Below are 142,940 nucleotides of genomic sequence, written 5' to 3'. Positions count from 1 at the left end.
AGTCAGTTGTTGAATTCTGGTGGTCAGTTTTTGAGTATTACTGAACTATGTCTGACATTTAAGTGCCATATTTCTGTTAAACAATATGGTATTGTCATGAAGTCTATTTCTGCCAAAATATTATCTCTATTCAGAAATCAGGGCTCTAGGGGTAACACTGCAAGTAAAGTCTCCAAAATTAATGATAAATGCAGTAACCAATTGATTAGATCTCTTTCTATCAGTATCTCTTCTCCTCCGTCTAAGTTTGTTTGGGTTCATGTTTCCCTCATTTTTGGGGAGTTCTTAGTCGGTATTGTGTATCAAATAAAACCAAAGAAGTCTTTTTAAATTGCTCACAGAATATATCCTGTGAAAGACACGTGACATTAGAGCGTTTTCATCTGGATATTGATTACAATGGCTGTTTTTGTAATTGTGAAAGAGACTCTATTGTCCACTTATTTGAATGTCCCTGTTCTTCAATCTTTTGGTATGAGATGTCTCCATTTCTAGGTGTTAAAATGAACTGCAACCTTGTCTTAAATTTGTCATCTGTCTTACTTCATACAAATGAGTTGGACTTTTCTATAAGAAAAATGTATGTTATTGATTTGTTTCTATTATTAGGAAAATTTCATATTCATCAAACTAAATGGAGTAACTCAAAACCCAACTTTGCTAATTTTAAAGCAGCCTTTAAAATGTATTTTGAGTCTGTAAAGTTTTTAAAAAATCGAAAAGCCCAAAGATCTGTATCTCTGCTACAGGAATTTAATATATGTTTGTGATGCCCTTTATCTTTTTTTTTTTTTTTTTTTTTTTTTATTATTGTTGTTTCAAGTTATACTTATCAAATGTGAAAATGTGTAAAAGAAATGTCAAGAACTTGATATCAAACTCTGTAATTTTGAAAATTCAATAAAAATTTTTTTTTTTTTAAAAAGCACAGCGCGAGCTTAGACTGAGTCACGTGCTCCCTGTTACTTTACTCAGCGCTGCTCAGGATGGACCAATCACGTTTGTGTTATTAATCACGTGTGTGATTACTGGATCCGCTCGCTCTCGACACTCTTCAACGCTTATTTCATTTATCATCCGTTTACTTTATTTAATCATGGTATAGAGTTTGATAAGACAGATATAATACAGGTTTTGTGAACGATATGTAAACGCTTACGTTGCAGAGATTTGAACGCAGTTAAGGAAGGCGTTATAGCGCCGCCTGGAGGGAGAGCTCCAAACACACACGAGCTATACTGGGACTGGTGGCGGGTCCCAGTATAGCTCATAAACCCAGAGTCTCGATTGCCCCCAGTGGCCGGTCCCAGTATAGCTCATAAACCCAGAGTCTCGATCGCCCCCAGTGGCCGGTCCCAGTATAGCTCATAAACCCAGAGTCTCGATTGCCCCCAGTGGCCGGTCCCAGTATAGCTCATAAACCCAGAGTCTCGATCGCCCCCCGGTGCCTGGTCCCAGTATAGCTCATAAACCCAGAGTCTCGATCGCCCCCCGGTGGCTGGTCCCAGTATAGCTCATAAACCCAGAGTCTCGATCGCTCCCCCGGCGGCTGGTCCCGGTATAGCTCATATATCCTGAGTCTCGATCGCCCCCCGGTGGCTGGTCCCAGTATAGCTCATAAATCCAGAGTCTCGATCGCCCCCCGGCGGCTGGTCCCAGTATAGCTCATAAATCCAGAGTCTCGATCGCCCCCCGGCGGCTGGTCCCAGTATAGCTCATAAACCCAGAGTCTCGATCGCCCCCCGGTGGCTGGTCCCAGTGTAGCTCATAAACCCAGAGTCTCGATCGCCCCCCGGTGGCTGGTCCCAGTATAGCTCATAAACCCAGAGTCTCGACCCCCCCCCCCGTGGCTGGTCCCAGTATAGCTCATAAAACCCAGAGTCTCGATCGCCCCCCGGCGGCTGGTCCCAGTATAGCTCATATACCCCGAGTCTCGATCGCCCCCCGGTGGCTGGTCCCAGTATAGCTCATAAACCCAGAGTCTCGATCGCCCCCCGGCGGCTGGTCCCAGTATAGCTCATAAACCCAGAGTCTCGATCGCCCCCCGGCTGCTGGTCCCAGTATAGCTCATAAACCCAGAGTCTCGATCGCCCCCCGGCGGCTGGTCCCAGTATAGCTCATAAACCCTGAGTCTCGATCGCCCCCCGGCGGCTGGTCCCAGTATAGCTCATAAACCCAGAGTCTCGATCGCCCCCGGCGGCTGGTCCCAGTATAGCTCATAAACCCTGAGTCTCGATCGCCCCCCGGCGGCTGGTCCCAGTATAGCTCATATATCCTGAGTCTCGATCGCCCCCCGGCGGCCCCAGTATAGCTAATAAACCCTGAGTCTCGATCGCCCCCCGGCGGCTGGTCCCAGTGTTAGGGGGGTAACAGTTTCAGACCCAGGACCAGAGATGATGAAAGAAGACCAGGAGTCGTGATGTTCAATCAAAGAGTAAAATTTACTGAAGAATAGTTTGCAGTTTAATTGGCAGAGTCAGCGTCAAAGTCTCACGAGGAGGTCGCAAGCTAACTCTACCTTACATGAAAATCGTACACCAGTTATACTGTTTTCAAGGGCATACATTACATAAACATTCACTTCTGATTGGCTCAGAAGACATAAAGCCTAAACAATTACACATAGATAGAAGGGTACGTTGACATCAATCAAGATAGCTGTCATCCAAGTCACGAAGATCCAGTAATGACCTCGGAGGGCCCATCGAAAAGCGTCATGAGACCAGCCACCCCATGTCATGAGACCTGCAACATACTGATAAAACCTTCCATCCACAGAGAGAAGAAATAACAATTACTTTACTTCTTGAGAGATATATGTATGAAAGAAGTAAAACAAATCATAGAATCATACAGAAATTGACCCCTGCCCATTAATAGGGTCAGCAGAGAAACATGATCATATGATGAGGGTTTTCTTTAAGTTTAACACACTCATTAGTATACATACGGACAAAAAGCCTGTATTTAATGTTCTTGCTCAGGGCCACAGAAGATTAGTCCCAGACATCATAAGACATTCATGAAAGATAGGCATTCAACCAACATTCAGGAAAGAGGTGCATTCAACAGAAGTATGAATAAAAACTATATGTGAATCATTTATTGCGTATAGGAATGATTATATAACTTGATTAGTGCTTATTATAGTAATAATGTAATCATAAAAAAGGATATACATATAGTTAAATTGAAGAGGCAAGGGATTCTGACCCCAACCCTTCAATGTGTACGGGTGTGACGTCATGACGCAAAGACATGCTCGAATCTCCCGCGGAAACCCACCAGTACCACTGGAATTAAAATCATTATTGCAAGCTAACCGTTTTGAATCTAGCTATGGCAAGCAGATAGTTTTGACCACTGGCAGAATACGTTTTTTTTAATATAATTATTTTGGATTATTTTTAACTTAAAAAAGTTACGGACTGGAGCTTTAAGTAGCTTTTTTGCGTATCTGTACTTTACTCAAGTATTTATATTTTGGGAGACTTTTACTTTAACTCCACTACATTTCAAAGTCAAATATCTTACTTTTTACTCTACTACATTTTCGAAATCAATCGTTCCTTTTTATTTATGAGTGGATAAAAACGTAACTGGTCAAACGAGCCACCAATCACAGTCCAGCGCGCGCTTTGTTTTGAACTGGCCTTGGCGGGATCTACTAACCGTGAATACTAGAGTTGCGAACATAGCTGGTTGTGACAGTGACTTCGCCGCCGCGCGGACACGTTATCCGTGTAGCTCTCAATAGTTCCAAACACATCACGTTGACAATGATTTTAATGCGGGACAGAGAGCACTGGCTGTTATTACAGCAATCATCGGTAAGTATTGACGCATAATGTACATTGCTTACGTTAATGCCACTAAAATGACTTGCATATAATAGCTTTTTGTTCTGGGGAGTAGCCTAGCAGAAACACTGCATTAATACGTTTTTGTGTTTCATTTTGAAAATTGGCTGCTCCCATAACATAGAATATAGAATATATATATATATATATATATATATATATATACACAGTATATATGTATGTGTGTGTGTGAATATATGTGTGTGTGTGTGTACATGTATGTATATATATATATATATATATATATTTAATGGCGTTGTGCAGGTTTATGTGAATGTATCATAACATTAAGATGTTAATAATTATGACCATAGGCGCTGGAGAAAAATATATACAGTAAATACTGTAAATGTTTTATACCTTATGGGAACAGTCCCCTTCCCTGCAAAAGTAAACACACAAAAAATTAATTCAATTCAAATATATATATATATATATCAGACTAATTAATTGTAGATCATTGTGATAAATGATCTGTACAGAAGTACAATATAATTTGTGTATTATTAACATGTTACTTTAAATGTGCTGGGCTCTTTAAGAACGTCTGTTTCTCCACGTGGGCAGTTGTATACACGGGATCGTGTTGTCAAGTAGAGCTGTTAATAAAAAGCATTGCATTCACAAATGGCAGTTGCTGTGTAATTCATCAGACATGCAACATGGTGTCAGAAGACGACACGGACCTTTCGCCCGTGAGTGAACCAACGGTGTAAGAAGACATAGGCTGAACTGCTCGTTTTCTCACGACCGCGCACGCAGTGAGTGATAATGGCGGACTGTTTTAGAAGACCAGACCCGCTCACTTTTGATGTAAATATCGCCGACAATTGGCGAATTTTTGAGCAAGAGTATGACATTTTCATCGCCGCAGCACACTATGACAAGCCTGCCAGGACAAGGGCATATATCCTCCTCAATCTTGCAGGATCGGAAGCCATTGAACGGGAGCGTTCATTTGTCTATGCAGCGGAGGTGCGTGCACCAGGCGAGGGCGGCGGCGGCGCGATCGTAACTCCCGCGGAATCCAGAGAGGATCCGGAGTGCCTGAAAAGGAAATTTCGTGAAATATGCAACCCACAACAAAATAAAACAATGGAGAGGCACAAGTTTCACTCAAGGAATCAGAAACAAGGTGAGGCTATCGAGGCTTTCATCAGTGATCTCAGGATTAAAGCTAAAAGTTGTCATTTTGGAGAATTGACAGATGAGCTGATCTGTGATCGGATTGTGTGTGGCATCAACAATGAAAGCTTAAGGAAAGTACTGCTAAGAGACAGCGAATTAACTCTGATCAAAGCAATCTCAATTTGTCGCATACATGAAATGACAGAAGAAAATAATAAGACGTTGGCTAGCCTACCTCAGACTGCAACTAACGTTGATGCAATACAGCCATTTTCCAGCAGGTGGCGCCAAAACACAAAACTTAAACAAAGAACAGAGCAACATGATTCAACTATAACTAATTGCAGAAATTGCGGAGGTAATCATGCAGCAAAGAAAGAAAAATGCCCTGCTTTCGGACAACAATGTCATAACTGCAAGAAAATGAATCACTACAAGAAATGTTGCAAAGCACGCAGTCAATTTGGTCAGAAGAAATTTAATCACAGGAAAGCGGTACATGAACTTGAGGTAGACAAACCATGATGACACCTTTTATGTTGATGGCATTGAATTTGACAAGTGTGTCAACGTTGTTAACACTTACATGCCAGTGCTGGATGAGGGATTTGTCACTGTACACATAAACAAAACTCCAATCGAGATGAAAGTTGACACTGGGGCAAGATGTAACGTAATTTCACAAAAGACTTTCGAACAAATTGCCAACAACGAACGGCCAGCAAAACATTCAGAGACACCTAACCTTGTAGCTTATGGTGGAGCTAAAATTGAAACAAAAGGCTTGGTCTCATTGCAATGTAGCCTAAATGGGCAAAATTATCCACTGTCATTCTTTTTGGTGGATAAAGATGTTCAACCGCTGTTGGGATTCCGTGCATGCCTTGACATGGCGATCGTTACAATCAGCCCAGATGTGCATCATGTCAGTATGGAGGGCAGCACCGGAGATATTCTTACAGAGTACAAGGACTTATTTACTGACCAGCTCGGATAACTTCCAATTACGTATTCCATGACAGTAGACCCCAGCGTGCAGCCAGTAGTTCGCCCTGCTCATCGCATTCCTCTGGCAATGCAAAGCCGTGTCAAAGCAGAACTGGACCGCATGCAGAGCCTTGGCGTCATAACGGCAGTCTCAGAGCCGACGGATTGGGTTTCGTCCATGGTGGTTACACACAAAAAGGACAGGCAAGAAATCAGGTTGTGTATTAACCCAAAAGATCTTAACATGGCTTTAAAAAGACCCCATCACCCTATGCGCAGCGTAGAGGAAGTAGCATCTCAGATGTCAGGAGCAACCGTATTTTCCGTGCTAGACGCAAAGAGCTCTTTCTGGCAGGTACGCCTCGACCACAAGTCCTCCATGATGACAACATTTAGCACTCCATTTGGGCGCTATAGATTTCTCCGTATGCCCTTTGGCATTAACTCCGCAAGCGAGGTGTTCCAGCGCTCAATGGAGCAGCTCTTTTCAGGGTACCCCTGTGCGATTATTGTTGATGACATCATCATCGGAGGTCGCAACCCTGCTGAACATGACATCAACCTGAAAAGGGTTTTGAACAGAGCACGTGAGATCAAACTCAAGCTAAACCCTGTCAAATGCAAATTTCGGCTGGACCAAGTCAGCTATGTGGGCCATATCTTTACAAAAGAAGGCCTAAAAGCGGATCCTTCCAAAACAAAAGCAATTTCTGAGATGCCGGCCCCGAAGGATGTCCTTGCATTACAGCGCTTCCTCGGAATGGTAAATTATCTGGGGAAATTTATCCCAAACTTCAGCGACATTGCTGCGCCCCTCAGAAAGCTGACACACAAAGAGACAGTATGGTGCTGGTACCAGCAACACCAACAAGCATTTGACACCCTCAAGTCATGTTTGTCCACTCCACCTGTATTATCATACTACGACGTGAAGAAGCCAGTTACGTTAACCTGTGATGCTTCCAGCTTCGGGCTGGGTGCTGCATGCATGCAGGAGGGAAAACCAGTTGCGTATGCGTCTCGCACACTCACAGACACAGAGACACGGTATGCGCAGATAGAGAAGGAGCTGCTAGCCGTCATATTTGCCTGTACAAAGTTCAGGGACTATGTATATGGGAAACCTACACTCGTTGAGACGGACCACCAGCCCCTGGTAACTATTCTGAAAAAACCAATCCACACAGCTCCTGCACGATTACAGAGGATGATGATCAGGTTACAGTGCTATGACATCACCCTGGTGTACAAGAAGGGTAAGCTCATGTACCTTGCAGACACCCTATCTAGAGCTCCAGACACTCAAGTCCAACCAGACACTGAAAATGACACATTCGAGGTCATGTCTATCAACTACATTTCCACTGCTAGACTGGAGGAACTCAGAAAGCATACGGCGGAGGATGATGTGTTACAGGATCTAAGCACTGTGATTCAACGAGGTTGGCCAATTAAAGAACATGGCGTGTGGCCCACTGTGCGTCCGTACTTTCCCTACAGAGATGAGCTAGCTGTGGAAAACGGAATAGTGATGAAAGGCCACAAAACAGTCATTCCTCGCTCATTGCAGAGAGAATATATCGAAATAGTCCACAGAGGCCACCCAGGGCTGGACGCTACCAAACACAGAGCAAGAGGTATCATTTTCTGGCCAACGATGACGGCTGACATCACGGCAGAACTCCTCTCATGCTCAGTCTGCAACAGCACAAAGCCGCACCAACAAAAAGAACCATTAAGACCCTACCCAGTTCCAGACTTGCCTTGGTCCACGGTGGCAACAGATATGTTCGAGTGGCATGGACAAAATTATCTGGTGCTTGTGGACTCATACTCGGGTTGGTATGAGATTGACTTTCTCCGCAACATAACGTCATCAGCTGTAATCATGAAACTAAAGAGGCATTTCTCAGTGCACGGCACACCCCATACACTCATTTCTGATAATGCTAGTCAGTACACGTGTCAGCAATTCAGAAACTTTGCCAAACAGTGGGACTTCATTCATGTCACCAGTAGTCCAGAGTACCCACAGTCGAATGGCCTGGCAGAAAGAGCGGTTCGCAGCGCAAAACAGCTGATGGAGAAATCCCACAGAGATGGCACGGACGTGTTTCTTAACCTCCTGAATCTGAGAAACATTCCTCGTGACCCAACATTGGGTTCCCCTGCACAACGCCTGTTGTCACGACAGACACAGTCAGCCATTCCTGTTAACTCTAGACTGTTGGAGCCAGCCCCAAAATGTACCAAGCAAGTCACTGCACATCTTCTTGCAAAGAGGATGACCCAAAAGCGATACTTCGATACATCAAGTCATCCTCTGCAGCCATTGGCAGAGGGACAAGTTGTTAGAATGCAAACGCCAAAAGGATATGAGCGCCTTGGCACGGTAAAAGAGGTGAACAAGGAGCCTCGCTCATACACCATCCAATGCAATGGGAGAACATACAGGAGGAACCGACACCACATCCTTCCTGTAGCAGAGCCCCCTCCATCACAGCTCACCCCAGAGAACATTGACTTTCAAAGCACCACTACCCATACAGAGGACTTTTTTCCCCATATACCGGACTCACCACAAATACACCTCCCACAACCAGAATCCACACCTACTAAGTTGACAAAGAACACAGTCTCCCACCAAGGTCAATAATGCACCTTACATAACGCGTTCAGGTCGCATTTGCAAGCCGAATCCAAGGTACCAACAAAGGGAGAATCAGTGACACTCGCTCTGGTTCTTATTCAGAGTGCCGGATAAATGTGTTGAGTATGGCCATTTCCATATTGTCAGCATCATTCTTTATTATGTGTTTTTCTCTGTGCACATAGAGATCATATTTTGATCTGCATCTGTTGATTTGCATTTGTACAGTTGTTCACTGCAAAGGATACATTGTTACAAGGGTCATTCATGTTCTTGGATGTTTGATTAAGTTAATTTCATACTACAGTATTGATCGTTGTTAAGTATGTTTATTCTCTTTCTACGATTGGTAGTTTCAGCTAAAGGAAAGGGATGTAGATCATTGTGATAAATGATCTGTACAGAAGTACAATATAATTTGTGTATTATTAACATGTTACTTTAAATGTGCTGGGCTCTTTAAGAACGTCTGTTTCCCCACGTGGGCAGTTGTATACACGGGATCGTGTTGTCAAGTAGAGCTGTTAATAAAAAGCATTGCATTCACAAATGGCAGTTGCTGTGTAATTCATCAGACATGCAACATTAATGTCATTTCATTAATAGATTGGTGTGCCAAGAGTGACATTAGTCTTCACTTAGACTGAGTTAAGCAAGAGTCTTGTGACAAATTATAATAGGACATTATAGCCATAAAAAAATCATAGTACTTGGATACTTAAGTACATTTGAAGGCAAATACTTTTGTACTTTTACTCAAGTGAATGTTTAAAGGCAGCACTTCTACTTTTACTTCAGTAATATTTTACCTTGAGTGTCTTTACTTTTACTCAAGTACATGGTATGTGTACTTCGTCCACCACTGCATGTCATATATTAATATCTAATGTGTTTAATAAAGAAAATATATGATTACAATAGTAAATGAATGCATGTTTGTTAAACTAATGACTGGCTTGTTATTTAGTGCCTGTGAAGATTTCATGAAACAATGGCAGAACTAAACGCCAGCATCAGCGGATCAAGTGGAGGAGATTATGAAGATGAATGGATCCGTCAGATGTGGGAATTTCTCTGGAAACTTCAGGATGGACACCCAATAATTATCAGGACCATTTCAGCCGTTGAGATTCCAGTCATGATCTTAACTCTGTTTGCGTTGTGTGCTCTTATCAAATCTCAGCGCTCCACTCCAGTGTTTGTTGTTCATTTGATTCTGTCAGATCTCATTCAGATCATTAGTAAATTAGCATGGACAATCACATGGTCATGGGAGGTGTATGAGGCATATGATTATAGTTTGATTGCGGGTCTGTATTTTATGGCATGTGTTGCTCTTGAACGATATCTTCTGGTTTCTCATCCTATCTGGTACAGAACTCATCATTCACTGAAAGTCTGCTGTGTTATTTCTGTCATCGTCTGGTTTGTTCCTCTGATCTTTGCAGACTTTAACTCTGCTTGGCTGTTCAACCCTCAGTCCCGATCGATCGGCTGTTTAATCCCCTACCCGATAATCATTCTGTGTTTTATTGGCACTTGTCGCGGTCTTTCACGCGCAATATCTCTTACTTCTGTAAAGCGCAAAAAGATTTTGGGCAGTTTGTTCCTGGTGCTTCTGACTTACACTTTTCTCATCCTCCCCGACATAATCCTGAACTTTATTATAGATTATAGAGGTTATAGAGGTTACAGTTCCTACACCAGTGTATCGCTCAATATATTTTGGTATTTGTCTGACTATCTCCTGTTCCTGAACCCGCTGGCTGACTGTGTCCTGTACATGTTCATCAGGCCTGATGTCGGAGGGTTAATGAAGTCTGTTCACTGCTGTTGTAGAACTGACACACATCAGGATTCGACACACAGCCGGGACGAACACTCTCGAGACAGTAGTGCAGCGTTTGCCTGCTGTGTTTCAGTGCTAAAGCCTGCGTCTCATTCACGGACCCCCTGCACTTCAGTGTAAACATCTGCACTCCATACATGAAGTCAATGCCATTCTGTTCACTCACACACCCTTCCTTTCTGTGGCGTTTAGCTTTATTAGAGACAACTCTTGCTTCATCAAACTCTAAACTCAGTTGCTCTGTTTGCGGCCCATAAACACATGCGGTGAACAGAGTTTTATTAAAGATGTGTTGATGTAGTGTTGATGCTTCTGCTGGCGTTCTGGATCAGCAGGACTTTATCATACGATGGAGAGGAGGGGTGTATAAAGCACGGTTTATTCTCACTTCATTCCCCCGATAGACTGACAGATCAACAACATCAAGTAGTTTCAGCTCGTAGTCTTGCTTGTGTTCCTAATGCATGGACATTATACTCTTTTTACCTAATAACTACTATTCACGCTGTTACAAAGATAGTCCACTCAATGCTATTATATTCATAGCTTTTCTTCAGCTTTATCGCCATTGGCTTTTGGCTTGCTTAGTTGGGGATATTTAATTTTATATTTAACACTATTATTACAACATTATTTTCCTGTTATCTCTGTAAAGCTGCTTGTCAACAATCTGTATTGTAAAACCACTATATAAATAAAGGGGACTTAGTGACTATTATTCACAGCACTGGAATAGTGTTAGTTTAACTTCTATGTTTCTCCTCGTTTGTAAATCTCTTTGGATTAAAGCGTCTGCTAAATGATCAAATGTAAATGTATTGCATGCATTGAAAATGAAATGTGAAGATGTACATATGCTCTCATGTCGATCAAAAGCTGAATAACGAATCGGTTACCTAACGTAACCTCGGTTCTCTCTAGATGAGGGAACGAGTATTGCGTAAGCTAGCTTACGCTGCGGGAAAGATTCATCTTTTCTGAGAAATTAAAGCCAAAAATTATCCTATAATTTTGTATCCATTGTCAACGCAGTTCAGCTGCAGCAGAGCATGAGCAGGCTAGCTAGCAGCTCATTGGCTCGCTCACAGGGAACTGCTTAAGCCTATGAGGAGACACGAATGAACTCTCGGCCAATGAGAGTCTGACCTGCTCTCATTACATCAGAGCCCGCCGAAACGGGCGTGGCCAGAGAGTATAAATTCGCCTCTCAGGCTGCAAACTCTGGTTTTCATAGAATGAAGCGAGAACCCTAGTAGCACAAGCACGGCCAGGAACGCAATACTCGTTCCCTCATCTAGAGAGAACCGAGGTTACGTTAGGTAACCGATTCGTTCTCTTCCGAGAGGTTCTCTCGTATTGCGTAAGCTAGCTTACGCTACGGGAACACCTGGTCAACGCCGTGCGTGCTAAGCATCCACTATGAGACCCAGGGGGGACCCCAGGGAACCCTTATGAGTGGGAATATTATATGTACATGTGTCAAAGGCCAGCAGAGCGGGCCGGGGATTGTGAAGTACATAAGCACATGATAAGGAGGGACAGAACGAGACCGGTCTGAGTGAATAACTCCCTATAGTGCAGCTCAACCAGAAGAGCTGTAACATACTAGACTGCTAGTAGTTTAGCCTGCAAGGCGGGAACTTCCAGATTGTAAAATCTGACAAAGGTGGAGGGGGAAGCCCATCCCGCTGCCACACAAATATCATGAATGGAAATTCCGCTGGACCATGCCCACGATGAGGCCATGCCTCTAGTGGAATGGGCCCTGATGCCCAGAGGGCATGGCAGTTCTTTTGACGCGTATGCGGCTGCAATGGCATCATCTATCCATCTGGACAGAGTCTGTTTCGAGGCGGCCAACCCTTTGGTGCACCCACCGAACGAAACAAAAAGCTGCTCAGCTCGTCTGACCGGAGCAGTGTGAGTAAAGTATAATCTCAGGGCCCTGACTGGACACAGGAGATTAGAGTCAGATTCGCTATCGGATGCAGGCAGAGCCGATAGGGAAATAACTTGTGCCCTGAACGGGGTACCAATCGCTTTTGGGACATAACCATGTCTAGGTTTGAGAACGACTAAGGAGTCATTGGGCCCAAACTCCAGACAGGAAGCGCTACTGGACAGCGCGTGAAGGTCTCCCACACGCTTCACTGACGCGAGCGCGAGCAGAAAAATGGTTTTGAGCGAAAGGTATTTGAGGTCCACGGTGTTTAACGGTTCGAATGGGGGAGCTTTCATAGCTTCGAGAACTATGGAAAGGTCCCAAATCGGCACCGAAGGGGGGCGTGAGGGGTTCATCCTTCTAGCTCCCCTGAGGAAGCGGATGACCAAGCCATCTATGCCCAGTGTCTGGCCGCGCCGGGGTTCAGCGAACGCCGCGACGGCTGCCACATACACCTTGAGAGTGGACGGGGACCTGCCCTTGTCCAGCATCTCTTGGAGAAAACCTAGCAAGGAAGGAACCTCGGAAAACGTTTCGGGTTATGACTATAACCCTTGTTCCCTGAGAAGGGAACGAGACACTGTGTCGTAAGATCGACCCTTTGGGGACACTCCCTAAGCGTGCGCCTCTGAAGTATGAATGAAACCATTCCAATCCTGATTGGTGTTGCGTCATGACGTAACATGTGACGGCATAACCGGATGCATAAAAGCTACGCCGGAACAAACACATACTAGCCTAGCGATGAAGCAAGCCGCTCTCAGGCCGCTCCCAGTGTCTCGTTCCCTTCTCAGGGAACAAGGGTTATAGTCATAACCCGAGACGTTCCCTTTCGAGGGAACTTGAACTGCGTCGTAAGATCGACACTTTGGGGAACGAATGCCCACTAGGCCACGCACCGAAGACAGGCCTGCCCCGGAGTGAAACTGATTCAGGCCAGGCACTCAGCTAGGACGAGAGCACATGTGTGCCAGGCGTACTAGGGAGGTGCAGACTATAAAACCTGATAAAAGTGTGTGGGGTAGCCCAACCGGCTGCCTCACAGATCTCCTGGATGGGAACTCCCGAAAGGAGGGCCCTAGAGGACGCCATGCCTCTAGTAGAATGAGCCCTAACGGCTAAAGGTGATGGCAAATTGCGCACCTTGTAAGCCGAGGTAATAGCCTGAACAATCCAATTACTAATAGTTTGCTTGGATGCCGGGAGTCCCTTTTTAGGTGACCCAAAACACACAAATAGTTGGTCCGACCTCCTCCAAGAAGAGGACCTCTCGAGGTACACGCTCAAAGCTCTGACGGGGCAGAGCAAATGAAGCTTCTTTTCTTCTGCCGACACATGAGGTGGAGGATGGAATGCCTGAAGGACCGTGGACCGAGCCGTATTCGTAGGAACCTTGGGCACGTAGCCCGGACTCGGGTGCAAAAAGGCTTTAACTCTGCCAGGGGCAAACTCCAAGCAAGCTGGTGTCACTGCCAGGGCTTGGAGATCTCCCACCCTCTTAAGAGAGGTAATAGCTAAGAGAAATACCATTTTTAGCGTAAGATCCTTAGGCGAAGCCGACTGCAGAGGTTCGAAGGGGGCCAGGGATAACCCTTCGAGAACCACCGCCAGGTCCCAGGCAGGAACCCTGGACCTGGTCGTCGGTCTCATTCTCCATGTACCACGGAGAAAACGAATGACCAGCTGGTGCCTCCCCAGAGGCCCCTCACTCAATGGCGCATGGAAAGCCGCAATGGCAGCCACGTACACCTTAAGTGTGGAAGGGGAGAGACCCGCAGAGAAACGATCTTGAAGAAACTCGGCCACCGGGCAGTTAACTGGATCTAACTCCTGTTCTCTACACCAAGTGGAAAAGACATTCCACTTGAGGCCATATAATCTCCTAGTAGATGGAGCCCTAGAGCTAAGTATGGTTTCAACCACTCCGGCTGATAGACCAGCATTTAGGTACTGAACCCCCTCAGGGGCCAGACCCACAGTTTCCACAGCTTTGGGCGAGGGTGGAATATTGTGCCCTTCGCCTGAGATAACAGATCCCTCCTCAGAGGAATCTGCCACGGCGGAGCTATCAGGAGTGAAATTATGTCTGAAAACCATACTCGGGCCGGCCACAACGGGGCTATCAGAAGAAGACTGATGCCCTCCTGACGGACCCTATCCAGGACTCCCGGGAGCAGAGCGATCGGGGGAAAAGCGTACAGGCGTAGCCTCGGCCAGGCCTGTACCATGGCATCCAACCCCAGTGGGGCTGGATGTGTGAGGGAGAACCAAAGTGGACAGTGGGACGTCTCTCGAGACGCAAAGAGATCCACCTCCATTGGTCCTAACCTCTCCCATATCAACTTCACCACATCTTGGTGAAGTCTCCATTCCCCGGGCCTCAGCCCCTGCCTCGACAGGATGTCTGCTCCCTGATTCTGAACCCCCGGAATATACATTGCTCTGATAGACAATATTTTCCCTTTGGACCAAAGGATTATCTGATGCGCCAATCTGTATAGAGGGCGCGATCTGAGTCCCCCTTGTCGGTTCAGATAAGCTACCACTGATGTATTGTCCGATCGTATCAGGACATGGTAACCTTTGATGTCTGGGAGTAAGCTCCTCAGAGCCCTGAACACAGCCAACATCTCCAGGCAATTTATATGCCAAGAATGATGATGGTCCTGCCACAGACCCCTGGCAAAGTGGCCTTCCATGACCGCGCCCCAACCCGTGAGGGAGGCATCTGTCGAAACGGACTTCCGGCGACATGATGCTCCTAACACTGGCCCTTGGGACAGGAACCAATGTTTCTTCCATATTACTAGAGAACGAAGGCATCTGCGCGTTACTCTGATCATACGGAACGGATTCGCCTTGGGGGAAAACCCCTTGGCTTTTAGCCACCACTGAAGGGGCCTCATGTGTAGAAGGCCCAAAGGAATAATGTTGGATGCCGCTGCCATGAGGCCCAGCATCCTTTGAAATCGCTTTACAGTGATGGCCTGGCCTAGCTTTATCCCGGACACCATCGCCAGAATGGACACGATACGTGCAGGAGACATTTGTGCCCGCATCGTAACTGAATCCCACACCACGCCCAGAAACGTTGTGCTCTGAGCCGGTTCCAACACACTCTTCTTTGTGTTGAGTCTCAACCCCAAGTTCTGAATGTGGCCAAGGATGACATTTCGATGCCGAACTGCCATCTCTCGAGACTGGGCCAGAATGAGCCAGTCGTCGATATAATTCAGTATGCGAATGCCCTGAAGTCTCAATGGAGCCAGTGCTGCATCCATACACTTGGTGAACGTGTGGGGAGAGAGTGCTAGACCGAACGGAAGGACCCGATATTGTAAAGCTTCGCCCCCGAAAGCGAACCTCAGGAACCTCCTGTGACACGGAAGGATGGAGACATGAAAATAAGCGTCTTTTAGATCTATCGTGACAAACCAGTCCTCGGATCTGATTTGATTCACGATGATGGGTATAGTGAGTATTTTGAACCGAAACCTCCTCAGAGAACGATTCAAATGTCTTAGATCTAAAATTGGCCTCAGCCCTCCATCCTTCTTTGGAACTATAAAGTACCGGCTGTAAAACCCGGACTCCCTGTCTGAAGGAGGAACAAGTTCTATGGCCTCCTTTAACAGCAGAGATTGTACATCTTGTTCCATCACCTGAGCCTGCTCTGGAACCACTGCAGTCTGCACCACCCCAGCGAATCTGGGGGGGCGGTGACCGAACTGCAGTCTGTATCCTATTTTTATAATACGCAGGACCCATGCAGATATGTTGGGAAGATGACACCATGCCTCTACAAAATCTGCTAAGGGAACCAGCCTCTCGAGGCTGGCCTAGGGTGTTTTCCGAGCACTGTTCCCGACTTCCTGAAGCGAACGACCGGCAGGATTTAGTCGATATGGTTTTTGTGACCATAATTGATGCTCTTTTATTTTTCGACGCGAACAACACGGTGTGTGTTCGCTGGAAATTTATGCGGCCCGAAGCGTCAGAGCCGGCGGGAACCCGACATCGATTTCCTGAGGGCTCCGCTGCGAGAACAACCTCGGTTGCTCTGCAGCGGGGGGTGCAGCCCTCGGAGGTCCTACAACTCCAGTTAGGACCTCTTTCCCGAAACCCTCCTAGCCTGAAGGACGTCCCTCAAGTCGCCCTTCTGGCCGGAAGACTTCGCCTGAGAGCGTTTCCTCTGTTGCCAAGCTCCCAAGGGAGGGGCTCTAGAGGAAACACTCTCTCTTTGCTGCTGGCGATATGAGGAGCTCGATGACGGCTGGGGCTGATCTCTTTGCCCCACCCTACTCGATTTGGGTTTAGATCGCCGGGGGAGGAACTGCTGGAACGCCGCAGATTGTTTCTTCGTCTCCTGGAATCTGTCGACGACAGATGTAACTGCGTCACCGAACAGGCCAGAAGACGAGAGCGGCGCATCCAGGAAAAACGATTTATCCTTCTCTTTAATACCAGACAGATTTAACCACAGATGTCTCTCCGTAGCTACCATAGCTGCCATAGAGCGGCCAATAGCACGGGCCGTCTCTTTAGTAGCACGGAGAGACAAATCTGTGGCTTTTCGAAGTTCGGCAATATCTTCTGGTGTCGGCCCCTCCCCCACTCATCCAAATCTTTCAAGAGGTCGGCCTGGTATGCCTGCAAAACAGCCATTGAATGCAGACACGACCCGGCCCGACCTGCCGCCATATAAGCCCTACCCACTAATGCAGAGGTATCTCTGCATAGTTTACTGGGCAGCGCCGGGGCTTTAAGAGAAGATGCCGCTTCGGGAGAGAGGTATCCAGCTAGTGCCTCTTCTACCTTCGGCATCTTCCCATATCCCAAATCCCTTGCCCCTATAACATTGCTGTAGTCAACACTCACTGGACTAAAGACACGGGATGAAAAGGGTTTTTCCCACGATTTTGAGATCTCATTATGAAGATCGGGAAAAAATGGCAAGCCCCGGCGCTGAGGCTGTGACCTGTGCTGCAGGAAACGCTCATCTAATTTACTTTTTTTATTAGCGTTCCCTGCTCATCTTGTGGCCAGCTGATGTTAAGTCTGGCCACAGCACGAGTCACAACCTCGATGAGCTCCTCATACGCACGACCGTGAACCGGCGAGTCTAGTTCACGATCGTCCGCCTCGATGCTGAGCACATCCACTTCCTCGGAAGCAGAGAGCTCAAGCATCGGACCCTGATCATGGGCAGAAGAAGCCGCGGCGCGGGCTTCTGCACCATGAACAGGAGCCTCATATTCACCGCAAGCAGCTCCCTCGAGAGCTGCCCGGGCGTGCTGCACTCCCAAACAGTTCACACACAAACTATGCGTGTCCCCACCCGTGATATATCTAGGACAGGGGTGCACACATTGTTTAAACTGTTCACTCGCCATTTCAAAATCACTTTCACAGACAGACAACACCAAATAAGACTGACAACAACAGAGAGCGCTTGCTGAAGAGCGAAAGCTAGTATGTGTTTGTTCCGGCGTAGCTTTTATGCATCCGGTTATGCCGTCACGTTACGTCATGACGCAACACCAATCAGGATTGGAATAGTTTCATTCATACTTCAGAGGCGCACGCTTAGGGAGCGTCCCCAAAGGGTCGATCTTACGACGCAGTTCGAGTTCCCTCGAAAGGGAACACGTGGTCAGGAAGCTAATTTTTATATTCTCCTAATCATTGATAAAATTGTAATGTGAAAATTACTTTTATATTATTTCTATGAATTATTATCAATTTCTATAAACACTTCTGGGGTTTATTAAAAGGTATTTTCTCTCTCATATTAAAAGAAGCGACAGATAATATGCCATTCCCCCTTACAATGAAACAAGGTGTAATAACTTTAATCCATAAACCTGATAAGGACTCCAAAATTTTAGATAATTTTAGGCCCATTACTCTATTAAACACAGATTACACAATTGAAACCATTGTCTATGCTAGCAGATCGAAAAAATTCCTACATAAAATGATAAGCGACTCTCAATCAGGGTTTATGAAAGAAAGATCTATCCATAACAATATTCGTTTAGTTCTGGATATTTTAGATTATGGACATCTTATTGATGATGATGGTTTTATTTTATTTCTTGATTTTGAAGGCATTTGATTTAATTAAACACCCTTTTATTTTTAATTGTTTAAGATTATTTGGTTTTTGAAATATAATTGAATCTCTTTATGAAATTTCATTATCAGGAGGAACATCCCCCCGATTCGCTATCAAACATGGAGTTAAACAGGGTTGCCCCTTGTCCCCATTCCTCTTTATAATAACCACTGCTTTCTATCTTTATTAAAAACTCAAATATAGCTGCGTTAGAGGTGTTCGGGCGTCCAGTTCTCATCAGCCGGTCGCTGACGACACGACCATCTTTATGAAGCCGCTTTCGAATGGAGCTAGAAATGTGTCTTTATTATATGCGAGAAAATAAATGATCTGAGAGAAGAAAAAAAAGTTTGAGAGAAAAAGTTATCACACTGATAGCAAAAAAGCATTTCACGAGAGAAAAAAGAATATTTGAGAGAAAAAGTTTTCATATCAATAGCAAAAAATAATTAAATTTTATAAAGCAGTCTGGTGTGAAATGATTCGCGCAAACATGAGAGCATTGACGTTGCTCGTGGGGAATATTCCCTTCGAAAACAAACTCAGCCACTGCGTCTTCAGCGGTTCGGATTTAGGAACATTAAAATGACTGTGTTCGTTATTACACCCAAGAGCAGAACACCACAATCGCTTAGACGCCATTTTGGTCATAGACAGTGCTCCAGCATATCAACACTGACCGCGCCGGTCCGCGCAGACTATGATTGACAGCTCACTCATGTGCGAGGGCGGGTCTGTGTTGAAACGCTCCTGTCAATCAACAATCGTGGGAGGGGCGTCCGTTTTATTGACGTCACAAAAACGAACGGCTCGATTTGAGGCAGGGGAAAACATATAAGGAGATTAAAACAAAACCACTGGATGGATTTTTATCATTATATGATGGTTGTGTACAGGCACTGCCAACACACATTTCAGTACAATCAACTTGAAAAAGTGCATGTACCATTATATGACCCCTTTAAATATATATTTTTGCTATCAGTGTGAAAACATTTTTTTCTAAAAAAAAAAGTGTTTCTCTCAAACCGCTTTTCTTTGCTCTCAATGCAATTTCTTGCTCTCTGTCAGGATTTTGCTTTCACTGTGAAAATTGTGTCATGGGCGGGGCCACGTTCTTTTTTTCCTATTGGAACGTTCCTATTGGCCAGTCGGGTGAGCATCTCTTGTCTTGGGAGTCGAACTGAATCATTACACCATTGTTCGGTTCACCGTCCTGGATAGATGCCGCCTCTGCCTTAGTTGAGCACGGACACTCCAATGTTTGGGTAAGATGAAGATGAAGACACACACGACTCGATGGGTATCTGGCTGAACAAGTTCAGCATCACTGAAGATTAAACATAAAAAAATAGCACTCATGCAAGTGTACCTAGCATGATGGCTAATTAATAATTAGCTTTACTAGCGATTAGCAAGCTAATAATTGAATGCACATTCATTCATGAATATGAGTGCCTTTTTTAATGTTTAATCTTCAGTGATGCTGAACTTGCTCTGCCAGCTAACATCCAGTTGTGTGTGTCATCATCTTACCCAAACATTGGAGTGTCCGTGCTCAACTTAGAGCTTAGATCGGGCCCAAAAAATCAAGCCCGACCCTAAGTTACTCGAGCCCGGCCCGACACATTAACTATAATTATGAGCCCGAGCCCGATTTAAACCCGACCATTTTAATACGTGGGTCGTTATAACTGACGTTCTCAACTACTTTCCATGTTACTTTCTCCTCCTCATCCTCTGTTCTGCACCTCCCAATACTTTCAAGTTAGCCTACGTGTCGCCACCATACACATCAGCATAAATGCTCCTGATCAATTGTGTGTTATTAAAGCATTAACACACAAACCACTGTTATAACATAAAAGCAAGCAGCTCCTGCGTGCATGGTTTGGCATGCCTGATGCACGCTCCCATAATAATTCCTAAAGCTGACATCAGTTCATCGCGATCTCACACATCTGTTATTATCAATGAAGCTTTCATAATATATACACTTTGTTTGTATAATTCGAGGATTTGCCAGCATACAGAATTCAGCTCTGAACAAAGAGTCAGTTTTGAGCGGTGAGGAGAGTCCATCGTAAATGCTTCTGATTGGCCATTATTGCGTTCAAGAAATCAACACATATGTCTGTGATTGGCTACATCGCTCAACGCTGCAAACATTGTTATGTAGATGAAGGATGAACCCAATAGCAGACAGCAAATGATTCTCACAGGGTTTATTAATGGACAAAAACAGAAAACAAAAACCCACGATGGGGCAAAACAAGGCAGGACAAGACTAATACTCAGACAGTAAACTCACAGCTACGACAGGAACAGACACTTCTTGAAGACAGGACTCTCAACAGGTTACTCACAGCTTGATGTTGTTCTTGTTGCTTTTCTGCAACAGATGAATAAAAATGTATTCGTTTTTATATGATTTATTCATAGATATTTCTAGTTTGCTGAAGTCCCACGAATCGTCAGACAGTAAACTCACAGCTACGACAGTCATTATATGACTGACAGACAAGAACGGTTTGACCTAAAAATATCAAAATTGAAACTACTGCGGAAACAAAGACACCTACATCTTGGATGCCCTTGAGGTAAGCTAAAACACACCAACAATTAATTTCAAAGTGAACTATCCCTTTAATAGGTGTTAAGAGTACCTCACCAGGGAAAGATGAAGTGTGTTACAAAATGATAGAGCAGCTATCAGATGTGGCTAAGAGTGTTGTTTTAATATTGTATAATAAGATATGGGAAAGTGCCGAGAATGTGGAAACCTAATCCCTATAGGTAAGCCCGGCAAGGATAAAGCAGAGGTTAAAAACTATAGACCAATAGCTCTTACATCCAACTTATGCAAAATTATGGAGAAAATGATTACTATAAGACTAGGATATGTAATTGAAAAAAGAGGAATGCTCTCCCCTCACCAAAGTGGATTTCGTAATGGGCGCACAACAATGGACCCAATTATTTGTTTAGAAAATGAAATCAGGAAAGCTCAAGTAAGTAAAGAAGCGGCTTTGGTTATATTATTTGACATTGAAAAAGCATATGACATGCTGTGGAAGGAGGGGCTTTTAACTAAGTGAAATAAGATGGCTATAGGTGGTAGGATGTATAACTGGATTAAAGAGTTTTTGAATAACAGAACTATAGAGGTAAGAGTAGGGGGGGACTTTTCAAGTATATGTCCAATAGACAGTGTTGGGAAGGATACTTTCAAAATGTATTTCGTTACAGAATACACAATACAGAATACATGCCCAAAAATGTAATTTGTAACGTATTCCGTTACATTACTCAATCTAAGTATTGTATTCTGAATACTTGGATTACTTCCACAAGTAATACATAATTTCCATTCAACTTTTTGCCTGCAACAATAGAATAATGACAAACAAATAATAATAATTAAAAAGAGTTTAGCTTTCAACACCTTTTACATGACACAGTTTCTTTTCTTGGCCATTGGTTAAAAGAATTAGTTTTTTTTTGTTTGTTTTTTTACAGAAAAACACGATTTCAGTAAAAAAAAAGATTTTAGTGCTTCTGATGTTCTCTTGTATAAGCCTACTTTCCTTATGTAGGCTTCTAGGTCGCTATCAAAACAGCAATCACTTGTTTAGCATTCATGTAAACACTACATTCAGTTTCATCAATCTGAATGAATTCAGTCCGATTGAAACAAAAGGTGTGCAGAAACATAATGAATGGCGACTGTAGAAAGCAAAAGCCGAATCCCCGACATTTTGGGTGATCTAGAAATGGGCGGCCGGACGCATTTATTTAGGTCCAAAAAGAAGACATGTCTGGGAAAAAGAGGACGTATGGTCACCCTAACGTTAATGTCAAATGGGGCCAGTCTTTCAACGGCTCGGGGGCTAGTAAATCAGCACATAGGAGAATGTGAAGTCGCACGTCAACTAAGCAGGTAGCTACCGGATATATAACTATTAATAGCAAGGTGACCAGTAAAACTACAGCAGACGACTAACGTTAATAAAAAAAATATAAAAAAAATTACTTTAAGATGCTTCTTCAGGTTGGAGATGGAGTCTTTGGACGCTGAAAGGACGTTAGTTGCTGGCAAGCAGAGGTTGCACTGCACAGTTATATTTCGTCCCCCGATCCCTTCTCTTTCTTTAACGTAAAATACTGTTTAAATTTCCAAGATATAAATGCATTCTTGCTCTGCTGTTGTTCCGGCTCCATCTCTAGCTCCCGCTGCACCTCTTCCAACTCCTTGACTGAACAAACACGCAAACCGCACATTTTTTTCGTTTTCATATCGGGGCTTCTGGGAAATTTTGAGTTGCCTTAATTTATTTAGATACTGAATAAACTCGTGAAACAGAAGTATCGTCATGTAATCCATTGATTTCAACAATGTAACTGTATTCTAAATACCAACTATTTAAATTGTAACTGAATACAGTTACTCATAATTTGTATTCTGAATATGTAACGCCGGTACATGTATTCCGTTACCCCCCAACACTGCCAATAGAGAATGGTACTCCACAAGGAAGCGTAGGTTGCCCAATGCTTTTTAATATAATGATTAATGACATTTTTGATGGAATAGATCAGAGGGGGTAGGTAGAGCATTATATGCTGATGATGGGGCATTATGGGTGAGAGGAAGGAATATTGACAACCTGAAGGTTAAAATGCAGTCAGCAATTATTAAAGTCCCCGTGAACCGGAAGTTGCAAACGACTTTTCTCCAGTGTTGTGACGTATTTCCGAGAGAAACGGAATACTAAATGAGGCAAAATAGTGGGCGTGGCTTTTCCCCCAACTAGCACCTGATTGGATCTAGAAAAGTAGGTGTTGTCATTCAGCCTTAGGGATGGGAATTAGTAGTGGGAAGTTCGGATCATTTTACTGACTCGGATCTTTGAGTCTAGTTCAGCAAAATGAACGAATCTTTTTTCGAGTCATTTCGTTCATTTCAGCATAATATAATTAAAATGGCATGTTAAATATCCCAACACATCTAGAACTTACGAAAATGTTGATTACATTTGTAAAAAGAATAAAAATAAATTATAGGGTAATGCAGCCAAAGCCAAATTATAAGAAACCGAAATTTTTATGATTAGTTGTTGGGTTTTAAGTTCAGGCTATTGCAGTCTGATTCTGTTAGTTCACCTCACCTCCTCATCCGAGACGTTCTTTCCTTTGCAACTTCATATTTATCAGGTTTGTTCTCCTCCTCTCGTGTCTCGAGACGTTAGTTGTCGACTCGTCAGTGTCTGACTCTGATCTGTCAGCTGGGCCGTGCCGTGTGTGATAAAGCTGGGTCGGAAAGAGTAATGAGTAGTTCATCTTTCGAGTCTCGAGTTCGGGTTCGGCCGGGTCCGAGTCTTTCGTTCTTCCTGTCAGTCCCATAGAGGCTATGCTGTCAGTACCGGAAAGAGTAATGATTAGTTCATCTCTCTCGAGTTCGGGTTCGGCCGGGTCCGAGTCTTTCGTTCTTCCTGTCAGTCCCATAGAGGCTATGCTGTCAGTACCGGAAAGAGTAATGATTAGTTCATTTTCTTCGAGTCTTCGGGTTTGAGTCCTTCGTTCTTTTGTCACGTGACCGCTGGTATCTCGCATCAAATACAATATTAGATTCGTATTATTGACTGCGTCTGAATGTATATATATTTTATATTTAGGAATTAAAATACAAAATATGTGAAATAAACATTATCTGAAATATAAAAGTTCCATCTTATTATTGTCCCTGTCCGTTTCTTTAAATGTTTCTTGTGCATCTGTGGTGTGTTTTATTATATATTATACATTAATTAACTACTATTATATTATACATTAACTACGTGCTTGTTTGTAAAAAGGTTGTGAATTAGTAGGCTATTCAATACGGTGACAAGTCACGTGACAAAAGAACGAAGGACTCAAACCCGAAGACTCAGAAGATGAACTAATCATTACTCTTTCCGGTACTGACAGCATAGACTCTATGGGACTGACAGGAAGAACGAAAGACTCGGACCCGGCCGAACCCGAACTCGAGACTCGAAATGAACTAATCATTACTCTTTCCGGTACTGACAGCATAGCCTCTATGGGACTGACAGGAAGAACGAAAGACTCGGACCCGTCCCGAACCCGAACTCGAGAGAGATGAACTAATCATTTCCAGTACAGATTCAGAAACCATATGTTGCGCAATGCGCATGCGCGATCAACACAAAATGAACGAATCACTCTCTGAGACAACTCGGTAGTCCCGAGTCATATTAAAGATTCGTTCAAAATGAACGAATCGTTCATGAACGACACATCACTAATGGGAATCGAAAACCGGTTCCACTCGAGAACCGGTTCTAAATTGTACGATCCATCGATATTGTATGCCCTCGACGTTAACGAGTCCTCTTATCGATGCTCCTGCTCTGTCCCTTTTGTCCTTTATCAAGCACCATAGCACCGCGTCCAAAGCTAATCTTTGTCCTGCAAAGTCTTATTTGATCAGTGAGTAAAATTGTCTCTCTCTGGTAATGTAGATGAACCGCTGCGCTTGTGACAGGGCGCATGTTAAACTGATCGAGCAGAGAGAGAGAGAGAGAGAGAGCCCCGGTCGCGCGCACGCACTCTCTTTCTTCGGAGCAAGGCGAAAGTAGGCTTCACCGTCTCAAAACTAAGCGCTGTCTTCCTCTCTCCCTCGCACATATTAATCAAAATAAACGACACGATGGTAAGGTAGGGAGACTAAAGTTTTTTGTGGAGCATTCGGAGATTTGTTTTTCCTGAATTGCCGCTGGGTGTGAATTGTGCTAAAATACGTTGCCTTATCTTCTCTGAAAAGTGTTCCGCACATTCAGCTGACATAATCACACTTCAAATAAACGAAAAAAACGATCCAGTGATGAAATGTTTTCTGTGATGACACACATCTTGTGGGATGTCCCAACTGCCGGGATAATCACACAACGAGCACACGTCCGATAATGACACGTCCAATTCGCGAACTAATGACTCATTTGAACCGATTCGTTTTAATGAATGGTTAAAACAAATGATCTTTCCAACACTGAACTCACGGGGCGTTTAATCGGTGTATAACTAATCGGTAACACTTTACAATAAGGTTCCATTTATTACATAAAAAGTACAGTTTGCTTAGTCAAGTGTAAGCTTTAAAACAAATAAAACAACTTGTTTTTTCCCCCGAAAAAGACTACTTTTTCCTTCACAGTGCTATCAGGAATCGATAAGAGAATCGTTAAAGAATTGGATCGATAAGCAGAATCGTTAGTGGCATTGATATTGATAAAATATCAAAATACTCTTCAGCCTTTGATGAGGACTTTACAGAACTGTTATCAACCATTTCCTCAGAGTTTGACTGTTTTGCGATTGCTGGAGATTTTAACATCCACATAGATAATACAGAAACCAATATGGCAAAAGAAATCAAAACTGTTTTAAAAACTTTTGATCTGATTCAGCATGTACACGGACCCACACACAGTCGTGGACACACTCTAGATTTACTTATCAGTAAGGGTCTAAACATCTCATCGATTGTTATTAAGGATGTAGCACTGTCTGATCATTTCTGTATTTTCTTTGATATATTGATCTCTCCTGCCATTGAAGCTAGATCTGTGTCTGTCAAGAAGAGATGCATAAATGAGAACATTAGTGTGCTATTTATGAAGGCTATATCTTCAACACCAAGCATATCTGCTGACTCTGTTGATTTTCTCCTTGATTGTTTTAACTCAAAGGTTAAAGGTGTAATTGATGATATTGCTCCTGTGAAAGTCAGGAAGAGTGGTAGACAAAAAGCACCTTGGAGAAACTCAACAGCTGTGCAATATATGAAAAGAACATGCAGAAGAGCAGAGCGCATGTGGCGGAAGACAAAACTTGTAGTCCATTATAACATCTACAAAGACACCATCCATGCTTTCAATATGGAACTAGGCAAAGCTAGACAGACTTTCTTCTCAAATATTATAAACAGCAACTTAAACAACACACGCACTCTTTTTGCTACTGTAGAGAGACTGACAAACCCCCCAAGCCAGATTCCCAGTGAAATGCTCTCAGACAGCAAGTGCAGGGAGTTTGCTTCGTTCTTCTCTGAGAAAATCAATAATATCAGAAAGGTGATCAGTGCATCATTGAGCCGCACTGGGGTCAGACAGATCAGACCACAACCGGAGAAAGCAGCTACTATGTCTGATTTTGATGAAATTGATGGCAAAATTTTAAAAGAAACCGTACAGCACCTTAAAACATCAACCTGCGCCCTTGACGCACTTCCCACATCTTTCTTCAAAAGTGTGTTAAACTGTTTAGAAGCTGATCTCCTAGAAGTGGTTAATGCCTCACTTCTCTCTGGGAATTTTCCAAACTCCCTGAAAACTGCAGTTGTCAAGCCCCTCCTGAAAAAGAGCAATCTGGATAAGACCATATTAAGCAACTATAGACCGATCTCAAATCTTCCTTTCATAGGCAAGATCATTGAAAAAGTTGTCTTCAATCAGCTGAACAAATTCTTAATCTCGAATGGATACTTTGACAATTTTCAATCTGGTTTCCGATCGCATCACAGCACAGAGACAGCGCTCATAAAGATAATAAACGATATTCGCTTAAACACTGATAACAGCAAATTATCAGTGCTGGTACTACTCGACCTCAGTGCTGCATTTGACACTGTCGATCACGACATACTTCTTGACAGGCTGGAAAACTGGGTGGGGCTTTCTGGGATAGTCCTAAAATGGTTCAGGTCATACTTAGAAGGGAGAGGTTATTATGTGAGTATAGGAGACCATAAGTCTGAGTGGACATCCATGACATGCGGAGTCCCTCAAGGCTCAATTCTTGCACCACTCCTGTTCAACCTATATATGCTCCCAATGAGCCAAATACTGAGAAAGAACCGAATCTCTTACCACAGCTATGCAGACGACACACAGCTCTACTTAGCCCTATCGCCTAACGACTACAGCCCCATTGACTCCCAGTGCCAATGCATTGAGGAAGTAAACAATTGGATGTGCCAAAACTTTCTTCAGTTAAACAAAGACAAAACTGAAGTCATTGCGTTTGGCAACAAAGATGAAGTTCTCAAGGTGAATGCATACCTTGAGGCTAGGGGTCTAACAACTAAAAATCAAGTCAGGAATCTGGGTGTGTCTCTAGAGTCAGACCTTAGTTTCAGTAGTCATATCAAATCAATAACTAAATCAGCATACTATCATCTGAAAAATATTGCAAGAATTAGATGCTTTGTTTCCAGTCAAGACTTAGAGAAACTTGTGCATGCTTTCATCACTAGCAGGGTGGATTATTGTAATGGACTCCTCACTGGCCTTCCTAAAAAGACCATAAGACAGTTGCAGCTCATACAGAACGCTGCTGCCAGGATCCTGAGCAGGACCAGAAAATATGAACACATCACACCAGTCCTCAGGTCTTTACACTGGCTCCCAGTTACATTTAGGATTGATTTTAGTATTATTACTGGTATATAAATCATTCAATGGGTTAGGACCTCAATATATTGCAGATATGCTCACTGAATATAAACCCAACAGATCACTCAGATCATTAGGATCACATCAGCTAGAAATACCAAGGGTTCGCTCTAAGCATGGAGAGTCTGCTTTTAGCTATTATGCGAGCCGCAGCTGGAACCAGCTTCCAGAGGAGATCAGATGTGCTCCTACAGTAGTCACTTTCAAATCCAGACTCAAAACACATCTGTTTAGCTATGCATTTACTGAATGAGCACTGTGCCACTGTGTCCGACTGTTTGTACTGTATTTTATTTAATTTTTATTCTAAACTGCTTTAATTATTCTTATTTCTTTTGATTATTTTAATCTCTTTATTCTTAACTGTTTTAATTATTCCTATTTCTTTTGATTTTTTTTATGTAAAGCACTTTGAATTGCCATTGTGTATGAAATGTGCTATATAAATAAACTTGCCTTGCCTTGCCTTGCCTAAAATCTTATCAATTCCCATCCCTATTCAGCCTGCTGCTGTCAGTTGGAGGGGCGTGGTTACGGATGTTAAGAAGACGCCCAAACCGTCAAGCCTATGTCATCAGGGAAGGTCCTCCAATGGAGAGGGAAGGGGGAAATTTCAGATTTTGATTAAAGGCACACTGTGGAACTTTTCAACCTTTATAATATATTACCAAAACCCATTGAGATGGTACATCGACTTACAATAGGTTGAATGACACGTCTGCCGTAGCCTGAAGGTGTCTGTATCGCTTTTCCTAGCACTATGTAACTTCGGGGTTCGGGTAGGAACCCGAGCACAAAAAGAACTACAAAATTCGACCGCTTTACGGCATACGTCACTTCCCCCACCACCCCAACTTCCTCTAGCGTGAGTGCTCAACTCGCGTTTGATTGCCGTCTGTATGTTTTCGTCATGGCAGTAGTCAACAGCTACAAGGAAGAAGGCAAAGGTTTTGTCAGAGGACACTAAAAAAAAGAAAAAGCATAGTGACAAATGTAAAGCCAGGACGAGGATCACCATTGGTCCAGCGTTCGCTCGCTGGCGTGAGCTACAGGAGGAGGAGGGGTGCCCGACCGATGCTGACGCTTGCCTGCACACAAATGCCGTTTCCAAGGTGACACAGATAAATCATATAAGCAGTGTAGTATTTTCTGGTATTCCGGCCACAGCCGATGGTGTTATGAGTGTAATAAAATGCCCACAGCCCATTGTTCATTTCTACACACAAACACAGCCCGCCACAGTGCAAGGCTCGAACAAATAAAGTCGACTCATATCAAATGTACATTAAATGTAGTGAACGTTCCCACGACTCAGTGCCCACAAACACTACACACAACATGTCCCACGGTTTCTGTAAAACGAAACCAACACACATAAGTTACAGTCAGCTCAGGCCGACGGTGTTTTTAGTGCAGTAAATGTGCCCGCCGTCCCGCGCCCACATTCACTCACAGACATGTTAGCACTAAGCCCCACGGGGCTCGCCCCGCTCGCTCTCTCTCAGCAGACTGCTATAAGGGAATCGAGCGCGGCCAGGCTGCCCGCCTCAAACACTGCACACAATCTAAAGACACGGGAAGCTGACCCACTGTCTATGGGCGGACCGGTTGACTGTTTGTTGACTTTTGCGACAGTGCTGCGGCGCTTGTGGCCTCTAGGGACGCTAGACGTGAAAGTTACAGGTCGAGCGCCACTAGTGGCCAAAAGTTCGGCGGTGTGCCTTTAAAGATTATTTAGCCCAAAAAATTTTTTGTGTGGATTGACTTGCATGGATGAATTGTTCACCACAAAACGATCAATTTAGGCAAACAAAGTAAGTGTGGTCAATTTTGAATTCATGGGGACTTTAAGGTTGAAAAGGGGTCATATGAGTGGGGCTTTCATCTATCTATTGAAAAGACACAATTTATATGTTTTGACATACAAGTTTAAATAGTGGATTGCATATTATAGGGAAACATCAGACTGGATTATGCACAAATTGTGGAGTAATAGAAAATGTAAAACACATACTTCTAGATTGTATACAATACACCAGAGAAAGGGAAAATATGAAGAGAGCGGTAAAGAAAGACTTAACAATGACAAATGTATTGAGTATAACCAGCACGCAGCCCACAGTTCAGGCGGTTATACCTTTTCTTAAAGAAACCCAACTAGCAAGTAGAATTTTTTTTTTTTTTTTTTTTTTTTGCTGGAGGTTGAGGAGCTCAGGGTGGAGGATGAGGAGCTGAACAGCTTGCTGAAAGCTGAAAACTTGGGCTTTGATCCTATAGGATGGTAAAGGTATTTTTATGACGTCCCAATGTGATCACACCTCAGTCCAGTAGATGGCGGTAATGCACAATGATTGCAAGCTGCCAAATAAAATCTACCGAAGAAGAAGAAGAAGAAGAAGCCACCGGGGGGCGATCGAGACAAGTACAGCTCGCTGCATCCTGCGGTGGATATCCAACCCGGCCCACATCCATGTGTGACGTCAGAAGCCACGCCCATCCAAGTGTGACGTCGGAAGCCTCGCCCATGTCCAAATACGGCACGTGACTCGATTTGTTGTACGCATGCGCAAATGGCGCTGCTTCCTGTCGGAAAGGTCGGAAATATGTTTACAGCTGTTATCATAGTTATTGGTTTATAATAAAGATGAGGTTATTTGTATAGAGGTGTGACGCTACAGATTATTGATGCAGTTAAATTGTGACGCTTTGGCAGGCTTGGAATGGTCTAAATCACAATCACTCCCTTAACAGTGAGCATTGCTCACTGGTTTTGTAAGTTAATGACATGGTAGTACAAGTAAACAATGTACCTTAAAACGATATTTTTGTATTTCTCTTGTATTTCTGTTACACAAATGGTAATCAATAATCATGGTTTTGCTATTATAGACGTATAAGGGAGCATCTATACTTAAACTAAAACGAGTTTTTGTCACTTTCTTAATTATATGGGATCCAAACTGCACTTATAGTTACCCCTTCTAAATAAAAATAAATAAATGTAAACTTTTTTTTTTACATTTCTTTCTATGTGGTTATAGAAATATTGCATTTTTACAACCAAATTAAGAATTCACTTATTAGTTAATGCCTGTTATAGCAAATGACTTTGAAATCAAATAATAAAACAGCAGAATGGAATTTATGTAAAGCTTAAAGAACCAATATGGTGAAACTCGAAAAATTAGAATATCGTGCAAAAGTTCATTTATTTCAGTAATTCAACTAAAAGCTGATACTAATATATAATATAGACTCATTACATGCTCATTTCAAGCCTTTATGTGTTATAAATTTGATGATTATGGTTTACAGCTATGTTGAATTACTGAAATAAATGAACTTTTGGACAATATTCTAATACATAAAAAACAGTGAATCTCTCGCTTCACCTACTGTACAGGTTTTATGAGTTTAACATATCAAAATATCATCATAGTTTAAAATATCTTGGTCACAAATTAATTTTTTATTTAATATTTTGTGTTAATACATCAAGTTTACACACATGGGTCTAAAATGACCCATCTATGCAAGTGTGATAACTTTTTGTTAAAATAACCAATGTCACAGTTGTTCAGAGCAACACATTCACTATACTACTTAAAATCAATAGTATATTCCTGCACAATCGAAAGGCTGCAGCTTTAGGACCCCGGTTACAGGACCCTAGTTTTTTAGTTTGTACATACATAGTTCGAAAGACATTTAATCTCAGGAGTATTTTTATAAAATGTGTTTTTTTATTCAAAATGTATCAGAGGCATTTTGAAAATTTTAAATTTACACAAAACAAATTAAAAATGTATATCAACACAACTGAAAAAGTGGAGTGAGTCTTAGTTTCTTGAATTATACTGTATATTGATTAACCTCCTTAAGTTTAACTAATTTGCTCATTATCAGGTAAAATAACAATGGAATCAGCATATGCAGTCACTAAATGATATGGCCAGATATCAGAAGGCAAAACTCGAGAATGATTCAAGCATGCATTTATTTATATATACACATGTATTTATTTATATTATATGAAAGAACAAAATTATTTGTGCTAGAACAAAAGCACCAAAAAGATCCCCTTTTCCACCAGTTGCTGCAAGAATGGCTTCAACTCTGAAAGAGAGAGAGAGAGAGAGAGAGAGAGAGAGAGAGAGAGAGAGAGAGAGAGAGAGAGAGAGAGAGAGAGAGAGAGAGAGAGAGAGAGAGAGATATTTCAGTTGAACATGTTAAACAAATGTCTATTTCTGATTTAACACTTATGAAATGTTGGAGTTGTAGAGAGAGAAAGTCAAATAGAATATTCATGTTACTGACGTCTAATTCCAAACTCCAAATGTGTAAATGTAAGAGCAACACCCATCAATTGAATGGTCTCCCTTCTTTCCTCAATTGTTTGTCAATTTGTCGGTTAAAATCTTCCACTTCACTGAAATAGTTTTCAGAGAACAGTCACTGTTGCGTTAACAGAAATATCAGTAACAAAAGGGTGCACTGGGCATTGTGCAAAAATAATTAATAATTTACTCTGAGCTGCAATGGATGAATAGAAAATGAGAATTTCTCTTTAGTCATAAAACTGCAGCAGGGACATTCGAACCACCCATCCAGGCAGAATTGATCTGCATCAGGCTTGAACTGAAAATGTGTAGGATGCTGTAAAACATGACAATGACAATAATTATGTGATCTTTCCATTAATCTAGAATAGATAGATAATTTGGCACATACACAGAGTTATCAAGTAAGATGTAGTGAAATGATTCGGTTGCTCAACCAAGTTACTTTGAAGTGATAAGTTAGGTTTGTAAGTGATAAGTGATCAGACCAAAACGTTTTAACCTAGCTATCGTTAAGTTGTTAATTCCAATTCAGACAAACCTTTGGCCCGACAGTTAACAGTACGCTAACTTGATTAGGATACAAACCAAAGTTTATTTGTACTTACCGACATGGCAAACAATCACTTGCTTTCAAAATTGTAGTACTCCTGAAAAGAAGTATAATATAGTTAGGAAAGACTACTGATGTGATGGCTGGCTTGCTGTCACTGTATTTACTATGAATCAATAATAAAACTTATTCATATTACAACAGTTTATCACCACATTACATTATCTAAACATGTATAACTTCTTTGCATAGCAATGACTGAACAACTTCAAACTTTTTCAATATGGAGTATTTACAACTGACAGAGTGACAATCAAATCTCATATTCTTTACAAGCAGAATAAGATTTACAGGATGTAACGTCACACATAAGCACTGAAATAATATATTTTTTCATATTTACCCTTAATCCAAATAACAACATGAAATTGGTGATATAATAATGCAGTTAGTATAGTATAATAGTAATAGTATACAAAACAAAATTCTCAGTTGAGAATCTGACGTAGTTACTGATACGAAATTCACTCAGCCAAATGTAACACACAACTCAGTTGAGACATTACAGGGGAGTTAAATGACCAAATATGTAAGTTGAAGATAATTCATAGCTCTAAAACAACATCATCAAACCTTATTGATTCGAATTACATCGATATTTTGACAATGCTAGTCAAGTGATCAACCGCACTGACCTCATTACAAACTATTAATAAGAGCTGCTTTCAATAGGTAACAAATCATTCTTATACAACTCATTCGTATTATGTTGAACAGTGTTTATACTAAAACCGCAAGTGTGTTTTGTGCATTTTGTTTCGCAGTTACCTTCGTCTTCTAGTCTTCTCTTCTCGATGCTTCTTCCTGTTTTTAAATGTTAATGAGAATGTGTCCAATTTGGGCATGGGCGTGGCTTCTGACGTCACACTTGGACGTGGGCCGGGTTGGATGTCCACCGCAGGCTGCAGCGAGAGGCTACTCGATCGAGAGGCTTTTCAGCAGCACGCTTGGTTTCCTCCACCATCAGCACACACACACACACACACTGGAGAAGAGCGAGTCCAGGAGCAACAGCTGAGATAATGGAGTTTATTAAAGAGGAGTGTGAAGACATGAGTGAAGGAGTGAGAGAAGAAGATACTGACGAACAGAGAGGTTAGTGATCTTTCTTCAGTAGCGATAGTGACTGGAACTGCGAGCATGACTGTGTGTGTTGTGTGTGTGTGTGTGTGTGTGTGTGTGTGTGTGAGAGAGAGAGAGAGAGAGAGAGAGAGAGAGAGAGAGAGAGAGAGAGAGAGAGAGAGAGAGAGAGAGAGAGAGAGAGAGAGAGAGAGAGAGAGAGAGAGAGAGAGAGAGAGAGAGAGAGAGAGAGAGAGAGAGAGAGAGAGTCGATCTGTGAATTCAGCTGACGATCCTCCGGTGGAAATCTGTGTTTCTACACGTTTAACTATTATTTACAACAAGCACGAATCCCGCATTAATATTATACAAACACGTGTTAAGATTGAGCATGATTTATGAACACTTTCACAATTGATCAGTTTCATTGTTTCTCACTGCTCTGCCCTCTTTCTCTTGTGTAATAATGAAATACAGGCTGTGCAAATGAATAAAGATCCAAGCCATTATATAGATCAGCTTATAAGTTTAGAAAATATTCATCTAGTCTAGTACATACTTGGCTCAAATAGACTATAGAACTTCACTATTGTGATTTGAGAAATCATTCACATTAGTTTTGATCTGTTAACCCTATAACCAACACGTGCTTCTCTGAGTAATTATTAACTCTAAATCTGTTTTAGGGAGGGTCATAGGCATCAACATATGTTTAAACCAATGAGGGAAAAACAGCAAAGCACCTTTTTTGACTTCATATAAACACAAAAAAACAAACTCAAACAAAGATCCAACATTTAAATGGTATTGCAAAACAAACAGCTCAGATATGGTTCTGTATATGGGCTGTAGTTTACGAAATGTACGATTCAGTCTTTATAACGTTCACTGCTGTAGAAAGTTAATGTGATTGTGAAAGTCAGATGTTAGCTGAAGGAGTCAGATGATGATGTTTGATGGTAATGATACTGAAGTAGATGACCGTGACCAAACATATAGATTCACAATCAAAGGGTGTCCGTAGCAGTAATGAAACTGTCCAATGTGGAAACATCAAACCGTGAACCCCGTAGCAGGAATCAGTGGAAACACCCAGACAAGGACCACAAATATGCCTTCAGCATAGAGAAGTCCTTAGTTGAGCACGAAACCGAATGTTTGTTTGACCAAGGAGGTCAGCCATGCTTTCATAATCAAGCTAATCTGTTGGACTGCTCGCCTGCTTCATCTAAGCACAGCGGTCCTCTACTGCCCCTAGTGGAGAGGAGTGCAATTGTAGTTTAAAACTAAGTAACGGACTGGTGTCTGTCACAACCCTTTCCTGAGTCCTTAACTTCACTATTCTGATTTGAGAAGTCATCCACAGGAAAGGGTTAACAGATTAAAACTACTGTAAATTATTTTTTTGTTTCATTGTACGGTATACTGTCCTTTAGGGCTGTCAATCTTCCTCTATAATACTATTCGAATTCCATTCCTTGTTTAATTTAATATTCGAATAATATTCCGCGTCTGGTGTGAACGACGCCATAGGTTAGCATGGGCGCCGAAAGGAAGCGGCCTCGTTCCGCGCCGCTTCAGCGTCCGGTGTGAACCCGGCGTAAGGGGTTAAAAGCTCAGAGAGATAATGAGGTGCCAGTCCATGCAAAGCCTTGTAAGTAGGGATGGGACGGTATGAAAATTTCATATCACGATTATAGTGTCCAAAGGCTTTGTTAAAACGAGATGAGTGTTCAAAAAGAACTGATGCTCACACTAAAAACATTTCAACAAGTTTTAAATATGAAAATCAACAAACAAAAGATAAAACAAGCAGCTCTATGCAGTTAAGCAAGATTCTATTCAGTGCCATTTCCCTCTTTATAATGACCGTCATCAATAGCAACACATTATTACACGCCCCACATCCATGCTTCACAGCGGACAAGCGGCGCGCTCTTGTTTCATTCAAATACAACTTGCAGTCTTGCGTCTCCCGTTTTTGATTTTAAACAATAAATCAACTCTGATTTCATTTTCAATACAGAGTTTGATAATATTGTTGTGATCATCTTGTCTGGATGATTGTCTATAATGGATTTATAAACAGGCAAGATTTAACACATTAATCTCAATTCAATGTCCCCGTAATTATGTGGTAAAAAAAAAATCGGTGTAAGTGTACAATGAATCTATACATTACTATCCCTTAAAATCTCATGTTCATCTTGAGTACCTATAGAGTAGTATTGCATCCTTCATATCTCCAAAAAGTCTTTAGTTTTATTATATTTATAAAAGAAAGATAGGCTGGACCGAGTCTTTCCGGAAAAACCCGAGCGGGTGGAGGCGTGCCGTGTGGGCGGAGCTAAATAATCACGACACGAGCGCGCGAAGCTTTTGCGTTGAGAGCGTCTGGAAGCTGTGAGTGACATCCGAAAATAAACCATGGCTAACAATCAGATAGTAATCCCATGCAGAACAAGGATCTAAACAATACTAAGGGCTCGTTCATACAGAACGCGTTTTTGCTCACAAAAACGTGAGATGGGCAGTGAAATGAGTGAAAAACATAAGGTCTCGAGCGTTTTTTTTTAAAATAGAAATGATTTGAACTTGAGCGCAGTGTTTTTAGAACACCATGTCATACGCGAGTTTTACAACATTTGTGTGTTGTAAACAGACAGACTCGTGGTTTATGACGACATGATTTATTTTTACAAATAAACAAACTGACACCTACAGTGGCCAGCTAAACAAATGTATTTAAACACACACACACACCATACATCGCATGCTCCATAGATACATTAACTGTATGTGATCATGTTGTTTACTTGCTGTGCTTACACGCCGATAGTTAACAACTCACAGACATTTGAAGCAGTTTTACTCACCGCCTGCGGTTCCAACGCACGACCGTGAACCTTTATCGTTGGGACTGCTCCATCTTTAAGTATTAGGCGATCTGCAAATCCGGCGTTGAACTGGGCCTTGTTTATAAAACTATTACCGTCGAAATGAAGGGAACAAACAAAAACACTTGCACAACTCCGTTGCTGCTCTGGAAAAACAAAATCCATCCACAGGTCCCTTAACGCTGGGTTCTTTGGAAATTTGTGCAGTGTTGTCTTGCCCTGGCAACCAAAAACACTTTTTTGGAGCCATTTTTTTAATTGCAGCGCAGCCGACCGAGCCCAGCGCTCTGATGGGCATAGGCGTACTCTCGCACGCACTAGGCTACAGATGCGCGCGCGCCCTTCCGGGAGAAGTGCCCTTAAGACCCGTATAAGGAAATTCCGGCCACTCTGACGTCACACACGCCCGTATTCGAAAAAAACTTTCCGAAACTTGTGACAACCCGGAAGGAGTATTTTTGGAACAGAATTACTCCATCAAACTTACAACTTCATTTTTGAAACTTTGTCCATGTTTAGCATGGGAATCCAACTCTTTAACAGTGTAAAAAACTCACTATGCATGAAACAGCATTTCACCCCCCCCTTTAAAGTGTAAATTTCAGGTCAATTTTTTCACGAAGATAATGCAATGTGCTTACTAAACATAAAGATAAGAACCGTCCACCATTGTTTGTTTTTATACCAAAATGCTGAATATAATATGGAAAGTTGGTACGTTTTGCAGTGGTTTTAAGCACGCCCCCTCCCTCCACTAGGCTGGGCGTGACGTCATAAAAGGGACTCCAAGCTTTTACTGTCTATGCTCCAGGCCTAGAGTTACGTTATATTGGAGACCTAGCTAGCAAAAATGGTTAACTATTGTGTTTGTGCGGGATGTACGAATGCATCAAAACCGGGGGAGAGGCTCCACAAGTTCCCCGAGGACAAACGGCTGATTCGTGCCTGTAAGCGTTAGCATAACTTAATACATAACATAATACCCGAGCCCGGTCCGGCCCTGCCCGACACATTAACTGGAATTATGAGCCCGAGCCCGGTTTAAACCCGACTATTTTTTAATAGGTGGGTCGTTATAACTGACGTTCTCAACTACTTTCTATATTACTTTCTCCCGCCCGCGACATTTATGTTTTGGCCCGCTCCCGCCCGCAAAAAGACTTTTTTTCTGTACCTCCAAATACTTTCAAGTTAGCCTACGTGTCGCCACCATACACACCAGCATACATGCTCCTGATCAATTATTCGTTATAAAGCATTAACACACAAACCACTGTTGTAACATAAAAGCAAGCGGGCTACTGCGTGCATGGTTTGGCATGCCTGATGCACGCTCCCATAATAATTCCTAAAGCTGACATCAGTTCATCGCGATCTCACACATCTGTTATTATCAATGAAGCTTTCATAATATATACACTTTGTTTGTATAATTAGAGGATTTGCCAGCATACAGAATTCAGCTCTGAACAAAAAGTCCGTTTTGAGTGGTGAGGGGAGTCCATTATAAATGCTTCTGATTGGCCATTATTGCGTTAAAGAAATCAACACATGTCTGTGATTGGCTACATCGCTCAACGCTGCAGACATGTTAGAAATAGAAACTCTGCCTGTAAACCGTTTCTATTTTGTTTTAGTTGTTCTTATTGCTTTTCTGAAACAGATTAATACAAATGTATTAGTTTTAATGTTTTATTCATAGATATTTCTAGTTTGCGGGAGTCCCGCGAATCGCTTTATTCTCCCTCACCCGCGCACACAGAGTGAGTGCATTACCGCCCGCGCTCCCTCTTATGACGTCATCACCCAGTTACTGTAGAAAACATGCTGCCTTTGAAGAAACCCCATAAATGTTATTTTAACGCATTTTAAGACAGAAATTTTTAAATGTATACATATTAAGTACTTTAATTTACACATTAATTGGTTGTGGTAGTTAACCTGCAATTATCACTTTAATAATAGTATGGTTTGAAGTTGTTCGTTCGTCTTTGGCTCAAAGCCTCTTGCTGCGAACCTTTCTTCGCGGAAGCTTCCCGTCTATTTCGAGTGAGATAAAACATTTTAACTCAAAACAATATTTTGTGCCCCATTATTTCCCAGACGTAGTTTTGGTATTGAGGTCAAAGTTAACTTGCCTTGTGTTCATATGCAACACTGGGTGATGGCCGCACAAGACGGCTCGGCAGATTTGAAGTGTTTCTATTGCAGCGACGTTTTGTTCCGCAGACAGGGTGACCATCCTCGATCAAGCTTCCCTCGGGACTTCTGTGTAAGCCAAAATATGACCACACCTCAGATTTGGTCCTCTTAAAAGGCTGGAAAATCTCCCGAGCACGGTCACTGCCTTCCACCATTCCTTCTCGAATAATAAAAAAAAAAAAAACATTGCGCGCTGCGCCTGCGTCAGACTGTTTCTGGCTAGACAGGATTTACAGTGAGTTATTAAAATCGCGATAATCAAACGCGGTTTTATTGATAATTAAATTTCAAACGATAATACTAACCGTCAGTACATTTTTATCGTGGTTTATCGTGAAACCGGTAATTGTCCCATCCCTACTTATAAGTAAGTTTTAAAATCAACACAGAATCTGACAGTGTAAAGATTCCAATACCAATCATGCATTCGCGTCCTCATATAGGCAAAAACCCCAGCTCGAGCGTCACACGTGCTTCAGCATGTGTGTGTGTGTGTGTGTGTGTGTGTGTGAGAGAGGTAAATGAAACTGCGCATCGTCTGCACCATTCATTCTCACAGAATATGTAGTGTTCGTTTTGAAGAGGCGGGCCGCCCCCCAAAAACAATGTTAGGGGAAACACTTGGCCACCCTGCAGGTCACTCCTTCGCAGGAGTTCTTGATCAGGCTCGTTAGCTTGATTGGTATCCCGTAGTGCTGAAGTAGCTGCCAGAGACTTTCTCAGTGGACACTGTCAAACGCCTTCCCAGAATAATCAAAATGGATGTACTGGGACGAATTCCATTCCGTAGACTGTTCTAAAATGATACGCAATGTTGCGATCTGGTCTGTGCATGATTTTTCTTTTGGAAGAAAAGGTGGTTCACTGCATCTTTCATTCGGTCTAAGATTATCCTGTTGAAGATTTTGCCTGGGACTGGTGATAGTGTGATTCCCCTGTAGTTTGCACAGTTGCTCAAGTCCCCCTTCTTTGGTATCTTAATGAGGTAGCCCTCTTTCCAATCTGCTGGTATGTCCTCCTCCTCCCTGGTCTTTTCAAAGAGAGGGAACAGCATGTCAACGGTGGTTTCAGTGTCTGCCTTCAGTGCTCCTGCCGGGATGTCATTCGGGCCCGCGGCTTTACCCCCGGTGGGTTTGCTGCAGTCCATCGGTAGGTCATCATCAGCTGCCTGGACATCGGGAGGTAGGGGTGGGAATCTTTTACCATCTCACGATTCAATTCGATTCCGATTCTTGAGGCCACGATTCGATTCAAAATCGATTTTCGATTCAAAAAGATTTTCGATTTAAAACGATTCGATTTTATCCATAATGATTTCTAATCGGGTTTCTGATCATGATCTACTCTCATCTGCTTTGCTATACAGAATGACAAACGGAGACCAGTGTTTCCTCTAGGATTTTTTCCAGCTGTGGTGGCAGGCCCATTTCGCCAGGGGGAGGGGGCGTGGCCCATGAGTGATATTCCCATTGGCCACGCCCCCTTACCCCAGGTGTTTAAACCTCCCCTAAGTATTATAACATTATAACATGAAAGGCTCGAATAAGAGCGGCAAAGCGATTATGCGCATCCCGTGCGCAGAATGATGCACTTGAAGCAACGCGAAGTCACAGCGCGCAGCGCTCCGGATTGAAAAGTTCAAAGCACAAAGCGAAGAGATTATATCTGTCTATCTATGCTTAATGTAATATATATATGCAACAGTTTATTGAGCATTTTCTTTTAACAGTTTTAAATTTCAGTTACAGTGCGCATGAAGAACAATTCATAGCGCTCTCCAGTGCTGTAATCTAACAGACACCCGGGAGAAAGGATTATGATTTATAAAACGCTATAACGCGCTGTGTGAATGCTGAATGGAGAATGACTGAGGAGAGATGAGTTTCTATTAACTTTAACTAACGACTTAAATATTCATTTTTACCTCACATTATGCTATTGAATGACTTTAGAAGTCTTGGAATATAGTGCGAACACTTTATGGTGCTTTACAATGTTTTTTATGCCTTAGCTTAACAATAACACTAGTATGCACATTAATATCGGACCTCACTGAGAAGCTGCAGCCGTGGCGGGTTTATTTTAGGTGTGGCGGCCCGCCACGGCAGAATGAATGTAGAAGCATCATATTTAGAAGCATCAGAAGCTCCATAAAAGCATCCATATTTGCTTCCTCTGATTTGCCGCTCACGTTCAAAAACCGGCTGCGTGCATGACCTCCGGACGTCCCGTATAGGCTGTAGTTACAAAAATGGAGGCGAACAGCCAGCTGTTTTATTTATTTATTAAATCTTTCTTGGAAAGATAAAGATTCTTGGACATTTCAGATCGATTCTGAATCGTTGCAAATGAGAATCTAGATTCTTCTGTGAATCGATTTTTTGGCACACCCCTATCAGGAGGGCTTCCCGGTGCTGGTCTGTTCAGCAGCTCTTCAAAATGTTCTGTCCACCTCTTCAGGTGCGGCTCTATCCCCATGATGACCTGTCCCTCCTTATCCTTGACTGGTCTTTCTGGTCTACTGTATTTACCTGTTAGTGTCTTGGCAGTGTCGTATAGTTGTCATGTGGCCTGTTGCTGCAGCTTGCTCTGCCTCCTCTGCTGGGTTGTCAATATAGCTCCGCTTGTCGGTCCTCAAACTTCGCTTTACCTCTTGGTGGGCTTCTGTGTATTCAGCTTGTGCTGCTGCCTTTGCTGCTCTTGTGTGGCTAATGTTTAGTGTAGGGATGGGTAACGAAACCCGGTATTAAACGCTGTATCGATAAGCTCGGACGTTATCGGTTCTGCTGTCGATACTGGAAAAATTAAGAAAATACACTTATTGCTATAAAGATGTTATCTTGAACATGTTTATCTCCCCAGCCATTTCTATAATATTATTAAACCATTTGCCTGTGATGCAATTTTACTATTCGCAGTCCAGAAGAGAGAGCGAGCAATCTCTCATGCGGAGTGTAAGAAAAAGTGAAGTGGACAATAGGGCTGCAACAAACGATTATTTTGATAATCGATTAATCTAACGATTATTAGAACGATTAATCGACTAATCGTCGATTAGTTCGCAGACTAATCAGTAAGTTTGGAACGATTATTCAGCTTTTCCAATTAGTTAAAACATTGAGTTATACATATTCTAACTATAATATAAAAAAAGAAAATCACTTCAGCTTTTGAAATAGTTGTTTTAATGAACTTTGAGCCAACTAAACAGGTCATTCTCTTTAAGTTTTCAGATTTCGGTCCAACTCAAATCACACACAAATGCTCTCTAAGCATTGTTTAATAGGCCCACTGCTTTTCTTAGAACTGAAACAGAAAAAGGGACATTTACTTCAGGACACAAAGAATGGTAAAATATTAATCTGCAAACAATTATTATAATTATAAAATTACAATCTTTTTTTACATGACAATTGAGCTGACAGAGACGTTCTCATTCACCTTTTAATTTATAGTATGATAAAGTAACTGCCATGATATTCTTCCTATATCATAGGAAGGATATAACATCTCGTTTTGTAAGTCTTCATGATTATTGAACAAAATACAGGCAAGTGATAAGACTATAATACTACCTAATATACTAATAGTGTTACAATAATAAAAACAGCCCTGACTCCTAAGCTGGATCAAGCTTTATTCTATACAAAATAAGTCATCACATTACTGTAATTATATTACTATTGATAATATTATTACTATTATTAGTAGTATTGCATTCTCTAATAAAGAGAGATTTGCCGCTGGTGGTTAGTTAGCTCCAGCTGGAGAACACTCACTTCTCACCGGCTCCTCTTTTGCCGGGATGTTTCCTCTTGCACCCCAACATTGCACACGACAGCATTCTTGATTTGAAGTTTTGTGAAACTTTCCCAAACCTAAACCTTGCTAGTTCGGATTCGTTTGCACTGTCATAATTCGCGCTGTTTTCTCTTCTACCGCAATAGCATTTGTAAGGGCTGCACTACACTCTAGCGCTACAGCGCCGTAGCGGTCAAATCGCGGGATTGCAGGCCCTTACATTAGGTCACGTGAGATCAAACGACTACTCGACAACAAAGATATTTGTCGACAAATTTTTATTGTCGACGTTGTCGACAACGTCGACTAATCGTTGCAGCCCTAGTGGACAATAGGGCTGTGCGATATGACGATATATATCGGATGGACGATATAAAAAGCCTATCGTTTCATATTATGCCATATCGTTTATATCGTGGTGTCGCAAAAAAACATTGTTTACGGCAAAAATTTGGATGACTGCGATCTTTCACGCCACCATGGGGATGCAGGCAGAAACGTGAATAACAGCATGAATGAAGGGGTGACAGAACCGGGTGTTTCCGAGCAGGAGAAGAACCAGCCAGAACAAACCGAGGAGCTCGTTCCTAAACGAGGGGCTAGATGGTTTGGTTAACTTTCTATTTGTTGTATTGACCATTTTAGGGTGGTTTGGATAAATAAACGCCAGTCTCAAATAGAGGCCTGGTCTGTTTTTTAGTTTCGGTTTGTATTTAATCTTCTAAAACCCGTCAGATCGTCTGTTTAAACCAGTTCTGTGGTGCAGATTGCGCGCATCTGGGCGGAGTTGTTAGCGCAAGCAGAGTTAGCGGAGGCCGGAGAGAGAAGGAGATCGTTTTACAGGGTATAGCCTTCATTCTTTCTTGTTGATGTGTTTCGGGCAACAAGTTCATAGGCTCGATGGATATTACCAGTAATGTATTGTTCAGCCCATGGCTGTCACTTCGTTTCGTTTTTTTTAATTCTGCCAATAATCTAAAAGCTATGGTTATAGTAAATGTACAATTATCGTTATATACTGACTTCACCCTGTGCTGCAACATACATTTAGTTGTACATTCATTTACAGAAATCAGCTGGTTGAATTCAAATTGATGCTGTTATCGGATTTTCAGGTGATATTCCCAATTCATTCAGTTAACGGACGCTCTGAGGTAAAGTGTTCAGACTGCAGACTAAGCAACGATTGTATTTAATTGTACAGTACTATCATAACATAGTACAGACATGATCTTAATTCCATAATGTCCTTAAACATAATAATACTGCTGGCCATAAACTGACAGCGCGCGTCCGGTGTGCGATACCTCGAGTTGCTATAGACACGGCGCGCGCGCTTCTCGTCCGGTGAGCGACCCCCTTTAGACATAATAAAGTAGCCTAGGCTAATTCTTAGATTAACGGATTTGTTAAACACATTTATAAATAAAACGTAATCTTCGTTATCTCTAGGCCTACACTAAATGAAAGGCCTGTCTCATAGACGCCTGCCTCAAATACAAGCCGGTGCAGTTCGGCGATTTGGGAAAATAAAAGCCCGGGCTATTATTTGAAGTTTTACAGTATATCGTGATATATATCGTTATCCGGATATGAGATGACTTCTATCGTGATATGAGATTTTGGTCATATCGCCCAGCCCCAGTGGACAATGAAGATGGTAGCACCTCTACATATGTATACTTAATTTATGTCAATGTGTTATGTAAGAGGGGAAATTGTGTTAAGGTTATCAAGTGGTATATCTTGATTTCTAATACTATGAAGTTCTTTAGACTCCATTTTCTATAATGCTGTACTGGACTCTTGTATTGTGTCCTGTTTTTGTTTCTTCCTCTCTGGTGTTTTCTTTCATGAATGACGATTTCAGATGTATATAAAAGGTAGGAACCAATGTGTGGTGGTGGTTGTTTCCCGGGAACTTTTCCAATTGACGACTCTCTTAGTTACCAGGTGGATATCCTTGTTTGCAGCAAATGCCTCGCTGGCAGGATTTACTTGTGTCTTTTTGGAGTGCTTCGTGACTGATTGGACTTTTTGATGTAATGCCACACAAAGGACTGGGGTAAATGGGGCTGGGACTAACTAAATGAGCGGTAAGAGATATGTGGTTCATCTGTTTGTGCAAAGACTATGGGAACTGCTCTAAGTTATGAAAAGATGGACTTTGCTCATGTGAAGAAAGATATATATTTATTCTGGGTGTTTGTATAATACACATCTTTGTGCATCAGGAAATGACTGAATTCTCTGTATCTTTATTGATGTATCCTCACTAATATCGAGAGTGTTACAAGATGTCAAAAATGAAGTTTATTACAGCATAACAGTGGCAAGGCACACAAAGCACCTTGGGTTCACCGGCGTCAGAATGAGCCCAAACATCCAAATCTTAAACCTTTTATCCTGTTACTGTTTACCACTCTTAATGTAAATGAAGTTGCTCTTGTTGTAACGGCTGTGTTCTGTATGATAATGAAGTTGAGACACCCTAATGTCTGAGAAGGTTCTCGGTCTCCCACACCCATTCCCATTCCCATTCTACAATTGACTACCATTTGCTCAGGATGTGATCACCCCAAATGGTGAAGAAACAATATAACTTCACTTCCTTCATCTCTATGATAATTAAGCCATTGTGGGGAGGAGCTTATTCTAAAATATATTTTGGAGAGGATTCTGGGTCGAGGCAGACTACAATTTCTTATGGGAGCCACAGCGCGCACAACTCGACAGCCGGCCCAATGACGTGACGTGCAATTTTGATGTCCAAATCGCTTTATGAAGTCAAAATAAGGAAATGTTTAATAAAAAGCACATTTATTGAATCTATTAATCTCTGTTTATCAAATGATATGAACATATAGTGAGGGTATTACAAAGTGTAAGAATTATTAGACATTATACCGGATAACTGTCCGGACCTTAGAGTGACATACAAAAAAGCCAAACAAACTGTAAAAAATCTAATAAACCCTAACATCTCTGCCACAGGCATTATTGTATGAGTCTTGACAACAATATATTTAAATATTACAAAGAATATGACATCCAGTTGATTGTTATGCTTTGGAGCATTCTGTCCCAAAACTGGCTGTCAGCCAATGTCATACGGGATAACAAGCAAATTGGAGCAATTTTATTGTACATTTTATTTTGACACGATGTGAGACAGCATGTTACACAATCAGGAAGACCCTGAAGGACCCCCAAACAATGGTGAAAGTCTTTTATGTCTTTCATAAAATGTGTTTAACTTACCCTTTTTCCTCACTAGCACACTATGTAGTAAAATCCTGTGTCATATGGGATAACGCTAAAATAACATATATAATGTGGATTTTATGTCAATTGTTTATTTAGCATGAATTTACATATTTGGAAGTTGAAGGTAAAGGTTGCAGATTTCTATAGATAGCCAAAAATACTGCCTGATTAAGATTTAATCTGAGTTTTGTCATACCGGATAACAATTTTGTCATATAGGATAACAGTTGTTAGCCCATAATGTCATCCGTTATCTTGGATGACGTGTTTGACAATATATTCTTTAACAGTTTTCAGCTTTAATTTGCATAATTTCCATTCAAATTTTGATATTGACATATCATTAACATTGTTTAGTTGAATATTAGCAAATTATAAAATTCATAAGAATATTCAATTACAGTTACTATAGACATTGTCTAAAATAACATTTAGTGTTCATTTAATGAAATTTAGTGATTCAGTGTTCAACCCATTAATAAGATTTTTCTTTATAAATATGTTGTTCAATTACATCTTTTGTAAATTTGTTCAGTGAAATCAGTGAAGGTCGCCTACTTTAACCCTTTACATTATTTATGAATATTGATATAGAGTGACTATGATCAGTAAAATGGTTCAAGGTACTTTTCAGTAATAAATTAAACCTAATGTTGAAAAGTTGTGCTGTTTTGATATTCATAAACAACAAAAAAAATGGTTTAAATGTATTTACTTGCCAAATCTGGGAAGAAACCACACTGTGTTTGTGTGTAACAGTTTACACACTGAAAACCACATCTCTATTCCTCTAAAGTGGAGCCTAATTAATTTCCTTGGAAAAACATTGCATAACATTAATTATTTATGAACATTATTATGTGTAAGTGTTCAATTCATGTGTTAACTCATATGGTGTCATACCGGGTAACAATTTAAGTCAGGCGGGATAACGCTGTTTTTCCCATTGAAATGGATAATTTCACTTAATGGAGTTGAGGAAACAATAATAACATGATGTCAAGTCCTGTAAAACTTTAAGACATTTTGCATTTTAAATCACATTGCAGTGTTAAAATGTGTGTAAAGAACTTGAACAAGTAGGGTCACGTTTAAAGAAATCACAATATAATGAGAAAAAAATAGTTGTGCAGATTTTTTTTTCTGAGCTTTAAATATTGTTTACTGCATCACTTTACATATTCATTAAGTATTTTTGATTTGAAAAGTTTTAATATCATAATATTTAGAAAATGCTTTAACGTTATCCCGTATGACATTTTGACTGGTGTCGTCACATATTTCTCAGTTAAACCGCTTAAAATACATTGTTTAAAATTGAGATTTTAGTAATAAGTAAAAAACATCCCCATAAAGATAATAACTACTTTGATGTGCAGTTTTAACCTATTTGAATTTTTTATCAGTTGAAAACCTTATTTGTCACTGGCCCAGCCCCTGCTTAATGAGTGACAATGAGGACAGAACTGAAGATTCAAACGTGGTTACACTTAGATCTGGGATATTATTCTAATTTTGGCTTCCAAAGATTATAAAAAGAATATATTTGAGATAAACCATTACAAACTAGACGCATTCTGTCTAGCGCAACTTCCCTTCCCACTACCATTTCTTCCTAAAACCCAAACAAACCGCCAGAATCAGCACGATCAGTGATTGTTGTAAAATGGAGTCTCTACTGTTGCGGCGCGCGCTCCGAAACGGACTGCAACGAGACAAGAAAAGTATACTTATAGGCTTTGTGTGCACGTCTAAACTATCAAATATACACAAAAATATCAAAATGACCAGCTCTGAGATTCACTTAAATAGTTTCTTAAATGGATGAAGCTAAATAGTTGGGAGAAAATGATGGTGCATCAGTTACCTATTAGATCTTAGTTTCATTGTATTGTTTTTTTGACCATGTGTTTGTACTTGTTTTTGCTTATCGTGTCCTATCTTATGTATATAAAACAAAAAAGCCTGCACACTGCTACATAACATTGCTTTTTCTTTTGCTATAGATATTCTACATTTCAAAATATAAAGTAATGTTAATTATGTTCTTAATTCTTAAAAAAAAACACACACCAAAAGGAACCGATAAGAATACCGTTACAGTACCGGATCGATGAGTAGTATCGGTAAGAGTAGTAACACGTTAACCTTAACGATACCCATCCCTACTTGAGGGATTCCTTCTTCTGTTTTCTCACTTGTATCTTCGTGAGCTTAGAATTATAAGGTTCTATCTCCACTTTTGGTCGAAATTGAGTTTTTGACATAATCTTATCCATTAGGTGTTCATTAATGCCTGTGTGGTGTTATTTTTGTAAAAAAAAAATATTTTGTTAGTAGTTATTAATAAAATAAAAAGGTTCCATCTCACAAAACAGCAGGGATGTAAAAACTTTGATGCTCAATATCTCAGAACTACCCTAAACGGAGATAGAACCTTATAATTCTAAGCTCACGTCTTGTTAAAGGTGTCTGCTGTCATCCAGTCTTTCTGTTGGGGCTTCTTTGGTCCTCCTACTTCCTGGCAGGTTAAGGTTAGGGCATTTTTTACTCTTTTCCACACGGTGTGGAGGTCCGTTTCCTCATCATACAGCTCTTGCCTGAAAATCTTTTTTAGCTTCATTTTCAGTTTTGCAACTAGTGGATGGTAATCAGTTGTTGCATCTGCACCCCTCTTCACTCGGTCATCTTGGAGTGATCTTCTGAACTTTTTGGAGATACACAGGTGGTCTTTCTGGTTTTCTGTGGCATGGTCCGGAGACACCCACGTGGCCTTGTGGATCCTTTTGTGTGCAAAGATGCTGCCCCCGATGAGCAAGTTGTTCAGTGCACAGATGTCCGCAAACTTCTCTCCATTTTTGTTCCTGTGTTGTCTGCTCCTATTTTTATCCCCATCAGGATGTTCACATCTTTGCCCTTCCTTTTGTCCAATACAGCTTGAAGTCTACCATAGAAGTGGTCTTTCGTGCCCTCGCTGCTGTCATTTGTTGGTGCGTAGCACTGGATGATGTTAAGCTTGATGTTTTTCTTTTTGGTTTTAAATGAGGCAGTCATCTTCCTTGGTCCATGTCGAGCTTCCCAGCCGATCAGCGCCTACTGTGCCTCTCTGGACAGCATAAGTGCCACGCCGTCTGTATGTGCAGCACTGTCGTCTTCATGTCCTGAACACAGCAGCAGTTCCCCTGTTGACAGTCTCAGTTGTCCTGACTGCAGCCATCTGGTCTCGCTGAGCGCTAGAACTCCTCAATTGTAACTCTGCATCTCGGCTGCTACTTGCAGTTGCAGTTTTCCCTGCTTCGTTCATTGTCCTGATGTTCCATGATCCGATGGTAAAGGTTTTCCTGGTTGATAAAAAGGTGGTCTGCATTGTGGCTTCCTTTCGGCTTCCACCACAACACGTCATACGTTCTTGAGACGAGCCCTTTCTCTTCCAGGAGCGGAGTATAATGAATTGTTGTCGACGTGTCTGTAACAGTTTGTTTTTCTTCTTTTTTTACGGATTTTTTTACAATTGTTAGCCCTAAGCCATCCTCTTTAGCCTGGAGGAGAGATGTGGTCCAGGTTGACCTGTCCAGCATGGGTGACCCTACCAGGAGCATAAGCTCTCCGGGTAACTGAGATACGCAAGCCCTCCCACCACGACAAGGTATATGGACCATGAGGGGGAACTCGGCACTACTTAGGAGTTAATCAAATTGGCTACATTCATTGTAAAGTTCAGATTCTAAGCTTTCAAATGTTGTGTTGATCAAGGTACTAGTTTTGATAAATATGATTATGAATGTTTTCGTGGCGCCCGTGGGCGGTACACTCCGCTTTAGAGGGAATACTCAGCACTCCGCTTTAGAGGGAATACTCAGCACTCCGCTTTAGAGGGAGTACTCGGTTAAGGGTTGATCATAATGGTTGCATTAAAAAGCTGAATTTCTAACTTCACTCTTTTGATTTGTGAAAGGTTTCATTGTACAATTGCAATCTGTTGACACTTCCCTTGAGTCATTTACTTCAACATTCTGATTTGTGAGAACTTTTACAGTAAAGTTTTGGCCTGTTAACCATTTCCAGAGTCCATAACTTCATATTCTGATTTGTAAAATCCTTAACCGTACTTATCTGGTCTGTTAACCCTTGTTTGTGACTAACTTCACAAATGTAATTTGTGAAATATTTCACAGTACAGTTTTGGCCTGTTAACCCTTTCTTGAGTCTATAACTTGGTCGGTTAACCCTTTCCTGGGTGCCTAACTTCCCTATTAGAAAAAAAAAAGATAATTATGAAAAATGGTTACCTTACACATTATTGATTAGCAGACTTAGCAAGAGTTTGACCTACAATGCTTTGCTGTGAAAACAAATTCACAAATCAAGCTGGTCAAGATTAAACCAGTTTCAGTCTTTGTTTTGAGCTATAGGGATTATAAAATTAAGAGTCTCTATGAAAAGTTGAAAACACTGATTTCGGACCGAAGGACAGTGTCACTTATACTATTTCACAAATTTTGAAGAATCACATGCGATATTAGATAAATCAAGAATTTCTGCCCTGAATTTAATACTGGGTAACTGGGGTCACTCATCTTCATCTTTGTCAATTGAATTCAAATTCTGAAAATGGGGATTTAATTTAATTTGTTCCTTTCAGATCTGATGAAAGTGGAAGAGGAAAGTGAAGAACGGAGTGAAGTGAAAAGTGAAGAAGAAAGTGAAGAACTGAGTGAAGTGGAAAGTGAAGAAGAAAGTGAAGAACTTAGTGAAGTGGAAAGTGAAGAAGAAAGTGAAGAACTGAGTGAAGTGGAAAGTGAAGAGGAAGAACATCAGAAATCTCTGAATATCACAGGAAGAAAAAAATCTTCTAGTTGTTTAAAGACTAAAAAGAATGTTTCACAGAAAAGACCTCAAAGATCAAAAGCTAAAAGGCCATCATGCACCTGCCTTCAGTGTGGAAAGAGTTTCACATGTAAAGGAAGCCTTAAGGATCACACAAGGATTCACACTGGAGAAAGACCTTTCACATGCAGTTACTGTGGAGTAGGGTTTAAACAAAGCGGAAGCCTTACAGAACACATAAGAATCCACACTGGAGAGAAGCCTTACTCATGCAGTCAATGTGGGAAGAGTTACACGCAGAAAGGAGCCCTTGGGACACACATGAAAACTCACACTGAAGAGAAGCCTTTTACATGCCCGCAGTGTGGGAAAGGTTTTATACTGAAATCAAACTTTAACCTTCACTTAAAATCTCACTCCAGTGAGAAGCCTTTCATCTGTTCTCAGTGTGGAAAAGCTTTTATTCAGTCGTCACACCTGAAAGTCCACGAGGTCGTTCACAGTGAAGTGAAGCCGTTTCACTGCGCTTCATGTAACAAGAGTTTCAGCCAAATGTCTAGCCTTCGAATTCATTTAAAATCATTCATGCATAATAAATACAGGTCCCTAGAAAAGTTCATGATCCCAGCTGTAGCCTCAGGTCATGGTTTTCCCTCAGGAGCAAATGTGTCCCAACAGAGCAATATAGCAGGGTCGTCTACTAAAACACATTACCTGCAGTGAGAAAGGCAGTTCAGGAGACATGAATGTATTAGTTCAGAATATAAACGAATAATTGAAACATGCCTGGTGTTGTGAAGGGATTTAATGTTTAGCAGTAAAAACACTTTTAAATGAATAAAATTACATGTATGGTACCATTCAAAAACAAGGTCTGTTAATTATTTCTACAGCTTAATAGTTTAATGTCTTAAATTAAACATGTTTGCACTGAGAAATGAGAATATTTGCTTGTAATGATATTAGGAGTCTAAAAGAGGATGCCATGGTGTTGGAAAACCAGTCAAAACCAAAAATGAATTCATTTATATGCCTTTCTTATAGATAACACACAATTTATGAAGCAATGCACTTTTCTCACTGCCATATTTACTCCACTTGAACTCAAGCGTCAGTCATCAGTATAAGAGCGCCCTGCATGTGTGGGAAACTGGAGGACATGAGTGAGGAGAGGGCAGGTGGAGTGATGGAGGGCGTCATTAGGGCCGGTGGAGTGATGGAGGGCGTCATTAGGGCCGGTGGAGTGATGGAGGGCGTCATTAGGGCAGGTGGAGTGAAGGAGGGCGTCATTAGGGCCGATGGAGTGATGGAGGGCGTCATTAGGGCCGATGGAGTGATGGAGGGCGTCATTAGGGCCGGAGGAGGGCGTCATTGGGCCGGAGGAGGGCGTCATTAGGCCAGGTGGAGTGATGGAGGGCATCATTAGGCCAGGTGGAGTGATGGAGGGCGTCATTAGGGCAGGTGGAGTGATGGAGGGTGTCATTAGGGCCGGTGGAGTGATGGAGGGCGTCATTAGGGCAGGTGGAGTGATGGAGGGCGTCATTAGGGCAGGTGGAGTGATGGAGGGCGTCATTAGGGCCGATGGAGTGATGGAGGGCGTCATTAGGCCAGGTGGAGTGATAGAGGGCGTCATTAGGGCCGGTGGAGTGATGGAGGGCGTCATTAGGGCAGGTGGAGTGATGGAGGGTGTCATTAGGGCAGGTGGAGTGATGGAGGCACTCAATAGGTCCGGTGGAGTGATGGAGGGCGTCATTAGGGCCGGTGGAGTGATGGAGGGCGTCATTAGGCCAGGTGGAGGGATGGAGGGAGTCGTTAGGGCCGGTGGAGTGATGGAGGGCGTCATTAGGGCAGGTGGAGTGATGGAGGGCGTCATTAGGTCCGGTGGAGTGATGGAGGGCGTCATTAGGGCCGGTGGAGTGATGGAGGGCGTCATTAGGCCAGGTGGAGTGATGGAGGGCGTCATTAGGCCAGGTGGAGGGATGGAGGGCGTCATTAGGCCAGGTGGAGTCATTAGGGCCGGTGGAGTGATGGAGGGCGTCATTAGGGCCGTTGGATGATGGAGGGCGTCATTAGGGCCGGTGGAGTGATGGAGGGCGTCATTAGGGCAGGTGGAGTGATGGAGGGCGTCATTAGGCCAGGTGGAGGGATGGAGGGGGTCATTAGGCCAGGTGGAGTGGATGGAGGGCGTCATTAGGCCAGGTGGAGGGATGGAGGGAGTCATTAGGGCCGGTGGAGTGATGGAGGGCGTCATTAGGCCAGGTGGAGGGATGGAGGGCGTCCTTAGGCCAGTTGGAGTCAGGGCCGGTGGAGTGATGGAGGGCGTCATTAGGGCAGGTGAAGTGATGGAGGGACTCATTAGGGCCGGTGGAGTGATGGAGGGCGTCATTAGGCCAGGTGGAGTGATGGAGGGCGTCATTAGGGCCGGTGAAGTGATGGAGGGCGTCATTAGGGCAGGTGAAGTGATGGAGGGACTCATTAGGGCCGGTGGAGTGATGGAGGGCGTCATTAGGGCCGGTGGAGTGATGGAGGGCGTCATTAGGGCAGGTGAAGTGATGGAGGGACTCATTAGGGCCGGTGGAGTGATGGAGGGCGTCATTAGGCCAGGTGGAGGGATGGAGGGGGTCATTAGGCCAGGTGGAGTGGATGGAGGGCGTCATTAGGCCAGGTGGAGGGATGGAGGGAGTCATTAGGGCCGGTGGAGTGATGGAGGGCGTCATTAGGGCAGGTGAAGTGATGGAGGGACTCATTAGGGCCGGTGGAGTGATGGAGGGCGTCATTAGGCCAGGTGGAGGGATGGAGGGGGTCATTAGGCCAGGTGGAGTGGATGGAGGGCGTCATTAGGCCAGGTGGAGGGATGGAGGGAGTCATTAGGGCCGGTGGAGTGATGGAGGGCGTCATTAGGCCAGGTGGAGGGATGGAGGGCGTCCTTAGGCCAGGTGGAGTCATTGGAGTCAGGGCCGGTGGAGTGATGGAGGGCGTCATTAGGGCCGGTGGAGTGATGGAGGGCGTCATTAGGGCAGGTGGAGTGATGGAGGGCGTCATTAGGGCCGATGGAGTGATGGAGGGCGTCATTAGGGCAGGTGGAGTGATGGAGGGCGTCATTAGGGCCGATGGAGTGATGGAGGGCGTCATTAGGGCCGGAGGAGTGATGGAGGGCGTCATTAGGGCCGGTGGAGTGATGGAGGGCGTCATTAGGGCAGGTGGAGTGATGGAGGGTGTCATTAGGGCCGGTGGAGTGATGGAGGGCGTCATTAGGGCCGGAGGAGTGATGGAGGGCGTCATTAGGGCCGGTGGAGTGATGGAGGGCGTCATTAGGGCCGGTGGAGTGATGGAGGGCGTCATTAGGGCCGGAGGAGTGATGGAGGGCGTCATTAGGGCCGGTGGAGTGATGGAGGGCGTCATTAGGGCCGGAGGAGTGATGGAGGGCGTCATTAGGGCCGGTGGAGTGGTGGAGGGCGTCATTAGGGCCGGTGGAGTTTGCAAAAGGAGTTTGCAAGAGTTTGTGCTGTTGCTCAAGTACAGGCCTCATACTCCTGTGGCTGCAATACGAAACTACATGGAGCAAGAACAACACCCATAGACAGTAGCGAACACTCGACCAGCGCCGACGACATGCTAGGTAGAAGGAAGAAGCTCGATATTTAGTCGCATTTTGCGAATTTCTCTTTATAAATTCTCCTTTTGACATCTAATTCGTGACTGGTGTTTTGTTTTGCTCTCCTCTGAGCTTCTGCGTTCGTCATTACGTCAGGAGTCGAGTGTTACTCTTTCGCCGTAAATCGATGCGTACGGCCATCTGTCGGAAGCTAGTTATTTTAGTTTTAAATATGGATATTTTTTCTCACAGAAATGCATCACTTTCTAAAGGTCATTTTAGATGAGTTTTCATTTTTGGGTGATACTTTTAATATAGAGACTTTTGGCCTGTAGAAGAGAACGATCCCGTCTGAATGAATAAAATCAACAAAGGTGATCCACACGAGCCCAGTTGATGAAGCAATGGTCAGATAAATATTTTAAACCTTATCACTTCCTCTATTTGGGTTCATCAGAACAATTACCCTGGTAGCCTTTTACGATTCGGCCTGATAATGGGCAAGATCTGGCAGGCCGGAAGAAATAACTCGGCCCGGTTGCAGTTGCCAGACACGGGATGAATGACTCCCCAGAATCGGCCTAAATACACTGGCCCGAGCAATGAAGAACTCTGAAGAACTGCAAACCTGCCGGCATTGGGCCACAACCACACCGGCAAGAATGGTATACTTGGCGGTCGAAGTCTTGTTTTCCAAATTTAAAAATATGCTTGCACTTAATTAGAATGAAAAGAATTTAAAAAAATTTGTGTGTTCAGTACAACTTCTGAAATATGTGTATTAAAGACTCCTGCCAGTTTTTATGGAAGGCATTTTTGTCATCCAAAATGACATTGTAAAAAAAAACATTTAAACTACATTTTAATTGGAAGTAGATGCCATCTTAATGATTTGAAGGTAACTGTCTTTGTTAAGCCTACATGTACATATACATGTCAATTAAATACGTCACTTTTACAAATATGAAGGGTTTGACCCTTGACCCTTTTCCATGGCACCATAGCTGGTGTCCTGCAGTGTTGCTCCAGAACACCTTGACGCTTTTAGTGATCCTGGAGACTTGGATTAACTGATTCAGCTGTGTTATATCACTTAGATATTATGTGTGTAGAACGGCTCATTAAAATTATATTATATGTTATTATATATACACTCACCTTAAGGATTATTAGGAACACCATACTAATACTGTGTTTGATCCCCTTTCGCCTTCAGAACTGCCTTAATTTTACGTGGCATTGATTCAACAAGGTGCCGAAAGCATTCTTTAGAAATGTTGGCCCATATTGATAGGATAGCATCTTGCAGTTGATGGAGATTTGTGGGATGCACATCCAGGGAAACAATGCCCAGGTAGGCCGTGGCATTTAAACGATGCCCAAATGGCACTAAGGGGCCTAAAGTGTGCCAAGAAAACATCCCCCACACCATTACACCACCACCACCAGCCTGCACAGTGGTAACAAGGCATTATGGATCCATGTTCTCATTCTGTTTACGCCAAATTCTGACTCTACCATCTGAATGTCTCAACAGAAATCGAGACTCATCAGACCAGGCAACATTTTTCCAGTCTTCAACTGTCCAATTTTGGTGAGCTCTTGCAAATTGTAGCCTCTTTTTCCTATTTGTAGTGGAGATGAGTGCTACCCGGTGGGGTCTTCTGCTGTTGTAGCCCATCCGCCTCAAGGTTGTGCGTGTTGTGGCTTCACAAATGCTTTGCTGCATACCTCGGTTGTAACGAGTGGTTATTTCAGTCAAAGTTGCTCTTCTATCAGCTTGAATCAGTCGGCCCATTCTCCTCTGACCTCTAGCATCAACAAGGCATTTTCGCCCACAGGACTGCCGCATACTGGATGTTTTTCCCTTTTCAGACCATTCTTTGTAAACTCTAGAAATGGTTGTGCGTGAAAATCCCAGTAACTGAGCAGATTGTGAAATACTCAGACCGGCCCGTCTGGCACCAACAACCATGCCACGCTCAAAACTGCTTAAATCACCTTTCTTTCCCATTCTGACATTCAGTTTGGAGTTCAGGAGATTGTCTTGACCAGGACCACACCCCTAAATGCATTAAAGCAACTGCCATGTGATTGGTTGATTAGATAATTGCATTAATGAGAAATTGAACAGGTGTTCCTAATAATCCTTTAGGTGAGTGTATATTATATGTTAGATTATCTAAGATTTACTCAACACGCTAGCAAGAAGTTCTTCTGGCGACTAGCAGCACAAAAGCCCGCCAGGTGTCGTCTTGAAACTCGTATAGCAGAAATAATGTTAAAGTTCCCCTAACCACTTTAAACTTGGAGTATCACTTTAAATGACAATTGTTATGGAAATTTTAATAGTCATTGATCCCTAACAGATATCATAAGAGAGAACCTATTCAATGTGTAAAATATATGTGTGTACGTGCTTGTGCGTGAGGTTTCAGGAACATATGGGACAGGAAAACTGACCTTAGGGACGGCCAGTTTATTTCAGTACCAGTTTGTGTCTTTAAGTAGAGACTGAACAGCAGTAAGGACCTTATCTGGGTGTGTGAAAGGTACAGTGGGTGAAGAGGAACCTTGAAAAGAGTATAAAGGCTGTCTCATATCTTCCTGTTGGGTGTCACTCTCTTGCACAGCGTAACTTCTGTGTACTAGACTGGGCCTATTCTTGCAAGAATAAATACTTCTCTTTTTATTAATTTGGCTCTGAGTGTCTCTTACGCAGTGAAGATGTTTAACAGGATTTTTGCCACAACACAATCCTGTGATTAGAGTAACAGCACAGATGTGCAGCTTTACTGTTAAAATGTGAATAATGTCTGCAACCTGAAAATGAATCAAAACATAACCGTTTCTGTCTGTACTCTTCTTTTTCAGGTTGAAGGACACAGATGAGGTGTGTGAACAGACATTCAGTACTGAAAACTGGAAAATAAAACACATCTTCCATTTTTTTCTGTTCAGTATTCAGAGATTGAGTGTGTGTCGTTGTGAAAATCACCAGTGACTTCAACAAGATCCAAGTATAAATAATCAGAGCCCTTGAAAGTAGTTTGTGTCTCACTGTAGACTGTAGTATGTAAATGTAGTCGGTACATTAATGCATAAAAGGCTGTACATGTGACAGCCTCTCACTGGCTCAGTTCTGTGTTATCTGAATGCGTGAGAATCCATTAAACCAGAAAAATAGAAGTTATAAAACCAAGCCCAATTCTCAAACTGAATATAGATATTCCTGTACATCACATGACCGAAGCTACATGACAGTGAAAATCCAGCCGCCTCTCCTTCACAAATACTATCACTTTATATTAAAACAGCATATAAGAAGAAAAGATAAGATACACAAATGTCTTAGAGCTGTAAGTTCACAACCACAAATACTCATTGACCTGCACTAGTGAGAAATCAGATGAAATGGAGAAGCAGAAGATGTGAGGACTGAGTCTGTCAAAACATTACGAAAGACATTTTACAATATTTCATATGCATAACATTTGTTTTAGATATGAATAAGTATAAACAATTCTGATTTTTTTTCTCTAGAAAAACTTGGCATATGGAGATTTGCAAGTAAAAAAGGTGATAAAATACTAAATATATAGCCATCTAAAACGCAATGACATTATAAAGACGTTTTTGGTTAATGTCATCAGTAGTATAATACATTAAATCACAGAAAACTAAAAAATAATTTTAAAAAGTTCATACACATATATTGAGATTTATTTTCAATAAGAATAATTCCTTTGAGTCTGTCCCCACGATACATACACTTTCAATACAAAAATATACAAAACAATGTACATGTTTCATTTCAGAAGGTTTGTCATGTGATCAGTCCCAGAGTCCCACGTCTTTCAGCTCATTGGAGGAAATCTGTTGATCAGCATTCCTCGACAGGCCACGCCCTCTTCATGACATCACACCTTCTGTGAGCCAATCATGACTCTGGAGACGAAGTTGACGATGGCGCTGGCGGGCTGCTCGGGGTCGTGCTCCGCGAACAGGTGACACACGTTCTCCATGCCACTGCCCGCTTTACGAGCCACGAACCCAAAGACCCTGCCGGGGAGGGAAGAGCTGTTACTCCTGTTAACATGATGAATGAGAACTGCCCCGTTCTGGGTTACACCCGAAACACAGTCGTACTCACTTCGCTGAGCTGCAGCCGTCTCGTCTCCACCTGTGAACGAACACGGAGAAACAGTGAAAACGCCCATAGAAACTCAAGATCGCTGTAAATGATGTGATGGAGCAGAATGGACTCACTTCCGGTCCTGAGGGTCCAGAGCACAGAATATGACTGTGCCGACAGCATAGTGTCTTCTGAAGAACAGTCTAGAAAGACAGCAGGTTTCATCAGCTCCATGAATATTATTCCGACACTTTGAGCTGATCATGTTTTGCTGAAGTGTGTTTTCTGTAATTGCTAATGCTCTTTTTACACACAGACTCAACAACATGAAGCATTGCTTGGTCACTGGTTGAGCTAAACTGGTATTATCTAGTTGTGTAGTTAAATTTAACAGCTGACAGATATTCAACATAATTCATGTGTGAGAGTCTAACAGAAGGACGGACAAAACCAGTCAAATATCCACTGATCTGAGAACTCTTGAGTTCTGCTCATATTTTATTACCATTTTCTAAACTATAGCGAATAAACTGTGATAATGTGAGAAATGTTGAAGGTGTCTGAATCAATTTTGGTTTGACTGTAGCTTGAATGCAAGTCGCTTTGAATAAAATGCATGAATGCAAGGTAATGTTTGAAGTAAGGTAAGGTAAGAGTGAGTTACTTTCTCCGGTTGTCGGTGAGTGTGATTCCCTGCGAGGACACTTTAAAGTGCACTACGGTGGAGGACGGGAGCGAGTGCGTGTTCAGGATCTCACTGGTGGCCTTCTGCACCGCCTGATAACCCGTCAGAGACTCCATCTCCACCGAGCCCAGAAACCACACGTTACAGGCTGGAGAACACACAGCACACAAGCAATCTGACGTCAGAGAGACCTTAGCAGTCATCCGTCCGACTGAGGAGTCGGTCACTGATCCATGTGGGTATCGCTCAGCTATTGTCCTGAATATTGTTTGCGGATGTGTTTTGGACTCACCTGCTCCTTGTTTCAAGAGTTCAGCTGCAGAATTGGAAATGGACTGTGAAGATGCACTAACAGCCTCCTCTAGAGGATCTGAAGAGAAACAACGCTCATGTGATCAAACATCCATTCATCTAGAGCAGCGATGGGTGCTTTGTGAAGCTTCGAAACCTTTCCGAATCATTTGAAACCAGTAATTCAGAGCGTATATCAAACTAAGGGGCGATCTCTGTGAACCAATGAACCAGTGTCAATATGCGATTTCTACCTGATCTTGGATCATATTTCCCCCCTTTGTAGACATTTAATTACACATTTGTATAATATGTATAATAAGTAATATAATATAACTAAAGAGTTTTAGTTATTAGTCTCTTATTAGGCTGATTAATCAAGCTCTCCATAAAACAATCCATACAATTGAATAAAAAGAACATTATACAGACACTTTATATTTTATGGAATAAGATGATTTTGTTAATTGCATTTAATAGATTACACTGTCAACTAAATATTTTCCATTGGTTTGTAAGAGGTGATAAATGTGCTTTTGAGTTTTAGCTGCATTTACACAGTTCTGACCAGCAGGGGTCACCAGCCTGTGGAGTTTCAATGCTTCAAAACTGTGAATTGCTTTGTGAAACAATTGGTTCAATTGATTCAATGTTTTGAAAGCTTTGTTTCCCGCTTGCTTCGACTCTTTGGAGCCCCAAACACCTCTGACGTATTCAGAATATCCATGCCTGGCCACTCCCCGGACATACGGGTGTAAAAGGAGGCCAGCTTGCACCACACATTAAGCTTTTTCTGTGGAACCAAAGCATTGTGTCCCTTCTGCAAAAGAGAAGTGACTTTCCATTCATACCTCAGGTATGAGGCCTTGCCAGTGATATGGGCGCTACACTGGGAGAATTTCCGCTGGGTGAATCCTCCTGTTCCTCAGCAAGCTTGAGTCGCCAGGTTGAGTTTCTGGATGAGTTAGGCGCCTTGCCCAAGGCTGAGCTTAATTTCTCATTCGGGGCTCGTGAGGAAGATGTCAAGCACAGCATCGGAGGGTGGGCTTATGCCTTCCGCTAGCCTGGGCTTCTGGAAGAATAGTTCGAGGCTCCATTCCAAGGTGTAAGTTTACCTCATCGCTCACCGATGGCCGTCCTGCAAGTATATCAGGCCGAAGCATTGTAAGACCTGCACAAGGGTAGTCCTGATCCATATGTAGTGCAGGAACTGCGCTCAGCGACAGACTACTGGCTAGGAAGGTCATGGCGCAGGCATTGGACCCGGGTGATGTCCACACTTCTGGTCCTGGAGAACCACCTATAGCTGAACCTTGTGGAACACTTTTGAACCTTGTGCGCACTTTCTCTATGCCCCCATGGCCTAAGGTGGCTTATTCGGCGACTGTCGGGGACTACCTCAGCAGTTCTCAACAGTAAAAAAAGCAGACGGAGGCTATTAAGCACATCTTGGCTCTGCACAGGTCTATTTCTAGACCCCTGAGAGCCCGAGCTCAAGCAGTGGCTGCTCATTGCTGTGGGCGGCCCCTGTGAAGGCTAAAGCAGCCTGGACCATCAGCCAGACCTCAACGGTCCATTCACTCACTAATCAGGCCACCAGAAACCCTCGCAAGGCTTCAAAGCGGTCCTGAGACTGGTGACCCAGTGAAGGAAAAGAGGCCGCTGACCTGCCCGCCCTAGGACTGGAGGAGTTTTGTTTTCTTTTCCTTTTTGTTTCGCCAGATGCCGGATAGCCGAATACACTTTCATTGTCAGCAAAACAGCAGTTTCCTCTTTCTGTGGGTCACACTCAAACACGCCCACATCGTGTTTGGCGAACGGATCCCCTGATATGGGGAAACCTGAGGTAGTTAACCGAGGGCGCTGGAGTCTTGCCTGCATCTGCTCCGCCAAGTCTCGTGACACAGTTCAGAAGTTGTGGCATTTAGTATAGGGACCCCTAGTGTCTGACTCATTCGACACAACATCGAAGTGATAGGGAGAATCTCGATTACTGTTGTATCCTCCATTCCCTGATGGAGGGAAGGAGACATTGTGTCCCTCCTGCCACAACTCTGAACTACCGCTGAAGTGGTCGAGACACCGTTTAGTTTCCATTTAGTTCAAATGTAATAACATATAAATAAAGTTGTCCTGCTGTACCTCTGTCAGGTATGATGAGTTGGCATGGAAGAGCCAGAGGAGTGATGGAGTGCTGACAGACCAGAGCCGTCAGACTGCCTGAAGAGTAGCACACACACACACACACACACACACACAGCTGACGTGAGCAGCACTCGTATATATATATATATGAATATGACCATCTGTGGCAGGTTTGGTAGACTCACCGAAGTAGGGTTCATTGGGGCATCCCTTGAGCCGAACGCCCCTCGGGGTGCACTCGATGAGGAAGTGCCGCACCAGCTCGCTGGACGGGTCGACTCCTGAAACATCACACATATCATTATGGCCCAAAGTGATGTCGGGCTAAGGAATATTGACCATCACCATTTATTCAAATATATATATTTTGGGATTTTGTAAGCACATTGCATAGTTGTGCTTGGAGTCGATTGTTTATTTTGTGATATTGTAATGAAACTTGTCAAATTGTGGGACACATTTTTTGGCCAGAAATTATGAACGTGCAAAACAAGAGCGAACCACCAAAACAGTAATAACTGATTATGTTGTAGTCAATGTTTTTCTCATGCCATTTTTTTTTCTATGATTTTTTTGCATAGGAAAATTTAAACTGTAGCTGTAGTTTGTGATTTTTGCTTAATAATTTTGTCAGATAAATACCTTAACCAAGTTTAGTGTTATGTTGTTCCCTCATATTTAAACTATTTAAAACATATAAAGTATTTTCCTCATATTTTGATGGTTTAATTGAAGTTGTAGGGTCATTAAAAACAAACATCCCCTCCGGACATCCCTTTGGGCCTCTACTGTATATTACACTTTAACTGTTGTATAATATGCAAACAGCACACATCAGTCACGACTAGCAGATCGATATGTTCAGCATGAGCAGGTAACGATGCGCAAGGAAACGCTGGGTTTCTCTGGAGGTGTGTGTGTGTGTGTGTTTCTCTGCTCACCTCTCTTGCCCTGCTGCAGTGCCGATGGAGGCGCTGTGGACACTTTCATGGCCAGCCCGTACGCGCCGCGGAACGAGTGACTGTCCCGAACGATGAAGGAGCCGGGCTCTGTGTCCTTCAGCAACGCTATAGCTGTCAATCACAAGCCAGAGGTCAGATGAGATTCAGAAACACAAGCCAGAGGTCACGGGGTTCGCTCGTACCTTGGTCTCGTGCGATGTCTGGCTTGTACCAGTATTTGGAGGTGTCCTGGACGAAGTTCACGGTCATCTGCTTGCTGGAGAGCACCTCTGCAGCATCAGCTCGGGGGTCAGGAGCACTCGGGCACGAGCCGGTCTGCAGCTCCGGCAGCACGCTGGGAAACGGGATACTGAGCGAGCTCGCGCTGTGAGGACTGGAGAAGCCGCTGGGAGATGTAGACGCTGACCCCTGCGAGGTCTCTCCGTCGAACCCCACGAGGTTCTGAGGCGGCGGCTGGCAGTCGAGTCCCTCCAGCGCCGGGCCCAGGCTGAACATCTGCTGGAGGGCTTTGGCTCTCGGCCCGCTGAGAGGAGAGCTGTGGGCGTTCGGCGCAGGGAGGGAGTGTTGAGACGGGACAGAAGACACTGGGGCGAAGCTCACGGAGTCCGAGGGATGAGCAGAGATGGACTGTGGAGACCTGCATCAACCACAACACACACTATTGTTAACTATAAAACAAGCACTGCTGGGGCTATTCTGTTAACTCGTCTACGTTTTTAATATTAAAGGGGACATATCGTGAAAATCTGACTTTTTCCAAGTTTAAGTGCTATAATCGGGAACCCGGTGCATCTACAAACCCAGAAAACGTAAAAAAAGTGAAACCCCGTAACTTTGTTTTGGTGAGCCTTGGTGAGTCAACAAATAAGCCGATCAGATTTCACTCCCCTTCTGACGTATGAAGAGGATCTTATTATAATATTACACACGGCGCCGACATTTGGTTTCACAAGCGCCAACAGAGACCAGTTCTAACGCACTGGAGAAGATCCAGCAAAGCCTGAAACTGTTCTGTGGCTGAGTTCAACATGATGAGGAGATGATCAGTGTAACTTTGGCTAAAATCCGGCATTTTTTCATGCTTGTACTCCATGTTATGTTCATTAAAATGCACTGTCCCAATCAAATAAATAAAAATTTAAAAAACTCCACAACAACTACAGAAATGTCTCCGCTAACATTCAGAAACGTGTAAAAGTGAAGCTCTCCCTGAGTCTCTCCGTAAGGCTGCACTCGCTGCTGTTACTCCTGACTCTGGATCAGTGAGATCGGCCTGTGTTGTTATTGCCGGAGTCTCTGAAGCTCCGCCCTCTTCTGAACGGAGGCGGAGCTGCAGCTCATTTGCATTTAAAGGGGCAAATTTAACAAGCAATAATAAATCTGGAGGTCTTGTGAAAAGGGGCATAATATGTCACCTTTAATAAATCATCCAGAGCTGCAATCTGCTCTTCAGGCTGTAAAAGCCTGATTAAAGAAATAATTATGATGGCTCAATTAAAACCAAAAAAACACACTATGAAAAATATTAAAGTGCCCCTATTATGCTATTTTAAAGTTTCCTAATGTTGTTTTGGAGTCTCCTACAACAGGTGTACATGCAGCAAAGGTCAAAAAACATTTTCTTTCGTTTCATTTCCTCATAATATACATTTACACACCCCCACAATTTTAGTGATTCTCAAACGACTCGTCAGATAAATCAATCTCTCTAAATCCCTCCTTTCCGCGAGCTACTCTGCTCTGATTGGCCAGGCAGCTCAGTCTGTTGTGATTGGTCTACCGCGTACAGTGCGCCGAAAAAACAAAAACGCCCATTGTCAAAACAACGTCAGCTGTCCTGAGGCTTCCGACCCCGTAAACATGAAGACACACACTGCTTCAGTTTGCTCAACATCTTATCAAGCTTTTTCTTTGGACAAACACACAATAAAGAAGACAATGATGATGATGACTGTACCTGTAGCTGTCGGAGAAGCACATGATGTCCCCGATGGCAGGCTGGACGTGCGCTCTGTGCTGTAAAGCTTCATCTGACGCTGTGTGTCCCATAAACCCTGCAGTCTCTCTCGTGTCTAAAAGAAGAACATGCACTGCTTACATTCATATAAAACGATGAAATGTGAAGTGTTCGATAGTGGAATCAAAGCTGTACACACAGCATCAGTGTGAGACCGCATCTGTCACTCCATGCACACATTCATCAGTTTGAGTGTCACCATTAACCCGACCAATCTGTGCCATCAGTGAGTGTGTGTGGTGAACAGTGAGTGTGTGTGGTGAACAGTGAGTGTGAGATTTACCGTGTTCAGCTCTATAGGATCCGAATGAAGGAGACAGAGTCTGTCTGAACGGAGGATAGTTCATCATCACGCTCTTCCCTGGATCAACACACAACAGCAGATCAGTCACACATTAGTGCAGCAGTGTGTGTGTGAGAGTGTGTGTGTGTGTGTTTACCGTAAGGAGTGGATGGTGAGATGGGGAACGCTGGTGTTAAGGGCATCACGTCACTGCCAGTGTCCAGCGCAGTGTGAGATGAGAACTGAACACCGTCTGTACTGAACACTGCTCCACACTGACACACACACACACACACACACACACACACAATCTCTGGAGTTAACAAGCAATTCACGGTCGTGTGGAGTCGGTGTGAAGTGTTCATTACATCAACAAAAACTTTGAGGAACACAAGACGATGATGAGACGACATACACATCGTTGAACACTACCTGTGACCAAATCAACATGCAATATTGTTGACGAAAAAAGACAAGATAAAAATCAATTATATTTTCTTCAACAAAAAGAGCAGAATAAATATTATAGAGTGTTTTTATCGAGCCTCTAGAAGCTGTCGCGCTTCTGGTTGCCAGATCTCAAAGGTTTAATCTCCCAATCAGAGCTTTTCTCTGAACTGGACACATGTTCTGCCCGGTGATGTCCTTCATCACGCAGGAGAAGCACTGAGGATCTGAACACCACACACCCACACACACCCACACACACACCCACACACACACACACTGGAGTTTGATGATCTACACTGAGATATACGTGTGTTCCTTCACTGTGGTCATCAAACCTTCTCAGTGATGAACGGGGATAAACACACACATGAGCTCCACTGTATTCTGGATGCTTATACGTGACCTCTGTGTGACAATACAAAGTTTTATTAAAAAGAATTTAGAATGATTTGAGTTACTAGAAGGAATTTCACTGACTCTGCTTTTGAGATTTTAAAAATCCCCAAATCATTTTATTATAAATCAGGGAACTGGATGAGTAAATGAGTGAAATAAAGCATGCGTTCGAGTCCACATCCTCTTGATTTGTGCTTATAGGCGAAAGTGCACTGATGAAATGTAAAGAAATTTCTCTCATGACAACAATCATGATCAGTAATTACGATTTTGAGCAAAATAATTGAGATGATCAGTTTAAGCATGGTACGGCATGACTAAACCCGGAGAAAAGCCCCGTCTTTGAGGCAACTAGAACTTGACTGAACACAGTTGGAGTGAATGTGATGAAAGTAAAGGTTATTGCTGTACCTGTGTGTGTGTGTCGCGGTCAGCGCTGGGCGTCAGTGTGTGTGTGTGATCCAGAGTCCAGGACGAGTGTCCACGAGCTGCGCTGAGCTGAACACCACCTGAGGAAACACACACACACACAATCACTGAAACCGTCTGAAGCTCTGGCTCGGTTTACTGCCGCTATCAGATGTGTTTTGGTGGATCACAGGTGGACGAGAGGGACACATTCCCGCTGGCGTTTTAACCCGACTCTTCTGTCCACTTTAAACCACTTCTGTCCTGATTTCGCCGAGGGGAGGGTCTATGGGTACATTCAGAAACTGGTGTGTGTTCACACTGCACGACTATCTTTGTTAGCATTCAGTCACTGGTGTGTGTTCACTCTGCACGATGGATCTGCGACAGGAGGTTACACACTGTATGACTTTACAAGAGAGAGCGTCGCCAGCAACTTCTGTCTGATCCGCAAACTACGTTTCACAACCAAACACACGCGAGAAGTGATACGGAAATAGCGCAAGATCACGCGTGCGTCAGACCGGAGTTCTCGCGCGAGACTCAAAATTGTTATTAAAAATGATAGCCTGAAAGAAGATTGCGATCCAAATTGTCTGTGCAACAGATTCTGCAGGAGGACATGTCTGGGGAGACACAGGGAGCAAGGATTATGTTCTGCAAAGAGAGTTGGGGGTAAATAAATATATCTCTTAAAGGAACACTCCGACCTTTGGGGACTTTAGCCTATTCACCACGGCACGTCTCAGGTGCTGCGGTTATCACTCCGCCCAAGTAGCAGTGCTTCGCCTTCAGAGAATATAGTTCCCAGTATTTATACGGTTAAAATATGTCTGTGTCTCATGTGACTTTGTTTTTTGTACACTCTGTGACTATACAAATCACAACATGTAAATAGGAAAATGTTTGCGTTATTTTGTCACTTATTGGGATTAGTATGCTAGCTGCAACCATTTACATCCAGTCTTTGTGCTAAGCTAGGCTAGCGGTGGGTGCGTCAGACAGACTTATAGCACGCACGGAGATGAGGAGGGTATGTATGGACTTATCTAACTCTGGGGGATACGGTGAATAGGCTAAAGTCCTAAAGTGTTCCTTTAAAATACTGATATTCTGGTCTATAACATCCCGCTGTCCTATTCCTTATCCGATCAACAAAGACGCATCTTAACACCAGGCTAACCTGAGCTGATCTGCAATACTGTGGGTCAACAGCTGGATACACACATCACAGTACATGTGAAGACGACTGACAGCACAAACACAGTGACTGCACTCTTCGGTAACGCTTCCTTTTACAGTCCTGTTACCCATGTACTTACTATGTACTTATTATAGTAACTATTAGGGCTGTCAACTTTAGTCGTTTAGTCGACTAATCGGTCGATGCCATCTTGGTCGACTGACATTCTTATTGGTCAACCAGTTGTATTTTTTTTTTATTTTTTTTACCAATAGAAAGAAATTTTCAATGATTTACTCCTTGATATTTATTCCTTTATAAGCAGTTATATATTACTGTATTCTAAAATAATTAGCCTATGGTTTATCCCCAACTTTAAATGCTTTAATTTAGGCTATTTTGTAACAGCGCCACAGTTTAGCGCACACACATAGAACACTCGGTTCCCCCCTGTGGCTGGCTGCGCTGCTGCTTCGTGCTCAGTAAGGGATATAGGTAGTTTAGCTGTATTCATTCAGTTAGAATGCTACTTGTTTCGGTTTTTATGTTTTTATACACTATATGTTTTTATCTCGATGCGGCGTGGACGCACTTGGAAAAAAAAGCGTTGCTTCCATCGTTGCTTCCATCATGAGCGCGCACACCGCGCGCCTACATTTGAAATCGAACTTGAGCGCGCAAAAGACGTGAGCAGTCCCTTTAACGGCTTTATCATGCTGACTCAATAGATTGTGTTTTCTTGATATGTTTTTGTTTTTATTTGTACACTTGATGCATTTGAAAATAGCCTAAATAATGTAACAAAACGAAAATAAACCTATATGCGGTCCTACAATACAGCCTATTATTAGGATTGTTTTTAAGGCTCTTTGGGTTTTTTTGTCTGTTTGTTTTAAAACTCCTAGATCGGCTGGACAAAAGTTAACCCATAGCTTTGAAAGACAAGTAAAGAAGAATATAGGCTACAGCCTGTAAACGAGAGCTTTTGTTAGGATTTTTCATTGTGGCAGATAGTAGTTATATTTTGTGTAGCGTGTGGTGTGGTCAGGTGCGCGATTGTGACTGTTAGCCTACTATAGACCTAGGACAGAGCTCCTAACTTTGCAGTTAAAAAAAAATCACTTAATTTTAAAAGAATTGTATTATTATTATAGTTTTATGTATTTTTGATGTTTTTTCGTTGTTGTTTTATAAATGCTATGACAATTGTTAAAAAATGTTCAATCAAAACATCGTGTTTTTTTTTTTTTTTTTTTTTTTTTTTTTTAGTCGACTAATCGTTGCGCAGGACAGGACTTTGGTCGACTAAGGATTTCTTTGGTTGACTACAGCCCTAGTAACTATAATTACTGGGTAATAACTAGGTACTAACCCTGAACCTACCCCTAACCCATGTACTTACCTTATATTAGCCAGTACTTTCTAGGTAAGTACACTGTAAGTACACGTAAGTACTGTACTGTAAAAGGAAGCGTTACCCACTCTTCTTCACACAGATTCACAATCATTGTATTTATTAAGGCAAGACATTTGCTTCATGTTAACTCTTTCAGGCTTATTTTATGATAATGACCAGATAAATATATAAATTCTGTGCTTGTTTGTGTCACACTCCGATTCACAGGTTTCCTAGCTGCAACTCACAGGTTTCCAGGTTAAACCCCTGAAAAGGCCGTTACTGGACCTCATGTTGAGCATGTTTGATCATGACCGTACCCGTCTGCCGACTCCTCTCTCTGTCCCCGGTGCTGTCCGGGGCTGAGCTGGGTTTGGTGGAGATGGGCACGAAGCTGGGGTCCAGGTCCAGAATGAGCTGGTTGAGCTGGTGAATGGAGTTGTCGATGTCCAGTGTGAGTGAGCTGAACTCCTCGTCGTGTTTGTGGTCCGGCTCCTGGATCCGCGGGGTCTCAGGCCTCACCGCAGGCTCTTTCTGCTCTGGAAACAGCCACATGACCGACATTTATACGGGTCTAGTCCAAAATCATGGTTTAAACCGCTTTGTTCAGTTTGTCTAAGAGCAAATTAACACTCCCCATAGAGAAAAGGAAAATAAACCACTGACTTTAAATAGTATTTTATCTTTTTTTTTCACCTCCACCCCCCCTCTTCGGAGGACAACTTTATTTATTTTTTTATTTATTTTTTATTACAGAAACTGTAATATCTTTTTTAAGTACATATACAATATGTTATATTCGGATTACATTTATAATCAGTACCTTTAACTGTTGTCCTACCATAAACTTAGATAAAATAGATAAAATAGTATTTCATCTTGATGTGCACAACGGATACTGGCAGCTTTACTGACTGCAGAAATGATTGCGGGTTTTATTGTTTTCTATGATTTTTTTTATGATGCATATTTTGAGATCACAAGAAGCATTAAAATCCCCCATGTAGTCATTAATTTTATCCCTTAAAACTCATCTTTGATCACCAAAATTACATATTTAAACGTTTTCCTTGGAAAAAAAATCCGTCATACCTTGAAATAGTTTGAATGTAACTCGACACCCTTGCCTCATTTAGTATGCGCGGTTCTATGAATATGCAAATGAGCCCCGCCTCCACTCCCTCACTCACTCAGAGATCCACTGGTTGACGAGCACACGTTGATCTGATTGGTTACAAGGTCGTTTGTGACGTCAGAAACACCAGCGATTTCAAACCGTGTTTTTGAGACTGTCTTTGGTTCACTGCAGTTTAAAGCAGGAAATACTCAGCAATGCTGTCGACTTATGAACTTACACATGTGTGTCTTAAAGCATATTAAAAACACCACATAGACACTTAAACAACATTAAACGCTGGATTTTCACCACAGGGGGACTTGTCGAACTTTACTTTCGTATTACAGCTAATTTAAGTTTAAGCTTTAGTTTAAGGTGAAATTAAGTTGTAAAAAGCCCCAAAGTTATTATATTGACCTGCATTAAGTAACTGTCAAGATTCCCTGTGTTTAGAGTTCTTTGACTTTTATTTTGATATTCTTTTGTCTTGCTGTGCCTGTGTTCTCTCTCTGCATTTTCCCTATCTGCCTTTGTTTCCATAGTTACTATTGTTTGTTACTATGACAATTAATTAGTCTCACCTGTACTTTTTTATCAGTCAAATTAATTTTTACTTTGTTTATATAGTTTTTCTTTTTTTCCAACAAACATAAGGATACAAACAAAAAAATCAAGTTTAAATACAAATACAAAAATAAGATGAGTCTTACGACAACTCGAGGTATCGCACACCGGACGCGCACTTTCTCAGTTTATGGCCAGCAGTATTATTATGTTTAAGGACATTATGAAATTAAGATAATGTCTGTACTATGTTATGATTGTACTGTACAATTAAATACAATAGTTGCTGAGTCTGTGATCTGAACACTTTTCCTCAGAGCATCCATTAACTGAATGAATTGAGAATATCAACTGAAAATCCGATAACATCAGCAATTTTCATTCAAGCAACTGATTTCTGTATATAAATGTAAAACTAAATGTATATTGCAGCACAGGGTGAAGTCATTTACGATGATTTGAGACAAATATAATGTAAATTTAATATAAAACTATGTAAATGGCGCTCTGTGTCACGGCAGGATTATTGCCACACTCTAAATTAACACGATGCTTAGAATATCACGATTATAGTCAACACCGGTATATTGCGACACCCCTATGTAAAGCTGTTGTTTCTTTTTTCCTTCAACTTTTTGCTCAAAATGTTGCTTTTTTTATGAAACTTACCCACATTTAAGTGTTGATAAAAAAAAATAAAAAAATGCATGACACTAGAATAAAACAGGTATTTTGTTTAAAGGTCCCATGACATGGGGTTATTTTATTATTTTATAATGTTTCCTGGGTTGCCCTTATAATGTTAGTATGTTTTTTAGATAAAAAATAGCCTGATTTTAGCCTCTGATTGAACGCTCTGTTTGAAGGGGCGTGTCTGCTGTGGGATTCAGTGGAACCGCCCACTGCTGTGATTGGCTGTGAGTCTTCAGTGGAACCGCCCACTGCTGTGATTGGCTGACATGCTTGCATATGAAATGGCTACGTATTACATGCGAATCTTTCTCGAATACTTTTACTACAGCTATTATACGTGTTTACTATTACAGCTATCGAGATTAACGAATCGTGAGAAGTTTTGAAAGTATTTAGATCTATTCCCATCACATAAAAGGTTGCCGTGATGAGCATTGAGCAGATGACAGTGTGTTGATCGCGAGCATGAAGATCTTATCATTGCAACACAGTTTCTGCACTCTCTAATGCTTTCACCAATGCAAACACGATGATGTAAATACAGTAAGAGCTTCGTTGTGCAGTGTAACGTGCGTCCTTGATTTCATAACCAGTTGTCCAGATAAACTCGCGCTGTGTGGAAAGATTGTTCTTTGATCGCCTTCTGTATAATTTGTTCACAATTTAAATACGATTATTTTCATCCTACTAAAAGAAACTATGTGAAGTTGATATTTTAGTCACTGGCTTGACTTACTGATGCATAAACAGTATTGAACCATTTTGAGAGAAAGATTACCTGTTTGAACTTGAACAATTAGGCTACACATCAGAAATTGTTGCTTGGTAGATTTATTTTCAGACGTTCATCGAGGCCAGCTCTGTATTGGCCCAAGTTGAGGAAACAGTCGTCGGTGAAATGTTTGGACCATACTAAACTTTGGGAAGTTGTGTCGGCGCAGGAGATTCAAGATCAGCGCGTCTGAGCTCAAATTTCTAGCCACTGGGGGATCATATACAGGCTAGGAACTCATATTAATGTTAAAAAAACCTCAGTAAGTGAAAATTTCATGTCATGGGACCTTTAAAAGCAGAGGATCTGTTCTTTCTTTTGATATATTGCATGTTAAGATATACATTCAACAGAATATTCGGGGGGCCTTGACGCTTTTGTGAAAAGGTTTGAACCAAAGCATAACTGTAACGAGAGAAAGCTGCGTGTGCTGACCGGTGTGTTTGGGCAGGAGCCCCTGCGTGTGGCTGTGGAAGCGCTGCTCGCCGGCGTCCTCCTCTGGCAGGTACAGGTACTGCTGTGCCGTGACCAGCTGCTGCTGATGGACCCAGGTCTGCGTGGAGTATCCCCCGTGCGGGAACGGGTGCCTGGGACCCGGAGAGCCGGCGGGGAGGGACGCGCCTCTGTGAGCGGCTCTCCGCTCGTACTTGTCCACAGCCGCCGTGTGCGTCTCCTCCGTTCGCCCGGGGCTGCCGAAGCCGTCCGACAGCAGAGAGTTCTGGCTGCTCTTGTGACAGGACGAGGAGAGCGTGCCCAGGCTGTCTGCGCTGTGCAGGTCGTGCCGCGAGCTCAGGACTTCGTCGTCCAGGATGTCGGTCTCACGCTCCTTGGGCCGCGAGCGCCCGTTCAGGTGATTCTGCGGGGGGGCTCGGCTCGCCTCGTCCAGGCCGAAGCCGCTGAGCAGCCGCTTGAGCTCCACCCGCTCCTGCCGGCTGGGCTGAGGCGCTCGGGGCCCCGGGGTGGGCCAGCAGTCGGGGGCGCTGGAGAGGCCGGAGTCGGTGCTGGCCGAGAGCGTGTGGTCGGGGCTCCGCGGGGCTCCCGAGGGGGTGGAGCCTCTGCTGACGTCACGCTTCACCAGTCGCTCCAGGATCGGACCCGCTGAGGGGACAAACACACCTCACTCAACACGCTAAACACTGCATGAAGGAAACAAGCAAGACATCTCACACTGCTCATGCATTTAGGGCCTGTTTACACCTGGTCACTTCATGTGTTTTTACTGATCAGATATCTATCTGATTTATCAAAATGATTCCATTTACACCTGGAATAGGGCGGGGCCGTTCTTCCATATATGGAGACTGGAATATAAGGACAGGGGCGGGGCATGAGAGAAGAGGACGGGGCTGTACTTCCATATATGGAGATAGAATATAAGGACAGGGGGCGGAGCATGAGAGAATAGGGCGGGGCCGTTCTTCCATATATGGAGACTGGAATGGACAGGGGCGGGGCATGAGAGAAAAGGGCAGGGCTGTTCTTCCATAAATGGAGATTGGAATGTGAGGACAGGGGCGGGGCATGAGAGAAGAGGGCGGGGCTGTTTTACCATATATGGAGATTGGAATGTAAGGAAAGGGCGGGGCATGAGAGAAGAGGGCGGGGCTGTTCTTCCATATATGGAGATAGAATATAAGGACAGGGGGCGGAGCATGAGAGAATAGGGCGGGGCCGTTCTTCCATATATGGAGACTGGAATGGACAGGGGCGGGGCATGAGAGAAGAGGGCAGGGCTGTTCTTCCATAAATGGAGATTGGAATGTAAGGACAGGGGCGGGGCATGAGAGAAGAGGGCGGGGCTGTTTTTACCATATATGGAGATTGGAATGTAAGGACAGGGCGGGGCATGAGAGAAGAGGGCGGGGCTGTTCTTCCATATATGGAGATAGAATATAAGGACAGGGGGCGGAGCATGATATAATAGGGCGGGACCGTTCTTCCATATATGGAGACTGGAATGTAAGGACAGGGGCGGAGCATGAGAGAATAGGGCGGGGCCGTTCTTCCATATATGGAGACTGGAATGGACAGGGGCGGGGCATGAGAGAAGAGGGCAGGGCTGTTCTTCCATAAATGGAGATTGGAATGTAAGGACAGGGGCGGGGCATGAGAGAAGAGGGCGGGGCTGTTTTACCATATATGGAGCTTGGAATGTAAGGACAGGGCGGGGCATGAGAGAAGAGGGCGGGGTTGAGGATGTGTTATCTGACACTACGGTCCACCTCTGAAGGGATCAGTCAACATACAACAAACAGTCATACACTGAAAATACTGAAAGTGCTGAGACATGCAGTTCATTACAGGGGCTCAGGGTTTGACTGGTACATTTCTACCAGCTATTCTGACAGCTATTAAAAATGTCTGTATATTATTTTTTTTTTAATTGTAAGCAACATTAAACACTAATATTTATTTATATTATATAAGATGTTTTATCAGAGTTTGTGTCTATATATTGTATGAGTACTGGCCTCGTTTTAGGGCAGGCAACTTATGATAAACTCTGATTCATTGCTAGAATTATATGGCTTTCAATTGTACCACCTGTACTATTATAGTGGATATCATTACATTGATCAAGAAGACTACTATATTAACATTGTATAAACTAATACAATATATTGTTATAACCCTACTTATAACTTTTGGTTACAAGTATGGCTATAGTAAAATATGCAGGGACTGGATATGCCATCCAATAGCTTGACTGTTCTTTGACTACAGGAAGTCATTCTTTACAGTGCAGAGGATCATTGGAAAGAATCGGTTCACAACATTGACTGGTTCATGAATCAGACGTCACTCAGAGGAACTGAAACATGAGGCTGTCCTGTAAAGCTGAGATGAGAAATGACAAAGCAGAGCAGTTCTTCAATCCGAAGATGAAAGCAAACTTCTTCCACAACTAACAGGTCTTCCAGGCCTTCAATTAACAGAGGCTGGATTCCCTCGCTCATTGCTGAGAGCAGATGTGCTCAGCGCGTAGAGGAACGTCCGGGTTCAGCATGAGTTCAGCTCCATCTGTGTTCATTAACACACAACATACCTTTACTGTCCACCAGTGTGAGAACAAGCCACTGACAGCTGAAGAGAGAAAACTCAGCAACTGAGCAGGTTTCAAAGCAGAAATACCAAGCGCAGATTTTTATTAAAGCACTCAAACGTTAATGGGATTGAACCCAGAATCTTCTTTAAAGCGCTCACTGAAACATCTAAGCAGCGTTCAGTTAGAGTCATTCTAGCATTTCACCTAGTTTGCAAAAAAAGTGCATTAATTTCTTGGCTTCCAGACGCATCTTGAGGGAGGCCGTGGGAGGAAGTTATATGGATTTCTCCTTGTGTTTTGTCATCCGAAGCAGCCAGAATTAGCCAGCGAAAACAAAACACTGTAATTATAATTCCAGTCCCTCTTCCTGCCAAAGCCTCAGCATCACAACTGTGTGAGTCAACACCAGTTCAGCTAAACACACACTGCGCTGACCAACACACTGCTGTCACTGTACGAAACAAGCAGGACTGAACCGTATAAAGCTTCATTATAATGCCGGCTCAGGGGCCTCATTTATAAAACTGTGCCCAGGATCCTTACTAAAAGTGTATGTGCGCCCGAAAGCCAAAAATGGCGTACGCAAAAAATTATACAGACTTATAAAACCGTGCGTACGCCAAAACCTGAGCAGAATTCCCTTTATAAACCCCAGTCAGCGGAAGATTGTGGGCACATGCGTCTCCACCCCGAAATAACCGTATATGAGCTTACAACGCCTAGTTTTACTATGCATATCCTCATCTGCATATCATTTGCATATGATTATTCATCCACGTGATAACATGTTTAATGGTACAAGACATTAGGAAAATATGAGATATGGATGTGCCTCACATTACATTGATAAAAATCATTTAGTAGCCTATCCTTGCCTTGTTTTTCAATAAATAAATCAAATAGTGTAAAATACATTTCAGAGAAAGTTTTTCTCAATCTTTTCCACTGGCCAAATAGTATTTTTAATTTATTTATAATTTTAATGGAAACAGAAAGACCTTGTTGGGCATTATTTGCTCAGATTGCACAGACAATCTGCTATTATCATGATCAGCCATTCTCTCTGTAGTTAAAACATTAAAACACAGAATGCCAGAGGAAAAGTGTTCAAAAGCATTGCATCCATAACAAATATTTATATTTATTGAATATAAATAAATGTTATAAAAAACTTCTCAGTAATGATTTCATGTAGATTAAGTGTTTAACTCCATTAATGAGAATGGCATATTTAATCTAAATGTGTATATCAGAAGTAAAACATAGTTTAAATCATTCTTTTATTTATTTAAACTGTTATTGTGAACATGCACTGTATTTATGATAAAGACTCATAATGAAGATTTACGGTTCTACTACTTCATCTGCTGTTAGATATAGGCTATATATATATATGTGTCAGTTAAGTTTCACTAAACGGCCCAACGCCCAACCAAAAAGACATTTAACTCCTAATTTAAATTAGGATTCACACTAGAATTCACACTAGGATTCAAACTAGCATTCACACTAGGATTCAAAGTAGGATTCGCACTAGAATTCACACTAGGATTCAAACTAGGATTCACACTAGAATTCACAGTAGAATTAAAACTAGGATTCACAGTAGAATTAACACTAGGATTCACAGTAGAATTCACACTAGGATTCACAGTAGAATTCACACTAGTATTCAAACTAGGATTCAAACTAGGATTCACAGTAGAATTAAAACTAGGATTCACAGTAGAATTAAAACTAGGATTCACACTAGAATTTACACTAGGATTCAAACTAGGATTCAAAGTAGGATTCACACTAGAATTCACACTAGGATTCAAACTAGGATTCAAAGTAGGATTCACACTAGACTTCACACTGGGATTCAAACTAGGATTCACACTAGGATTGACAGTAGAATTAAAACTAGGATTCACAGTAGAATTAAAACTAGGATTCAAACTAGGATTTACACTAGGATTCAAAGTAGGATTCACACTAGAATTCACACTAGGATTCAAACTAGGATTCACACTAGAATTCACACTAGGATTCAAACTAGGATTCACACTAGGATTGACAGTAGAATTAAAACTAGGATTCACAGTAGAATTAAAACTAGGATTCAAACTAGGATTTACACTAGGATTCACAGTAGAATTCACACTAGGATTCACAGTAGAATTCACACTAATATTCAAACTAGGATTCAAACTAGGATTCACAGTAGAATTAAAACTAGGATTCACAGTAGAATTAAAACTAGGATTCACACTAGAATTCACACTAGGATTCAAACTAGGATTCAAAGTAGGATTCACAGTAGAATTAAAACTAGGATTCACAGTAGAATTAAAACTAGGATTCACAGTAGAATTCACACTAGTATTCAAACTAGGATTCAAACTAGGATTCACAGTAGAATTAAAACTAGGATTCACAGTAGAATTAAAACTAGGATTCACAGTAGAATTCACACTAGGACTCAAACTAGGATTCAAACTAGGATTCACAGTAGAATTAAAACTAGGATTCACAGTAGAATTAAAACTAGGATTCACAGTAGAATTAACACTAGGATTCACAGTAGAATTCACACTAGTATTCAAACTAGGATTCAAACTAGGATTCACAGTAGAATTAAAACTAGGATTCACACTAGGATTCAAACTAGGATTCACACTAGGATTCACACTAGAATTCACACTAGGATTCAAACTAGGATTCACACTAGAATTCACACTAGAATTCACACTGGGATTCACACTGGGATTCACACTGGGATTCACACTGGGATTCAAACTAGGATTCACACTGGGATTCACACTAGGATTCACACTAGGATTCACAGTAGAATTAAAACTAGGATTCACAGTAGAATTAACACTAGGATTCACACTAGGATTCACAGTAGAATTAACACTAGGATTCACACTAGGATTCACAGTAGAATTCACACTAGGATTCAAATTAGGATTCACACTAGGATTCACAGTATAATTAAAACTAGGATTCACAGTAGAATTAAAACTAGGATTCAAACTAGGATTCAAAGTAGGATTCAAACTAGGATTCACACTAGAATTCACACTGGGATTCAAACTAGGATTCAAAGTAGGATTCAAACTAGGATTCAAACTAGGATTCACACTAGGATTCACACTAGGATTCACACTAGGATTCACACTAGGATTCACAGTAGAATTAAAACTAGAATTAACACTAGGTCTGGTGATCTGGTCAAATCACTTCACTAACTATGAGCAATAGTAGTGCACTTCCCTAAGGAAGCAGCACTAAAATCAAACTATTCTAACATTAGTTTTCCTGTACTGTTTCCTCTAGCCCTTATAAACAGAGGCAGAGCTCAGGACGAGATGCTGAATTCCTGTGAGCTTTAGGCGTCTGCGTGTGAAAACAAGGCCTGGCGTCTGCCGCAGGAATGCACAGCTGTCTGTTTGTGCTTGATCAAACCCTCTTTATTAAAGGTGCTGCAACTAGTTTCATCAATGTGTTTTATGCAAAACAGCTGTGATTGTGGCCAAACTATTCCTGTGTCTGCTAGTTTAAGCAGGGTGTGAGTTCTGTCCTGCCATAAGCCTCACCGCAGTCAGGAAAACATGCTGGACTTCTGGGGTGGTTTTAGTGTGTGTGTGTGTGTGTGTGTGTAACAGCACAGCCACAGTACAGAAAAAGACTGAGTTTTGCCCAACTATGCAACACAATAAATTGAAGTAGTGTTCAGAGGCAGCAAGTGCTATACAGTATACAGTATATATAGGGCTGCCCTCGACTAAAAATATTTTCTAGTCGTTCATTTAATCAATTAGTCGACTAATCACACGTTTATATTAATAAGCCATAAATCATAATAATGAGCCTTTAATTGCCTATACATAGCCTAATCAGTGCTCAAACGCAGGCATATATTTTGCCACAGAGCGCCGACAAATGTGATAATTATGAAAAAACAGAAGGAGACTGTTTAAACATTTAAATAATTTATTGATAATGGTTTCTATGTTTTCGTCTGCAGAGATTAAGTCAACGATGCTGACCCGTCATCTATATGCATGTTCATATGGATTACATAATCTGAGAATATTTATTTTCCATTTGAATTGGTTGATTTAAAAGTAGACATTTCAAGCTTTCTATAGATATATTTCTCATGTCTGTGAGGCAAGTATACACTGAGTTTCGGTTCATTTATGTGATGCGCTGAAGTTCACTGAGACCGAGACGGCAGAAAGTGTCATTATTTTATAAAAGCACAACGTTTTGTAGTTATTGTGAGTTTACAAAAAATAAAAATAGACCATTTACAGTTTGTATTACTCTTATCTGAATGACCAAGAATGAGGGAGTATTTTAAGTTAAATGCAGGGATGCGCCTGTATATCGTGCAGTAAGTGGCTCTCCACACACACACTTAGATATGAGCCTAATAATAGCGCACATTTATCTCTGTTAGCATTAGAGCGAGCAGACTTGTAAAGTTGCTACTACTCACATGTTTCAAGTGATAAGCCATATTTGAGGTGGATGAACGACAGGCGAATGTTTGTATTTCCTGCCGGTAACGATCTGTCCGTTACAGCCTGCGGGATTTCACCACTTCCTGTGGAGTTCTTTTTCTGCAACTAATCGACTAATAACATTTTGGTCGACCAAACCTCTTCTAGTCGACTAACGGTTGCACATGCACTATAAAACTGGAGGAAGTGAACATGTGCTTCAGTCAGGACCTAAAGGCTCATACAGTAACAACAGTGACAATACTAGTATCAGAAATGGCTTAAATAAATATCAAATTACCAGTCCCTCAATAAAAGTCTCTCCTTCAGGGGAGCAAATGACAGTATGAGTGAGTCATTGAATCATTCACTCAACTGATTCATTCAAAAAAATCAATTCAGCAATAAAACAAGTGACTGTGTTTATGGGTAAGTCATTGAATCATTCACTCAACCACATTAGTGTAGCCAGAGCTCAAGTGAATGTCCTTTACATATAATCATCTGGATCCTCCCTACCTTCACTGCAGATGTTCCCATACGAGTCCCATTTAGAGAGTGAATCTGTGCTGGTGTAGTCGACCGTCACATCTGGACCGTTCAGCCAGCGCTCTGAACCTGTCAATCACACAACAGAGAGATGCTGATCCAAAGTCAGCTGTGAAGCAGCTCTAGAAGACAATAGAGTCATTATTCAGATCAATTCAGTACAAGTTTTGTTCAGGACATGAAGTGCAAACGAGCGCGTCAGGCTCTGATGTGGAGAAACGCTAGCATTCAACAACTTCAGGATTAGCTGACAACAATAAATTACAAACGAACCTGAAATCGGTTCTGGGCCATCAGAGAACACTAGCTCCACTTTGCCATAATCTGGAAACCTGGAGTCTGAAGAGAAACATCAGAATATCAACAGATGCTGAAACCCTGTGATACTGTGGATCTCAGTCTACAGAGCCCGTGTACTAAACCCAACACCGCATTTAAGGACAAAATACACTTTACTAACAAGACACTCGCTTTAACATTTAGACAAAGAGAAAATATCAGCATTTCATTTATTTATAGCCTATATTCGCTGTATGAATGCTGCATATGTTTGTACTTTAGTTTTAGGCCTTCAGGCTATATATCACAATCCTATAGAAGCTGGTTTTTGCAACAAAAAACAACTTTTTTCCCCTTGCAATTACGAGTTTATATGTAAACTTTGAATTGTGAGATAAAAAGTCATGTTAACACTTTTTTCTTTAGATATTCTTCTACCTATCAGTAACTTTGCAACTACTACCTCTACACGTCAACTTATTGTACTAACTGAACCCTGCACCTATCCCTGACACTACAGTCCAGTAATACTCTAATGAGAGTTCGTTGACATGTAGTTGCAAAGTTACTTATAGTTAGTAGAAGGAAGTGGAGCATCGGAAAAGAGTGTAACCTTATTTACAAGCTTCCATGTAAGGCAAGCCAAGTTAATTTATATAGCACATTTTATATGGTAATTCAAAGTGCTTTACACAGAAAGGAATTAAAATAATCACAAAATAAAAGCAAGGAAAATTAAAACAGTTATAAAAGGAACTAAAAGAGTAAAAAGATGATACACAGATAAACAGGTGAGCTTCAGGTGACCTGCGCTGACCTTTGTTGGCGTGCTCCATGTCGTCCTTCTGAAACACGAGGCTGTAGGCCTGAACCGCTCCCGTGTGGAACTGAACCCTGAACATAACGTCTCTCTCGGACCGGCTGCTCTGACGGAAGCCTTTCACCTGCAGACAGAGAACCATCATGAGGAACACACTGAGAACCATCATGAGGAACACACAGAGAACCATCATGAGGAACATACTGAGAACCATCATGAGGAACACACAGAGAACCATCATGAGGAACACACTGAGAACCATCATGAGGAACACACAGAGAACCATCATGAGGAACATACTGAGAACCATCATGAGGAACACACAGAGAACCATCATGAGGAACACACAGAGAACCATCATGAGGAACACACAGAGAACCATCATGAGGAACACACAGAGACCATCATGAGGAACACACAGAGAACCATCATGAGGAACACACTGAGAACCATCGACACACAGAGAACCATCATGAGGAACACACTGAGAACCATCGACACACAGAGACCATCCTGAGGAACACACAGAGAACCATCATGAGGAACACACAGAGAACCATCATGAGGAACACACAGAGACCATCATGAGGAACACTTAGAGACCATCATGAGGAACACAGAGAGACCATCATGAGAAACACACAGAGAACCATCATGAGAAACACACAGAGAACCATCATGAGAAACACACAGAGAACCATCATGAGGAACACTCAGAGACCATCATGAGGAACACAGAGAGAACCGTCAACACACAGAGAACCATCATGAGGAACACACTGAGAACCATCGACACACAGAGAACCATCATGAGGAACACACAGAGACCATCATGAGGAACACACAGAGACCATCATGAGGAACACACAGAGAACCATCATGAGGAACACACAGAGACCATCATGAGGAACACACTGAGAACCATCATGAGGAACACACAGAGAACCATCATGAGGAACACACTGAGAACCATCATGAGGAACACACAGAGACCATCATGAGGAACACACTGAGAACCATCATGAGGAACACACAGAGACCATCATGAGGAACACACTGAGAACCATCATGAGGAACACACAGAGACCATCATGAGGAACACACAGAGAACCATCATGAGGAACACACAGAGACCATCATGAGGAACACACTGAGAACCATCATGAGGAACACACAGAGACCATCATGAGGAACACACTGAGAACCATCATGAGGAACACACAGAGACCATCATGAGGAACACACTGAGAACCATCAGGAGGAACACACAGAGACCATCATGAGGAACACACAGAGAACCATCATGAGGAACACACAGAGACCATCATGAGGAACACACAGAGAACCATCATGAGGAACACACAGAGAACCATCATGAGGAACACACAGAGACCATCATGAGGAACACACAGAGACCATCATGAGGAACACACAGAGACCATCATGAGGAACACACAGAGAACCATCATGAGGAACACACAGAGAACCATCATGAGGAACACACAGAGACCATCATGAGGAACACACAGAGAACCATCATGAGGAACACACAGAGAACCATCATGAGGAACACACAGAGACCATCATGAGGAACACACAGAGAACCATCATGAGGAACACACAGAGAACCATCATGAGGAACACACAGAGACCATCATGAGGAACACACAGAGACCATCATGAGAAACACACAGACAACCATCATGAGAAACACACAGAGACCATCATGAGAAACACACAGAGAACCATCATGATAAACACACAGAGAAACATCATGAGGAACAAACAGAGACCATCATGAGGAACACAGAGACCATCACGAAAAACACACAGAGAACCATCATGAGGAACACACAGAGAACCATCGACACACAGAGACCATCATGAGGAACACACAGAGACCATCATGAGGAACACACAGAGACCATCATGAGGAACACAGAGACCATCATAAGGAACACACAGAGAACAAACATGAGGAACACAGAGACCATCATGAGAAACACACAGAGAACCATCATGAGAAACACACAGAGAACCATCATGAGGAACACACAGAGACCATCATGAGGAACACACAGAGAACCATCATGAGGAACACACTGAGAACCATCGACACACAGAGACCATCATGAGGAACACACAGAGAACAAACATGAGGAACACACTGAGAACCATCGACACACAGAGACCATCATGAGGAACACACAGAGAACAAACATGAGGAACACAGAGACCATCACGAGAAACACACAGAGAACCATCATGAGAAACACACAGAGAACCATCATGAGGAACACACAGAGACCATCATGAGGAACACACAGAGAACCATCATGAGGAACACACAGAGACCATCATGAGGAACACACTGAGAACCATCGACACACAGAGACCATCATGAGGAGCACAGAGACCATCATGAGGAACACACTGAGAACCATCGACACACAGAGACCATCATGAGGAACACACAGAGACCATCATGAGGAACACACAGAGACCATCATGAGGAACACACAGAGACCATCATGAGAAACACAAAGAGACCACCATGAGCAACACACAGAGAACCATCATGAGGAACACACAGAGACCATCATGAGGAACACACTGAGAACCGTCGACACACAGAGACCATCATGAGGAACACACAGAGAACAAACATGAGGAACACAGAGACCATCATGAGAAACACACAGAGAACCATCATGAGAAACACACAGAGAACCATCATGAGGAACACACAGAGACCATCATGAGGAACACACAGAGAACCATCATGAGGAACACACAGAGACCATCATGAGGAACACACAGAGACCATCATGAGGAACACACAGAGAACCATCATGAGGGACACACAGAGACCATCATGAGGAACACACAAAGACCATCATGAGGAACACAGAGACCATCATGAGGAACACAAAGAGAACCATCATGAGGAACACACAGAGACCATCATGAGGAACACACAGAGAACCATCATGAGGAACACACAGAGACCATCATGAGGAACACACAGAGACCATCATGAGGAACACACAGAGACCATCATGAGGAACACAGAGACCATCATGAGGAACACACAGAGACCATCATGAGGAACACACAGAGAACCATCATGAGGAACACAGAGACCATCATGAGGAACACACAGAGAACCATCATGAGGAACACACAGAGAACCATCATGAGGAAAACACAGAGAACCATCATGAGGAACACACAGAGACCATCATGAGGAACACAGAGAACCATCATGAGGAACACACAGAGACCATCATGAGGAACACACAGAGACCATCATGAGGAACACAGAGAACCATCATGAGGAACACACAGAGAACCATCATGAGGAACACAGAGACCATCATGAGGAACACACAGAGACCATCATGAGGAACACACAGAGACCATCATGAGGAACACACAGAGACCATCATGAGGAACACAGAGAACCATCATGAGGAACACACAGAGAACCATCATGAGGAACACAGAGACCATCATGAGGAACACACTGAGAACCATCGACACACAGAGACCATCATGAGGAACACACAGAGACCATCATGAGGAACACACTGAGAACCATCATGAGGAACACACAGAGACCACCATGAGGAACACACAGAGAACCATCATGAGGAACACACAGAGACCATCATGAGGAACACACTGAGAACCATCATGAGGAACACACAGAGACCATCATGAGGAACACACAGAGACCATCATGAGGAACACACAGAGAACAAACATGAGGAACACAGAGACCATCATGAGAAACACACAGAGAACCATCATGAGAAACACACAGAGAACCATCATGAGGAACACACAGAGACCATCATGAGGAACACACAGAGAACCATCATGAGGAACACACTGAGAACCATCGACACACAGAGACCATCATGAGGAACACACAGAGAACAAACATGAGGAACACACTGAGAACCATCGACACACAGAGACCATCATGAGGAAAACACATAGAACAAACATGAGGAACACACAGAGACCATCATGAGGAACACAGAGACCATCATGAGGAACACACAGAGAACCATCATGAGGAACACACAGAGAACCATCGTGAGGAACACACATAGGAACCATCATGAGGAACACACAGAGACCATCATGAGGAACACAGAGACCATCATGAGGAACACAGAGACCATCATGAGGAACACACAGAAAACCATCATGAGGAACACACAGAGAACCATCATGAGGAACACACAGAGACCATCATGAGGAACACACAGAGAACCATCATGAGGAACACACAGAGACCATCATGAGGAACACACTGAGAACCATCGACACACAGAGACCATCATGAGGAACACACTGAGAACCATCGACACACAGAGACCATCATGAGGAACACACAGAGACCATCATGAGGAACACACTGAGAACCATCGACACACAGAGACCATCATGAGGAACACACAGAGACCATCATGAGGAACACACTGAGAACCATCGACACACAGAGACCATCATGAGGAACACACAGAGACCATCATGAGGAACACACAGAGACCATCATGAGGAACACACAGAGACCATCATGAGGAACACACAGAGACCACCATGAGGAACACACAGAGAACCATCATGAGGAACACACAGAGACCATCATGAGGAACACACTGAGAACCATCGACACACAGAGACCATCATGAGGAACACACAGAGACCATCAAGAGGAACACACAGAGAACAAACATGAGGAACACAGAGACCATCATGAGAAACACACAGAGAACCATCATGAGGAACACACAGAGACCATCCTCAGACCATCATGAGGAACACACAGAGACCATCATGAGGAACACACAGAGACCATCATGAGGAACACACAGAGAACCATCATGAGGAACACACAGAGAACCATCATGAGGAACACACAGAGAACCATCATGAGGAACACACAGAGAACCATCATGAGGAACACACAGAGACCATCATGAGGAACACACAGAGAACCATCATGAGGAACACAGAGACCATCATGAGGAACACACAGAGAACCATCATGAGGAACACACAGAGAACCATCATGAGGAACACACAGAGAACCATCATGAGGAACACACAGAGAACCATCATGAGGAACAGACAGAGAACCATCATGAGGAACACACAGAGACCATCATGAGGAACACACAGAGAACAAACATGAGGAACACAGAGACCATCATGAGAAACACACAGAGAACCATCATGAGAAACACACAGAGAACCATCATGAGGAACACACAGAGACCATCATGAGGAACACACAGAGAACCATCATGAGGAACACACTGAGAACCATCGACACACAGAGACCATCATGAGGAACACACAGAGAACAAACATGAGGAACACACTGAGAACCATCGACACACAGAGACCATCATGAGGAAAACACATAGAACAAACATGAGGAACACACAGAGACCATCATGAGGAACACAGAGACCATCATGAGGAACACACAGAGAACCATCATGAGGAACACACAGAGAACCATCGTGAGGAACACACATAGGAACCATCATGAGGAACACACAGAGACCATCATGAGGAACACAGAGACCATCATGAGGAACACAGAGACCATCATGAGGAACACACAGAAAACCATCATGAGGAACACACAGAGAACCATCATGAGGAACACACAGAGACCATCATGAGGAACACACAGAGAACCATCATGAGGAACACACAGAGACCATCATGAGGAACACACTGAGAACCATCGACACACAGAGACCATCATGAGGAACACACAGAGAACCATCATGAGGAACACACAGAGAACCATCATGAGGAACACACAGAGACCATCATGAGGAACACACAGAGACCATCATGAGTAACACACAGAGACCATCATGAGTAACACACAGAGAACCATCATGAGTAACACACAGAGACCATCATGAGTAACACACAGAGAACCATCATGAGGAACAGACAGAGAACCATCATGAGGAACACACAGATAACCATCATGAGGAACACACAGAGACCATCATGAGGAACACACAGAGAACCATCATGAGGAACACACAGAGACCATCATGAGGAACACACAGATAACCATCATGAGGAACACAGAGACCATCATAAGGGACACAGAGACCATCATGAGGAATACACAGAGACCATCATGAGGAACACACAGATAACCATCATGAGGAACACACAGAGAACCATCATGAGGAACACACAGAGAAACATCATGAGGAACACACAGAGAACCATCATGAGTAACACACAGAGACCATCATGAGGAACACACAGAGACCATCATGAGGAACACACAGAGAACCATCATGAGGAACACACAGAGAAACATCATGAGGAACACACAGAGAACCATCATGAGTAACACACAGAGACCATCATGAGGAACACACAGAGACCATCATGAGGAACACACAGAGAACCATCATGAGGAACACACAGAGAAACATCATGAGGAACACACAGATAACCATCATGAGGAACACAGAGACCATCATGAGGAACTCAGAGACCATCATGAGGAACACACAGAGACCATCATGAGGAACACACAGAGACCATCGTGAGGAACACACAGAGAACCATCATGAGGAACACACAGAGAACCATCATGAGGAACACAGAGACCATCATGAGGAACACAGAGACCATCATGAGGAACACAGAGAGACCATCATGAGGAACACACAGAGACCATCATGAGGAACACACAGAGAACCATCCACACAGAGAACCATCATGAGGAACACACAGAGAACCATCATGAGAAACACACAGAGAACCATCATGTGGAACACACAGAGAACCATCATGAGGAACACACAGAGACCATCATGAGGAACACACAGAGAACCATCATGAGGAACACACAGAGAACCATCATGAGGAACACACAGAGAACCATCATGAGGAACACACAGAGAACCATCATGAGGAACACACAGAGAACCATCATGAGGAACACACAGAGAACCATCATGAGGAACACACAGAGACCATCATGAGGTACACACAGAGACCATCATGAGGAACACACAGAGAAACATCATGAGGAATACACAGAGAACCATCATGAGGAACACAGAGACCATCATGAGGAACACACAGAGACCATCATGAGGAACACACAGAGACCATCATGAGGAACACACAGAGAACCATCATGAGGAACACACAGAGACCATCATGAGGAACACACAGAGAACCATCATGAGGAACACACAGAGACCATCATGAGGAACACACAGAGAACCATCATGAGGAACACACAGAGACCATCATGAGGAACACACAGAGAACCATCATGAGGAACACACAGAGAACCATCATGAGGAACACACAGAGACCATCATGAGGAACACACAGAGAACCATCATGAGGAACACACAGAGACCATCATGAGGAACACACAGAGAACCATCATGAGGAACACACAGAGAACCATCATGAGGAACACACAGAGACCATCATGAGGAACACACAGAGAACCATCATGAGGAACACACAGAGACCATCATGAGGAACACACAGAGAACCATCATGAGGAACACACAGAGACCATCATGAGGAACACACAGAGAACCATCATGAGGAACACACAGAGACCATCATGAGGAACACACAGAGAACCATCATGAGGAACACACAGAGAACCATCATGAGGAACACACAGAGACCATCATGAGGAACACACAGAGAACCATCATGAGGAACACACAGAGACCATCATGAGGAACACACAGAGAACCATCATGAGGAACACACAGAGACCATCATGAGGAACACACAGAGAACCATCTTGAGGAACACACAGAGAACCATCATGAGGAACACACAGAGACCATCATGAGGAACACACAGAGAACCATCATGAGGAACACACAGAGACCATCATCGTGTTGGTTACTCACTGTTATGGACAGACGTACAGTATAGTAAGGTAAATGTGTGTGTGGTGTTAGTCTGTACCATGATGTCTCCCTTCAGCATCTGTGCCGGCTCCAGCGTCATACAGATCCTGTCTCTGTGACCGGCTCCCATGTGGCTGAGGAATATCAAATATCATATCATACAGGTCATTGTTAACACATATTGTGTATATATATATATATATATATATATATATATATATATATATATATATATATATATATATATATATATATATATATGCGTGTTATATAAACACAAACTTTTATGCTAGATGCGATTAATCACGATTAATTGTTTTGACAGCAATAAAAAATACCTTTTTGTTTTTACCTAAAATAAAATAAACATCAATTGAAATGAAGAAAAACATAAAAACATACTTTAAAACTATAGACAGACAATAAATATGACAAAACACACAACAAAATTACAAAAAGTTTCAAATTAAAATGAAACAGAAAATATTCAAATAAAATCGAATTCAAAATATGAACAAAAACTATAATAGTACATCAAAGACACTAAAATATGACTGAATCAAATAAGTCATTAAATCAAACCTGTAAATAATCGTTTTTTTAATGGCAAAACTGTAAAAGTGTAATCCGCTAGAAGTAAGTGGGAACACTGTAATAAATCTATCAGGATACTTCATATCATGTTACAGGTTGTGGAAGTGAAAAACAACAAACCATCTTATAATTCGCAGAGGAAAGCCATAAGCGGACACTCCCTGTGACTTCTGGAATTCTGCTTTCAATAATCAAGTTTCTTCTTGTTTTTTGGTCTCAGTGGGTTTTGTGTTGTGAAATCAACGTGTACTGCATTACTTCAGTGTCGTGTGTGTGTCTGGGCAGTGTCAGTGTATTATAAAGCCACAGGTTCCAGTGTATATGCACTGATGATGATGTGTAGAATAAACTCACTATATTCCTGAGACGTAGACCACCTGCATCGCCTGATACACCTTCACATACGGCTGACACACTGCAGGAGACACACGGGTTACTGGGAGAATCACACTGGATACACACTGATACACACTCATACACCTTCACATACGGCTGGCACACTGCAGGACACACACGGGTTACTGGGAGAATCACACTGGATACACACTGATACACACTCATACACCTTCACATACGGCTGACACACTGCAGGACACACACGGGTTACTGGGAGAATCACACTGGATACACACTGATTCACACTCATACACCTTCACATACGGCCGACACACTGCAGGAGACACACGGGTTACTGGGAGAATCACACTGGATACACACTGATTCACACTCGTACACCTTCACATACGGCTGACACACTGCAGGAGACACACGGGTTACTGGGAGAATTACACTGCAAACGTGTGTTGAGATGATTCAGGGGTATCTAGCAGCAGTCACATGAGATTGAGCACTGTCTTCTCTTGAGAATGAACACAGCTTCAGTGATAAACAGGAACAAGAGGGTGTTAATGTTGCGTGAGGGTGTTGCGTGAGGGTGTTGCGTGAGGGTGTTGCGTGAGGGTGTTGCGTGAGGGTGTTGCGTGAGGGTGTTGTGTGAGGGTGTTGCGTTAGGGTGTTGTGTGAGAGTGTTGCGTGAGGGTGTTGTGTGAGGGTGTTGCGTGAGGGTGTTGCGTGAGGGTGCTGCGTGAGGGTATTGCGTGAGGGTATTGTGTGAGGGTGTTGTGTGAGGGTGTTGTGTGAGGGTATTGCGTGAGGGTGTTGCGTGAGGGTGTTGCGTGAGGGTGTTGCGTGAGGGTGTTGCGTGAGGGGGGTGTTGCGTGAGGGGGGTGTTGCGTGAGGGGGGTGTTGCGTGAGGGTGTTGCGTGAGGCTGTTGCGTGAGGGTGTTGCGTGAGGGTGTTGCGTGAGGGTGTTGCGTGAGGGTGTTGCGTGAGGGTGTTGCGTGAGGGTGTTGCGTGAGGCTGTTGTGTGAGGGTGTTGCGTGAGGGTGTTGCGTGAGGGTGTTGCGTGAGGGTGTTGCGTGAGGGTGTTGCGTGAGGGTGTTACGTGAGGGTGTTGCGTGAGGGTGTTGTGTGAGGGTGTTACGTGAGGGTGTTGTGTGAGGGTGTTGCGTGAGGGTGTTGCATGAGGTGTTGCGTGAGGGTGTTGCGTGAGGGTGTTGCGTGAGGGTGTTGCGTGAGGGGGGTGTTGCGTGAGGGTGTTGCGTGAGGGTGTTGCGTGAGGGTGTTGCGTGAGGGTGTTGTGTGAGGGTGTTGCGTGAGGGTGTTGCGTTAGGGTGTTGCGTGAGGGTGTTGCGTGAGGGTGTTGCGTGAGGGTGTTGCGTGAGGGTGTTGCGTGAGGGTGTTGCGTGAGGTGTTGCGTGAGGGTGTTGCGTGAGGGTGTTGCGTGAGGGTGTTGTGTGAGGGTGTTGCGTGAGGGTGTTGTGTGAGGGTGTTGTGTGAGGGTGTTGTGTGAGGTGTTGTGTGAGGGTGTTGTGTGAGGGTGTTGTGTGAGGGTGTTGCGTGAGGGTGTTGCGTGAGGGTGTTGCGTGAGGGTGTTGCGTGAGGGTGTTGCGTGAGGGTGTTGCGTGAGGGTGTTGCGTGAGGTTGTTGCGTGAGGGTGTTGTGTGAGGGTGTTGCGTGAGGATGTTGTGTGAGGTGTTGTGTGAGGGTGTTGCGTGAGGGTGTTGCGTGAGGGTGTTGCGTGAGGGTGTTGCGTGAGGGTGTTGCGTGAGGGTGTTGCGTGAGGGTGTTGCGTGAGGGTGTTGTGTGAGGGTGTTGCGTGAGGGTGTTGTGTGAGGGTGTTGCGTGAGGGTGTTGCGTGAGGGTGTTGCGTGAGGGTGTTGCGTGAGGGTGTTGCGTGAGGGTGTTGTGTGAGGGTGTTGCGTGTGGGTGTTGTGTGAGGATGTTGTTTGAGGTGTTGTGTGAGGGTGTTGAGTGAGGGTGTTGCGTGAGGGTGTTGCGTTAGGGTGTTGTGTGAGGGTGTTGCGTGAGGGTGTTGCGTGAGGTGTTGTGTGAGGGTGTTGCGTGAGGGTGTTGTGTGTGTTGTGTGAGGGTGTTGCGGGAGGGTGTTGCGTGAGGGTGTTGCGTGAGGGTGTTGCGTGAGGGTGTTGCGTGAGGGTGTTGTGTGAGGGTGTTGCGTGAGGGTGTTGCGTGAGGGTGTTGCGTGAGGGTGTTGCGTGAGGGTGTTGCGTTAGGGTGTTGCGTGAGGGTGTTGCGTGAGGGTGTTGCGTGAGGGTGTTGCGTGAGGGTGTTGTGTGAGGGTGTTGCGTGAGGGTGTTGCGTGAGGGTGTTGCGTGAGGGTGTTGCGTGAGGGGGGTGTTGCGTGAGGGTGTTGCGTGAGGGGGGTGTTGCGTGAGGGTGTTGCGTGAGGGTGTTGCGTGAGGGTGTTGCGTGAGGGTGTTGCGTGAGGGTGTTACGTGAGGGTGTTGCGTGAGGGTGTTGCGTGAGGGTGTTGCGTGGGGGTGTTGCGTGAGGGTGTTGCGTGAGGGTATTGCGTGAGGGGGGTGTTGCGTGAGGGTGTTGCGTGAGGGTGTTGCGTGAGGGTGTTGCGTGAGGGTGTTGCGTGAGGGTGTTGCGTGAGGGTGTTGCGTGAGGGTGTTGCGTGAGGGTGTTGCGTGAGGGTGTTTTGTGAGGGTGTTGCGTGAGGGTGTTGCGTGAGGGTGTTGCGTGAGGGTGTTGCGTGAGGGTGTTGCGTGAGGTGTTGCGTGAGGTGTTGTGTGAGGGTGTTGTGTGAGGGTGTTGTGTGAGGGTGTTGTGTGAGGGTGTTGTGTGAGGTGTTGCGTGAGGGTGTTGCGTGAGGGTGTTGCGTGAGGGTGTTGCGTAAGGGTGTTGCGTGAGGGTGTTGCGTGAGGGTGTTGCGTGAGGGTGTTGCGTGAGGGTGTTGTGTGAGGGTGTTGCGTGAGGGTGTTGTGTGAGGGTGTTGCGTGAGGGTGTTGCGTGAGGGTGTTGTGTGAGGGTGTTGCGTGAGGGTGTTGTGTGAGGGTGTTGCGTGAGGGTGTTGCGTGAGGGTGTTGCGTGAGGGTGTTGTGTGAGGGTGTTGCGTGAGGATGTTGTGTGAGGTGTTGTGTGAGGGTGTTGCGTGAGGGTGTTGCGTGAGGGTGTTGCGTAAGGGTGTTGCGTGAGGGTGTTGCGTGAGGGTGTTGCGTGAGGGTGTTGCGTGAGGGTGTTGTGTGAGGGTGTTGCGTGAGGGTGTTGTGTGAGGGTGTTGCGTGTTGCGTGAGGGTGTTGCGTGAGGGTGTTGTGTGAGGGTGTTGCGTGAGGGTGTTGTGTGAGGGTGTTGCGTGAGGGTGTTGCGTGAGGGTGTTGTGTGAGGGTGTTGCGTGTGGGTGTTGTGTGAGGATGTTGTTTGAGGTGTTGTGTGAGGGTGTTGAGTGAGGGTGTTGCGTGAGGGTGTTGCGTTAGGGTGTTGTGTGAGGGTGTTGCGTGAGGGTGTTGCGTGAGGTGTTGTGTGAGGGTGTTGTGTGAGGGTGTTGCGTGAGGGTGTTGTGTGTGTTGTGTGAGGGTGTTGCGGGAGGGTGTTGTGTGAGGGTGTTGCGGGAGGGTGTTGTGTGAGGGTGTTGCGTGAGGGTGTTGCGTGAGGGTGTTGCGTGAGGGTGTTGTGTGAGGGTGTTGCGTGAGGGTGTTGTGTGAGGGTGTTGCGTGAGGGTGTTGTGTGCGGGTGTTGCGTGAGGGTGTTGCGTGAGGGTGTTGCGTGAGGGTGTTGCGTGAGGGTGTTGCGTGAGGGTGTTGTGTGAGGGTGTTGCGTGAGGGTGTTGCGTGAGGGTGTTGTGTGAGGGTGTTGTGTGAGCAAGTAAACACACACTGACCCGCGGCGCGGTCGAAGCCCTGAAGGATGACACAGTGCAGGAACAGAGGACACGTGTTCATCTTGATGGAGCCGCTCAGGAGACTGTTGAGGATACACACGTACCTGAACACACACACCAGCACAAACAGCTTATAATCACAGCTCTTCTCAAAACACACATGCAGTGTTGGGGAAGTTACGTTGAAAAGTAAAGCATTACAATAGTGCGTTACTCCCTTAAAAAGTAACTAATTGCGTTACGTAGTTACTTTTTAAGAAAAGTAATACGTTACAGTACTTTTGCGTTACTTTTCTCACCTTTTATAATAAAAAAGTTATATTTTTGGGCAAATGTAAAGACCCTTTAACACCAAAAGTGAAATAATAATCCTCAGGCTGAAGGAAGTGCAGATTCACGCGTGTCCAGTAGAGGACGCCGCTCAAACACACCTTTCAGCTTTCAACACTTCTCCAATAAACACTACAAATATGAAGTCAGTAACTTGCGTTACTTATTTGAAAAAGATATTTTGTTGTAAATTTGAACTTTACTAGTTACTAAGTGATCAGATTACGTAACGTCTCGGTTACGATCCTCCAAAGGGAGTGAGTGCACAATGTGCCTCTGCGACTCCTCAAGTTCCCCAACACTACACACACACACACACACACACACACACGCTCCTGGTCCAATAAAGCCTGCGTGATCCACGCGATCTCCTCCAGCACTTCTGGCTTTCATCGAGACTCTTTCAGCAAGATAAAGTCTTTTAGTGTAATAGTTCAAACGTCCTTCAGCTCATGTCTTCTTCATCTGAAATCTGCTTTGATTTTATCAAGTAAACGTAAGAATATTGTTTGATAATGTTAGTAATATTTCAACTGGACTGAAGCGACTGAGCTTTACTTGATTATCATTTATTATAATAATCATGAGTATCAAATATGATCATCAGGCTTTTGAGGAAAGTTTATCTGTTAATTTCTCAATCATCATTGTATTACAATGCATTATATGATTTAAAACTACAGAGCTTTGATCATAAAATTAAGCATTTAAATATCATCTTACTGAGTCATATTATTGGCAGATATTGATATTTATATGCATTTTATGTCAGTCGTCTGTTATGAAGAGGTCACTGATTTACAAGCATCATAATTTCATATAAATATCAGCATCTGCACCAAATTGCATATTTTGCTCCGAATAAAATATAGCTCCATATTCTCACCATATCAGACCATATGAGCCATAAAAGCCTGGTGTATGATAAATATGATACTCACAAAAAGAAGAAATTATATGTTCTCCTCTTCAGCCCATCAAGACTACGAACAGTTTTCATTATTCACAGAAAAAGTGCAACATTTGGTAACACTTGTCAGTGTCCTTTACAGTCATATGTTGCATGTACTTACTTACCATCGTAATGACAGTAAATTATACATAATTACATGCAACTAAACCTCAACCAAAATCCTACCCTAACCCTATAGTAAGTGCATGTAGTTGCTTAATATTACTCAGTACTTAAATATATAATTACACTGTAACTTTGACAACTTTAAATAAAGTGTAACCCAACATTATTTCAACAGCATTAGAGAACAGATACTACAAATACATCCTGCTGATACTAGACTTAGTGCGTGTGTGCGTGCGTGCATGCGTGCGTGTGTGTGAGTGAGTGAGTGAGTGAGTGAGTGAGTGTGTGGGTGCGTGCGTGCGTGCATGCGTGCGTGCGTGTGAGTGAGTAAGTGAGTGTGTGGGTGCGTGCGTGTGTGTAGGGCATCACCTCCTCTGAGATGGAGTCATCAGCGCAGAAACCTTGTCGTCGTAGAACTTCCTCATGGCGAAGCGGTCCAGCGCCTGATCTGCACTGTCAGCACCAGAACATCCACATCAGCCGATAACATTTTACATTTACATTTACATTTATTCATTTAGCAGACGCTTTTATCCAAAGCGACTTACAAATGAGAACAATAGAAGCAGTTAAACTAACAGTAGGACAACAATACGTAAGTGCTATAACCCCTCAGTTTAATTTTAGTGCAGGTTTTTTTAATTTTTTTTTTTTTTTTTTTTATAGAATAGAAGAGAAGAGAAAGTGTTAATTCTACTGAATCAAGTGCTGCCGAAAAAGATATGTCTTCAGCAGTTTCTTGAAAGTGGCTACTGACTCAGAAGCTCTGGTTGAGTTAGGCAGATCATTCCACCAACAGGGAACAGCCATGCTAAAGGTCCGAGAAAGAGATTTTGTGCCTCTTTGAGATGGTACCACAAGACGACATTCGCTAGCAGAGCGCAGGTTTCTGGATGGCACATTAGTCTGAAGTAATGAGTTTAGGTAAGAGGGAGCAGTGCCAGTGGTTGTTCTGTAGGCAAACGTCAGTGCCTTGAATTTAATGCAAGCGGCAACTGGCAACCAGTGCAATTGTGTGAGGAGAGGAGTGACGTGTGCTCTCTTCGGCTCATTGAAGACTACTCTGGCATCCACATATAACATCCACATCAGCCAATAACATCCATATATAACATCCACATCAGCCAATAACATCCACATAACATCCACATCAGCCAATAACATCCACACATAACATCCACATCAGCCGATAACATCCACACATAACATCCACATCAGCCAATAACATCCACACATAACATCCACATCAGCCAATAACATCCACACATAACATCCACATCAGCCAATAACATCCACATAACATCCACATCAGCCAATAACATCCACATAACATCCACATCAGCCAATAACATCCTCACATAACGTCCACATCAGCCAATAACATCCACATATAACATCCACATCAGCCAATAACATCCACATAACATCCACATCAGCCAATAACATCCACATAACATCCACATCAGCCAATAACATCCTCACATAACATCCACATCAGCCAATAACATCCACATATAACATCCACATCAGCCAATAACATCAACACATAACATCCACATCAGCCGATAAAATCCACATATAACATCCACATCAGCCAATAACATCCTCACATAACATCCACGTCAGCCAATAACATCCATATATAACATCCACATCAGCCAATAACATCCACACATAACATCCACATATAACATCCACATCAGCCAATAACATCCACATATAACATCCACATCAGCCAATAACATCCACATAACATCCACATCAGCCAATAACATCCACATATACCATCCACATCAGCCAATAACATCCACATAACATCCACATCAGCCAATAACATCCACATAACATCCACATCAGCCAATAACATCCTCACATAACATCTACATCAGCCAATAACATCCACATATAACATCCACATCAGCCAATAACATCCACATAACATCCACATCAGCCAATAACATCCACATAACATCCACATCAGCCAATAACATCCACATAACATCCACATCAGCCAATAACATCCACATATAACATCCACATCAGCCAATAACATCCACATAAAACATCCACATCAGCCAATAACATCCACATAACATCCACATCAGCCAATAACATCCACATATACCATCCACATCAGCCAATAACATCCACATAACATCCACATCAGCCAATAACATCCACATAACATCCACATCAGCCAATAACATCCTCACATAACATCCACATCAGCCAATAACATCCACATATAACATCCACATCAGCCAATAACATCCACACATAACATCCACATCAGCCGATAACATCCACATATAACATCCACATCAGCCAATAACATCCACACATAACATCCACATCAGCCAATAACATCCACACATAACATCCACATCAGCCAATAACATCCACACATAACATCCACATCAGCCAATAACATCCACACATAACATCCACATCAGCCAATAACATCCACACATAACATCCACATCAGCCAATAACATCCACACATAACATCCACATCAGCCAATAACATCCACACATAACATCCACATCAGCCAATAACATCCACACATAACATCCACATCAGCCAATAACATCCACATAACATCCACATCAGCCAATAACATCCACATATAACATCCACATCAGCCAATAACATCCACACATAACATCCACATCAGCCGATAACATCCACATATAACATCCACATCAGCCAATAACATACTCACATAACATCCACATCAGCCGATAACATCCACACATAACATCCACATCAGCCGATAACATCCACACATAACATCCACATCAGCCAATAACATCCACATAACATCCACATCAGCCAATAACATCCACACATAACATCCACATCAGCCAATAACATCCACACATAACATCCACATCAGCCAATAACATCCACACATAACATCCACATCAGCCAATAACATCCACATATAACATCCACATCAGCCAATAACATCCACACATAACATCCACATCAGCCAATAACATCCACATATAACATCCACAGCAGCCAATAACATCCACATAACATCCACATCAGCCAATAACATCCATATAACATCCATATCAGCCAATAACATCCACATAACATCCACGTCAGCCAATAACATCCACATATAACATCCACATATAACATCCACATATAACATCCACATCAGCCAATAACATCCACATATAACATCCACAGCAGCCAATAACATCCATATAACATCCACATCAGCCAATAACATCCACATAACATCCACGTCAGCCAATAACATCCACATATAACATCCACATATAACATCCAGATCAGCCAATGACATCCACATATAACATCCAGATCAGCCAATAACATCCACATAACATCCACGTCAGCCAATAACATCCACATATAACATCCACATATAACATCCACGTCAGCCAATAACATCCACATATAACATCCACATATAACATCCAGATCAGCCAATGACATCCACATATAACATCCAGATCAGCCAATAACATCCACACATAACATCCACATCAGCCAATAACATCCACACATAACATCCACATCAGCCAATAACATCCACATATAACATCCACATCAGCCAATAACATCCTCACATAACATCCACATCAGCCAATAACATCCACATATAACATCCACATCAGCCAATAACATCCACATATAACATCCACATCAGCCAATAACATCCACACAAAACATCCACATCAGCCAATAACATCCACACATAACATCCACATCAGCCAATAACATCCACATATAACATCCACATCAGCCAATAACATCAGCCAATAACATCCACATCAGCCAATAACATCCACACATAACATCCACATCAGCCAATAACATCCACATATAACATCCACATCAGCCAATAACATCCACACATAACATCCACATCAGCCAATAACATCCACATAACAACCACATCAGCCAATAACATCCACACAAAACATCCACATCAGCCAATAACATCCACATATAACATCCACATCAGCCAATAACATCCACATATAACATCCACATCAGCCAATAACATCCACACATAACATCCACATCAGCCAATAACATCCACATATAACATCCACATCAGCCAATAACATCCACATAACATCCACATCAGCCAATAACATACACACATAACATCCACATCAGCCATAAATAAAACAAGTAAATAAATACACTTTCGTTAACAAAAAAGTGCAAGGTATCAAGAACTAGATCAAAACAAAGTAATATGTCAATTTAAACTTTTAAAGTGTCTCACACAAATGCTGGTTTTTCGACTGTGTATAATGGCTGCATTTCTTTGGCTATATAGCGAGTTGCGCTATCCGTGTGCGCCATTTCACGCTGTCACGTTTATATTTGCACTGTCGGGAAAAGGCATCTGCAACAGATAACTGTCTGGAAGAAGGCCCCCCTCCAACTCCAGCTGCAGTTGTTGTTCCCAGGTTGAAAAACTGGGTGGGATGGTTATGTTTTAGGTGCGATTTTAACTCTGTTGTGTTGCCTCTTTTCGTTGCTACTGTTTTAAAACACAGTCGACATACCGGCTCGTTCACGTTAATTAGCTCTCCTCTCTCGTTCGGCTTAAAGCCAAAATGTTCCCACACCGGAGCTGAAGATTGCGGCTTTGAAATCAATTCCATGTTGGACTCGTTCTTCCTAACTGGCTCGCTGTAGATGTCACGAAACATAACACTTTAAAATGCAGTTGGTTCACGCCTTCTCTTCACCTGACGGTGTCCGCTCTCTCTCTCTGTGTGTGTGTGTGTGTGTGGACGCTGCCTGAACCCCGCCTCCGAGGCGCAGACATAGAGTGCAGACAAGATGACAGAGGTGCGCGCGATCAACTAAAATCCACATCAGCCGATAACATCCACACATAACATCCACATCAGCCAATAACATCCACATAACATCCACATCAGCCAATAACATCCACACAACATCCACATCAGCCAATAACATCCACACATAACATCCACATCAGCCAATAACATCCACACAAAATATCCACATAAGCCAATAAAGTCCACACATAACATCCACATCAGCCAATAACATCCACACATAACATCCACATCAGCCAATAACATCCACACATAACATCCACATCAGCCAATAACATCCACACCTAACATCCACATCAGCAAATAACATCCACATATAACATCCACATCAGCCAATAACATCCACATCAGCCAATAACATCCACATATAACATCCACATCAGCCGATAACATCCACACATAACATCCACATCAGCCAATAACATCCACATATAACATCCACATCAGCCAATAACATCCACATATAACATCCACATCAGCCAATAACATCCACACATAACATCCACATCAGCCAATAACATTCACACATAACATCCACATCAGCCAATAACATCCACACATAACATCCACATCAGCCAATAACATCCACACATAACATCCACATTAGCCAATAACATCAACACCTAACATCCACATCAGCAAATAACATCCACATATAACATCCACATTAACCAATAACATCCACATCAGCCAATAACATCCACATAACATCCACATCAGCCGATAACATCCACACATAACATCCACATCAGCCGATAACATCCACACATAACATCCACATCAGCCAATAACATCCACATATAACATCCACATCAGCCAATAACATCCACACATAACATCCACATCAGCCAATAACATTCACACATAACATCCACATCAGCCAATAACATCCACACATAACATCCACATCAGCCAATAACATCCTCACATAACATCCACATATAACATCAGCCAATAACATCCACACATAACATCCACATCAGCCGATAACATCCACACATAACATCCACATCAGCCAATAACATCCACACATAACATCCACATCAGCCAATAACATCCACATATAACATCCACATCAGCCAATAACATCCACACATAACATCCACATCAGCCAATAACATCCACATATAACATCCACATCAGCCAATAACATCCTCACATAACATCCACACATAACATCAGCCAATAACATCCACACATAACATCCACATCAGCCAATTACATCCACACATGACATCCACATCAGCCAATAACATCCACACATGACATCCACATCAGACAATAACATCCACACATAACATCCACATCAGCCAATAACATCCACACATAACATCCACATCAGCCAATAACATCCACACATAACATCCACATCAACCATTAACATCCACACATAACATCCACATCAGCCAATAACATCCACATAACATCCACATCAGCCGATAACATCCACATATAACATCCACATCAGCCAATAACATCCACATATAACATCCACATCAGCTAATAACATCCACATAACATCCACATCAGCCAATAACATCCACATAACATCCACATCAGCCAATAACATCCACACATAACATCCACATCAGCCAATAACATCCACATAACATCCACATCAGCCAATAACATCCACATAACATCCACATCAGCCAATAACATCCACACATAACATCCACATCAGCCGATAACATCCACACATAACATCCACATCAGCCAATAACATCCACACATAACATCCACATCAGCCGATAACATCCCCACATAACATCCACATCAGCCGATAACATCCACACATAACATCCACATCAGCCAATAACATCCACACATAACATCCACATCAGCCAATAACATCCACATAACATCCACATCAGCCAATAACATCCACATAACATCCACATCAGCCAATAACATCCACACATAACATCCACTGTAGCAATGTTCAGGGAAGAAGGAGGCGGGAACCGGCGGACAATCAAAATAAAACTTTATTTTAAATGAAATAAACACAATACCTGCCAGCAGTCCCTCACGGAACTGCTGGCTACCCAAAATAAAATATAACTACCTGCAAGCAGCCCCTCACGGACGACTGCTGGCTACCAAAATAAAATAAAATAAAACACAAACAAAAGCAGGCCTGTTCCTCTCTCGATCATCCACTCCGTCGCTCCCCCTTTATGCTTCCGCTCCTCCGTGAGAGATGCGAGACCGGTGTGCTTCACAGGTGCTGTTCATTAGCAATCGCACCACCGGCCTCGCGACGTTCTCTCACGTCCCTCGGCCATCCTGCTCACCACATCCACATCAGCCAATAACATCCACATAACATCCACATCAGCCAATAACATCCACATAACATCCACATCAGCCAATAACATCCACACATAACATCCACATCAGCCAATAACATCCACACATAACATCCAAATCAGCCAATAACATCCACATCAGCCAATAACATCCACATATAACATCCACATCAGCCAATAACATCCAAATAACATCCACATCAACCAATAACATCCACATATAACATCCACATCAGCCAATAACATCCACACATAACATCCACATCAGCCAATAACATCCACACATAACATCCACATCACCCAATAACATCCACACATAACATCCACATCACCCAATAACATCCACACATAACCTCCACATCAGCCAATAACATCCACACATAACATCCACATCAGCCAATAACATCCACATATAACATCCACATCTGCCGATAACATCCACATATAACATCCACATCAGCCAATAACATCCACACATAACATCCACATCACCCAATAACATCCACACATAGCATCCACATCACCCAATAACATCCACACATAACATCCACATCAGCCAATAACATCCACACATAACATCCACATCAGCCAATAACATCCACATATAACATCCACATCTGCCGATAACATCCACATATAACATCCACATCAGCCAATAACATCCACATAACATCCACATCAGCCGATAACATCCACCTATAACATCCACATCAGCCAATAACATCCATATATAACATCCACATCAGCCAATAACATCCACACATAACATCCACATCAGCCGATAACATCCACACATAACATCCACATCAGCCAAAATACATCCACACATAACATCCACATCAGCCAATAACATCCACATCAGCCGATAACATCCACACATAACATCCACATCAGCCAATAACATCCACACATAACATCCACACATAACATCCACATCAGCCAATAACATCCACAAATAACATCCACATCTGCCGATAACATCCACATATAACATCCACATCAGCCGATAACATCCACATATAACATCCACATCAGCCAATAACATCCACATATAACATCCACATCAGCCAATAACATCCACACATAACATCCACATCAGCCAATAACATCCACATATAACATCCACATCAGCCAATAACATCCACATATAACATCCACATCAGCCAATAACATCCACACATAACATCCACATCAGCCAATAACATCCACACATAACATCCACATCAGCCAATAACATCCACATAACATCCACATCAGCCAATAACATCCACATAACATCCACATCAGCCAATAACATCCACATAACATCCACATCAGCCAATAACATCCACACATAACATCCACATCAGCCAATAACATCCACACATAACATCCAAATCAGCCAATAACATCCACATCAGCCAATAACATCCACATATAACATCCACATCAGCCAATAACATCCAAATAACATCCACATCAACCAATAACATCCACATATAACATCCACATCAGCCAATAACATCCACACATAACATCCACATCAGCCAATAACATCCACACATAACATCCACATCACCCAATAACATCCACACATAACAACCACATCAGCCAATAACATCCACACATAACATCCACATCAGCCAATAACATCCACATATAACATCCACATCTGCCGATAACATCCACATATAACATCCACATCAGCCAATAACATCCACATATAACATCCACATCTGCCGATAACATCCACATATAACATCCACATCAGCCAATAACATCCACATAACATCCACATCAGCCGATAACATCCACCTATAACATCCACATCAGCCAATAACATCCATATATAACATCCACATCAGCCAATAACATCCACACATAACATCCACATCAGCCGATAACATCCACACATAACATCCACATCAGCCAATATACATTCACACATAACATCCACATCAGCCAATAACATCCACATAACATCCACATCAGCCGATAACATCCACACATAACATCCACATCAGCCAGTAACATCCACACATAACATCCACATCAGCCAATAACATCCACAAATAACATCCACATCTGCCGATAACATCCACATATAACATCCACATCAGCCAATAACATCCACATATAACATCCACATCAGCCAATAACATCCACACATAACATCCACATCAGCCAATAACATCCACATAACATCCACATCAGCCAATAACATCCACATAACATCCACATCAGCCAATAACATCCACATAACATCCACATCAGCCAATAACATCCACACATAACATCCACATCAGCCAATAACATCCACACATAACATCCAAATCAGCCAATAACATCCACATCAGCCAATAACATCCACATATAACATCCACATCAGCCAATAACATCCAAATAACATCCACATCAACCAATAACATCCACATATAACATCCACATCAGCCAATAACATCCAAATCAGCCAATAACATCCACACATAACATCCACATCACCCAATAACATCCACACATAACAACCACATCAGCCAATAACATCCACACATAACATCCACATCAGCCAATAACATCCACATATAACATCCACATCTGCCGATAACATCCACATATAACATCCACATCAGCCAATAACATCCACATATAACATCCACATCTGCCGATAACATCCACATATAACATCCACATCAGCCAATAACATCCACATAACATCCACATCAGCCGATAACATCCACCTATAACATCCACATCAGCCAATAACATCCATATATAACATCCACATCAGCCAATAACATCCACACATAACATCCACATCAGCCGATAACATCCACACATAACATCCACATCAGCCAATATACATTCACACATAACATCCACATCAGCTAATAACATCCACATCAACCGATAACATCCACACATAACATCCACATCAGCCAGTAACATCCACACATAACATCCACATCAGCCAATAACATCCACAAATAACATCCACATCTGCCGATAACATCCACATATAACATCCACATCAGCCGATAACATCCACATATAACATCCACATCAGCCAATAACATCCACATATAACATCCACATCAGCCGATAACATCCACATCAGCCGATAACATCCACACATAACATCCACATCAGCCGATAACATCCACACATAACATCCACATCAGCCAATAACATCCACACATAACATCCACATCAGCCGATAACATCCACACATAACATCCACATCAGCCGATAACATCCACATAACATCCACATCAGCCAATAACATCCACATATAACATCCACATCAGCCAATAACATCCACATAACATCCACATCAGCCAATAACATCCACACATAACATCCACATCAGCCAATAACATCCACACATAACATCCACATCAGCCAATAAAATCCACATAACATCCACATCAGCCAATAACATCCACACATAACATCCACATCAGCCAATAACATCCACACATAACATCCACATCAGCCGATAACATCCACACATAACATCCACATCAGCCAATAACATCCACACATAACATCCACATCAGCCGATAACATCCACACATAACATCCACATCAGCCAATAACATCCACATAACATCCACATCAGCCAATAACATCCACACATAACATCCACATTAGCCGATAACATCCACACATAACATCCACATCAGCCAATAACATCCACACATAACATCCATATCAGCCGATAACATCCACACATAACATCCACATCAGCCAATAACATCCACACATAACATCCACATCAGCTAATAACATCCACATATAACATCCACATCAGCCAATAACATCCACACATAACATCCACATCAGCCAATAACATCCACACATAACATCCACATCAGCCAATAACATCCACATATAACATCCACATCAGCCAATAACATCCACACATAACATCCACATCAGCCGATAACATCCACACATAACATCCACATCAGCCAATAACATCCACACATAACATCCACATCAGCCAATAACATCCACATATAACATCCACATCAGCCAATAACATCCACATATAACATCCACATCAGCCAATAACATCCACACATAACATCCACATCAGCCGATAACATCCACACATAACATCCACATCAGCCGATAACATCCACACATAACATCCACATCAGCCAATAACATCCACACATAACATCCACATCAGCCAATAACATCCACACATAACATCCACATCTGCCGATAACATCCACATCAGCCAATAACATCCACATAACATCCACATCAGCCGATAACGTCCACATATAACATCCACATCAGCCAATAACATCCACATATAACATCCACATCAGCCAATAACATCCACACATAACATCCACATCAGCCGATAACATCCACACATAACATCCACATCAGCCGATAACATCCACACATAACATCCACATCAGCCGATAACATCCACACATAACATCCACATCAGCCGATAACATCCACACATAACATCCACATCAGCCGATAACATCCACACATAACATCCACATCAGCCGATAACATCCACACATAACATGCACATCAGCCGATAACATCCACACATAACATCCACATCAGCCGATAACATCCACACATAACATCCACATCAGCCGATAACATCCACACATAACATCCACATCAGCCGATAACATCCACACATAACATCCACATCAGCCAATAACATCCACACATAACATCCACATCAGCCAATAAAATCCACACATAACATCCACATCAGCCGATAACATCCACACATAACATCCACATCAGCCAATAACATCCACACATAACATCCACATCAGCCAATAACATCCACACATAACATCCACATCAGCCGATAACATCCACACATAACATCCACATCAGCCGATAACATCCACACATAACATCCACATCAGCCGATAACATCCACACATAACATCCACATCAGCCAATAACATCCACATAACATCCACATCAGCCAATAACATCCACACATAACATCCACATCAGCCGATAACATCCACACATAACATCCACATCAGCCAATAACATCCACACATAACATCCACATCAGCCAATAAAATCCACACATAACATCCACATCAGCCGATAACATCCACACATAACATCCACATCAGCCAATAACATCCTCACATAACATCCACATCAGCCGATAACATCCACACATAACATCCACATCAGCCGATAACATCCACACATAACATCCACATCAGCCGATAACATCCTCACATAACATCCTCACATAACATCCACACATAACATCCACATCAGCCGATAACATCCACACATAACATCCACATCAGCCGATAACATCCACACATAACATCCACATCAGCCGATAACATCCACACATAACATCCACATCAGCCGATAACATCCACATATAACATCCACATCAGCCAATAACATCCACATAACATCCACATCAGCCAATAACATCCACACATAACATCCACATCAGCCAATAAAATCCACACATAACATCCACATCTGCCGATAACATCCACACATAACATCCACATCAGCCAATAACATCCACACATAACATCCACATCAGCCAATAACATCCACACATAACATCCACATCAGCCGATAACATCCACATATAACATCCACATCAGCCGATAACATCCACACATAACATCCACATCAGCCGATAACATCCACACATAACATCCACATCAGCCAATAACATCCACACATAACATCCACATCAGCCAATAACATCCACACATAACATCCACATCAGCCGATAACATCCACATATAACATCCACATCAGCCAATAACATCCACATAACATCCACATCAGCCAATAACATCCACATATAACATCCACATCTGCCGATAACATCCACACATAACATCCACATCAGCCAATAAAATCCACATATAATATCCACATCAGCCAATAACATCCACACATAACATCCACATCAGCCAATAACATCCACATATAACATCCACATCAGCCAATAACATCCACATCAGCCGATAACATCCACACATAACATCCACATCAGCCGATAACATCCACATATAACATCCACATCAGCCGATAACATCCACACATAACATCCACATCAGCCGATAACATCCACACATAACATCCACATCAGCCAATAACATCCACACATAACATCCACATCAGCCAATAACATCCACACATAACATCCACATCAGCCAATAACATCCACATATAACATCCACATCAGCCAATAACATCCACACATAACATCCACATCAGCCAATAACATCCACACATAACATCCACATCAGCCGATAACATCCACATATAACATCCACATCAGCCGATAACATCCACATAACATCCACATCAGCCAATAACATCCACACATAACATCCACATATAACATCCACATCAGCCAATAACATCCACACATAACATCCACATCAGCCAATAACATCCACATATAACATCCACATCTGCCGATAACATCCACATATAACATCCACATCAGCCAATAACATCCACACATATCATCCACATCACCCAATAACATCCACACATAACATCCACATCAGCCAATAACATCCACACATAACATCCACATCAGCCGATAACATCCACATATAACATCCACATCAGCCGATAACATCCACATAACATCCACATCAGCCAATAACATCCACACATAACATCCACATATAACATCCACATCAGCCAATAACATCCACACATAACATCCACATCAGCCAATAACATCCACACATAACATCCACATCAGCCAATAACATCCACACATAACATCCACATCAGCCGATAACATCCACATATAACATCCACATCAGCCGATAACATCCACATAACATCCACATCAGCCAATAACATCCACACATAACATCCACATATAACATCCACATCAGCCAATAACATCCACACATAACATCCACATATAACATCCACATCAGCCAATAACATCCACATAACATCCACATCAGCCAATAACATCCACACATAACATCCACATCAGCCGATAACATCCACATATAACATCCACATCAGCCGATAACATCCACATAACATCCACATCAGCCAATAACATCCACACATAACATCCACATCAGCCAATAACATCCACACATAACATCCACATCAGCCGATAACATCCACACATAACATCCACATCAGCCAATAACATCCACACATAACATCCACATCAGCCAATAACATCCATATATAACATCCACATCAGCCAATAACATCCACACATAACATCCACATCAGCCAATAACATCCATATATAACATCCACATCAGCCGATAACATCCACACATAACATCCACATCAGCCAATAACATCCACACATAACATCCACATCAGCCAATAACATCCACACATAACATCCACATCAGCCAATAACATCCACATAACATCCACATCAGCCAATAACATCCACATCAGCCGATAACATCCACACATAACATCCACATCAGCCGATAACATCCACACATAACATCCACATCAGCCAATAACATCCATATATAACATCCACATCAGCCAATAACATCCACATATAACATCCACATCAGCCGATAACATCCACACATAACATCCACATCAGCCAATAACATCCACACATAACATCCACATCAGCCAATAACATCCACATAACATCCACATCAGCCAATAACATCCACATCAGCCGATAACATCCACACATAACATCCACATCAGCCGATAACATCCACATATAACATCCACATCAGCCGATAACATCCACATATAACATCCACATCAGCCAATAACATCCACATATAACATCCACATCAGCCAATAACATCCACACATAACATCCACATCAGCCAATAACATCCACATAACATCCACATCAGCCAATAACATCCACATCAGCCGATAACATCCACACATAACATCCACATCAGCCGATAACATCCACACATAACATCCACATCAGCCGATAACATCCACACATAACATCCACATCAGCCGATAACATCCACATAACATCCACATCAGCCAATAACATCCACATATAACATCCACATCAGCCAATAACATCCACATAACATCCACATCAGCCAATAACATCCACACATAACATCCACATCAGCCAATAACATCCACACATAACATCCACATCAGCCAATAAAATCCACATAACATCCACATCAGCCAATAACATCCACACATAACATCCACATCAGCCAATAACATCCACACATAACATCCACATCAGCCGATAACATCCACACATAACATCCACATCAGCCAATAACATCCACACATAACATCCACATCAGCCGATAACATCCACACATAACATCCACATCAGCCAATAACATCCACATAACATCCACATCAGCCAATAACATCCACACATAACATCCACATTAGCCGATAACATCCACACATAACATCCACATCAGCCAATAACATCCACACATAACATCCATATCAGCCGATAACATCCACACATAACATCCACATCAGCCAATAACATCCACACATAACATCCACATCAGCTAATAACATCCACATATAACATCCACATCAGCCAATAACATCCACACATAACATCCACATCAGCCAATAACATCCACACATAACATCCACATCAGCCAATAACATCCACATATAACATCCACATCAGCCAATAACATCCACACATAACATCCACATCAGCCGATAACATCCACACATAACATCCACATCAGCCAATAACATCCACACATAACATCCACATCAGCCAATAACATCCACATATAACATCCACATCAGCCAATAACATCCACATATAACATCCACATCAGCCAATAACATCCACACATAACATCCACATCAGCCGATAACATCCACACATAACATCCACATCAGCCGATAACATCCACACATAACATCCACATCAGCCAATAACATCCACACATAACATCCACATCAGCCAATAACATCCACACATAACATCCACATCTGCCGATAACATCCACATCAGCCAATAACATCCACATAACATCCACATCAGCCGATAACGTCCACATATAACATCCACATCAGCCAATAACATCCACATATAACATCCACATCAGCCAATAACATCCACACATAACATCCACATCAGCCGATAACATCCACACATAACATCCACATCAGCCGATAACATCCACACATAACATCCACATCAGCCGATAACATCCACACATAACATCCACATCAGCCGATAACATCCACACATAACATCCACATCAGCCGATAACATCCACACATAACATCCACATCAGCCGATAACATCCACACATAACATGCACATCAGCCGATAACATCCACACATAACATCCACATCAGCCGATAACATCCACACATAACATCCACATCAGCCGATAACATCCACACATAACATCCACATCAGCCGATAACATCCACACATAACATCCACATCAGCCAATAACATCCACACATAACATCCACATCAGCCAATAAAATCCACACATAACATCCACATCAGCCGATAACATCCACACATAACATCCACATCAGCCAATAACATCCACACATAACATCCACATCAGCCAATAACATCCACACATAACATCCACATCAGCCGATAACATCCACACATAACATCCACATCAGCCGATAACATCCACACATAACATCCACATCAGCCGATAACATCCACACATAACATCCACATCAGCCAATAACATCCACATAACATCCACATCAGCCAATAACATCCACACATAACATCCACATCAGCCGATAACATCCACACATAACATCCACATCAGCCAATAACATCCACACATAACATCCACATCAGCCAATAAAATCCACACATAACATCCACATCAGCCGATAACATCCACACATAACATCCACATCAGCCAATAACATCCTCACATAACATCCACATCAGCCGATAACATCCACACATAACATCCACATCAGCCGATAACATCCACACATAACATCCACATCAGCCGATAACATCCTCACATAACATCCTCACATAACATCCACACATAACATCCACATCAGCCGATAACATCCACACATAACATCCACATCAGCCGATAACATCCACACATAACATCCACATCAGCCGATAACATCCACACATAACATCCACATCAGCCGATAACATCCACATATAACATCCACATCAGCCAATAACATCCACATAACATCCACATCAGCCAATAACATCCACACATAACATCCACATCAGCCAATAAAATCCACACATAACATCCACATCTGCCGATAACATCCACACATAACATCCACATCAGCCAATAACATCCACACATAACATCCACATCAGCCAATAACATCCACACATAACATCCACATCAGCCGATAACATCCACATATAACATCCACATCAGCCGATAACATCCACACATAACATCCACATCAGCCGATAACATCCACACATAACATCCACATCAGCCAATAACATCCACACATAACATCCACATCAGCCAATAACATCCACACATAACATCCACATCAGCCGATAACATCCACATATAACATCCACATCAGCCAATAACATCCACATAACATCCACATCAGCCAATAACATCCACATATAACATCCACATCTGCCGATAACATCCACACATAACATCCACATCAGCCAATAAAATCCACATATAATATCCACATCAGCCAATAACATCCACACATAACATCCACATCAGCCAATAACATCCACATATAACATCCACATCAGCCAATAACATCCACATCAGCCGATAACATCCACACATAACATCCACATCAGCCGATAACATCCACATATAACATCCACATCAGCCGATAACATCCACACATAACATCCACATCAGCCGATAACATCCACACATAACATCCACATCAGCCAATAACATCCACACATAACATCCACATCAGCCAATAACATCCACACATAACATCCACATCAGCCAATAACATCCACATATAACATCCACATCAGCCAATAACATCCACACATAACATCCACATCAGCCAATAACATCCACACATAACATCCACATCAGCCGATAACATCCACATATAACATCCACATCAGCCGATAACATCCACATAACATCCACATCAGCCAATAACATCCACACATAACATCCACATATAACATCCACATCAGCCAATAACATCCACACATAACATCCACATCAGCCAATAACATCCACATATAACATCCACATCTGCCGATAACATCCACATATAACATCCACATCAGCCAATAACATCCACACATATCATCCACATCACCCAATAACATCCACACATAACATCCACATCAGCCAATAACATCCACACATAACATCCACATCAGCCGATAACATCCACATATAACATCCACATCAGCCGATAACATCCACATAACATCCACATCAGCCAATAACATCCACACATAACATCCACATATAACATCCACATCAGCCAATAACATCCACACATAACATCCACATCAGCCAATAACATCCACACATAACATCCACATCAGCCAATAACATCCACACATAACATCCACATCAGCCGATAACATCCACATATAACATCCACATCAGCCGATAACATCCACATAACATCCACATCAGCCAATAACATCCACACATAACATCCACATATAACATCCACATCAGCCAATAACATCCACACATAACATCCACATATAACATCCACATCAGCCAATAACATCCACATAACATCCACATCAGCCAATAACATCCACACATAACATCCACATCAGCCGATAACATCCACATATAACATCCACATCAGCCGATAACATCCACATAACATCCACATCAGCCAATAACATCCACACATAACATCCACATCAGCCAATAACATCCACACATAACATCCACATCAGCCGATAACATCCACACATAACATCCACATCAGCCAATAACATCCACACATAACATCCACATCAGCCAATAACATCCATATATAACATCCACATCAGCCAATAACATCCACACATAACATCCACATCAGCCAATAACATCCATATATAACATCCACATCAGCCGATAACATCCACACATAACATCCACATCAGCCAATAACATCCACACATAACATCCACATCAGCCAATAACATCCACACATAACATCCACATCAGCCAATAACATCCACATAACATCCACATCAGCCAATAACATCCACATCAGCCGATAACATCCACACATAACATCCACATCAGCCGATAACATCCACACATAACATCCACATCAGCCAATAACATCCATATATAACATCCACATCAGCCAATAACATCCACATATAACATCCACATCAGCCGATAACATCCACACATAACATCCACATCAGCCAATAACATCCACACATAACATCCACATCAGCCAATAACATCCACATAACATCCACATCAGCCAATAACATCCACATCAGCCGATAACATCCACACATAACATCCACATCAGCCGATAACATCCACATATAACATCCACATCAGCCGATAACATCCACATATAACATCCACATCAGCCAATAACATCCACATATAACATCCACATCAGCCAATAACATCCACACATAACATCCACATCAGCCAATAACATCCACATAACATCCACATCAGCCAATAACATCCACATCAGCCGATAACATCCACACATAACATCCACATCAGCCGATAACATCCACACATAACATCCACATCAGCCAATAACATCCATATATAACATCCACATCAGCCAATAACATCCACACATAACATCCACATCAGCCGATAACATCCACACATAACATCCACATCAGCCAATAACATCCATATATAACATCCACATCAGCCGATAACATCCACACATAACATCCACATCAGCCAATAACATCCACACATAACATCCACATCAGCCAATAACATCCACACATAACATCCACATCAGCCAATAACATCCACACATAACATCCACATCAGCCAATAACATCCACACATAACATCCACATCAGCCGATAACATCCACACATAACATCCACATCAGCCAATAACATCCACACATAACATCCACATCAGCCAATAACATCCATATATAACATCCACATCAGCCAATAACATCCACACATAACATCCACATCAGCCAATAACATCCACACATAACATCCACATCGGCCAATAACATCCACATATAACATCCACATCAGCCGATAACATCCACATATAACATCCACATCAGCCGATAACATCCACATATAACATCCACATCAGCCAATAACATACTCACATAACATCCACATCAGCCAATAACATCCACATATAACATCCACTGGCTGATCCAACTGAGAAATATCATTCTATATCAATCAAACTAAATACAGTAAACAAAGCACTGAGTTAGATCAGCTAGGAAGAGCTACACCCGTGACTGAAGATCACTAACACTCGCTTATTCAAAGACGTCGCTTAGGGACTTTTTAAATGAAGTTTAAGTAATTAAAATGAATTGAAATCACGAAACGTATATAATTTAACAACAATTTATAAAAAAAAAAATATATATTTCCCCATATTCCATGTTTTCCATTTTAAATGGTTTAATTAAACTTAATAACCAAAAATCAATTTATTATTTTTTCTTTCCAATAATAATGCCTATGAAGTGCTTTGTGTTCCAGAAATTATGTGTTGTGCGTTGGTTATCAAATACATAATATTAACAATTTATTTAATCTTTACAAATGTAAGTAAAACTTACAATAATAATGCCTTATGAAATGTTTTGTTTTCCAGAAATTCTGTGTTGTGTTTGAATTTTTTTCTGGATTTATGGTTCAATACAAATTTATTATAAACATGGTAGTAATCACACATATGATCACCCTAATGTAATAACAAATGATAATTTTGCTGGAAGTGAATCAATCAAAACCAACTTTAGCCGGAAATAACATTATTCAAAGCCAAAACAATCTCTGTTACCGTAAATTGTATGTTTATCTCTGTAAAGCTGCTTTGAAACAATCTCCATTGTTAAAAGCGCTATATAAATGAAGATGACTTGACTTGACATATAATATTAACAATTTATTTAAACTTTTGAAAAATGTAATCAGATAAAAAAAAAAACTATTGTTCAAATTAAAACATGATTATTCCTTTTACTATTAGTATTATTATTATTATCATTATTATTATTGTTTCAGTGTATTTTACTGTATAACTGAAGAGTACCTGGCAGAGACGTCTGTGAAGTGAACGAATGAGGAGATGACGACTCCGATCCGACCCTTGCCACCCTGGAGGATCAGAGAGAGGAGAAGCGTTACACACACAGTGATCTCCACAGCCTGTGTGTGTGTGTGTGTGTGTGTGTGTGTGTGAGGCGCCTCACCCTGCAGTGAATGACCACCACGTGCAGCGGGTCAGCGCTCAGCCAGTTCTCCATGGCCTTGCAGACGGTGCAGATCTTATCCAGAGGAGGAGCGTGCAGGTCCGGCCAGCCCGTGTCCAGAGTCTGAGGACACACACACACACACACACACACACACACACATCAGCGCTGGCATGCACTTTTAACACTCATCCTTCCCTCTGCTCATTTTGACCCGAAACTCATCTTTTCAAAAGATTTTTACAAATTGAGTGTTTATCAGAGGGGTCCAAGACTCTACAACTCTTGTCACACTTGAACCACGAATACACACACAAAAAATGTAATTGATTCGAGGAGTTTTGTGGTTAAAATTTTAAAAAGTATCAAATCCTTCCCTCACGAGTCAATCTGACTCCCTTAGGAATGAGTGGAATGCGAGGAATGCTTCAGTACACATAGAAAAACCTAAAAATGATCAAATTTAAAACTAAAAATGCTAAAACTTTACCAAAAAATGATTGTATAATGTGTACATGTGTATCTGAATGCACACTGAAGAGAAATCGGCTTTAGGATCCAGCGGAACAGCTCCTCTGCTCCAGCTATAAAAAATGTTTTTTTAATTTAACAAAAAAAAAATTTGTTTTAATATTGCACATTGGAGAAGCGCAATTTCAGTCTGCTGCGTAATGTACTGTTGCATGGTTTGATTGACAATAAAGTTGACTTGCCTATAAGCCCATCTAGAGGCATGAAATATCATGTGTTATTATATTTCCACAAGAGGTCAAAGACTCCTGATGTATGATATTTAGATCTGAATTAAAAGGGTAATGCATGAAAGTGTGAGTTATTTTGAATTTAAGTTGAAAGAATGTATAAAACAAAAATAACATAAAAACTTGCATTAAAAAAGTTAAAAAAATAATATCAAAACGAAATAAAATAGGCTTTCTGAAAAAAAAAAAAAGACTCATATTTTAGGGCTTCGGGACATTTTGAGTAACTGTACAGCTTGTAACGAATGGAAATAAGGTGTGGCCCCTTTAAGAGCTGTGCGCTCCCTGTTGAACTGTCGGCAGTATTGTATTGTATGTGCCTGGGCCTCGAACACCCCTTTTACTGTCTATGCGAACACCCCATGAATGCGAGTAATTTCTGTTTGATGCTAATTTTTTTCTTATTTTGTTTATTAAATAACGATGTGGACGGTAGAACGTGTGACAGACAGTTAGGCTACACGAGTTGGATTTGGGAATAAAGTGCGAGTTGTGATGCCAATCGCCTCCGTGTGTCTGTCTGGCCTCTGCATGCAATAACTTCAGTTGTGAGCTATCCCTAATCTTCCTGAAGCGACGCATTACAAACTGTACTTCAGTTTCATTGCGGGGACACCACCTTCACCTGCCATCATGTCTATCGGCTCGCTTTCGGGTTAAACTTTCCGCGACTACACAACTGGGTAAATTCTCATCCCAAAGCGTAATATATTGACTCTTTTGACAAAGCGTCTATATCAGGGATGGGCAACTTCGGTCCTGGAGGGCCACTGTCCTACAGAGTTTAGCTCCAACCCTGAAAAAATCACCTGCCTGTAACTTTCTAGTAATCCTGAAGACCTTGATTAGCTTGTTCAGGTGTGTTTGATTAGGGTTGAAGCTAAACTCTGTAGGGACAATGGCCCTCAAGGACCGAAGTCGCCCATCCCTGGTCTATATCCAACGCACATGGCACCCTTTAGCGTCAATATAACACGCTTCGGTTTTGGGTAGGTTTAGGTCTGGGGTAGTGTTAGGGTTAGACCACTAGGAGGCGCCATATATCTGCGTCTCATATGACGCTAAAGGGTGCCATGTGCGTTGGATATAGACGCTTTGGCAAAAGAGTCAGTATATTACGCTTTGGGATGAGAACGGGCTGTTATATGTTGCCAGGTTGAGGTGACAAACGGGTTAAAATTGTAAATGGTCTGTGGATTGTTTGAATATACTGCATTTAATACAATCTGGCAACTGGTCAACATTAGACAAACATATTGGTCCGATTATTCATAAAGGAGTTTGGGCCATGCAAATTACGGGAGTTTCCCGGGAGAAATAACAAACCGGGAGGGGTCCGGGAGATAGGGCTAAAAAACGGGAGAAACCCGGGAAAAACGGGAGTGTTGACAGGTATGCTAGGAAACGTCTCGGTTACGGATGTAACCCTCGTTCCCTGAGTAGGGAACGGAGACGTTCCGTCGGATGACGACGAATGGGGTTTCGCTTAGAAAGCCAATCGACTTCGAGTACTACAAAACGAGCCAATGGCAAAGAAATGCCATGGGTCTGCGGAATTTGCATAGCGTAGCACCGCCCCACCTCGTGGGTATTTAAGGAGCTCGCTGGCAGCAAACCGGCATGTTTTCTTCGCTGAGGAGCCAAGACTGAGCTCAGGCGATCCCCGCGGCACAGCGGAAGTGGCAGACAGACGGAACGTCTCCGTTCCCTACTCAGGGAACGAGGGTTACATCCGTAACCGAGACGTTCCCTTTCGTTGTCACTCCGAGTTCCGTCGGATGACGACGAATGGGGATACCAGTCTAATCACGCCATTTCTCAGCTGTCTTCCAGTGCCCTGCGTAAATCTGAGATCCCTGTCGTGAGACTAGCACGGACGAAGGACTCCTATTTAACACAGGAATACCAAGGTACACTGGGGAGCATATCCCAGAACTTTAGGGAAGTATGCAATTACTGCCAACCCAGAGGGGGGGACTTAAGAATACACATATGACCCGAGGGATGCATATGGGGAATCACTGGGGTGTCCAGCCGCAGGTGGAATATTTCAACCCCAGGGGTAGCAAGGTGGCTTGCCAAGGGAAAGACACATGCTCAGAGAGGCTTACAGTGGGAATACACATGTGGGGGTAGCTCAGGGAGGTACCATGCACACGGGAGGCACCTAGCCGACGCGCAGGCAAGAGACACTGGCGCCGACGTCAGGAGTGCTGGAGGAACTCAGGGCTTTCGGAGAAGCTCACCTGAGGAGAATATCGCACGTATCCAGTCCGTAGAGTGGAATGGCGAGCAAGCGAAGACACCTGAGCGGGTCCGGTACTAGCTGGTTGAAGCGAGTACATGAGAGGACACAGGCTCCACTCGGAGATTGTAGAATCTGGCGAATGTGTTAGGTGTCGCCCAGCCTGCAGCTCTGCAGATGTCTGTTAGCGAGGCGCCATGCGCTAGAGCCCAAGAGGATGCCACACTCCGGGTGGAGTGGGCAGTCACACCAAGGGGGCACGGTCGACCTTGCTGCTGGTATGCCAAAGCAATGGCGTCCACTATCCAGTGAGACAACCTTTGCTTGGAGAGAGCCTTTCCCTTCAGCTTCCCACCATAACAGACAAAGAGCTGGTCTGAGGTCCTGAAACACTGCGTTCTGTCTACATAGATGCGAAGAGCACGTACTGGACAGAGCAGTGCCAAGGCTGGGTCTGCCTCCTCCTGGGGCAGCGCTTGCAGGTTCACCACCTGGTCCCGAAAGGGAGTGGTAGGAACCTTGGGCACATATCCAAGCCGGGGTCTCAGGAACACGTGAGAGTACGCCGGCCCGAATTCCAGGCATGCTTCGTCAACGGAGAATGCGTGCAGGTCCCCTACCCTCTTAACGGAGGCCAATGCAGTCAGAAGCGCCGTCTTCATAGATAGGAAGTTTAGCTCGACTGACTGCAAAGGCTCAAAGGGAGCACTGCGCAGGGCAGTTAGGACCACTGTGAGGTCCCAAGAGGGTACGAGAGGAGGGCGAGGAGGATTCAGTCTCCTCGCTCCTCTCAGGAACCTGACGATCAGGTCATGCTTCCCCAAAGACTTACCTTCTATAAGGTCATGCTGTGCGGCAATAGCGGCGACATAGACCTTAAGGGTGGAGGGAGACAGCCTACGCTCCAACCCTTCTTGAAGAAAGGAAAGCACAACACTGATCGAACAACTCCGGGGCTCTTCTCGACGAGAAGAGCACCAGCTGACGAAGAGGTTCCACTTCAACGCGTAGAGGTGTCTCGTGGACGACGCTCTGGCGGAAGTGATGGTAGCCGCCACCGCTGGTGGCAGGGTACTCAAACCTGCCTCGTCCCATCCAGGAGCCACACGTGGAGGTTCCAAAGATCGGGACGAGGGTGCCATAGGGTGCCCCGTCCCTGAGAAAGGAGGTCCTTCCTCAGAGGAATTGGCCAAGGAGGTGCTGTCGCGAGGAGTACAAGTTCGGAGAACCAGGTCCGGGTGGGCCAGTACGGCGCTACCAAGGTGACCTGCTCCTCGTCCTCCCTGACCTTGCGCAGGGTCTGCGCAAGGAGGCCCACTGGGGGAAACGCATACTTGCGGCCCCGCGGCCAGCTGTGCGCCAGTGCATCCGTGCCGAGCGTGCCCTCGGTCAGGGAATAATACAGGGCGCAATGGGTCGAGTCGTGAGAGGCAAACAGATCTATCTGTGCGTCCCCGAACTGGTCCCAAATCAGCTGAACCGACTGGGGATGGAGTCGCCAATCTCCCGGGAGGGGCTGAAACCGTGAGAGCTCGTCGGCTGCACAGTTCAGAGCTCCTGGAATATAGATGGCACGAAGCGACCTCAGATGCTTCTGACTCCAAAATAGGAGGTGGCGGGCGAGTTGCGACATACGGCGAGAGCGCAGACCACCTTGACGGTTGATGTACGCTACAGTCGCGGTATTGTCTGATCGGACTAGTACATGCTGGCCCGAGAGCACGGCTCGGAAGCGGCGCAGGGCGAGCTGTACAGCCAGCAACTCGAGGCAATTGATGTGCCATAAGCGGTGGGGTCCTATCCAGGAGCCCGCGGCAGCACGTCCATTGCACATGGCACCCCAGCCCGTGGTGGAGGCATCTGTCGTTACGACAACATGCCGAGAAGCTCGTTCCAGAGGCACTCCTGCCCGTAGAAAGCTGAGGTTCCCCCACGGGGTGAAGGTCTGACGGCAGGTCGGAGTAACTGGTACTCGGAGCGTGCCGTGTTGCCATGCCCACCTCGGGACTCGGTCGCGAAGCCAAAGCTGAAGCGGTCTCATATGAAGCAATCCGAGCGGCGTTGCCGCGGCTGCAGATGCCATATGCCCCAGGAGCCTCTGAAAAAGTTTCAGTGGAACCGCACTCTTGCCCTCGAACTGTCTCAGGCAAGTCAGCAGTGACTGCGCGCGCTCGCTCGTAAGCTGCGCGGACATGGCGACCGAGTCGATCTCCATACCGAGAAAAGAGATCCTCTGCGCGGGGCAAAGTTTGCTCTTCTCCCAGTTGACCCGAAGGCCCAAACGGCCTACATGGCGGAGTACCAAGTCCCTGTGTTCGCAAAGCTGATCTCGAGAGTGAGCTAGAATCAGCCAGTCGTCGAGATAGTTCAGAATGCGAACCCCGTGTTCCCGGAGGGGAACAAGGGCTGCCTCGACGACCTTCGTAAAGACGCGAGGGGACAGGGCTAGCCCGAATGGGAGAACTGCGTACTGATATGCCTGACCCTCGAAAGCAAACCGAAGGAACGGTCTGTGTCGAGGGAGAATGGAGACATGAAAGTAGGCGTCCTTCAGGTCGATCGCTGCAAACCAATCCTGGTGCCGCACACATTCGAAAACGCGTTTGGCGGTGAGCATCTTGAACGGCAGCCTGTGAAGGGAGCGGTTCAGAACGCGCAGGTCCAGGATTGGCCGTAACCCACCGGTTTTCTTCGGGACAATGAAATACGGGCTGTAGAAGCCGGTCTTCATTTCGGCTGGAGGGACAGTCTCGATCGCACCCTTCGCCAGCAGGGTAGCAACCTCCGCTCTCATGATAGGGGCATTGCCACCGACCAAAGTGGAGCGGACTCCCCTGAAGCGGGGAGGAGACCGCGCGAACTGAATCGCGTAGCCGAGCCTGATCGTTCGTGCGACCCAGCGGGACAGGTTGGGAAGCTCTAGCCAGGCTCCCAAGGACTGAACCAGCGGGGTCATGCGAACCACAGACTTCCCGTCGGTAGGGCAGCGAGGCGGTATGACTGACCCAGACGTGGACGGCATAGCGGCCCGATGTGGGGGTGCAGTCATGAACCGCGCCCTGACAGAGGAGACCAGGGAAGGACGAACGTTCCACGGGGGTCTGCTCTGCCAGGGGTCTGGCGACAGAGGGGGATGAGAGCGGCACGGTCCGGGGACGGCGCGCACTGTCATCCGGCTCTGGGACAGAGGAGGACCAGGGGTGCACGGCCCGGGGGCGGCGCACCGTGTCGTCCAAGAACTCTGTATGCTCAGGGATGAATGTGTCACTTCTCTCAAGATTCTCCCCCGGCCCTCCACCGGGGGAAGGAGTGGTCCTGCTACCACCTCCTGAGAAGTGTACATCATCCCTGAGCAGCCCGTCTCAGGAGCGCCGCTTGACCCGGCATTTAGCGGGGGGCGGGACTGGAGAGGGCTGGGGCGCCTTCCTACGGCCTCCTCCGCGACCGGGCCCGGGTGAAGGCTGCTGCTTGGGCCAGGCGGGAGGGGTGGGAGCCGTAGGAGGGCGCCCTCGGCGGGAAACAGACTGAGTATTCTGCCCGGTCGGCTGAGTGGAGGCAGCAGCGGGCCGTCGGGGCAGAATGTGCTTAATAGCCTCAGTCTGTTTCTGGGCAGTCGAGAACTGTTGGGCAAAATCCTCGACTGCACCGCCGAAAAGGCCATCTTGCGATATGGGGGTGTCGAGCAGCCGGGACCGCTCGGCGTCCTCCACATCAGCAAGATTAAGCCAGAGGTGTCTCTCCTGGACCACGGCTGTGGACATCACCAAACCCAGGGAGCGTGCGGTCACCTTCGTCGCTCGGAGACCAAGGTCGGTGGCGGCGCGCAGCTCATTGAAGAGCCCCGGGTCTGTCCTGCCCTCGTGCATGTCCCTGAGCATCTGGGCCTGGTAGACCTGCAGAATGGCCATGGCATGCAAAGAGGCGGCTGCCTGTCCCGCAGCTCTGTAGGACTTCGCCACTAACGCAGACGAGTACATACAGGCTTTGGATGGGTGCTTAGGCTCACCACGAGAAGAAGCGCTCTGAGGACACAGTTGCATCGCAACAGAGCGTTCAACCGGGGGGAGCCCAGTGTACCCACGGGCAGCGGCCTCATCGAGGGGAGGAAAGGCGGATGAAATCAGCGAGCGGTCACGGGAAGACATGGGAGTCTTCCAGGACTTCGAGATCTCATCATGCACGTCCGGGAAGAAAGGTATCGGGGCCTGACGCGGACGGGGGTCCGCAGCCTGACCCAAATACCAGTCATCCAGCCGCGAGCGCTCGGGGCAGGGCGGAGGGTTCCACTCTAACCCGATGCTCGCGGCGGCTCGAGACAGCATGGCCGTCATCTCTGGATCAGACTCTAGCACAACTGTATTCACACCCGAAGGTGGCAGCTGTGATGAGTCTTCACTTCCAGAAGACTCAGACCCACCTTGTGATGCTGCGATAGACATCGCGTCATCCTCTGGAGCGTCAAAGGAAACCCGCGGGACACCCGAAGATGATCCCGCCGGAATCCCCCGAACACTCACGGGTTGCAGCACTGGAGAGGATGCGGCTGGGCACGGACTGATAGTCGGCGCTTTGTTCCAAACCGTCATCCTCAGATCACCCTGGCCACCAGCCGAAGTACTAGCTCTATTTCTAGAGTCAGTAGATCGGGGTGTGGATGAGGGGACCCTCACTCTTGCGAGATCACCGAGTCTTGATCGTAATGCTGCGATGGTCATGTTCCCACAGAGAGAACATGAGTCATCCACGAGTGCTGCTCTAGCGTGATTAACGCCCAAACACACTATGCACCACTCGTGCCCATCAGAGTCATCAACGAGTCTACCGCAACCAGAAGTGCACGGGCGAGGCATCTTTAAAAAGACGTGCCGCGTGCAAGCTCTTTTGTGAGAAAAAGAAACTCTGACTGTGTTGAAGCGCCCGGGGAGAAACACACTCGCTGTCGAATCACGGACAGAAAAGCAGGAAGCGCGTCCTCGCCGGAGATCGCCGTCACACCAACACCAGAGAATCTCGCTCGTCTGCAGAACTGACAGTACAGGAATGGCTGGTGGAGCGAAGGATCACCTTGGCTCCGAAGCGAAAACATGCCGGTTTGCTGCCAGCGAGCTCCTTAAATACCCACGAGGTGGGGCGGTGCTACGCTATGCAAATTCCGCAGACCCATGGCATTTCTTTGCCATTGGCTCGTTTTGTAGTACTCGAAGTCAATTGGCTTTCTAAGCGAAACCCCATTCGTCGTCATCCGACGGAACTCGGAGTGACAACGAAAGGGAACCGTGGTTCTTCCCTGAAGTGTGTGTGTGTGTGTGTGTGTGATTCAGCAGTGAAGCAGATCCTCCACACTACCTTCGGGTTCATCTTGCTGAGCTCCGGCTTCCTCTCCGACAGGTTGATCACCTGAAACGCAGCGAGCGAGAGTTAAACACGCTCGGGGAACGGCTAAGGGAAAGACAGAGAGAGAACGCGTGTTCACCAGATAGTTGTCCGCGTGTTTGGACCGCAGCATGCGCGTGACGTCCCTCAGGTTCCGCAGGTACGTGTCCTCGAAGCCGTCCTGAGGGAAGGACACCGCGATGATGCGCTCCGTCACATAGGTGAGGTCCAGCTCGTATCCCTCCTCCATCTGCACACAGGCACACACTGAGCTCAGATCAGCAGCGTCTGCCACGTGTCCACCGAACTACTGTCTAAACAGGCAAGGTTTACCACAGTTCAATTTCATTTTCAGTATATAGCCTACTCAAAAAGTGAATGAATGGATTGTAACTATACTGCATTTATAATTTAGTACCATAAAATCCCCTAAAAATACAAAACATTAAATAAAACAAATAAATAAAAAAACAGTACCAAACACGTCCACTAGAGGACAGCTCACCTGTGACCGCGAACACCACAAGAGCGACTGCTGTTTTCAGGACCATTACAGCTTTTAGAAACATTTACACGAGTTTCTTTTGTATTCACAAAGAAAATGGCAAAAACTTTACCAAGTTGTGCACCACTCCAATCAAGTTATACATTATAAACAAAAACAAAGCGATTTTTTTTTTTTTTTTATAAAAAAAAAAATGACAGAACAGTATTTTGTTCAATACCGGTAATCTAACGAAGATAAGTGTACTTTTCGCTTTGTTTTTGTTTATGTATAACTTGATTGGGGTGGTTTAGACTAACTTACTGACTAACATACTAAACCACATGTAAATTACTTGATTATAATTTTAACTGTACTGTGTTATTTGATATTACATTTAAAGTCAATGTATTTTAAAAGTACTTTATCATTACAAATGTATTTAAATACATGACACACAAGTTTCAATATAAATGACATTAAATCATATATACATATATACCATAAATGCTTGTCAGTAGTAATTATGAAATTACATTTGAGATGTAAAAGTTAATTTAACATGCAATTAAGTGTCCAAAAGCATTACATTCATATTTCCATAATAAGTAGGCTATCCTCTTTTTAAAAGTGTGCTAAAGTGCAGTTCTTCTTCACAAGGGCTTTAGACAGATATTTGAGGGTAAAACTATGGTACTAATATATTCCCAATCATTCATCTATTAATGTACCACCAGAACAAGACCAGGAGCATGCTAACGTCTATCTAGCTTCCCTGAACTGGTGTGTGTTCGACACTCTCGACCTGCAGTCCAGACTCGCTCACACACCTTCACACACTATAGCTGACATCTCCCTGTTTTACACTGAATATACTTTACTTTCTTATAAAGTATCCCGATACTATTTCGGCTTGAAATATCGCTGTAAATGATTCAGTGCGTGAGTGAACTGTCCGAATGAATCAGATTGAATCACGAACGGTTTCACATCTTTCTGCAAACCTGTTTGAAAAGAAAGAAAACAGAAAAGAACCGATTCATTCGCGAATCTCTTAACCCTGTCCTTGATTACTTTCAGAATTAGCATAGCATTTAGACATGAGATGCCATGGTGACAATATTCTCCCCAAAACTCAATATCTTCCTGCATTCAATTAAATTTGTAGTTTTACAGAAAAAATCATGTAAATTGAGCATTAGAGTTATGATCACATTTTCAGGGTTTATTATTCTTAGGCTTGAGATTTTACCTACCCGATCTCACTGATTAATCACACTACATTAAGACATTTGTATTGTATTACAAGTTTCAGAAATGTTAGGTTTGAATATGCAAATTATTTATCCAATTAAATATGATTCCCTTTCAAGGGAACTTCGAGCTGCGTCAAACGCTGCGGGAACGCCCCTGCGTTGTGCGTCATGAAGCACGTATGGAATCAGCCCAATGGAGAGATGAAACGTCATAGGCGGGTGACGTCATCGACCAGGAAACTATAAAGCACCCCAAAAACACAAGCGCATTAGCTTCTGTGCTTTCAGTCGCGCTACATGTGAATCTGTCCCTGTGTGATATTGTCTGTCTTACATACCCTGAACCACACAAACAATTTATCCCTATATATATATATTGAGAGATTATGGCGGACGAACAGCAGTTTAGAAAGTGTGTTCCTCCCTGCTCGCGTTATTTAACGAGCGGGGATACACATGATCTTTGTGTTGTTTGTTTGGGAGTTCAGCATGCCCAGTTTGCTCTCGAGGGAGCAGACTGTGAGCATTGCGAGCGTTTGCCGTTAAGGACGCTCCGCTCCCGCCGATCGCTCTTTGAGGAGAGCGGTTCGGTGCGCGCTCCCCGCGGTTCGGGTCCCGCTTCTGCCGAGGCAGAGCGGCGGCGCTTATCGTGGGGATCGCAGATGGATCTCACAGCGGGGTTTGAGACGGGCTCTGCCTTATCTCTCCCTTCACCTGTGAGATCCAGTGCCTCAGTCCCGGGTTCGGAAGCACGCGCTGCGGTTTCTTCCGCTCGGGCTGAGGCACCAATGCTGCAGCTATCCAGTTCTGAGGAACTTGATGTTGTTAGTGTTGAGGGAGATGTGGAGGATTCGCCACCCCACACTCCTGAGAGTGATGAGCTTATGGAGGTGTTAACAAGAGCTGTTGAAAAACTTAATATTGAATGGCCAGTGACTAGACAGGAGTCTGTTTCTAAATCAAAGTTGGATGAGAGATTTTTGCCGTCACGTGTGCAGCCTCCACGCCGGTGCCTGCCGTTTTTCCATGATCTCCACACCGAGGTGTCGAAATCATGGAGAAAACCGGTGTCATATAGAGTGTTTAGTCCCCAGACTTCTACATACGCTAATATTATGGGAGCCAAGGCTCATGGTTATGGTGCTTTGCCTCGTGTGGAAGAGACGCTTGCGAGCCATCTCTCCCCCGAAGCAGCATCATCTTTTAAGGCACCGGCATTACCCACCAAGCCTTTAAGAAACACTTCGGCTTTGGTGGGTAAAGCATATTCGGCAGCAGGTCAGGCTGCGTCATGTCTGCATACTATGTCAATCTTGCAGGCATACCAGGCTGATCTGCTAAGGGACATGAGTGAGAGTGAGGAGGTCAGTACTGACGTAGTTCGCGAACTGCGTCAGGCTGCTGATTTATCCCTGCGTGCCACCAGAGAATCGGCCAAATTAATGGGTCGTTCTATGGCAGCTCTGGTGGCCGCAGAAAGACATTTGTGGTTAAATCAGACTAATATTAAAGAGAGAGAAAAAGCTTTTCTTTTAGATGCTCCTCTTTCTCCCATGGGGTTGTTTGGTGATGCTGTGAATTCAGTTATCGATAAATTCCAAGAAGAAAAGAAACAAACTGCAGCTTTTAAAAAGTTTCTTCCCCTTAAAGTTCATGTCCCTGGGGCTGCTGGGCGGGAGCAGCCCCGGCCGTCTACGAGCTCATCACATAGAGCGCAGCAGAGGCAGAGTGTCGCGTCTCGTGCTCCCCCTGCTGGACAGTGGGCTCAGCCGCGACACTCTCAGCCGAAGCCTTCTCCCAGTAGAACTGATCTGAGGACAGTTATATTGGCTAAGAAGGCTTCGGCTAAGAAGAAGTCCTGACGCCAAGCCGTTCAGGATGCTGAGGGTGGTCCCCACCGAGGCGGAAAGGTGTTCACCTCTTTTTACGGTGCCCATTCCTCCTCGGTGCCCTCAGGGGCTCGTTCTGCCAACCCCGCCTTTATGCCGGGGCACAGACGATCCCAGCGAGCGCTTTCCCGAGGGACGCTCGCTCCCTCTGAGGAGGGTCTCAGAGCGGTCAGACCAGTTGTTCCCTGCCGGTGCGCCGTTACAGGGCGCTGCGTCTGCTGCTCAAGTTACACCAGAGGCCAGTCTCGAGAGGCTGGTACCCTTAGTAGAATTTCTGGCAGAGTGGAAAAGCCTTCCAAAAATATCTCATTGGGTCCTGCAGACAGTAGAAAAGGGTTATGCTATCCAGTTCAGGTGTCGTCCACCAAAATTCAGAGGGGTTCTGCACACAGTGGTGGGCCCCGAGCAGGCTCTGGTATTGGAACAAGAGGTGAAAACGCTCCTTCAAAAAGAGGCTATAGAACGGGTTCCTCCTCCCAGTTTGGAGTCAGGTTATTACAGCCGATATTTCATCGTTCCAAAGAAGGATGGGGGGTTGCGTCCAATTTTAGACCTGCGCATATTGAATCGCTCGGTAGGGAAGCTAAAATTCAAGATGCTCACTATCAAGCAGATCGTGTCTCAAATCAGGTCCGAGGACTGGTTTGTCACGATAGATCTGAAGGACGCATACTTCCATGTGTCCATCCTTCCACAACACAGGAAGTTCCTGAGGTTCGCCTTCGGGGGCGAGGCGTACCAGTACAGGGTTCTTCCGTTTGGCCTAGCTTTATCTCCCCGCACTTTCACGAAATGCATGGATGCAGCACTAGTGCCTCTGAGGCTTCAGGGCATTCGGATTCTCAATTACATCGACGATTGGTTGATTTTAGCTCAGACCGAGCAGATGGCGGTTCGGCATCGAGATGTCGTCCTCGCTCATATCAGAAAGTTGGGGTTGAGGCTGAACGCAAAGAAAAGTGTATTATCTCCTTCCCAGAAGACCACTTTTCTGGGTGTCGTTTGGGATTCGGTATCGATGCGGGCGCGACTCTCTCCGACCCGCATCGCATCGATTCTCTCAGCTGTGAAACAAGTGAAGCTAGGCCAGCTACTCACTGTCAAGCAGTTTCAGAGACTGTTGGGTCTGATGGCAGCAGCGTCCAACGTTATACCTTGCGGCCTGTTGTACATGAGACCGCTACAGTGGTGGCTCAGGACCAAGGGATTCTCCCCGAGGGGAAATCCGCTCCGCACGTTCAAAGTCACGCGGCGCTGCCTTCGTGCTCTGGTCATGTGGAGAGAAACTTGGTTCCTATCCAAAGGTCCTGTGCTGGGGGCTCTTTGTCGTCGCATAACGCTAACGACGGATGCTTCCCTCACAGGGTGGGGGGCGGTCATGAGTGGTCGCCCAGCCCAAGGTCTGTGGCAGGATCATCATCTTTCGTGGCACATAAATTGTCTAGAGATGTTGGCTGTGTTTCAGGCTCTGAAACACTTCCTAACAGACCTGAGAGGCCATCATGTGTTAGTTCAATCAGACAACACGTCGGTGGTCTCTTATATAAATCATCAGGGGGGCCTGCGGTCTCGCCGGCTTTACAAGTTGGCCCGTCAGATCCTCCTGTGGTCCCAAGGGAAGCTACTATCTCTGAGAGCAATGTATCTCCCTGGGTATTTGAATGTGGTAGCAGACTCCCTGTCGAGGCAGGGGCCGAGGCCAGGGGAATGGAGACTCCACCCCGAGGTGGTGGAGCTCCTTTGGTTGAGTTTCGGTCGCGCCGAGGTGGACCTATTCGCTTCCAAGGAGACCACTCATTGTCATCGGTGGTTCTCCATCACTCTTCCAGCCCCCCTGGGGTTGGATGCTATGGTGCAGCCGTGGCCGAGGTCACGTCTGTACGCCTTTCCCCCGATTGCTCTGTTACCAGGAGTTCTGGAGAGGGTCCGCCGGGACGGGGTCAGTCTACTACTAGTAGCCCCGTTCTGGCCGGCCCGAGTATGGTTTGCGGACCTGATTTCTCTCCTGGACGGTTCTCCTTTGGAGCTCCCGGTCAGGAGGGATCTACTCTCCCAGGCGGGGGGCACGATACTTCACCCCCGCCCAGAATTGTGGAAACTGTGGGCTTGGCCTCTGAGGGGGCCCAGCTCATAGACTCCGGTCTCTCAACCGAGGTTGTTGAGACCATTCTTAACTCCAGAGCTCCATCCACGAGGAAGCTTTATGCCTTGAAGTGGAAACTTTTCACTTCTTGGTGTGGAGAACACCTGCAGGACCCAGTTAACTGCCCAGTGGGTGCAGTGCTGGAATTCCTGCAGGAGCGCTTCTCCACAGGGTTATCCCCCTCCACACTAAAGGTGTATGTGGCGGCACTAGCTGCTTACCACGTCCCTTTCAGTGGAGTTTCTCTTGGGAGACACCCGCTTATAACTCGTTTCCTCCGTGGCACTTTGAGGCTGAGGCCAGCAGTTCGTACGAGGGTGCCGACTTGGGATCTGGCCATTGTATTAGAAGGTCTTTCCCTAGCTCCTTTTGAACCTATCGAAGAAGTTCCCGAGAAGTTTCTCACTTTTAAGACTATCTTTTTGCTTGCTATCTCTTCACTAAAAAGAATCGGAGATTTGCAGGCTCTGTCGGTTTCACCCTCGTGCCTGGAATTTGCACCTGGCATGGTTAAAGCTTTTCTGCATCCTAGACCAGGTTACGTTCCTAAGGTTCCTACTAATATTGTTAGACCTACGGTTCTGCAGGCTTTCTGTCCTCCTCCATTTATGTCATCGGACCAGGAGAAACTTAATTCACTCTGCCCTGTTAGGGCATTAGACGCTTATGTCCACAGAGCTGCCCTGTGGAGGAAATCAGAACAACTTTTTGTATGTTTCGGGCCACCCAGGAAAGGGTGTCCTGCGTCTAAACAGAGAATGAGCAAGTGGGTGGTTGAGGCTATCTCACTTGCTTATGAGTCGGCTGGCCAGCCTTCACCTTTGGTTGTCCGAGCTCACTCTACCAGGAGTATGGCTGCTTCTAAAGCTCTTTTGTCGGGGGTTTCCCTGAGTGATGTTTGTGATGCGGCTGGATGGTCTTCACCGCATACTTTTATTAAGTTCTATGACCTAGACTTAAGCTCTACCCCTGGGGCACAGGTGCTCTCGTCCTCTGTGCGCTAGTCTCACATGACGGTCATTTGGTCCTATGGCGACGTGGGTATTCGCGTTCCCGCAGCGTTTGACGCAGCTCGAAGTTCCCTTGAAAGGGAACGTCTCGGTTACGTATGTAACCCTAGTTCCCTGATAGGGAACGAGACGCTGCGTCGCTCCGCCATACTCCCGGCACTCCCGTTAGCGCTTCCTTCAAGCCTATCAGAAGCTAATGCGCTTGTGTTTTTGGGGTGCTTTATAGTTTCCTGGTCGATGACGTCACCCGCCTATGACGTTTCATCTCTCCATTGGGCTGATTCCATACGTGCTTCATGACGCACAACGCAGGGGCGTTCCCGCAGCGTTTGACGCAGCGTCTCGTTCCCTATCAGGGAACTAGGGTTACATACGTAACCGAGACATTTTCATACATTTCCAGAACTGAAATCTGAACACTGGATAAATCCAGGTTCATAATTCATGTTTGATTTTGTTGACATTACAGAGTTACAAGTTTTTCCAGATGTTTTTTTTTTTTTGGAGGGGGATTTCTCTTTTTATCACAACATAAATCAGAGAATAAAACAAATATATTTTCACCATGCTCTCAGGAGTAAATATAACTAAGGTGAATGATATATGAACAAACTTTCAGAATGTAGATATGAATAAAACTGGCTTTAAAGACTGACATCTGGAGTTTTCTGTGAGGGTTTGTGTGTTGGTTAGTTTTACACGCTGTATATAAAAACAATAGAAGCCTGTGGAATGTCCTCATTTAGATAGCTGAGTAAACGTGTGTGTGTGTGTGTGTGTGTGTGTGTGTGGCGCATGTGTTCGGGTCAAGAGGTCATTCAAATGTAACAAGCCTAGGGTGTGCGATATTGACAAATTATATCTTAATACTTTCTGGGATTTTATCAATAACGATAATTGGACAGTATATTATAGGGATTTTTTTCTAACCTAATTATATGTATGCATAATCTTCTTACATTTAATCAATAAATTATAATAAATAACTTAAATACATACCAATCAAATTAAATCTGTAACAACATGCAGAGGAAACAGAAGCTGCATCTGAAGTGGATTTACATGCATTTACAGTTTAATGCAGATCAGAGGGACATATAACCTGCAATTACAAATGCATAACGTTTTGATGATTAAACATGTGAAATGAAAACCGCCAGTAGGTGGCAGCAAGTCCCTGTTAATGAGTGAGTCATTGAGATTCAACCGATTCATTCAAACGGCTGATTCATTCTGGAACGAAGCATTTGACTCTCTTAATGAATGAGTCATTAAATCATTCATTCAACTGATTCGTTTCAAAAGATGATTCATTCAGAAATTAAACACCGACTTGCGTTCTAGAGACGCAATTGCAGTCCTGTGGCTTCTTCTGTTGGCTGAACTTGTAAAAAATCAATATCACATTTGTTTTCATGCTGATATCTGGAGAAAAACGGCACTCTTCGTGTGATATTGATTAACTTACATTATATGATATAAATATAAAACACATACAGTGGCATTTTTGCAGCCTGATCATGAATTTTGGGGACATTTTAGCATTTCAATAGACCACCTACTAGACTTCAATAGTCGAATCTACTAGACTACACATAGTGTATGCGTGCGCTGTCTGAGTGTGTGTGAGGGATATACTCGATAATGTCAGATTACACATCGTTAAAACAACAGTTACAATATTATCGCAGACGGTATATATATCGCACACCCATGAACACTGGACCATTAACTGCGCCTTGCAAATAAAATGTGCATTTTGTATTTGTAATGTGATTAAATCAGATCTGACAGCACCTCATTCTGGCTCAAATACGGCAATGTTAATGTGTCAGTCTTGTTGGACTAGATCCGATACACTGCTGCTGCTGCTGCTGCTGATACACACACACACACACACACACACACACACGCTGCTGTGAGCCTGTAAGATCTGCTGCTGCAACAGACACACATCAGTCGTGTATCAGATCTCGACAGGTGGAGCTGGGGAGGTGGAGGGGTTCAGAGGGACTCTGATAGCTGACACTGAACCATGGCCATGTGTCATGCGGAAATTGCATGTAAAGGACCGGAATCTCTCAGATTTTATCAAAAAGATTTTCATTTGTGTTCTGAGGATAGAAAGTCTAATGGGTTTGGACGGCATGAGGGTGAGTAAATCACTATCACCGGGAATGGTGTGAAAATTCTAAATAAATATAAGGCACGAGAAAACCAGGTATGAGTGGACAGACACCTATAGCGCTGATTCGGCTTATTTAGAGCTGGATCGTGTGAAAACCGCAAGAGCTGAAAGCCTTCGACAGAACATTTAGAGTCTGAAGACTCTGATATACGTCAAGTGAAATCAAAGAATGAACTGCTGTGATGTCATTTCGAACAAAGTCAGACTAAAACAAAGTTCGTTTGGAGTTTGAAACAGCTTGTCAAAGTGAAGCTTCCCAAAAAGTTGTTGTGCGTCACTAAACACCTTCGATCTCCCGTTGGTTCATGTGGCGATGATGTAATAGGTGGGAGTGGCTCTGAGGCTCTGCCTTCTTTGAGGTGTAAATCTTCTCTGGTTTATTTCTCGAGGTCAGACGCAAGTAAGAACATGAACACTGAGAGCCGCTTTACAGAAGTAACTGAAGCTGTGATTCTAACTTTTATCATGTTTAATACTGTAAAGTTGCTGCTTTAGATCAATCTATTGTATAAAGTGCTGTATGAATAAATGTGACGAGACATGCACAAAGTCAAACATATCTACATCTCTGATCTGATACTTTCTGAGCTGCTGTTCTCCCACCACTGTCATTTCTGTTGTGTTTATTTTGCAGCACATATTATCATATTCATCTAAACGTGGACGATGTTGGCTAACAGTAAATCACAGTGCAAGAGTATTTCTTACTCCTTTGTAACCCTAAGCAAAGAATGAAGAGGAACTTTGCCATGAGAACAGTTGTGCCTTGACGAGACTAAAGCTGAGCGATTCGGTCTGAAAGCCCGAGATCAGGGTTTGTGTCTGAAGCAGATGAAATCACATTGACTGTGTTGTTTCATTGAGAGGAAGGCCTGATCTGAGGTTGAACAGCAGCGGTGTGTGTTCAGTGACGTGCCTCCGCAGGTCTAACACACATGCCTGGGTGAAGGTGTGTGTGAGGAGCTTCACCTCCTGCAGGCACAGAAACACCAGACCACGTGTGTGAGATCCGGGCCTGTGGAAACAAGCTGCTGTCGGATCAGGTTTCTGTAGCCTTCAGCTAGAAGAAACACACAGGAACACACACACACACACACACACACGACTGAGCCAACAAGAGTCACACCCACAGACTGCAGTCAACACCGTGGAGAACAGGGAACAGAGAACAGAGGAAGGGAACAGAGAACGGGGAAAAGGGAAAGGGGAACAGAGAAAGGGGAACAGAGAGCGAGGAAAGGGAAACGGGGAACTGGGAACAGAGAAAGGGGATCAGGGAACGGGAAACAGCGAATGGGGAACAGAGAATGGGGAACAGGGAACGGGGAACAGGGAAGGGGAACAGGGAACAGAGAACGGAGAAAGGGGAAGGGGGAACAGGAACAGAGAACGGGGAACAGAGAACGGGGAACAGGTAACGGGGAACAGAGAACGGGGAATAGGGAACGGGGAACAGAGAACGGGGAAAGGGGAAGGGGGAACAGGAACGGGGAAAGGGGAACAGAGAACGGGGAACAGAGAACAGAGAACGGGGAACAGGTAACGGGGAACAGAGAACGGGGAATAGGGAACGGGGAACAGAGAACGGGGAAAGGGGAACGGGGAACAGAGAACGGGGAAAGGGGAATGGGGAACAGAGAACGGGGAAAGGGGAACGGGGAACAGAGAACGGGGAAAGGGGAATGGGGAACAGAGAACGGGGAAAGGGGAACGGGGAACAGAGAACGGGGAAAGGGGAATGGGGAACAGAGAACGGGGAAAGGGGAAGGGGGAACAGGGAACAGGGAACAGGGAACAGGAACGGGGAAAGGGGAACAGAGAACAGGGAATAGGGAACGGGGAACAGAGAACAGGGAATAGGTAACGGGGAACAGAGAACAGGGAAAGGGGAACGGGGAACAGAGAACGGGGAACAGAGAACAGGGAACAGGTAACGGGGAACAGAGAAAGGGGAACAGGTAACGGGGAACAGAGAACAGGGAAAGGGGAACGGGGAACAGAGAACGGGGAAAGGGGAAGGGGAACAGGGAACAGAGAACGGGGAAAGGGGAACGGGGAAGGGGAACAGAGAACGGGGAATGGGGAACAGAGAACGGGGAAAGGGGAAGGGGGAACAGAACGGGGAAAGGGGAACAGAACGGGGAAGGGGGAACAGAACGGGGAAGGGGGAACAGTGAACGGGGAACAGAGAACGGGGAATGGGGAACGGGGAAAGGGGAACGGGGAACGGGGAAAGGGGAACGGGGAACGGGGAAAGGGGAAGGGGGAACAGGGAACGGGGAACAGAGAAAGGGGAACGGGGAACAGAGAAAGGGGAACGGGGAACGGGGAAAGGGGAAGGGGGAAGGGGAAAGGGGAAGGGGAAGGGGAAGGGGAAAGGGGAAGGGGGAACGGGGAAAGGGGAACGGGGAACGGGGAACGGGGAAAGGGGAAGGGGGAACAGGGAACGGGGAACAGAGAAAGGGGAACGGGGAATGGGGAACGGGGAAAGGGGAATGGGGAACGGGGAAAGGGGAAAGGGGAAGGGGGAACAGAGAACGGGGAACGGGGAAAGGGGAATGGGGAACGGGGAAAGGGGAAGGGGGAACAGGGAACGGGGAACAGAGAAAGGGGAACGGGGAAAGGGGAATGGGGAACGGGGAAGGGGGAACAGAGAAAGGGGAACGGGGAAAGGGGAATGGGGAACGGGGAAAGGGGAAGGGGGAACAGGGAACGGGGAACAGAGAAAGGGGAACGGGGAAAGGGGAATGGGGAACGGGGAATGGGGAACGGGGAAAGGGGAAGGGGGAACAGAGAACGGGGAAGGGGGAACGGGGAAAGGGGAACGGGGAACGGGGAAAGGGGAACGGGGAACGGGGAAAGGGGAAGGGGGAACAGGGAACGGGGAACAGAGAAAGGGGAACGGGGAACAGAGAAAGGGGAACGGGGAACGGGGAAAGGGGAACGGGGAACGGGGAAAGGGGAAGGGGGAAGGAGAAAGGGGAAGGGGGAACGGGGAAAGGGGAACGGGGAACGGGGAAAGGGGAAGGGGGAACAGGGAACGGGGAACAGAGAAAGGGGAACGGGGAAAGGGGAAGGGGGAACAGGGAACGGGGAACAGAGAAAGGGGAACGGGGAAAGGGGAAGGGGAAGGGGGAAGGGGAAAGGGGAAAGGGGAAGGGGGAACATGTAATGGGGAACAGGAACGGGGAACGGGGAAGGGGGAACAGAGAACGGGGAAAGGGGAAAGGGGAAGGGGGAACATGTAATGGGGAACAGGAACGGGGAACGGGGAAAGGGGAACGGGGAAAGGGGAAGGGGGAAAGGGAAAGGGGAAGGGGAAAGGGGAAGGGGGAACATGTAATGGGGAACAGAGAAAGGGGAACGGGGAAAGGGGAACGGGGAACGGGGAAAGGGGAAGGGGGAAGGGGAAAGGGAAAGGGAAAGGGGAAGGGGAAAGGGGAAAGGGGAAAGGGGAAGGGGAAAGGGGAAAGGGGAAAGGGGAAAGGGGAAGGGGAAGGGGGAAGGGGGAAGGGGAAAGGGGAAGGGGAAAGGGGAAGGGGGAACATGTAATGGGGAACAGGAACGGGGAACGGGGAATGCTCTCTCACAGTTATCAACTAACGTAACGTTAATACAATGTTTATTCAAACATTTCTGATCTTTAATAATGTTCTCAAAACTATTACTTACATTGTTCATGGAACATTTTGTCCTGAAATATTTTAGTCGGACGTTCATCTAACGGTTTTTAAATTATGCTACTTGTTTCATAGATCATACAAATGTAATGTTCCGATAATGTATGAAGAATGATACAATGGGATGTTCCCTTAACAATCATATAATCAAGAAGAAACACTTTTAAAACATTTAAAAAACTGGACATTTTGAATGTTCAGAGAACACAATAATGTTAATAAAATAGTTGGAAAAACGTTGGCAGAATGTAATTTTGTAAGCCGGGACTTCCAAGAAGGCCATGGTAGAAGAAATAGGAAACAAACCTTGATGCAGCAGACAGGATTTACATCATAAGAAACAGCAGAGAAGCAGATGGCAAGATCACACACACACACACACACACACACACACACACACACACACACACTGCGTTTACAACCTGCGTTAGATGCTGTGATTGACAGCTCTCAATCCTGCTGTCCTACTGAATACACACCTGAAACAGCTGAGAGAACAGGTGAACACACACACACACACACACACACTCACACTGCGTTTACATCTGTGCCTCTGACAGACACCTGAACACACACTACCGGTCAACAGTTTGGGGTCAGTAAGATTTTTAATGTTTCTGAAAGAGTCTCTTCTGCTCCGAAAAGCTGCATTTATTTGATCAAAACTACAGTAAAACAGTGAAATATTATTATAATGTAAATCATCTGTTTTCTATGTGAATATACAGTAAAGTGTAATTTATTCCTGAGATCAAAGCTGAATTTTCAGCATCATTACTCCAGTCTTCAGTGTCACATGATCCTTCAGGAATCACTCTAATATGAGGATCTGATGCTCAAGACACATTTATGATTATTATCAGTGTTGACCAGTGTGGATCAGTCCATTTCTCGTGTCAGGGACAGACACTGAACTAGAGAAATAACTGCGAGTATTTGTAGAATAACTGTAGAATTAGAACTGAATGATTTTTTAATATGATAGAGCACTAAAGCATTGGATGAGTTTGAGTGTATGAGGCTCATGAGCTGAAGCAGATACAGAGATGTGGAGCTGAACACACACACACACACACACACACACACACACACACACACACACACACACACACACACACACACAGCCTCGTTCACTGGATGATGTATTAATCAGGCTCATGCTGTAGAGGATCAGTGATGGAGCTCAGGTGAGGACGTGTTCGGACTGTTGTGTGTGTGAACATGAATCCACTGTTCAGACTCTCTGTCTCATCCGCTGCAGTTCATCCGTCTGAAGCTCCTCTCCGTCCCGCTGTACATGTGTTTCTCTTTATGTGTGTGTGTGTGTGTGTGTGTCTGCAAGGGACTGTGATTTAACACTCGACAGAGTGTTCATCTTGGGTCAAACTGAGGATTTCCAGTGAGATTTATCAATGAAAGTGGCTGTGATGGCAGTGAAGGGTGTGTGTGTGTGTGTGTGTGGATGGGTGGAGACGCACTGAACATTCCTCGAGTAAAGCTTCTCGCAGCACTTGTCATTAAATGCCCAACCCTGAGGACAGCAGACGCTTCACACAGACACACCACACCACACACACACACACACACACACACCGAGCCTCCATGATTCGTCCGGCAGTGAGAGTCAGTGAGCGCAAACACACACTTCTGCTCATGTCTCAGATGTTACTCGGAGAAACAGAAGCTTGACTCCTACAGAGACTCCAAACACACAACTGTGCTCAGATTCACCAAGATCTCTGATCAGAACTCTAGCAGAACTCTATCAGGACTCTATTAGAACTCTAGCAGAACTCTAGCAGAACTCTATCAGAACTCTAGCAGAACTCTATTAGAACTCTATCAGGACTCTATTAGAACTCTAGCAGAACTCTATTAGAACTCTATCAGAACTCTAGCAGAACTCTATCAGAACTCTGTCAGAACACTATCAGGACTCGATTAGAACTCTATCACGACTCTATTAGAACTCTAGCAGAACTCTAGCAGAACTCTATTAGAACTCAACCAGAACTCTATCAGAACTCTATCAGAACTCTATCAGAACTCTGTCAGAACACTATCAGGACTCTATTAGAACTCTATCAGAACCATTAGAACTCTATCAGGGCTCTATTAGAACTCTAGCAGAACTCTATTAGAACTCTATCAGGACTCTATTAGAACTCTATCAGAACTCTAGCAGAACACTATTAGAACTCTAGCAGAACTCTATTAGAACTCTATTAGAACTCTATCAGGACTCTATTAGAACTCTAGCAGAACTCTATTAGAACTCTATCAGAACTCTAGCAGAACTCTATTAGAACTCTATCAGGACTCTATTAGAACTCTAGCAGAACTCTATTAGAACTCTTTCAGAACTCTATCAGAACTCTGTCAGAACACTATCAGGACTCTATTAGAACTCTAGCAGAACCATTAGAACTCTATCAGGACTCTATTAGAACTCCACCAGAACTCTAGCAGAACTCTATTAGAACTCCACCAGAACTCTAGCAGAACTCTAGCAGAACTCTAGCAGAACTCTATTAGAACTCCACCAGAACTCTAGCAGAACTGCAGCCAAACTCTAGCAGGACTCTATTAGAACTCTATTAGAACTCTAGCAGAACTCTATTAAAACTCCACCAGAACTCTAGCAGAACTCTATTAGAAATCCACTAGAACTATATCAGAACTCTATCAGAACTCTGTCAGAACACTATCAGGACTCTATTAGAACTCTAGCAGAACTCTATCAGGACTCTATTAGAACTCTAGCAGAACACTTTCAGGACTCTATTAGAACTCTAGGAGAACTCTAGCAGAACTCTATCAGGACTCTATTAGAACTCTAGCAGAACTCCAGCCAAACTCTAGCAGGACTCTATTAGAACTCTATTAGAACTCTAGCAGAACTACAGCAGAACTCTAGCAGAACTCTAGCAGAACTCTATTAGAACTCCACCAGAACTCTAGCAGAACTCTATTAGAACTCCACCAGAACTCTAGCAGAACTGCAGCCAAACTCTAGCAGGACTCTATTAGAACTCTATTAGAACTCTATTAGAACTCTAGCAGAACTCTATTAAAACTCCACCAGAACTCTAGCAGAACTCTAGCAGAACTCTATTAGAAATCCACTAGAACTATATCAGAACTCTATCAGAACTCTGTCAGAACACTATCAGGACTCTATTAGAACTCTAGGAGAACTCTAGCAGAACTCTATCAGGACTCTATTAGAACTCTAGCAGAGCTCTAGCAGAACTCTATCAGGACTCAATCAGAACTCTATCAGGACTCAAGCAGAACTCTATCAGAACTCAATCAGAACTCTATCAGGACTCAAGCAGAACTCTATCAGAACTCAATCAGAACTCTATCAGGACTCTATCAGAACTCTATCTGGACCATCAGCTAACAGGACTTCAGATAACACTGTCTCAAAGTTCTCTCAGAGTTATGAACAAACGCTCTTCCTGAAAACTTATAGAACATTTGTTCAAAGTTATCTGACCTTTAATAATGTTTTTAAAACGTTAGAACCAAAACATTATTGATACATCATCCATGGAGTGCTTTGTCTGAAACGGTTTAGATGGACATTCGTTTAATGTTTTTTAAATGTTTCTAGTTGTTTCAGAACATTTGAAAGTAATGTCTCATAACATTTGCAGAATAATGGAATGGAATGTTCCCTTAATGCTCACATAACCTAGAAAACACATGTTTAAAACATTCAGAAATAACAATTTTTATCATGTTCTTAGACCATATATTTGGTTAGCAGGGACACGACTGACTCATTTGTGTCTTGAGATTTTAGGGGGGAAACCCCTCTGATACTTGAATGAGACGCAAGTGAGAAACGCTTGAAGCTCTGGAAGAGAACACACACACACACACACAGATCTGAGCCATTCAATACAGCTGTCATCAGAATCAATAAAAGCCCTGAACGCAGTGTGAAGACTGATTCATGAGAACAGAGAGAGAGAGCGAGCGAGAGAGCTTACCTTGGCTTGCTGGAGTGTTGGCTGGTCTTGTGTTTGTGAGATGAGAGGGAAAGGAATCTCCCTTCACGTTGTCATAGTTTAGTTGTAAATCTGTGCTGAAGACTCAAACTTTAGTCCCGATCCGAGCAGATCATTGCTTCCTCATTAGTCTCTTCCCAACTCAGATCCAGAGTTAGTGAAAAGAAAGACGGATCCTCCCTCTGCTCTCGTTCTCCCTCCACTGCTGTTCCCATGAGCCTCCCTGCCTCTCACACACACACACACACACACACACACACACACACACGAGGATGGGGGAAGGGACTCCAACAATACCAGCAGATTCCTCCACACACACACTCACACTGATCGGCCGAATGAGATATTCAAGACAAACACAAACGCACTGAACCATCAATATGATGTGCTTAGAAACACACACGCTCTCATTGTCACATCATTCAACAACGAACAATCTCACAAAAACTGTCATCATTTCAGCAACACAGTAAAGACTAAGATGAAACTACAGGAAACAAAAAGTACAATGTAACAAAATGCTTAGTCTTTTGTTAATATTACTTTAAAATTGTACAAATTTTAACTAAAAATAAACAATCTAATAATGTTTTTTATAATATAATAAAAAATAAATTGAAAATATAAAAAATAAAAGTATAACAACATTATATATATAACAAATATAACAACACATTTTAAAAATACATATTTAAAAAAAAAAATAACACTTTAAAATGTCTTCCCTTAAAAGGAGAAAATCACAAATTCGATCTCTTTATCGTTTCAGTCGTGTCTCAACACTGAGATCATGTGCAAGTCTCAGATGTGTCTACAATCGCTCACTTTCTCAAACATTTTCCATCAAATGAGAATGAGACTTATTTATAGCTCTATAC

General features: G+C 43.6%; 2 protein-coding genes across 3 annotated transcripts; one reads left to right on the top strand and one right to left on the bottom strand.

Moving 5' to 3' along the window:
- The first annotated feature begins 34,015 nt into the window (after nt 1-34,015).
- On the top strand, nt 34,016-51,880 carry LOC130100911 (gastrula zinc finger protein XlCGF7.1-like). The gene is made up of 3 exons (XM_056266569.1): nt 34,016-34,100; nt 50,874-50,957; nt 51,042-51,880. Exons 1-3 carry the CDS (start codon nt 34,028-34,030, stop codon nt 51,779-51,781), a joined length of 897 nt encoding a protein of 298 aa, XP_056122544.1. The 5' UTR covers nt 34,016-34,027; the 3' UTR covers nt 51,782-51,880.
- Nucleotides 51,881-58,341: 6,461 nt separating this feature from the next.
- Nucleotides 58,342-142,137, bottom strand: LOC130100885 (tensin-3-like). Of its 2 annotated transcripts, XM_056266539.1 has the most exons (28): nt 142,045-142,137; nt 135,333-135,423; nt 125,494-125,643; nt 125,367-125,417; nt 117,015-117,137; nt 116,855-116,919; nt 95,854-95,937; nt 94,074-94,177; nt 90,244-90,304; nt 89,354-89,429; nt 81,338-81,464; nt 80,515-80,580; nt 80,212-80,310; nt 72,586-73,248; nt 69,325-69,543; nt 66,429-66,526; nt 65,329-65,446; nt 65,172-65,249; nt 64,829-64,943; nt 63,054-63,508; nt 62,851-62,982; nt 62,095-62,190; nt 61,907-61,984; nt 59,766-59,843; nt 59,453-59,621; nt 58,923-58,991; nt 58,807-58,836; nt 58,342-58,715 (listed from the first exon to the last, which is right to left on the bottom strand). In XM_056266539.1, exons 3-28 carry the CDS (start codon nt 125,641-125,643, stop codon nt 58,574-58,576), a joined length of 3,546 nt encoding a protein of 1,181 aa, XP_056122514.1. In that variant the 5' UTR covers nt 135,333-135,423; nt 142,045-142,137; the 3' UTR covers nt 58,342-58,573. The 2 variants fall into 2 exon arrangements, with proteins under 2 accessions (XP_056122514.1, XP_056122522.1); XM_056266547.1 differs by lacking the exon at nt 135,333-135,423.
- Between the last annotated feature and the right edge of the window lie 803 nt (nt 142,138-142,940).

The sequence above is a fragment of the Rhinichthys klamathensis genome, unplaced genomic scaffold, assembly GCF_029890125.1.
Source record: "Rhinichthys klamathensis goyatoka isolate OS25496 unplaced genomic scaffold, OSU_Roscu_1.1 h1tg000011l_1, whole genome shotgun sequence".
In the NCBI taxonomy this organism is placed as follows: Eukaryota; Metazoa; Chordata; class Actinopteri; order Cypriniformes; family Leuciscidae; genus Rhinichthys; species Rhinichthys klamathensis.
This window is presented reverse-complemented; position numbering and strand designations above follow the sequence as displayed.

Excerpts from the sequence above, each read along its gene's own strand:
- LOC130100885 (XM_056266539.1), bottom strand. The coding sequence starts at position 125,643 with ATGGAGGAGGGATACGAGCTGGACCTCACCTATGTGACGGAGCGCATC. Across the intron at positions 69,544-72,585 it reads GCTCCTGCCCAAACACACCG|AGCAGAAAGAGCCTGCGGTG; the intron begins GTCAGCACACGC and ends GGCTGTTTCCAG. Across the intron at positions 61,985-62,094 it reads CCCCAATGAACCCTACTTCG|GCAGTCTGACGGCTCTGGTC; the intron begins GTGAGTCTACCA and ends GCTACTCTTCAG.
- LOC130100911 (XM_056266569.1), top strand. The coding sequence starts at position 34,028 with ATGGAGTTTATTAAAGAGGAGTGTGAAGACATGAGTGAAGGAGTGAGA. Across the intron at positions 34,101-50,873 it reads AGATACTGACGAACAGAGAG|ATCTGATGAAAGTGGAAGAG; the intron begins GTTAGTGATCTT and ends TGTTCCTTTCAG. Across the intron at positions 50,958-51,041 it reads AGAACTGAGTGAAGTGGAAA|AACATCAGAAATCTCTGAAT; the intron begins GTGAAGAAGAAA and ends GTGAAGAGGAAG.